Source organism: Trichosurus vulpecula, chromosome 8, assembly GCF_011100635.1.
Source record: "Trichosurus vulpecula isolate mTriVul1 chromosome 8, mTriVul1.pri, whole genome shotgun sequence".
Taxonomy (NCBI): Eukaryota; Metazoa; Chordata; class Mammalia; order Diprotodontia; family Phalangeridae; genus Trichosurus; species Trichosurus vulpecula.
Genome location: NC_050580.1, coordinates 195,325,499 through 195,428,582, shown reverse-complemented (window position 1 = coordinate 195,428,582; position 103,084 = coordinate 195,325,499). Strand labels below are relative to the sequence as shown.

The following is a 103,084-nucleotide window of genomic DNA, read 5'->3' as shown; positions in this document are numbered from 1 at the left end:
ACTCCACCAACAGTGCAGTGGTGTATCTATTTTGGGGGAAAAATTCCTTCCAACATTTGTCATCTTTTTCTGTCATGTTAGCTAATATGATGGGCATGACAACTTCAGAGTTGTTTTAATGTGCATTTCTCTAGTTATTATTCAGAGAATTTTTTCATGACTTGATAGCTTTGGTTTCTTCTGAAAATTGCCAGTTCATGTCCTTTGACTTTTTATAAACTGGGGAATGGCTCTTATTTTTATAAATTTGGTTCAGTTCCATTTGAGAATTTTTGAGAATTGATACCTTTATCAGAGAAACTTTGTGTAAACTTTGCCCCATTTCCTGATCTCCTTCTAATTTTGGCTGCATTTGTTTTGGGCTAAACCTTTTTAATTTAATCAAAATTATCCATGTTATGATTGTGTTTAGTTTTAAGAAGCATACTGGTGAATTGTGATGTCTAGAGAAGGCCTACCATAATGGGGAAGAATCTTAATATGCTGTATGAGGATCAGTTGGAGAAACTAAGGTTGTGTAGCCTTGAAAAAAGAAAACAATGGAGATATGAGTTATCTTGTGGAAGAGATTAGATTTATTCTTGAGCACAGGGCAGAATTGAGAGGGACAATTTGCAGAGAAGCAGTTGATAAAAGGAAAAAATTCAAAATGGGCTGCCTTGGGAGGTAGTGGATTTCCTCCCTTCTCCCCTTCCCCACCTCAAAGATCTTTAATCAAAGTTGGCTGACCACTCCATCCACCCCACACTCCAGAGAATCGCTCTACAATATCCTTAAGACAGAATCCCTGGTCTTCCTTTCACTAAAAAACTGATGAAAGATGAGACTCCTGCCCTCACTGACCTTAACTTGTTTCTCTGTCTGCCCCCTACCAGAGAATATTTAAATGGATTTTGTTCATAATGCCCTTTTATGCCCTACAATATATTATGTTCCCACTTTAATTATTTTTCTGATGACATTATCAATTACTAAATGTTCCATTAAAATATATCCTCTATGTTCCAAGTGGTATGCCACTGTGAAACGAGCATTGGTCTTGAAATCAGAAGACCAGGCTCTGCTCCTTTAGCTGTAGAGACAGTTACTTTTACCATCTACTTGTTGCAACAATCTGCTAGCGGCTGCTGAAGGGGTGTAAGACCCACCAACAACCAGCACACAGAAAGCTGCCAACACAGGTTCTTTTGATCTGCTTTACTAAGGAAAGCAACGTTAAGGGGTTAACAGTCTTATTTTAATCCAGCATACAAATATCATTCACTTAGTTCAGGGGGAAAAGCCAGCACCCTGATCTTCACAGCAAATACAAATTCCAAACATCAACATACTGACCTTGTCTGATTGAAATCTTAATGCATAGTTGCTAGGGTTTAACAAAGTCCTGACATCTGGGTTTACAAGCTGGAGGGCTCTTAACTACAGCTGCCCAGAGTCTCCACGTCACACCTTCAAGAGTGACAGCCCCAGCAAATAGCTCTGTTCTCTCTTTTTATACCCACTTTAGCCATCATCAAACGGCATCTGAGCCACCAGAACTCAGGCTCCTACTATTGGCTCTGGTCTTAGCAACTCCCCTTAGAACCCTGAAACTTCATGCCCACACAGGCTTAGCACCTAGTAGATAGGGGTTTGGGCCTGGGTTCAGCACCTAGTAAGAATTAAAGACACCCAACTTAATGAATATTACACTACTTTACAGGGCTATTGTGAAGAAAGTGCTTTAACTTTACAATACTACGTGAATGTGAGCTATTCATACAGGTGGTCTGGTCGAGTGTTCCTTAGGTGCCTGCTAGCATATTCTGGGTTACAGAGAAGGGCAAAAACATGGTCCCAGCTTTCAAGCTTAGGTTAATGGAAGATACAACATACAATGTACATAGAAGATATATACAATGCAAACGGCAAGGCATTAGCCATGGCAGGGAGGTGAGGTGTGGACCTAAAAAAAGCTTCCTGTAGAAGATAGGATTTGAACTTAGTCCTGACAGAAGCCAGGGAACAGCAAGCAGAGGTGAGAAGGAAGAGCATTCTCGCCTTGGGGAACAAGCAGAGTCAAGGGGGACAGAATGTCACGTTCAAAGAACAGCAATAAGGTTAGAAGAGGTGGATTGGAGGGTAAAGCATAAGATTAAGAAAAGGTAGAAAGGTCGTGAACGGCTTTAAAAGCCACACATGATGTATTTGATCCTGGTGGGGACAGGGAGTCACTAGAGTTGATTGGGTAGGGGGTGAGTCAGACCTGCACTTCAGAAAAATTATTTTGGCACCCTGAGCAAGGGACGGACTGGAGCAGGGACAAAGCTATTGCGTTAGTCCATGGATGAGGAAGGCTGAGTTTCACGGACATATAGTAGAGAGATTGTGAAGTTAGAAATGACAAACATATTCAACAAGGGAATGGATTAAGCATTTATAGAGTATTTACCATAAGCCACGCATTATGACAAGTACTTTACAAATATTAACTCATTTAATCCTCACCAACAACCCTGAGATAAGTGCTTTTATCCCCATCTTTTACAGATGAGGAAACTGAGGCAGAATTGCCCAGGGTCACATAACTAGTATCTTGAGGCCATATTTGAACTTGTTTCCCCCCAGTCCAGGTCCCAGAGTTCTTTCCATGGTGCTATCACATAGTTTCATCAACAGATTGGATATGTAGAATGTAGCAAGTCAGCCAGGAATGGGTAAGCTTGGATGACTAGGATGGAGGAATCCTCAACAGTAATGGGGAAGTCTGAAGAGTGGAGATATGCAGGAGGGGAGAAGAAATGAGGTCTATTTGTAAACATATTCCTTTCTTTGAGTCATCTTGTTCCTTAGGAACTTTCTTTTGACTTTTTCATTTCCCAAAACTCCCAACTTCCCCTTTCACAATCATTTGTAGAACTACTGAAGGGAACCCATTCCGAGTAACAAATGACACAGAGGCAAGTTTCAGTGCATTCTTGGCCCATGCTGCTTTATTGCTAAAAACCAAAAAACAAACCCCAAAAGTTTTATACATAGTTGCAGAGTTTTCAACTTAGGTTTTTAAAAACAGTTCAACTTTATACCATCAGAAGAATAAAATCTGTCCTTCAAACCCCCAAAGATGCATAGATATAACAGCAAGCTGCCTTTTCCAAAATTTCAGGTATGAAATTCTAACAATGAGAAATCCTAACAATATTACCTTGTAAAATACAACTGTGCAATAGAGTAGAAAGATTACAGTGCTGCATGTGCAAACAATAAGTAAACAATTTTTTCTGCACTAAAGAAAGCCAACAATTTAATATCTAGAGTATGTGAAATGAGCTCTTCAGTATTGGGTCTTTCTAATCTAATGCCAAACTGTTTATTTTACACAGAATAGTTGAACAATTTAAAAGCAGTTACTTCAAGAAGGAAGATTGCCGTGCACTGCTCTAGTTTTATTTTGGATACTTTTCCCCACCACTAGAAAAGACAAAACAACCCAACATCTCACCAATGGCGCAGCACATATATGCCTTTGTTTTCAAGGGAAGTTTCACTTAGAAGGAAGGCCTTCTGTTTATGAGCTCTTGTTTTTCAAGAATAATTCTGAAAGTTTTGGAGTTTCTTGACAAATTTGAAGATAAAAGGAGTTCCATATACCAGTATTTACTACTCCCTTTTAGAGCAGTGGGTTAATGAAGGGTGGTGGGTTATTGTATTCTCAAGCCAAAATCAATAAACACTTAATTTTCCAACTTCATTTCACAGATGTTCTATCAATAACTGGCTAAGAGAAAAACTAAAGAGGTTTGGGAATAAACTTGCTAAGTACGAACTGAGTGGTTCAATTCTGAGCCATTTGAAGGTTACTTTTATCCTGTATCTTGGAAGATAAAGTTTCCCCAGCAATATCAAGATAAGTCCTAAAGTAAGGTTATGCTAATTTGAGGGAAAATCTTTGTAGGAAAAATTATAAGTTTATTGTCACCTCTTTAGCTTGTAGTAGATGATTCTTATCTTGTTTGCTATTATCACATATGCTTCTAGGGGTTACACTAAAGGCCCCACAAAAATCTTTTATTCCCCAACATTCTGAAATGTTACAGTGAATAGAAGTACATCTAATTTTTTTCTCCCTAAATAAGGAAGTTAGTGGCCAATCTATTTAATGAAATTAAGAAGTATAAATTCACCTCGAGGGGCAAGAGTTCTTTATGGAATTTAATTGGAATGACGGATCAGACCATTAAGGGTAAATAATTTTGTGTCTCTGGCTCTAAAAATCTATTTCAAGTCACATAAATTCAAAAATACATCAATGTAACAACTAAAGAGAAACAAAATCACAGATGTAACAATATTTTCAGGTCAACTCCTGCAAAATGGAAGTCTCCTTTGCTGCAGGGAGCCAATATTATTGCTGGTCGACACCAGTACAATTCAGTACAGCTGCCTTAAGCGGCAAAAATTACCCAAAAATACTGCACTAAAAAGCTACTAACACCTGAAATGTGTGCACTGTGCTTATTGATTTTATTCACCTCCAAAGTACTAGTTTTACTGGGCTTACACTCAGGCCACTTTTGCCTTGTTTAATAGACCCAGTTATTACTTTCTATAGTACAGTTGGGCCTTACCCTCTTACTCCTTTTGAAACTCTGCACCTTTCTGACTGCTACAATTGAGGCAACTAAGAAATCATTCATTGACACAACATGCTTCTTGGTGCATGCCCTGTTATTAAAAAAAAAAAACATGCTTAGGAGACTCTCATAAACCAGGTAAGAGGTTAAAACAAAAGGCGAGTTCTGCTACTCCCTCCTCCAAACAGCCCAAGTGTCATGCTGCTGTCCTGGTTTATTCTCTAGCCTCCCTGTATTGATGGAGGCAAGCCATCTTTTTAAGAGAAACAAGAACTGAGGTTTCAAGCAGTAAATTCAAGCCATTAGTTTAGTAGTTACTATTGCTTTGTTATATATAAATGCATATATCAGTTTTCTAGTAATTATATGACGCTAGACATTTTCAATCATGCATAATTAGGACTCTAACTCTACAGGACTGGGATTGTGGGCTTTGAGCCACTGTTGCTTGTATGGTCTTCATGCATTTTTCCATGTTCATGCAAAACAAAACCTCTGGATTTCAGAGAGATTATGGGGCTTAGCTAGGGTACATGCAATTTATTTTCAATGAAATACTGCAACTGAGAGAAAACTTGGAAACATTTGGGAAAAGCAAATGACAGTTTTAATCAAGGTCTATCCCTATGATGCTTCTCAATGGAAGAACAAAGCTAGCAAATAAAAAGGTAAAATTTAGGATCATTTCACACTGGTACAGGGGTGACTGGTATGCAAATCTACTCCCTTAAGGGTGGGAACGATAAGGTAGCAGAGATAAGAACCATATTAAGAAAAGGAAATATACAGCCTTACTTATCATGGATTTTCCGGTCAACTTTGTGACGGTTGTGATACCATGAAAAGATGAAGGTGGTATGTTGTGGAGATTCTATTAAGTGGTTTCTTTTACTAACACTGAAGAAAATTACATACACATCACTCCTTACTCTCCTGTCCCGCACATGCCCTGGAAAGATTTATTAATAGCGTAGCTAGTACAATGTAAACAAGTTAAATCTTCGATGCCTTAAAATTTGGTGTAGCCCTCTCCTAAAAACTGTTGTGACAAGTGATCCTTTGGCCAAGATTATTCTAACAGCCAAGCATGTTCTAAAAGAAACTAGAGGCCATTTGCCTTTACCAGCAGCACCAAGAGAATGTAAACTCCTCGAAGGCAAAGACCTGACCCTATTTTGCATAGTGCCTAGCATATTGTAAGTGCACACTTCATACTTAATAAGAGCTCACTCATCAGCGTGAAACCTAAAGAAAAGGGGGATGCCTACACCCTTGAATGTAATAAGCTTATCTGAATCCCATCCATTCACTGCATATATCTGGTCAATTTTAGCATTTAGATCTATATTTAATGTGCCTGTTCTACAAAGTCCTTTATATAGCATTAAGCGTACACCTGTGATCAAGCCAGATCCTGAAAACTTCTTGGCTATTCCAACGTGTCTAATGGTGACACTGGGGTACACACTAAAGAGAGAGCAAAAGGAATCCAGGTAGTGCATTCCTTTTGTGAGTTGAGGGATGGTTATTTATTTTATAAACAGTCTTATCTTTTGGGATCACCAAGTAAGAAAATTATATTCAAGAGGCACAGCTTTCTTGGCTCTCTCCCATCTACCTTGCATTTTTTCTCCTGCATTCGCATATAGGCATATAATTGAACATCATGAACCAAGGGAGACTGTAACTAGCTTATACAGAGATATAGTTATTTTCCAGGCACTAGATGGCCAGAATGAATTGTCCACACGGACAGGTGGTATGAGACAACAGAAAAATTATCTTGGTCCTCACTTCTGTCTTGGCTCCAAAACTGGGACAGTGTGCTGGGAGGTGGAGTGGTTTTCTACATTAGAGGATAAGCTGTCAGAAGCCATGGCTCTGGCTACTCTTCCATTAAAAATATGGTAAAAAACAAAAAAGAAATTCACATACATAAAACCTTTCTCACAAGTGTTACTGAGAGCTTTCTTAACCACAAATACAGAAAACGCAAACACTAAATTTAAGCTTTTTTCTTAATCCTAAAAAAAAAAAAATATGAATTCAGGAAACAAGGAGAAAGCAAAAAAAACTCCGTGACGGAGGAGCTATCCTCAAAGTAAAGTCTCAAGCAGAAAACCTACTTGGAATGCCTTAGTGAGACTCCAATTTATCTTCCAGAGAGTTCAACTCAACAGTTCCTTCCTGGGGAAACAAATGGGATTTTCAGTCTCACATATCAAAATGTCTCTCTCCAACACACGCACACGCGCACACGCACACACACGCACACGCGCACACGCACACGCACACATGCACACACACACGCACACGCACACACCCCCCACCCTCCCACCCACCCCCTCCTCCTTCTCAAAGGAAAAGAGCATCTTTTATATATATCAGCTACCTAAAATATGTTTACTTTCATGCAGCTCTGTCAAGGACTGAGCACCACACCCCACCACAAGCTTGAGTGGTAACTTACTTTACTATACAGGTTTGCTAATTCAAGTTAGTTACTATTACATGCAAAACAGTTATTGCTACTAGTTTTATCCTTTTAAAATTATTAAATCATTTTATGGCTTTGTTTGCATCAGGGGCATTCCCCCTGCATACTGTGCTATTTTGCATTCCTGTTTCAGAGGTATTTTTTTTTTTTAAGAAATGGATTCTCCTAAGCACTATCCTATTTGAATCAAAGGCCTAACTACTTGAGTGTAGACTAAGAGAACCTGAACCTGGTCCCCAGAGAATTGCTACAAACGGGCCTACTTACTTACTCAGCGCTGTTTGCTCATGCAGTGTTGCACATGATCACATTTTTTACTGTTTGTAGAGTCCATGTTTCATAAAACCTGGATTATCTGAGTACTCAGACCCTCCAATCACTTCAGAAAAGCCACCTTGTCCAATTTCTCAAGGAAGCCATTTACAGACAGGAATTGCTTTACGAAAGAAAGATGAACTATCCTAGGAGTGACAAAACTGTTTACTTCCGGGAAGGCAGGGAAAAGGGGCCGTACAAATCTGAAAGGTATATATCCTTAAACTGCATACTGCAAACATAAGCAAACGCTCTCTTTTACTTCTCACTACATGGCAACCTGTCGAGGTTCTATTTACCTATACATCCAATTCTCAAAATGCAGATCAAGCAAGAGAAGTAGCAAGAAAACCACGTTTAAAAACCAAACCAAACCCCACAGTGGACTGAGAAGTGGGGACAGCCTTAAAACATACTTTGACTCAACCTTTACAAGGGCTTCCTGACACAGCCCAGAGACAGTGACCTGCAGACAGGAAGTGTCAGTCTACTACCCTTGAGTTAACAGAGCACTTCATGGGAGGCTCCAAAGAGTACCCAATTAAGATATACGAATTATACTGTGGTTCTGTTCTGTCTACATACAGAAATGAAACAGGATTAAGCTACAAGACATATCCGTACAAGGACATAAGAAGAACAATCCCACTTCATATAAGAAATACAATCCAAGAGCATTACCTTGGAGGGGGTGGGGATGGGGGATGGTTGTCCATAGTTTAGTTTGTGGTTAAGACTGGACACAGTCACATTAGGTTTAGAATACTGCAACATTATATGAAGGTAAACTATCCCCAAGCATATTCTTCAAGGCTTCTAACCCAAAAGAATTCTATTTTTAAGCTAGCCCTTTTAGTTTGTCAGTTTTCCCCAGGGAGAAGATACAGGTTCAGAACTTTAAGAAAAAAGGAAATTTTTGTATTTTCCATATTTTTGTTACACTATTGGTTATTATTATTATAAAGAATTCTAAAATTACTACTAGGCTCATGCACTGGCCCCTAACATGGCACTACATTTCTCTACAAAGCATTAATGCTTATGAAACTATACATATTATCAAAATGGAAGACATTGGTGATTTTGTTGTTCTCAAACAACTTGTAACATTATTTTGTCCACAAGTATTAAAATATATATATATGTATATATGTAATTATTGCACATATCCCTTGTTTGTTTTAACTTTTCAAAAAGGAAAATCTCCAACCAACGAGGACTGGGAGAAGAGAAGGTATAGCAATAGGCCATAGATGGTGCTGCCTAAAACTACAGCCAGGAAGGAAACTGCAGAAAGACAGGCAGAAAAGAAATATAGAGGGTGTCTTAAGAGAGTATAAGGCTAAAACAACTGATCATAACACAAATTTCAGTTCTAATGAGATTTTGTGAAAGTTGTAAATAAGGCAGGAATCTATTTAAGGAAAACTTTACAGCGAACTTATTGGCTATGAATTCAGAGAACTCTAAGGAATCTAAATTAGTAGGTCTGATGCCCAAAGGACCAGAGTGGATCTGTTGCAAGTTTGACAGAAGAGGTAAAGAAAATAGGATGGCCCTGCTACCTGCCAGCTGATCTTGCCAGAAAGGCTACCAATAATAAGACATTAAAGGGAATGGCAGAGAAACAAAGATTTAAAACCTTTCTCCCCATCTTGGTGGCACCTGTAGTAAGTATGACCCCTTTAGTAAGGTGTTTCCCCAACAACACTGGTCTTTATCTTTACAGAGTAACAACAAATGAAAAAAATAAACAAATGACTGGGAGGTCTGCTGTACTGAAGAGAAAGATTCCTAACTACTATACACATACAACTTTCAAAAGACATGACTACCTATGTAGAGTATCTCAAGTCTTAGTGGAGTTTTAAGGTATTAAAGCTTAAAACTGCACAAAGACTTTGAGAATGCTGTACTTTTACTACTAGCAAATCTCAACTATTGCCCTTATAAAATCAGACTTTCATCAGAGGATAATATTCCATTTGGGCAATTCTTGTCTTTAACAAAATTCTACCCGAGCAGAACAGTCTGATTCCAGGCTCTTCACTCTAGCATCATACCAGGGTGCTGGATGTGCACATTCCCAGAAACACAAAGATGCAACATAAGGTCTTAATATCTGACAAGTTTTACACTGATTTCTTCAGCCATATAAGATAAAAAATAAAAGAGGGCAGATGTTCTCCTGTACTAGTAACAGGTCACCCCTAACTCTGCTGTGCATCTCTCAGGTGCAGGAGCAAGGAAGGATTTCAGCTGCCAAGGGTAGTGTTGGTTTTCCCACCTTACTCAAAGGAAAACAAGCTATTCCATATTTGTTGCCTGATCTAGACATGAAACTACTTTGTGGAGGTTTTTTTTGGGGTGGGGTGGTGGGGGAGGCGAGATGTCGGATGGAATGTAGTCCCTAAATTTCTTCTAGACCTAAATTCACCCTGCTTCAAGCCAAGTTTGATGGGCCTTATTTTGAGGCCCACCCTCTGGTGGGATGCTTCAGTTTCAACCACGGAAATCATTCTCACAGCCATCCTGAATTGAAGGATAATGTTCCCATGATGCTGCAAGGGATGAAAATACAGAATGTCACGCAAATACATCTGTCCGATGGAGCCACACAAAATATTTCTGCTTTTTGCCTCTCAAGTTGAAGTTGTATGGGAAAAAACACTTGCTTCCCTACTGCCACTCCTTTTCCATTCTGCTATATTCATAGTTAGCTACAAGTTTGACCTGGTATTTTGAGCATACGTTGGCAGACCCCTTGTTCCAGTTCACTCTTGCCCACAGCAGTATGAAAATCCAACTCCAGAATGTCCCATAACACTCCACAAGGAAGAAAGATGACAGCAAGCCATATATATCCACAAGAGAGCCCCCATTTTTGGTAAGATCAAAACTTTTTGTTCTCTGCTTAGTCAGAAGTCAATGAAAACTGTGTTCCAATGGACCCAAGAATGTATTCATGGTTTCTGCTTCTGTACAACCTGCTCCTTTCTTGTGAAAATGGAAAAACATCTTAAAATGGTATGAAGCAACCAAATGTTACCGGCCAGGTAAATGTTACCGTCTTGGAAGAAATCTTTCTTCTCACTGATAAATGTAGATATACCCATGCAGAACATCTTTGTTCAAAGACCATGTTTTCTTTATACACATAAAAAATCCAGGGACATACCATACATAAGCTGCTTTACTTACCACATCACATGAGTATCTACAAAGTTGGCCCTTTGTTCTGGATTGAGAAATCTATGTAATGGAATTAATTAGGATTCGGATATATTATTTTTAAGTTTCTTAAATGTACTTTCCATATTGAAATGCAAGATTTCTTGTTGTAATTATGCATATTGTGTAATTTTATGCTAGTTCAAACAGGATACAAGTGGCCCCTGCAGACATTTTGACTTCTTACTGTGTACTCTTGTAAAACATAAAGGGCAAAGAACTCACAAATGCCACCATCTAAGCACCTGGCACCAATTTAAATATTATGCTTCTATTTGAAAAAAAATCCCTTTTCTCATCTAAGCAAATAGCTGCTGAATGCCAACATCAATTGCTTCTTTTTTCCTGGAAGAATTGACATGATGCCAGCCAGATGGCACCTTGGGGGAAGCCACCTAACAAGTTAAATGTGCTGGATTTGAGAACTGGAACACGAAGCGAAGAAAATTTTTCCATTCTGGTCCATGGAGTTAAAGTAGAGAGGAGATAGGTCCACATGTCAAGACCAAGGACTGCAGTTACACAAAAGACGCAGGACCACCTGAGAAAATAGTGAAGGATCTAAAAACACAAAAGAAAAGTAGGATGATTAGGATAGTTATTTCAGCTTGAGCTTATCACACTGGTAAACGTTTATTTCTATAACACACACACACTGCCAAAACAGTAAACAAAATGTGACTTGTAGAAAAGCAACTAAGCAGTTAAAGAAAATATCCTACATTTACAGACATATCCACAAATTATAAGCATTGATATTTTCCCACATGTAAACCTAAAATACTCTCTTCCTCTTAATTCTGGGCCCAACTCAATACCTCCCCTGTATATACAGGGTACCAATGGGCCAGCTCTACTGTCCAACTAATTGCATACAACAATCTGGGCAGTAAGTACTCTTCCCATTTTTGTTTCCCTATACGGAATATTAGATTGAACTTAAGTGTTTATAATTTAAGATCCTGTTCAACATTTTTGAGTTTGTTACAATCATACTGTCATTCAGAAAAAGGAGATTATGAAGAACTCTGTTATCTATTACAAAATGGACATCTTCCGTGACAGTAGAACGCACTTTGGAAGAGCAGATGTCTCCTTGTTTTTATGCCTGCCTTAATATTCACAATGAGACGACCACCAAATAACACTGCCTTATTGTATCTTTCAAGGATATATGATTGATGGAAACAGTATGGTGTAATACTCTTAAAGCACTGGATTTAGAGCAGAGGACTTTCATTTAATTCCTAACTCAGCCAATTACTACCTGTGTAACCCTGGACAAGTCACAACCTCTCTAAGCTCAAATCTTGTCTTCTGTGAAATGAAGGGAGGGTGGGGGTGGAGTTGAACTACAACGAGTCTTTAAACTCTGAATCTACAATCATACGACTTCACATATCCATGAGAGAAAACTTGTTGGAAGTTAGTTATTAATGCTGCACTTTGTTCTACCAAGTTCAATGCTTTTAAAAAGTTGATAGAAAATAAACAAGGCCTCCTCCATTATGGAGGTGTGCCCAAATCTTGCAAGGTTTGTAGAATAAATTTCCTTTGTTTCTCTTAAAAAAAAAAAAAAAAAAAAAAAAAAAAGAAAATAAACAAGAATTTTGTATTCTATGTATCCTTCTGTCAGTTAGATGGGTTTAAAGATAAGAGCGTGCTATAGGATACAATTGTGAAAGTCTGTCCACTCCCATTTCATACTTTCATCAAAGATGATGCATGAATTACAGAATCAGCAAAACAATATGAATCACTACAACAAGCTAAATGTTTCTAAGAACAAAGCAAATGAAACTGAATAATGCGAAATTATAATGCCCAAGCCTGGCTACGAAGGAAGGATATTAGAAAACATCTGCATTGGGGGGAGATTTGGACTAAAGTACCTCTGAGGCAAGAGTCTAGGATTCTACTTTGGTTCAGCTGCAAACCAGAAAACAGTGAGAATATTCTGTTCTTTAAGCAACCTGCCCAGGGTCACACGGCTAGTGAGGGTCTAAGGCCAGATTCAAACTCAGGTCTTCCTGACTCTAGGCCCAGTGCTTCATCTGCTGAGGCACCTAGTTGCCTCTATTTGGTCTTTAGACTATTACAAATATATACACTGAAGCCTGCTTTAAAAGCCCGGGGAAAAAGAAAACCTGAGAATTATGAAAGACTCATCAGGAAAATGTGCAAATCCAGCAAAAAACACAATGGGTGAGATGAAAGGAAGGGCAGGCTGGGTGCAGGGTTTTGGCACTCTTTGGGATGCTGACAAGACTGGTCACCTCTGGGTTGCAAGGGTCCTTCACTAGCCGGCGCTTACTCGGGCTAATTCAAAGCCCACAAAAGTTGTTTCCCTTATTCCCCTTTTCTTATACGGTGGAACATTCTTATAGGCCAAAGAGACTAAATCCCTTCTGCAAGATGCATTTTGCTTCTATTTTCTGCGGTTCTTGACACCGTTTTGTCATGACAATCCATATAGTCTCTTGCTGTCTGATTCTGAATTTCAAACTGAAGCACCCAGCTTCAACACTCAGTCACGTATGAAATACACGCAAATAACGAGCATATGCAAACAAACAAAAGCAATTCGCTAGAAGGAGAAATAAACGTCTAAGCCATAACTACTGGGAAATGGCTGTCATTAACTTTAGGTGGTATGATGGAACACTAGCTTTATAAAGGAAACACATGAAAGGTGTAAGAAGACACAGGACTTGGTGCTGAAAAACATCACATTTCCTATTTCTCTTTGTGTTGCCAGTTCCTGATTTAGGGCTCTGCAAAGAGTAGTCACACCCATGTGCAAGATGCAATTTGCAAGAACTAGTTGAAACAGCCTATTTATTCAACAGATGAACCTAAAATGGGAATGACATTGGTGTCTGGTTAAAGAACAAAACACTAAGTTACAAAATGAGCATAAATTGTTACTTGTTGTGCACCTGCCTAGAACTATACCCCTGAGAAACTCCACGTCAAAGACACGACCTAATTAATCCCCACAACAGCCTGATGAGGTAAGCAAGTAAAAATCACTGTTATCCTCACTGTACAAGGGGGAAACAAAGGCATCAAAAAGAACTTGTTTTGGGTCATGCAATGAATTGGAAGGAGGATAAAACTGAACCTGGATCAATGATTTATTACTGTTAGAGTTCCCCAAAACAAAATCCAGAGATACCTACAGAATGATTCAAATCAAAGTCTTTTTTCTTCTAAAGAACCTGTAAGACACAAAGAAAAATTATACCTAATGAGGACTGATTAAAAGTGGGAAAGAACAGAAGCTAGTAGATATTAGTGTTAGAGAATGACTGTTGAAGAAGGGGGGAAAAGAGACTTGGGGATATTTTTGAGACAGGAAATTCTGATTGTGAGAGAAGACAGGAGGGAGGCAATCTGGGTCTATCACTTGTAAAGTGTTCTCTGAAATGAGGTCAAATTGTAGAAAGGCCATTGGCGGAAGAAATCTTTACCTCTGGCACAACGGCAGTTGGCAATGATACACGCCACACCAAATGAGCTCTATTTTGAAGTCAAAATAAGCTTTCAAACTGGCTGTTCCCAATCAAGAATTCCAGTTTCCAAAATTAACATTAAATCCTTTCATCTTTGTAGATCACCACAAGAAGTTAATCATTTGTTTGTTTGAATTTTTACAAGGTAATGTAACAGACTACAGCACTGATTTCTGAAAGGGCCCATTCCCACTTCTGCATTATACTTTGTATAAGCAGCTATGGCCAATTTTATACACTATGGTTTGAGTCATATGCCCAACTTACTACGACACTATCTTTAATCCCTAGCCTTAGCCTCAACAGCAAATATCTTGAAAGGACAGGAGGTTAAAATCAACCTCTTTGCAGCGTTGAGTTCCTACTATCACTCTTCTGTGTTTTTTGCTCTCACCCCACTTTAGAGAAAGATTATCTTTCTCTAAGAATTGGCAAATTCTTGTTCTGAGTTATGTAAATGCAGAACAGGAAAGAGAAAGGTAGCAATGCTGCAGTTAGGTTTCCTATAGGTGACTGAATGGATAAAAATTCTTTGAGTAAAAGAAGATAAAGAAAATATGAAAGGAGAAAGAAGTGTTTTCCGCTAACCTTCTTATATACTTCTTGTTTCTGGTCGATGGGTATAAGCTGCAAATGGTTCCTGAAGCAAACTAGGCATCTATTACCCTTACACTATAAAAGACCTCTAAAGAAAATATAGTGTAAGAGGAAAGATAATGCCATAGGTAATGCTTTCAAGCATCAACCTAGTTAATAACATAGGCTCTTCCCAGAAACAGTACTATTATCTTCACTTTCTTGTATAACCTCTAAAATCTCCCTCACTTCTGTTTGAATAATTAAACAATTTAATAAGGCAGAAATCATTTTATGTTCTGGAAAGAATTTAGTGCATTACTGTTATCTAATAAATAATTCATAATTATAATATGCTCTATTTCATATGTAGCTAAAAACCTGACCTGGTAACAAAAATCAGTTTTACTTTCCACCAATACAACTGATGCAAGTCAGAACCTCAGTCTTTCTAGTCAAATTCTGATAAAATAATTCACTGCGATTTAGGATAAAAAAAATATTAAAGCTGATCATGAAGTAAACTCATTCTGAGAATATACCTGGTTTTATAACTTTAGTAGAGCAAGGGGGGAAACACCCAAATTACATCCTTCTCAATCTGGTGAAATAAGCCTACAATATATCTTGATTTTAGAAAATATTTGCCCAAACCAACAAATCAAAATATTATATATAATGAATATATATAAAATAGATATGAAAAAATCATAGATCACAGGGCCTCTATATCTTAACACTAAATGTTGTTGTTCAGTTGTGTCCAACACTTTGTGACCCCTTTTGGGGTTTTCTTGGCAAAAATATTAGAGTGGTTTGCCATTTCCTTCTTCAGTTCATTTTACAGATAAGGAAACTGAGGCAAAACAGGGTTAAGTGACTTGCCCAGGTTCACTAATATATTATCTGTGGCTAGATTTGAACTCAAAAAAATGAGTCTTCCTGATTGCAAGTCCAGCACTCTACCCACTGTGCCACCTAGCTATCCTAACTCTAAATAGCAGTGGCAAAAATCAAAAAACCTAATGCTCATACTCTTTAACATCTTAAGAATATTCATTAATATCTCAAATATGGCAATTCATTTATAGAATATATTCTTGAAACAGATGTCAAAACTGTCCCAAATAGCTGATTGGATCTATTCAACTTGGATAACAGGATTCCAAATGCACTGAATTAAACAATTCACCACAGACTACCAAATAAAGTCAAAATCTTCACGGTGGAATTCAAGGCCTCCCATCAACAATCTAGTTTTCCAGCTTTAGAGTTCATATTACTTCTTTCTAAACAGTGTACTCTTCAGTCAAGTACTACCTTGTATATGTCCTATGCTTTCCTGATGCCCTATGTTTGGAATCTCACTCCCCTCCCCCACCCAGTATCCACCTGCTGAAATCCTATCCATTTTGAAGGCCCAACTAAAAATATCACTTACTTCATTTTCTCAGTCTTCTCACCCATAAAGTCCCCCACTTAGAAATCTCATGATTTTCCCTCTACTTTTCTTATATACCTAGGTTCCATTTTGTATTTAAATTATTTACCTACATTTCTTATCTGCCATAACAGAGAATATTATATTCACGAACCTTTGTATTTCCTTCAACACCTAAAACAATGCTTTGTATACCACAAGCTCTTATTAAACACCCAAATTCAACAGAAAGGATAGAGGCAAGTGTCTATAGCATTAAAGGGAAAGAGCTATCATTCAGATATGCAGAATCTAGACATAAAATGCCCTATAAAGTTGGAGTCCAATATATTTCAAACCTCTGAAGCCACCTGTCTATAAGAGTTAAAGTGAGTATGTCATTAACAAATGCAACTTACTGGCAGAAAAGGAAAACAGGACTTTTCAGTGAAAACTGATAATAAGCAATTTGACTACCCAGTTCAAGGGATTAACAACCATATTTTGTATCATGTGTGTGTGCGTGTGTGTGTGTATGTGTGTGTGACAGGAAAGAGGATTCATTGTGCAGAATAATGCAGGCATCTTGCCATACTATGCAGACCACAAATTTAGAATACTATTTCATAATGTCACCCAAAGCACTGCTAATAAGAATTGTTTAGTTGCATGTGGTATGTTAGATACCATGGGGAGAGTTGTACAGAAAATAGTTTCTGCACATAATGACTTTATAATCCAGGGAAGATATAAATATAACACACGGGCAAGATGACTTTAATCTTATTTTTAAAGCGCAACTGGTTTAGATTTAGTCCAACAGTTTATTTTTCCTTTTGGGGGGTCTCTTCTATGAATGAAACTCATGTAGCAGATTTTTTATTTTCAAATTAAGTTTATAATATTAAACAATGTTCACATCATAGAATTAACTACAGCTAAGTAGTTATGATGTCTGTTTTTAGATTAGGGGACTGGGCAGAAACCTTAAGAAATTCACATTTCAAGTCAAGTTTCTGAGCGTAAAAACCACTTTTCTCCTGTGGTAAATTCAGAGGATATCAAACACTTGATATAGCAGACAAAGAACTAGAAATCTTTCAGGTGTATTTCCTGAGAAGTTTTTATATAAGAGCTCGTGTGGTCATCAAAAAAAGCGTTACATAACACTTATTTCACAGGATGTAAGTTCATAACTTAAAACACATTCACATCAACAGTAGGTTTACATTAGTCTTCCGGGCCACATTCTACCTCCTTTATGGTAGTAAAGTAAATAAAAGTTGCATTTTTTTTACTTGCCCATTAGAAACTGTTACTTACTTAGGGCAAACTATCAAGGGAATTGCAAGAGGTTGCTCAAAAGACAAAGATCTTGGAATGGTACTTCAACTTTTACTTACCTACTAAATCCTGAGCTCTGGATTCTGTTTTCCTTTCAAGATGAGGACATCATAAACACTGTAGGAAAATTGCTCTGTCTAGGATAAGGAACCTATGGAAAAAGAAAAAGTGAAAATCCCAGAATTTTAAAGACTTTTAATATACTCTTCACTGGCATTTTATGGATCAGCACAGCTATTCAAATAAACCAATGTATCTATCGTAAGAAACAGCATTATCATGTACCACAGAAAAATCACAGCTTGATAATTATTTACTCTTTACCATGAACTAAATTTACCTAAAAATGATGCTACAAGATTTCTCTTTATGATGACCAAAGAACTGACAGAAAGTTTTCCTGCTTTCTCTCCCTTCCTCCAAATGCACTCCTTTTTTATTCTAAAGGGTCTAAGCAGATATTCATTCTTATGGTCAAGGCCTGAACAGAACAATAATCTATTATTTACAAAAATGCACAGAAATTACTTAACGCTAACAAAGTACAGTTATTCTAAGTATTTCCAGGCCATGCTGAAACAAAAACCTTCCTACTGCAGCACATCATATCAGAAATAATTTCATTCCTTACATAGACACTACTATATACAAGGGACTATTCTAAATATTCTATGTCCTTATATTATGAAATGTCTGTTCAAACAAGTCCTGACAGACAAAAGCTCTAAATAAGGACTATTTTACATAAGCTTTCTTCTGACACAAAAGATTAACAAATAAGAATCTAGCCTTTTCAACACCTTTTTGTAAGGTTTTGTATGGTACAGGTACAAGAGCACTGGCCTTGGAGTCAAAAGATCTGGGTTTAAATCTTGGGTCACCAAAGGCAAATATCTTAACAAATCCATACAAAGTAACAGAACTAGTTTATAATGCACTTCCCGGCAAAACCCAGAGATAGAGAGTAAGTACTATCATCCTTGATTTACAGGTGAATATATTAAGGAATTTAGGAAATTAAGTGACTTCTAGCCACTTACCCCACCCATCCTAATTTAAGGCTCAGCTTCCTTATCTGCAGTGAGAATAGCTGCAGTAACTCCCTCCAAGGGGCATGAAGAACAAATTAAATTTGAGTTACAACGATGCAAATGACTGACTTTAAAGTTCATCAGTTCAGAATCCACAGCATATAATAGAGAAATGTTTATTAATTTCAATTGCAAAAACTACCTTTATACTCCAGTCTGGAGTCTGCAAAAGCCCCTAAAGTCATATGATGAGGGGTGGGGGAGGGAAGCTATAAAGAGAGACCATTACTACATAATAAATCCAATTCTGACTCAATTACATTTTATTATAGATTATTATATATATTATTATTATATAACATATATATTATTATATATATTATAGAAGTTAAACAGTGCATTCTGACAACTCTCGGAATGGCAAAGTAACTTACAGCATAGCATATAGGACCAAGGCCTTTAAATATGTCTTTGGCCTCTCCCTCCAATTTGTTTCTATAGTTCAGACGTGTCAGATCTTTATAACCCCATCTGGAGGTTTCTTGGCAAAGTTACTGGTGAGGTCTGTTATTTCCTTCTCCAACACATTTTACAGATAGGGAAACTGAGGCAAGCAGGGTTAAGTGACTTGCCCAGGGTCACACAGCTAGTGTCTGAAACAGGATCTGAATTCGGGTCTTGGAGACCTCTATCCAGAGCACCACCTGATCCCTTCTCCCACTAAAGACCGACTCTAAATACGGATTCCCTTGCCCCTAAGGCAAAAACCTAGCTGTGCTAAAGTTAATGGAGCCAAGAGCGACCTCAGTAGTACAGCGTAAAACAGCTTTAAAAAAGGTTTGCATACTCAGCACATAAAGGAAACTTCCTGGGTGGTGTCCACATTGCACACGAACAGAATGAAATCCATCTCGGTGACCTCTCAGTGAAAACAAATCTCAAGGTCAATGGGATGAGGGCGGGCCAGGATGATATCCCCATCAACTGGGGAAGGGAAAAGAGGAAGAGGGGGAGGAAAGGAGGAAGGGGTTGAAATTCCGATTGGAAGTGCAAAAATAATTCCAATTAATAATCCGGATGAAGGATACATTTTCCTAGGCCGCAATAAATAACAGGCAAAGCGGTGAGTGACACGCCCAAGCTTTGACCAATCAGGGAGGCACAGACAGGGATAACACAAAGGCAGCCAAGGGCAAGCCAATGAGAATGACGGGAGGCTGATCAAGGAGGACCAGGGGTCAGCCAATGGGCGAGCCCAGGGGGCGGGCTCTCGGGAAGACGACCAATGAAAGCAGTAAAGAAGGCGGGAACGTGGGACTGCGGGGAACGAGTCAATGGCGGCGGTGGGAAGGTGGGAAGGTGGGAAGGAGGTATTCACTAAGTAGATGAGGCGACGTCGGGGAACACAAACCCCCTCTCTCCCCGGCCAGTTGCGGTAGCCCCAACAGGGAGCAGAGCGGACACTTCCTACAGCCAAGTCGATAATGGAAGCGCCCGTAACCGTTTATCCTTCCTCCTCCCAATCTTACCTGAGCTGTCAAGACTAGCCGGCCGCTGACCAGGAATGGCCAGCCCCAGCCACCGCGGGTTCCGGGCAGCCGCAGCCGCGGCCGCAGCGGGAGCCGCAGCTCCTCACTCCGCCATCTTCCTCTCCTTTTCAGCTCCGCCTACCCAGCGACGAACAGAACCCCCCGTAAGCCCCGCCTTTGTATCTGTCCCCGAAATCCGATTGATAGTTGAATTCACCCGTCATACCCGACTTTCCTGTAGTTATTGGTCGAAATCAACGTCGATCAACTGGCCCTTCGCTCCTTTTTTTTTTATCCAATTGGACAACAGGGCAGACGTCACTGGGAAAGGGGATTGGCGGATTACTCAGTTATCCCACCTTTTTCCGCATTTCAGGAGACCCAGCTTGGTGGTTGTTCTCGTGGTAGTCAGGCGGGGGCGGCAACGAATTACTCTCATTCCTGGCTTTTAGAACCTAGCATTTTGTTTTCCCTTCTGCCCTACTGGGCTTTGTGATTCTATTTTACTGATTCCAGGAAGAGTTTAGTGCCTGTCTTGGGGACAGTGCTTTCACAACGCTCCTGCACATGTAAGCGCATCACTGTGCACACTGTAAAGCACTATATAGCTGTGAGTTATCGTCATTATTAATCTTCGAACAAGGAGGTGCGGGTAGGCATGTAGGAGGACAAAGATATTGTAATCCCATATAACTCTTAAAATAATAAGAATTTTCAAACCCATGCCTTCAGGAAGACTCCAGAGAGGTGAAAGCTAAAGGGGAAGCAGCAAGGTCTAACATTTCTTTTTATTCTTCTTTTAATCATAGCTGCTTACTCAGTTGGCTGGAGTGCTAGGGAAAAAACCAGAGAGAATATCTGAGTGGGACTGGCAACTGTATTTCTAAGCATATTCTTTTATTCTGTTAAATACTGTATCCGAGTCATTTAATCTTACTTTCTCATAAACACGTGTAGTTGACTCTGTCCTTTGCATTTACGTTACTTTGTAGCATGAGAATGCAGGACAGCTCTGGAAGCCACATTTGGAGAGGCTATTTTAGTTTATTTTTTCATCAGCAAAAAAAGCCTTCTCTTCGTCTTACCTTAACCCCCTCTTATTGAGAAAGCAAGAAGGGTTTCCCCCCAAAATATTTATAATCAAGCAAAACAAATTCTTGCATTGGCTATTGCAAGAAAAAAAGTCAATCTGCACTCTGAGTCCATTAGAGCCCTCTTTCAGGAGGTAGGTAGCAGGTTTACTCTTGAGTGTTCTTGATTCATGCCAACGAAGCTCTCTTGATTCTAGCACAATTCTCACATCCATCTCTCTTGAGCTATAGTCCCGCATCTTCAGATACCTAGTGGACATTTCAAAGTCAGTATGTACAAAACAGAATTAATTATCTCACCCCCAATCGTCCTCTTTGCCTAGCTTCCCTATTTCTATTGATGGCTCTACAATCCTTCCATTCACCCAGTTCACAACCTTGGTGTCATCACTGATGGTGAGTGAGGCTCAAATGAAGTAATATATCTAAAGGAATTTGGGAACTTGAAAGTGTTAAGTAATCATAAACTTTACTATTATATCTGCTTAGATATATGTAATATTGTTATACTAGAAGCTCCATGAGTGCAGGTACATTATTTAATATAAACTTTATATTTGCCCTGGGCCTACCTAATAAAGTAGTCTCCCAAATTATATGGCATAGTAAGTGCTCAATTTTTGTCAAATCTTATTCCCAGATTTAGTCACTCTCACGTTCACTGCCTTCCATCTTTTGCACCTCCCTGTGTAGGAACGATGGTTTCTTTAGATGCCTTCTCATCTATCTTCCTCGTCAATATTACTTGTGATTATATAGTTAGAATTTCATTTTTAGGACCTCCTATCCTTTTAAAAGATTGTATTCCTCTTTATAATTTCTAGTTACACCATCCTTTTCTCTGGATATTTTGAAAATGCTTTGTGAATTATTTATTTTTTTGACACAACGTCCCTTGGGGCCAAAGTCTTTCCTAAAATTAGACTGTGATGGACCTATGAAGACACCACTGATGTGATCTGTGATCATGGGCACAGGTAGTTTTTTTTTTTTTTTAACCACAACTTATCCTCTTTTGCTTCCCAGTGTCCTTTTTTGTAGTTGCTTAGGAAATGAGGGGTAGGGGTGGGGGTCAAAAAGCATCTTTGAATTTGGACTCAAAACATCTGAACATTTGCACTTTGCTATTAAGCTAAAAACTCCCTTGCAAAAAACTTATGGGAGGAAATAGGAATTGTATAGTATGGGAGGCCATGAAGCAGTTGCAATCTGTATCATTGAAAGGAATGTGAAAGTATTTTGCTGAGGATAGTTTTGGTTCAGGAAGTGATGCAGTCACCCACTGCTCAGTTTTGAGAAACTTTCATAAGATGGTGAAAGTCTCTTTGATAACTCTTCCTCCTGTTCCTCCCTAAAAACTAACATTTCAGTATCAGCCTAAAACGTAAATTGCTCTTTCACTGAAGCTGAGCAAACACAGCTTTCTGCCTCCAGGAATATAAGCAAAGAGATTCATGTGTATATTCTCTACATAGCACACAAGGTACAGAATTCAGATACCATTTGATGCCACATTGCTCTAGGAATGTACACACACACACACACACGCAGAAAAATTAGCTATCCCTTTCACCTGAGCCTGAGTCACATCTAAACAAGTTGTACATTTTCAGGGGACAGTCACAATCTGGATATAAACTAAGTCAGCCGAAGAAGAGGCAGCTTATAGGCAGGACATGCTGTTCTCCTACCATTCCAAGAACCATTTCATGGGCATAAAACTTCCGCTGATAAGCTCAGCAGGACCATCCTTGTTTTGTGCTGATCTCACATTGGATTTTCTCAGTTAACTTGGAAAAAAAAATCAGCTTACAGGTGCTATGCTTGCAGTATCAATTTCTTGAAGTCCAGATATAACAAGCTTCCACATATAGAAACACTTTATTTAGCTGGAGTTATGAAGATGCCAAATCTGTTCCACATAAATGGATTTTCTAGATAAGTGATGTTTGCCCTTTTAAGTGCACTTTTTTCCCCTCCTATTTTAACCTTTTTGGACAGAAACTTTCCTAAGCACTATCACTCAATTTCTTGACTTCTTAAGAGTATCTGGAACATAATTATTTACTCATATTTTGAACAGAATAGTTATATCATATCACTATAGCTTCAGAGGATGTCAATATTGCTTTTTATGGACTTTTTTTGAGGGGAGGGTCCTCTCCCAATCAGCTGTTTTCTTTTTTTAAACCTTCAATTTCACAAACCACCTCTACATCTGTTATTTTTAAAGCACTGCCAAGACACTGAGGTTAAGTGACTTGCCCAGGACCACACAGCCAGTTAGTTGCCTGAGGCAGGACTTGAATTCAGTTTTCCTGGCTCCCGGGTCAGCTATCTGCTACGCCATGCTGTCTCAGCAGTCATTCACGCAGCACTCCCACTATTGTGCAGTTTCTGGTATGATATGAGCTGGCTTCGAGAAGCTAAGTTTGTTGAGGGCATGAAATCGTTTTTGTTGTTTCTCCAGCATCTGGAACATAGTAGGGGCTCAATAAACGACTGTTGAAGTGAACTGTTGGAATGAGAGGGACAGAGAGTAACACACAACACATGGGACATATTCAGAGAACCCTGGGAGGACTTGTATGAACTGAAGCAGCGATATGAACAGCATCAGAATAATTTATACATTTTATAACATTGCAAAACGAAGTAACTGAAAGATGAAATGACCAACGATGGCTCCAGATATTTGATAAGGAATCATGCTTCCAGCCTCTTGGCAAAGAAGTGATGGACTAGATGTGCAGAATGAGACATACATCTTCAGTCCCAGCTCATGTATGGATTAGTTTTGCATTTTACTTATTACAAGGAGGGTTGTGTTTTTTTTTCTTTTGAAAAAACTGTGATAATTCTCCAAAAGGATGAAAAGAACATCAAGGAAACATTAAAAAAAAATTAGGGCAGTGTTGGAACTACCACATTAAATCAGACACACATATCTACACATTTTTAGCTTTACATAACAGAATCATGGTGTTATATGAACCCTGATTTTCTATTCTCTCTATAAGGAAATGTTTGCACTTACTGATGATTTTGAAATTCATCACAATAATTAAAAAAAAGTTATATAACCTTTTGATGAGTTCCCAGAAACACATGTATCCTTGCAAACGGGAGGCAGAGTTGTCTTTTGTCTAGTTGTGCCTGAAGCCTTGGGTGTGGATAAGTGATAAATTATTGTACTTGCAACTCACTTTTGGTGGGGGAGATGAGGGAAAAAAGCGTGTGTTCATGGGAAGGGAAAAGAGTTTGAAAAGAGTCTAAAGAGCTTTTTATTTGTTTTAACCACAAGTATTTATTGATGGATCGAAGAATACAATTTTAATGGACAGTAAGGCACAACCGTGGATTAAAACAGTTTGCTATACAGCCAAAGGGAGAAAATGCATTTTTTTCCTTTAAGAACCTTAAATATGCAAGTTGTGAAGCCACTAAAGTACCTCTCTAACAGATCACATTGGACAATTCTTCCCTTTTATACAATTCCTATATTACATCATCTGAACAGTAATCTAGGTTCATTCCCTCATGGGAAAGTCACTGGCAATTTGCTTCTACACCGCCCCACCTGACCACCTCCTTCCCCTACCCCACTTTTTCAGCTGGCATTCTGATTCAGGATAGGTCAGCAAGGTACCTTCCCAAAGAATCCCACGTACACTTTGATCAGTATTCTGATGCAAACAAGCAAGCAAGGAGCCAGGAAAAAGCCAGTCCAGGGCAGATATAGAAATGAATCAACTCATACAACAGTTAGCACGGCACAGCCTGATTCAGGGAAGCCTCAATTAAGCTGACTTTGGCAGGGAAGTTGCTCTGGCTTGTTTTCAAGGGCCTACAAACCCACCTCAGGATGTGAAGAATCAGCTATGGTATATGAGGATCTAGGAAGCTAGTTAACCAGAAGGCTAACTTTGCAATACATTCATCTCTTTGGACCTGTAACAGGAGCTGGCTACGAATTCCAGCATAATCATTTGCAAATGTCAATTTCAAAGAGAATTTGTGTGCAAAACTTCAAGATACTGAGGACAATCTTAAAAATCTCTTGGTCTGGGATAAATTAGGCACTTCCTTAACACTAATTTGTCTACTTGGACACTCAAAATATAAGATACTTCAGTGTAGTAATATCGAAGTATAAACCATGCTGTAGGTGTCAATACCGAGGATCTCAGGACACTAAGCCTGCCTCCCCTTCCAAGGAGCCACGAGAAATCTCATACATATTGCCACAGACACCATCCCAGTGATACCGGCCTAGAAATCAAGCCTGCTTCCAGGTGGATGGCCAGTTTCCGAAGGGTAAATACTGTATGCAGGTCAGAGACCAGAGGTGAGGTGACCTAAGTGAACCCACCCAGAGAGCCTGACCTCCACCTCTCACCTTGGCCAGCTGCTTTCAGGAAGGATGCCTCCATGCTGCAGTCTTTCAACTACAACACAGTGTAAGGAGCCCAAGGATGTTCCTATTCTTCAAGGAAGAGTAGTAGGTACCCAAAAGCTCCTGGGGAGGCAATGTCCTAGAGTCTCAGTTAAGAGTGGAAGGTGGTTAAAAACCATCAAGCCACTTCACAGACCTTATAAGCCCTGAAAAATCAGAGATGTGCGAGTGTGATAGGCATAGCTTGGGGGAAAGAAGAACAAGGGTGAGGCTCAATAAAAAGGAATGCTGAGACTAAAGGACTGGCTGTGCAGTTACATACGTGCAGGTGGAGACATTAGAGAAAGTCGAAGAGGCGTGCTAAAACCTGACTAGAACATATGTATGGCTCCAGTCGCCATCCAGGAAGAGGCTTTGCTGGCTCTTTGGGGATGGGTGGAAGTGCTTCCCTCCCTCCCTTCCTCAGACTGATGGATTTATAGCTTACAGCAGCACAAGAAGGAAAGGCAATATTAATAAATGGAGAAACCAAAGAGAGCAGGAGAGCCCAGGTGTACCATTCATTCCTTAGTGCCCTACTTCTAACACCAAGGCTGGCAGGTGTGTGCTGGCACAGACAGGGCAGGGTTTGTCATGCAACAGCAGCAGCGCTCGGGAAGAGAAGGACTCTGAAGGGAGAGGGAAAAAAACTCAAGTTCCGCTTCTTAAATACAAGACAGTCAGGAACAATTTTGGTCCCAATCTATTAGTGAAGAAACCGGATGCTCATCTTCTGCTCTACATCCACCTTCTCCAAAACCTAAAAGAAGAGCCCAAATAGGCAATGAGACAACTTCTTTGTTTTAAGTTCAAAAGCCACCACCCCTTTAGTATCCCAAGCCATAAATCAGTCATGTGTTGGGACAAGAAGCCATGTCTCAGAGAAGAAAGGGGAAGGGAGAAGCCCACATCCAGTGCTGCAAAGGTCAGGTTCACAGGCTCTGTCCTTATCATAGACACGACCACACATTTTCTCCTTTCCAGAGATTAGAATTTAACTTCTAGGATAAAAGAAATGATTCCCTGACCTTGACAAACTCTGTGAAGGATATGGCACTGTCCCCATCCTGGTCAGCTTCTTGGATTGTCCTGTCTGCAATGCTGCCCAGCTGCTCGTCCGAAATATTCACTCCAACCATCATGCGTAGTACCTATCAACATGTAAAGTCCAGAAATTACAGGTTGTTTTGGGGGAAAATCGTTTACTAGCATGAAAATGGTAAGCCAAGGTAGTTTGAAATTTTGCCTTAGTCAATTATATTCAACTAGGCTAATTAACGCCAAATGGCAGGTTGATTAGAAAGGAACTTGTAAGTTTACAAATGAGAAAAGCGATGTCAACAAAGGTTGAAAATGATTTGCCCAAGGTCCTAAGTGGCAAAACTGGGACTAGAATTTAGGCCCCCAACTACCACCAGTTTTTTTTTCCTCCTATTTTTTTAGCCTCTTACATTCATATTCTTATTTTATTTTATTGTTTTTCCAATTAAAATTTATTTTCTCTCCCTTTCATACTCTCCCAATTGATCCACAACAACAAAATCAAAACCTAAACCCTCATAATGTGAATAATCAAGCAAAGAAAATTCCCCCATTGGTCATGTCCAAAAATGTATGTCTCATTCTGCATTTTAAGTCCATTATAGCTCTGTCAGAGAGTAAGTAATGTGTTGCATGTTTAGTCTTATGGAATAGTATGTGTCATTACACTAATCAGTTCCAAATGTTTAAAAACATTTTTTTCTTTTAATCAGCCAAGACCTGCCTTCTCACCTCTCCAACTGAGAATACAAGAAAAACAAAACTCATTACAAATACGCATAGCCAACAAAACAACTTTCTACATTGGCTATGTTCCCCTCTCATCCTACATTTAGAATGCTTTACCATCCTATCAGGAGGTGCTTTGAGTGCTTCACTATTACTATTCTGGAGGGTGGTTTGCCATTCATTACACCCATAAGAGTATCTAATTCCTTCAAAGTTGTTTTTACCATATTGTTATCTTTGTATAAGCTGTTTTCTTGGTCCTGTTTGCTTCGCTCTGCATCAGATCATAAATCTTCCAAGGTTTCTCTGATTCATCCTCTTTTTCATTAAAGATTCATCTTATGCCACATACTATTATGCTCAGTTTTAATGGATAAGTTGTTCTTGGCTCTAAGCCCATATTCTTTGTCTTTTGCAATACTGTAATTCAAATTTTCACTCCTTTATAGTGATGGCTGCTAAATCACATGTTACTGACTGCTTCTCTTCGATGTTTGATTTCTTTCTTTCTGGTTGCTTGTAATAGTTTTTCTTTGGCTTGGAAACTCTTGATTTTAGCTATAATGTTCTGAAGAGTTTTCATTTTGGGATTTCTTTCTGGTAGTGACCAGAAGATTCTATTTCTACTTTGCCCTCAGGTTCTAAGTTATCTGGGCAGTTTTAAGATTTCTTGAAATATGGTATCTAGGCTCTTTTTTTCTGGTCATGATATTCAGATAATCCAAATCTTCTCCCTTTGTTTACCAAATAAGCTGTTTTTGCTATGAGATACTTCCTATTTCATCCTAGTTTTTCTGTCTTTTTACTTTGTCTTAATATTTCTAGTTGCTTCATGAAGTCATTGGCTCCCACTTGGTTCCATTCTAATTTTTAGGGAGTTTGTTCTTTTGGCAAGGTTTTGTATCTCCTGTGACTAAATATTAAATCCTTTTCCAATTCTTTATTCCAATTTTTTCCCCAAGTGCTCTCATTTTCACTTATAAAAAATGCTTCCTAATATATTTTTTTTAAAACTCTTGCTTCACCTCTTCCAGGATTCTAGTTGAATTTGTGCCCAAGCTGTGTTTTTCACTGCAGCTTTGCTTGTTGATCTTTTGGAGTTATTCTCTTCTGGATGTCTTGAATGTCCCTACCACCATAACTCTATGATGGGATTCTTTTTTTGCTTGCCCATTCTTCCAGCCTACTTCCTGACTTCCCACTTAATGGTAGGGCGTAGGGCGAGGCTCTATGCACTTCTGGAGGGAAGGTCTGAGCTGGTCCTACTGCTGCTTTCATGGAGTATTGAGCATTGTTATTCCAGGATGTTAGGGACAGGCTGAGTGTTCCCAAAGTGGTCTGATCCTGAGCAAAGTATGATTGTGATTCCCCTGGTCTGAATTCTGTAAGCTCCTGCCCTGAGTTTGGGTCTTAGCACAAGTAGTGTGCTGCTGGACTTAGCCCCTATCAGCCATTTAGGAAGTTCTGCTGGTTCAATGACAGAACTGTATGCTCCACTTTAGTCTGAGATTCCTGCCCTGGTTATTTCTCTATAGGCTGGGCTAGATGCTGGAAATGTAACCCTGCCCTGCTTGTGGGGTACAATCCATATTGCTGCTGGTTTCAGAACTTGCTCTGTTCTCTGTTATGACCCAGGGCATATCTATCTGGAAACTTGCACAGGTCCCCTTCTCAGCCTGTCCTGTATCTGTGACCTGGACCTGGGTAGTCAGGGACAAAAACTGCCAGTTCACACCTGTCCCAGTCATAGTGCCTCAGTATGGGTCTGGGATTCCCTCTTGTTCTGGTGCAGAGCTTGGCTCAACTCTATCCCCATAGGCCTCCCTATCTCTTGTCCTATGCCAGCCTGGGCTGGACAAATGACACGGTGACTTTTTCTGTATTTCTTCATCAGGATTTGGTGCATTTTCTAGATGTTTGGGGGAATTTTGTGGAGGAGAGCTTGGCTGTACTAATTCCTACTACTCTGCCATCTTGACTCTGATTCAAGAAATCCTCTATTTAATAAGGTTTATTTTCCCCCTGTAGGATTAAACTTAGTGAGGCCAGATGGGTTATTCTTGATTGCAACCCTTTGACTTTTTCCTTTTGGAATATCATATTCCAAGCTTTCCTCTACTTCATGTTGGCAGCTTCCAATTCTTATGTGATCCTGACTTTGCCTCCATGATACTGGGATCCTTTTTTTTTATTGCTTAGGGTTTTTGTTTTTTTTGACCCATAAGTTCTGAATTTTGGCTATGACAATTATGGGAGTTTGTATTTTGGGGTTTCTTTCAGGAGGTAGCCAGAAATTCTCTTCTATTTTTACTATGCCCTCTGGTTTTAAGAGATATGGAAGTTTCAATGTGTTAATTTCTTAAAATATGGTATCCATGGGTTGTTTGTTCTTTTTTTTGGATGGGGCAGGTTATAGTTCTCTAGTAGTTTGATGATTCTTGGATTATATCTTTTTGACTTTTCAAGTCAACTATTTTTGATACTCTATTCTCTATATTTTCTTCTGCTTTTCCTAATCTTTTGATTTTGCTTTTATTATTCTTATTCTCTCACTCAGTGAGAGAGTCTATTTGGCTCATTAACTTTCCAGGCATTCAGATCTTAGATAAGGTTCCTCACTATCTATTTGTATCAATTTCTCCTCCCCCACGCCCTTTAGCTATTCCATTTTGTATCTTTTGTTTCATATTTTCCAGCTACTCCTTGTGGCCAGGCTATGTTTTACTCTGAGGCTCTACTTGGACATCTTGTGAAGTTACTCATTTTGGGGGGGAGGGTTACTTTTTCAGCATTTCATGGTCCCCCTTCATAGTTTTAGCATTTTCTTAGGTGTGTTCATATCACCACCCTGTCAGTGTCTAGGTTAGGGGCATATGCCTGAGTCAAACTCTGCTCCTGTATTGCAAGGATAATTGGGGCAGGCCCTACTTGGTCCTGAGTGTGGTGGCTAAGACTAGGATTCACCTTCTATAGGAATTGTTTGGCCTTGTAAGGGGAAGACAGCTGGTAGGAATATAGTTGCCTTAAAACAGATTAGCTAAAATAATTGAAGAGACAGAGTACTGTGTTTACAGAGGAAGAGGGGGGGGAACCCATTATTAGAGACAAATGGGAGGAAAAATATAAACCTAACTCTCTTAACTTTAAATATGGATTAAATAATCCAACAAAATGAAAAAGTGACCAACTGGCTAAGAATACAAAACTCCATAATTTGTTGCCTGCAACAAAGACATATACACAATAAAAATAAGGAATTTTTTTTACTATATATTTTTTACTATATATCTGGTGGTTTAAAAAAAAAGCAGGAGTTGTGATAATGCTATCAGACCAAGCAAAAACATTTAAAATATAAAAAGAAATAGACCATACAGTCAAACTCAGCTCCAGGAACACTACAATGCCACTGACTAGAAAAGTAGTTGACTGATACACTAGTCCAAGGCCTTAGTAGACAGATTTCAGGGACCTATGGTCTTAGATGGACGAAAAAAATCCATCTTTATTTCCATAGAACTAGTTTCTTTTGTAATCCCATGTATTTTATGTATTTAAAAACTTTATACTGAGAAGGGGTCCAAAGACTGCACCAGACTGCCAAAGGCATCCAAGATATAAACAAGGTCCAGAAACATACTCTAATCACATATCCTTCTCTAGGCTTTCTTTATCCTAGTAAGAGTCTGGGGGAAAATAGAAACAAACAAACAAACAAACCTAAATCAATTGAATCTGCTCTGCAGGTCTAAGCTAAAAGATAAAAATACAGGAGAATTCTACTAGTGAACTGCCTTATAGAAATGACTTTATAGAATTGCCTTTATGAAACCCTGCTGTCCATGGGCTTCTGAGTTTGTTACAGAAAAAGTGAATGAACATCTCGTTCTCATCTCATCAACAGGATATTTTCACCCAAAGGACAAGTTATAATAAGTGTCTTATCCTACGACTACAAGCTGACACTCAACTGAGATAATCTTTAATGTGGCCTGAATCATCTTCCACTTCCTCCTTTTTCCAATCACTAATTTAGTTCTGATTTACTTTAGGCTAAGCTCTATAGGCCCAGACTATCAGGCTATTAGCCCACTCTAGAATAAACTAACTTACAAGATGGGTCATGAGTCAACTAAGGTCTTAGAAGATCTTTCAAATTCACAATCTAGTCTAAGGTTGTATCAAACAGGAATATATTTTCTCCTCCCCTAAAGAAGGAGAGGGCAGGGTAGAGGGCACAGACGAGGCAAACGTCTGACAGCCCCTAGCAGGAGAATTAGGGTAATGTTATGGCAGAAGTATCAACAACAGGAGGCAGACCTTTACAGCACTACCTCTCTTCTTGAATCCTAACCTGCATCTCCTGTTCTTTATTTTGGAGGACAAATTCTGGGTGTGGATAGTTACTCTAACCACCCTTTCAGGAAGTGGTCTTTTTGCCTAAAAGGTGATTTGCCAACAACTAACTTGTCTGAGCTTAGTCATTTCCTACATGCTTGTTCGCCTGTGAGTGCAGAGGGGTTAAGTCATACATCGAGAACAATCTTTTGCCATCCTACTACTGAAACATCTGGCAGCTGAAGTCTTTTTATAAAGTGCTCTGTATAGAGACTGGCTGAATGAACAGACAATTTCATTTCTAGTAGGCAGAATCAAAACACAAGTTAATCCATATCTCGTAGTCCCACATACCTGTAACAATTCATCTCGGGAAATCTTGTCATCTTTATCCAAGTCGTATAATCGAAAAGCAACTAGAAAGGAAGAGATAAAGTCATTTCAAATGAATGAATGCCATTTTGCTCTTGCCCATCCCAAGGAAATGAATTCATAAAGGAAATATGTAAAACTGAAAACCAATGAATAGTAGATTTCTCTAAGAACAATATTATTACTGAAGGGTTTTTAGAGACTAAAAGAAACTAATTCTGAAGTGATGACACTTCGTCCTAAGAATGCAGATCAGCCTTTAACTTAAAATATGTTGATATGGGGCAAAAGATTGGGGTATGATGTTAATTGCTCTGAGGACTGCTTAAAGCCTCAGCAGATTGTTCCTCTGGAAAATCCCTGCAGCAGCTAGCTATCCCTTTAAGTTACCTGGTTTCAGCCTAGTAGGTATCTAACTGCTTTTGGGTATGTAAGACTGCAATAAATCTATCCTTTCTTCTTCTACAGTTAGGAAAAAAACAAAACTCTTCTCTATTTTATCTTGTTTGATTTCACAAGCTGAAAGGGACTCAATTATCATGCCTATGCAAGTAATTCTCAGTTCTACTTTGCCTGAATTTGTTTCCTGATCTCTAGCCTCTCATCTCTGCCTACTGGACATCTCGAATTGGATAAAAACCAACATGTCCAAAAATGAATTCATCATTCTCCTTTCTCCCCCAAACTCTTCCCACTTCCAAATTTTATTATTATTGTTGAGGACACCGCTATGCTTCGGCACCTGGGTGTCATCCATGGCTTTTTAATCTCCCTTACCCTACATATCCAATCTGATGTTAAGTGTTGTTTTCCCCTTCATGGTATCTCTCCTATATAGCCCCTTCTTCGACACAGCTGCCCCACTGGTACAGGCCATCACTTTATGCCTAGATTCCTGAAATAGTCTTCTGGTTGGTCTCTCTCTTCTCTAATTCTTCTTCCACTTGGCTATCAAAGAGAGCTTCCTAAAGTACTCATTGACTATTCTCTCCCCCAAGCCTCCATTCAATAGGAACATCAGGAGGTACCTATTCCTTCTAGGATCAAACATGAAATCCCTCTTTGGATATTGGAACTCTTCATAACTTGACCTCTTCCTATTTTTTTCCAGTCTTGCTCTACTTTACTCCCTTTTCTACATACTCTATGATCTAGTGACACTGGCCTTCTGGCACAAGACATTCTGACTCCTGATTCTGGGGATTTTCATTGGCTTCTCCTTATGGCTGAAATCCTCTCTCCTTGTCTCAGTTTCCTGGTTCTCTTCAAGGCTCAGCTCAAATCCTCCACTGGCCTCTTTAATGCTAGTGCCTTCCCTATGAAATAACCTCCAGTATTCCTTGTGTGACACGTTATCTCCCCATAATGATATGAACTGCCTGAGGGCAGTGACCATGTTTTTGCCTTTCTTTGTAACTCCAGAGCTTAGCACAGTCCCTGGCACATAGGAAGTGTTTATAAATGCTTGTTGACTTGAGTTCTAGTCTGGTTTCATTTATTAGCCATGTGATTCTGTGATTTTTAAGTCTACAGAGAAATAAAAGGCAGCTGGTAAGCTTGGATTGTCTTTTTCTAACACCTGTTATCACCTTAACTTTCAATAAGTAACTACATTTAGCAAAGTAAAAATTTAGGTTCTTCCACTCTAGGACAAGCTTCAATCCATCTTAAAATTGCAGATGATTTCCCCATACATACAACCTGTGATTTCAGTGGTATAGTGTCCCCTCTACCACTGCAGATCAATACCTGTTTGGAAACTTGCAGTCTTAAAGACTAGCCTAAGGCACTGAAAGTCTCAGTGACTTGTCTTGAACCCTGACCTTCCTAACAAAGGTTCTTTACTACAGGCAACACACCGCCTCTCATAGGATATAAGGTAACATGAACATATGAATAACTTTACGTTATTTGAATAAAATAAGCAATGTTGTTTGAATGAACTTAAAACATTATTTTTTCTCAAAATACTAATTTTTATATCAAGTAATTAGAGATCTATCTCTAAGTTTCCATAAAATACCTAGGTTAGTTAAACCTAAGTATCTCTTACAAAGGGGGATACATATTCACTTACTTGGAAAATAAACATTAGATACTTAAATTTTTGCTTGGGAACCTAGAATAAACTAACCATTATAAAGTATGACAGAATGACTTTTATTCGCTGCATTAAGTCCATTTACTTTAAAAATAATAATAAAAAAATGTTTACAGAAGGAATTCTAATTCTTCTAGGTAGCAGAGGAACAGTGGTTCCTCCAAGATTCAGGTGGTCCAACTCACAGGACCACAGAATCGCCTGGAGGCCACCTTACTAGTCACTGTGACTTGCAAAAGTGAAAGCTGCTACACACCAGTAATCAAGCTATCATCATTCTAGGGAGTCCCTAGGATTCTATTAGAAGTTTCTCACTTTCTACTGTGGGCTTGGGCAGTGGGAGGGAATCCAAGGGAATGAACACCCAAGGTGGTGGTAGGTGGAAGACCTCCTTCAGTTATGAGGGCTAATCAGGAAGACTGTATAGTAGGTGTGGATATTATGAATTCTTGAGGAGTCAGTACATGTATGGTGGCTTATAGTAGTATTTAATATCGGTGGGTAAAGTTAAACAGAAATCTTTAGATTTGCCCAAACCTCCCTCTATAGTTAATATCAAACAATATCGGGTCCCTCAGGTTGTGAGGAGGGAAGCAGTGACAAATACTCTACTTCTTCATGACGGAGGAGGCAGGAGTATTTCACCACATAAACTCCCCTATACCCTTGTGTGGCCAGTGAAGGAAGGAGACAATACCTGGACCTTACAGGCGATCATCAGGAGATGAATAAAGATGTGCTGATGGCTGTGACTGTTCTTGATTTTGACAACAAGACCAAACCCTGAGTGAGTGATACCTCTACAATGGCTTTTCTCCATTCCCCTAGTGGAAGATGAAGCAGAAGTAGCTTGCTTTTACCTGGGAAGGCTTTTGCTATACCTTCACCATCTTTCTTCATGATTTCTTAAATTCTCTTAGTGCCGGTTTGCTGGGTAAAGATCTGAAAAAGGCCCTACTTCCTGAGAACACTGATGTCTGAGACCATGATGATCAATGCTGAATGGGGTAGCAGGGGCCCTATAACAGACAGATGATGTTTTATACGAGATAAGGGATAAGAGAGATCAATCTAAGAAATCCTTCAGATAGGTCAAAATGTGAGTTGCATGGTTAGCACGTAAAAGTCTTGAGGGATGAGGCAGCCAAGAATTTTATTTATACTGCCTCGGGGTAGCGGCCATGGGTCTGCTTGAGTAGTCTAGGGCCCTGAGAGAATAGCACAGGAAAATTAAAAGTACACCTCTTTAAGATGAGGAACAATGGAAGAATTTTGTTAATGTGTCTCATTCCATAGAATTTTTGTGGGGTATATTAATGCTGCTCAGAGACATATGCCCTCTGCTGAACCAAATAATCTGGTCCAATAGTGGCAGATTAAGGACTGAGTCTATCATCAGTTTGGACATGCAATATTGCAGTGAATGTGGGAACCATATGATTATCTTAAGTAAGGATGGTGTTGATGTGATACTCTTCATGCCAATAATCAGGGCATTTACCTTTATTCTCTTACTAAAGGCAAGAAGTTTGCTCTCACTGCAGCTTCTACCTATTCAGGAGAGGAAACTGAAGTACCAGTTAAATCTGCTACTATGGAAACCACCATCAGAGCTCATATGGAATATATTTTTATTCTTTATGGCCCCGGCCCTCTCATACCATTGCCTCTGAGCAAGACACATTTTATCATGGTCAATGTTGACTTGGTACCATCACATTCACTGGCTTTTTCATAGGCAACTGGCATCACTGAATGTTTGAAGAGATTTTTAAAAGTACAACCTCATCATCACACCCCTAGTAATTGCAACTGTGTGTTCCACATCCAAGAGGCTGTGTTTTTTGGTAAGAAAGGAGAAAGCTGCTGGTCCAGTAGTTTTTCTGAACTGGCCTTCAAGACTGACAGCTAAGTACCGACTGCTTCTGGACATCATCTCAGTTAAGGTTTCTGCCTCATCAGAGAATTCTGTACAACTCAGGAAAACGGTTCAGGTTCTACTTAATTGACATCCTTCCCCCAAGAATGATTTGAACAACTTTTCCCTACAAGGTTGGGAGGTGTGTTGCTTTTTAAAAATACAGAGGAGGTAAAATTGTATTTTTATAATCATGGTTGATTAGAATTCGCCTGGAAGAAATCCATTAATTGACCTGGTGGTAATATAAGTCCCTGGATGAAGGTGAAGAGGGTATGCACCGGTAAAATTTGGTACCGTTTCTTGATGGGGCTTCTTTGGAGGGAGATATTTGGTTGTTAAAATACTCCATGGGGTGAGTTTTGCCGTTAACTGAGGTCTAAGCAGAAGTTTCATGCAAGAAGCCTGTGACCTCTTACCTATTTTGCTACAGATGGTCTGGACTTATGATAGCACTGGAGGTATTGTCATCTGTGCTACTGATCCTGCAATGCTCCTGGATAGTCTTTTTTTAGATCAGGAAATCTACTCTAACCTGCCCCTGATATTATCCTCACTATGAAAATGAAGATTGTTTACATATGTATTGTTTGATTAAGCTCCTCTTCCAATGTTGCTTATGAGCTTAGAATTGTTTTAAGACTATTTGCATGGTAGATGGTACCCTAGAAAATTTTGGGGACCGTGCAACCAATGGGTGGGATATTATACGGTGGTGCTTGTTTTGCACCAATTGGGCTAGTTTCCTGGTAAGGGTGTATGGTGGATGTCCTTTAGATCTGATTGGCCTGAGGAATTTAGGGCTAGAAACACTGGTCTGGTCTCAGTACCCACTGAGGCATAAAATACCCAGCTATAGGAATTGGTGCTCTAGACCTTTTAGCAAAATTACTGTTGATTTCCAGTTTCTGAATAAATGACACGAATGACTTAAGTTATTTGGCAAGCACTAGCAGCTGAGATTTTCCTTAAGTGCACATCTGCTGATGTCATTGCTACACTTAATATAATCCAGTGACTCTCTTTTATCTCCCAGGATCAAATATAAAACTCTCCGGTATTTAAAGCCCTTCACAACCTGTCTCCCTCCTCACACTCTTCAACTCTTCTTCTTATACTTATATAATTGCTCCACTCCCTCTCCCTGACAACGAACACTTTGATTCATGACATTGGTCTCCTTGCTGTTCCTTGAATAAGATGCTACATCTCTTGACTCTGGGCATTTTCACTGGCTCTCCCCCATCATCTTCACCTCTTGGCTTCCCTTAAATCTCAAAAAAAAAACCCACCCTCTACGGGAAATCTTTCCTAATCCCTCTTAATTCTAGTGCCTTTCCTCTACTAATTGTTTCCTATTTATCCTGTATAAAACTTGTTTGTACATGATTGTTTGCATGTGACCTCCACTATTATATTGTGAGCTCTTTGAGGGCAGGGACTGTATCCCCAGTGCTTAGCAGAATGCTTGGCACATAGTAGGTGCTTAATAAATGCTTACTGACAGGGTCAAACAGCAACTCTGTGGGACAATTAAAACTCTTTACAAAGTGGCCCTGGATCTACTACCTTTCCAGTCGTATTATATATTATTCTACTTCCTGAACCCTATAGTCTAGCCAAACTGTCCATGTACATGACACACACCTATCATACTGCACCTTCCCTGACCCTCCACCCTCAACTGCTAGTGCTTGCCAAATGACCTTGTGCACATTTTGTATCTATTCTGCATATACTAATTTATGTAAACATTTTCCTTCTTAATGGAATTTAAGTTCTTTGATGGGAGGCACTCATTGATGGAAGGCACATGAGAATTTCTGTATCCTCAGTGCCTGGTACTTAGTACATGTTTAATAAATGCCTGTTGACTGACAACCAAAAAGAAAGCACTGAAAGCAGCATACAGTTCTCCATTCTGTCCCTGAGATCCTGGGATAATACAACACTCAAAACCGCAAGAAGGCAGTATATTATAATAATAATCAGCCCAGACCTTCCCTACAGAATTGTGCAGACCTGGTTCCAACATAAGGTTGAAGTCAGGAAATAGGAACGGGCAAACAAAAAAAGAATCCCACCATAAGCATCTATTATGGTGGGAGGGATGCTCAAAGACACAAACTGAGAAGTAGAGAATGACTCCAAAACATCTACAAGTAAAGCTTCGGAGGAAAACACAATCTGAGCACAAACTCAATGGGAATTCCCTGAAGAGATGAAGCAACAATTTCAAAAGAGTTTTTTTAAGTTTATATAAACAAAATGAGAGCCCTTGAGGGGAAAAAAAAACTGGAAACGAAATGAGAGCTACAGGGGAAAGAATTGGAAAAACCTTGTCAAAAAAAAACAAACTTCCTGGAAATTAGAAGCTAATTATTCCATACAGCAACAAGAAACGTTAAAACAAAGTCAAAAGACTTGAAAAACTAGGGAAAAAAGGTATTGCATAGCAAAAATAGATCCAAGGAGAAAAAATTTAAGAATCACTGGATTAAGAATCACTGTCATGATTTAAAAATAAGAGCCTAGACAACCTATTTCAAGAAATCTTAAAATTACCCAGCTCTCTTATAAACAAAGGGTAAATTGGAAAGAAAAAGAATCTTCTGGTCATTTTCTGGAAGAAATCCCCAAATCAAGTCTTGCAGGAATAACATAGCTAAAAGCCAGAGTTTCCATGTCAAATAAAAAAAAAAATCTGCCAGTAGCCAGAAAGAATGAATTTAAGCACTGAGGAAACACAGTCAGGATCACACACAATTTAGCAGCCACCATGAGAAAGGAACAAAGAACTAGGAATTACATATTGCAGAAGGCAAATGGCTTACAGCCATGAACAATTTACCTAGTGAAACTGAGTATAACGCTACAAGGAAAAGAAATGGATCTTCAACAAAACAGAAAACTTCTAAGCAATTCCTGATGAAAAGACCAGAGCTGCAGAGAAACTTTGAAGTATACATACAAAAGTAAAGAACATAAAAAGGTAAACATATATGAAAAATAAGAGACTAAACAATGACAGACTACTTACATTCAAATATGGGGTCATCGTTCCATACATGTATCCCCTCTGATCCCTATCATAATCAGGGGTCACAAAGGAAGTCTAAATTACATAGGGTTTGAGAGACATTTTGTTAATCTTAAGACAAGAATGGAAAAAGAGGAGAACATGAATGCACTGTGGAGGGGGAGGGGAGAAAGGAAAGGTTAGGGAAAATTAACTCACATAATTAGTGTACACAAGTAGATATCTATACAAAGAGGAAAGGGCAGGGGGTAACAGTTGGCACTTGAATCTCACTCTAATCTGAACTGGGTAAAGGAAGGAAGCATACACATACACAGAAATAGATTTCATTCAACAGAGAAACAGGAGAGAAAGAGGAGAAGGAAGAGGGGGAATGAAAGAGAGACTAGATTAAGAGAGGGATTAGTTCTAAGGACTAATCTAAGGATGTACAAAAATATTTATAGCTGCTTTGATGTGGCAAAGAATGGGAACCTTAATGGTCGCACATAAGCTGAGAAATGGAGGAACAAGTTATGGTTATAAATATGACAGATTACTATGGTGGTGTAAGAAAGAGGAAGAGAGAAGCATTTATATAGTACCTACCATGTGTCAAGTACTATGCTAAGGGTTTTTGCACAAGTATTATCCCATTTGATACAACAAACCTGAGATAGATGTTGTTATTAACCCCATTTTACAGACTGAAGAAACTGAGACAGAGGTTTAGTAACTTTCTCAGGGTCACTCAACTAGTAAGAGTCTGAGGCTTTCCTGAATCTAGGCCCTTAGCTCTATCCACTGTGCTACCAGCTGCCTGACAAGAAATGACTGAGCTGGTTTCAGAGAAACTTGGAAAGACTTCTTTGATCAGATGCCAAGTAAAGTGAACAGAACCAGAACAATCTATACAGGAACAACAAAATGGTAAAAGCAAACAACTTTGAAAGAACTCGGGTCTCTTATCGGTGTGATAACCAACCATAACTCCAGAGGACTAATGAAGAAATGTTCTCCGTATCTCTTGATAGAGAGGTGAAGGACTCAAGAGTGCAGAATGGGACAAATCTTTTTTTTTTGGTGGAACATGGCCAATGTGGAAATTAGTTTTGATTGACTATACTTTCATAACAGGGTTGGTTTTCCTTTAATTTTCAAGAGGTGTGTTAGAGTGGAAGGGTAAGAAGACTGATTTTTGCCATTTGAAAAAAAAATAAAACTAACTTTTCCTTTAAAACTAACTTTTTAAAAAGATAAAACCAACTTTTCCTTACTTTTCCTGTCAAAAAAAAAGTAACTGCTTTTGTGACATATCTTATTTGCTCTTTCTTCTCATGCAGTTAAGATCTTTGGATTCTGTAACTTATACCATGAATGACCTGGCTCTAAGGAACATTTTAGAGGTGATTTACTTAGCATCGATATGAGAGAACTGGATATTTTCAGCAGAACTAAGTAAAAGAAAGGACAGCTTTATATATTTCTTAAGCCTTACAGAGTATGGTTTCATTATTTTGTTTGCAGAGAATTCTCGGATCATAAATCTAGAATTAGAAATGGCCAAACAATCCATCTAGTCCAACCCTTCATTTTGTTGTCATTCAGTCATTTTTCAGTAGTTTCCAATTTGGACCCCATTTGGGGTTTTCTTGGCAGAGATACTGGAGCAGTTTGCCATTTCCTCGTCTGGTCCATTTTACAGCTGAGGAAACTGAGGTAAACAGAATTAAGTGACTGCCCAGGGTCACACAGCTAGTAAGTGTCTGAGGCCAGATTTGAACTCAGGAAGAGGAGCCTATATGCTGCCCCTAACATATCTACATTTTACAGATGAGGGAACCGAGATCCAGGAGGTTAAGGGATTTGCCAAAAATCAGCTAAGTTTAATGCATCAGAGGTAGAAATATCACTTAGACCCATTTAAAATCTACCTTCTCAAACAAAATATATGACTTCTGACTTATCTAAAACTTTGGGTCATCCATGCTGTTTTTTCCTTCTACTACTCTGGATAATCAAATGTAAATATGTGGTACTCACCCTTTTCACAATGAACTGAAATAAAAACTAGGACTGGGAAAAAATGCTAAATTACTATTTCTCTCTATATCTATCAAAGTTATATTTACTTAGAGGCTCAACATGGTCTGTTATGAAATGCAAAATTTTTGAAACTCAAACTTCTTGAATCCAAACACACATTCATTTGCTAATTACAACCAAGTTCTGCTAAACTTTATGTGCTAATCTAATACTTTCAATCAATAATTTACCTTAACAATGGAAATGTGCTGAGGGCTAATTAAAGGTCTGTTAACCATACTGCCAGCTGTAACCATATTTGGACTTAAGTCTCCTGCTTTTTAGGTGATTAATTTTTCCTAATGAATAACATACTTGGATTCTCACTTTAAAATTCCATAGTATAAAGGTCAAGTCAATATTTTCTTATATTTATAGTCAACTGAGGCAGATCTCTTCAGCTACAAAGTAATTATCCCTCACAGAACTCTAAACAGATTCTTAGTTAACAAAATTTCCTAGTCATTTTTCTTGCTTCAGATAGTAGTAACTTTGGTTTTATCCATCTATGCGCTAATTCAATTTTCTTCAATTTTAATATACTTTAATTAAAACACAAACCATGAAGTATTCTTGCAGTGTAGAGGGAGAAGGCATGAGAAGGGAGTTGCAAAGTAGGGAGGTGGCACTAAATGAGGCAAGAACAGAATGTCAACTCCTAAAATACCATTAAAGGAATTAGGTAATAGGGATGAATAGAAGGCCTGGAGCTTGTGTTCATCACATCTTAAGACAGCTAGAATCTGATTAAACCCTGAACAGATATGAATGGAATTACAATAGAAATAAAAAGTAGATAAGAAAGTAAAAGCTTCCAACAAAAAAGACAGATAGCGCCTTACAGTGTAGTTTATTGCTCCGGCTGTTGAGTGGTTCTGGTCCATTCACATCTTTGCTTTTCTCATTATCTTCAATTGGTCGGAAGTGAGCTAGAGTTCTCATGAATCCTCGGAAGTTTACCTGGTCCTCTCTGAATAAGAGTTATAACAAACACAACAGTGTATATTGATTAGCATGACTGTTTCCTACGTAGTTAATACTGGAACTAAGGGACACCCAGGTTCAAAGTCCATTGCTGACACCATGGGACCATGGGCAAAGTCATTTAATTTCTCTGAGATTCTTTTTAATTATCTATAAAATGGGAATAACACCACTTTGCCCCACAGAACTGCTGTCAGGCTCATGACATACACAATGCTTGCTAAATAAATCAGTTGTGACAATTCACATTCATTAAGGATTTTGAAGATTCAGTATTCTATTACTAAATTAGTGATAACTAAGGAAAATTGCTTCAACTCCCTGACATCTCTCCAGTCTGTGTTGCTATTGCACTGATATGCATCTAACCAGTTCTTTGAGTAATTAAAAAGCTGTTTTTATGATGCAGGCCTGTAGATCAAACAGTAACTCTAAAAGAAATGATTCTCCAAAAGCCTCAAAAAAAAGAGGCTAATGAAACATTCTATAAAGCTATCTAGACTCTCAAAAGCAGTCATGGGAATGACAGGTTGCCTAGTTACCACAGGCCCCAGTGGGCGTGTTATGTGGGGTATATTGGGTGATAGTATGTTTAGTATGAGCAAGAGATGGAATGGGGGTTTTGAGAAGACAAAAGTTGATACATCTCTTGTTTCATAATACAGCCAAAAGAATCACCTTCAGCTACTCAAAAAGGAGTTACCCTATTAATAAAGTTGCGACATATCAATTAAGGTAAAAAAGAACTGGGACATAAGACTGAGAGACAACACTCCATTCTTTTATTCAATAAGCTTTTAATAAGAACTATTTGCCAGGTGCTATATTAGATGCTGCAAATATAAGGAAAAAAATGAAATAGTCTCTGCATTCAAGAAGTTTACACCTGAATTACTTTGCTAGAATGATACTGGTAGATGGTGGTAGCATGTTATACCAGAGTAAAATGTAGGAAGTGATGATGATAAGAAACCATCTTTAAAAACTCATTTCCAAATCTGATTTTTCACATTTAGTCAAAAAGACCGAAAAAGAAGAACTTGGAACCCTGACATCTAATTCTGATTAGGGCAATGTAGGATAGTGAGTGAGATGAAGCTTGGCCAAGAGCTCAGTTACATAGTCTATTTCCAACCTGCTGAAGAAAATGGCAAGTCGGTGGACACAAATACAGGTGATACTATACTCATAACAGAAACTGATTTGGCCTGGCAAAATATTTGAAAAATATAGCTTGCTGGCAGACAAACTTAAGGTTTAGAGAAAGTATTATAAGCATGAATCAGCCTTTTGGGGCTTAACTTTTTTTAGATTCAGTACCTCTTTACAAGATATCTACCAGCTCTGTCTGAAGAGTCTTACAAGGGGTGAAAATCTAAGTTGAAATAAGAGTAGTTTAACTTAGATTTTTCTTGAGGCAATGAAAATTTGCCTGAATACTGGGCAAATCTAACATTCAATGTTATTTCTGCAGGAGTTTTAATATACTGTTGAAGCTAAAGAAAAAAAAAATCAGGAGATGGAAAGATTGTATGAGGTTGAACCTGGAAATGAACTAGATTAGTATGGAGAGAAGAGGTAGTAAAGTTTGAGGCTTAGGGCTTGTGTTTAACTTTTTCTTTAGATTCTCTGTTTAAACAAGATAGCTACCAGTTTTCTCATCCTTCTTTCTCCTCACTAACTAAAACTTTCCTTTGTTGACAATCTGAGATAGCAAAACCTCCAGACTAGGCTTTTGCACTTACTGTCCCAGGTGAAACTGGTTTCACAATTGAGAACTGGAACTCACCTGAATTTTTGTTCTTAGTCCCAGTTTCACTTGGGACATGAAAGGGACAGAAAGGAATTGTGTAAGGGGACCGTTCAGTATAAAGTTACCTTATAGTCTTTATTCATATGAATACAGCCAAATTACTAGCTACTAGGCATATTAAAGATTTAAAAGTTTCACAATCAAAGCAACATATATTTATTGAGCATCTATTAAGTGAAAAGCACAGAAATCCGAAAGCCTTACTGGAACCAAAAAACCCTATAATTCTGAGTTTGGGGTCCTTTGCCTAGATGAATCCTAGGGGGCACCATCAAGGATATCCCAATTGACAAGTGAAGGGGTATTGGATATAACTGAGTGGGATAAGGATTAGCAGAGGAAAGTGGTAATGCTTCCTAATGTTTCTCATTATGTGACAGACATTGATAGAAACTTCTAATTTGCCACAGGATACCTGATATGGACCAAAGGGAAGAGATGGATTACATGAAAAAGGGTGGGTGGAGCTATGCAATTTAGAAACAGCAGCTTGACTATTATAAAGAGCACTAAATACTGCCTCTACCTGAAACAAATGCTAAACAGCACTTTGGTTCTGAGAAGAGTTGAAATAAACACATGGTTGGCAGGGCCAAAGGAGAGGCAGATTGAAATGGTCCTAGAGGCCCTCTAGAATTTAACAGCCCAGGAAAGACAATAGACCAACTAAGAAACAATGTTTTAGAGGTTGTGTTGTGATATACTGTACAGCATATATTTACTTCTAACAGCTTACCTCTGAACGCTTTCTCCTGTAAAAGTTAAGAGACAAAGTTATACTTAGTTTGATTCTAGCAAATCTGGGCTTTGTGGTACTTAAGACAAAGAAATGTTAGGAAGAGAGATGTGGAACTGGGGCTCAATTCTAGCCGGCAAGCCATTTCAAATTTCATTTTAGACCTTCACACTGGCTAAGGCAGTACCTAGTAAGGAGAAACCACACTCTGGGGGAAAAACTCACCCCTCAGGGAAGAAGGCATTGATGATCCGATCCCCTAGGGGGTTGATGGCAAGCTCTGGAATCCTCTGGAAGTCTTCTCGGCTACCCAATCAGAAAGAAAACCACCTTGAGTAAGAACCCATTGACACTGATCACACTTTTCACCTTTTGAAATGTACTTCTATGCCAAATGCAGTTGAATAACTGCGGGATATAGCACTGTAATAGCTGCCAAACGTTCTTCCTTCAACAGCTCTGAGAAGTAGGGAGAAGCCAGATTTGATTATGCTACACTCCAGTGAACTCAGCACTTTGCTTTATTAAGGAAACCAATTCCATGCAAATGCTAATCCCTACAAGTAAATGATTCCCCAAGCATTCCCATTTTGTTTCTAGTCATAGCTGGACAATTCACAGCAAAAGGATGGAATCATCAAGCAAAGGCATAGCCTGAAATTTCAGTTCTCTAAGCAAAAATTTACAAATAGCCCTTTACCCCTAATTAATAGCAAAGTAAGCCGAACTCTGGACTACTGCAATGTAGAGCTTTTAGACAATATTTATATCAATAGAAAGAATAACTTGAGATAACAGGCTGCTTCCTTCCTCTGCTTTTATTTTAGCCTTCCCTGCCCTTTGCAAATTAGAGGAAAAAAACACTAATCCTCAAAAAACTGAGTAATACTAATTACCTCCAACAAGCTTTGCTGTAGTGAATATTTACAGAAAATGCAGTGTTTCATAAAATCCTAGAACCAGTTCCTAATGGCACTTTAATCTTTATGTAGATATCTGATTGTATCACTACTCTGCTCAATGGTTGCCTATAGTCTACTATAAAAAGATCAAATTCCTTAGCTTGGTATTTAGCCCTTCCCCCCTCCTCCCAAGAGTTTTATACCACTCTACCTTTTCAACTTTACTTTACATGGTTCCTCATCACAATCTTATGCTCTAATCAAACTGTGTCTTTCTTTGATTATGCTACTCTGTGCACTTCTTCTACTCCCCACACCCCATCTTTGTTAGTTGAAATCCTTCTCAATAACCCAACTCAAATTCGTCCTCTATCAAGAACAATGCCTTTCCTGATATTACCCCAGACTGGACTGCACATAGCACTTGGTTTATATACCTAAGCAAAGCACTTACCTTGTTCTATTTTATATTATAGTTGAGTTTGTGTTGCATCCTCCCATCTAAATTATAAACTCTAAGAGGGCAGGTAGGTACCTTATTTAATCTGTGTAGCTCCTCCAGAGCCTTGAGTAATGCCATGTCCTGACCATAATAGGTATTTAATACATATTGGTTAAATGTAAGCAAACTGTTGAGACCTGAGGGTAAGGCCAAAAGAAAATTATATACACTTTCCATTCAGTGTCAAATTTTGAGATTATAAAGTCATTTTTATGTATAAATTAAGAATTTTAGAAAATAAGATGTCAAGTAGAATCAAACACAATTCATACTGAGTGAAAAAGTGAAATAAAAACCTTTTCCCTAAAAAAAAAATTTTGTCCTTCTGGATCTCCATGTTTTTGTCTGCAAAACTAGGCAATAACTGCTTTCTTAGGGATGCTCTAAAGACAAAATATGTCAAAGAATTTTGAGTTCTTTAGACATAAAAATCCTTAGATACAAAATATTCAATCAAAAGACCAAATGCTGCTAATGAGGACAGACTATCCTCACATCACATCCACAGGAAATGCTTCTATTTCACACAAAAGTGAACCTTTAACCAATTTCTTCTGAAGCTTAAATTTTTATTAATGCTTGATTAAATTAAACTTATCTCCACAGCATTTTGTGTGTTAGACATGGAGAACCACAGAACCTCAAAATCAGAAAGATAAAGGCGATAAAGACTAACATTTACTTAGTCACCTAGTCCAACACCTAGAGGGGTAAGAACTCCCTCTACAACATGGAGACCTCTGGTGCTGGGGGGCTCACTCCCTGCCTTTGGAGGTAGCCCATTCTACTTTAGGCCAGTCCTAATTATAAGAAAGTTTTTCTTAGTTTGAATGGGAATCTGTCTCTGCAAATTTCAACCACAGTTCCTAGTTCTGCCCTCTGCAAGCAAGCAAGCAAAATAAATATAATCTCTTTTCCATTAAGGGCACCTGGTAGGGGCATCATGGAACCTCTACTAAGATGGTATCAGTAGTAATAGAGAGAAGGGAAGGCACATGAGAGATTTCCTCAGTAGATCTGAAACTAATGATGTAAGGGTAAAAAAGTACTACAAAAATTAAATCATGGATGAATCAATGGTAATGCTATTGCTGGAAATAGTATAAGGATAAGCAGGTGGGGGGGAAAGTAACTAGAAAGCTTAGTTTGATGCACGTATGGAATTCTTATCATCCTCTGTGATCCAACTACTTGTGTAATTTTAGGCAACTGACTTTATCTTTCTGGGCCTCAATTACTTTTCTGTAAAATGAGGAAATTGAACTCTGAAGTCCCTTCTAGCTCTAGTTAGAGCTCTTTGATGCTATTAGGATGATATTTCTAAGTTTTGATCCTAGGCCCTTTGGTAAGAAATTTTTAAAATATATTAATGAATGAAACAGAGGAAATTAGTCATGAGTTGGTTTTTGTAATGGAATTTAAAAAAAAGACAAAACTCCTGATGCAGTTAATTTAGCAAGTACTTATTAGGAACCTTGTATGCAATTTATAAAATCTCTAATGTGGAGGCCTCACTATCTCCAGAACGTAGCTACTGGTCTGACAGCAGAAAACTAAGAAAACAGATGGGCATTGTTTCTTGGAGGTGGACTAAAGCTAATTTGAATTGAAAAGGTCATAAACGTCAGTTTAATCTCTAATCTGCCTTAATTTTAACTTCAACTGAGAAAAGGCAGAGTTTAAATACCAAGTCTAGTATTAAGTGGTTGGTGAACAATTTCTTTTGAACTCGGCCTGAAAAAGGGCCCTAGCTTTGGATTTTCACTTCAGTTCATTCCAAGTTAATATGTGAATAAGAACATGAACCTTGTACTTTGACACGTTTCAATGGTACCATTAGGATGGAGGTCAAACAGCCAATGCAGTGGGAGGTATTAAACTGAGAAGCATAAGCACGATAATGTTATCTAGATTAATGATTCCTTCACCTCAGCACAAGGTCAGTTTCCCTAAAGGGATCTGATAGTTCTGTAGCCCCATCAGTTTTATATTTCTCATGGATTTATTTGAAAGCCGTAAGCCATCATGACTTAAGGCAGTGAAATTTGAGATTTAATTATACCTACTAGTATTCTCTTTGGTAAAGAAATCCTCAGTGAGAGGGCAGAGTACCAGATATATAGCTTCTATGGATATGAACTCTACTCTGTGCAAGCTATCTCGAGGATTCTTTTTCTTGCCTTGAGCTTTCATTTACAAGAGTATGAACTGATAAAACAAGGGACAACCTAACCCATAAACTCTACAGGGTCTTACAGTTTAAAGGAATTTAAAGGTTATCTAGTCCAACTTGTTCCTGAAGCGTGAATTCTTTGATGACATCTTCAACAAGTGATCATCCATAATGATGGAAACTCATCACCTCTCCGGGAAGCTTGCTCCCTTCTTGGACAGTTCTTTAGTTTCATACCACTTCTCCCTCTGCCTTCCTTTTGATGAGCTATTCCACTCACCACAGGGACTTTTCTAAACCTTGTCATTCCATCTCAAACTTCCCATAGATTCCTTTCCTTCCATCTTCTCAGCTGAGAATCTTGCCTCATATTTTATTGAAAGAACTGAAGCCATTTGATGCTACCACTTCTCCCCTCTCAACTCAAATTTACCAGATGCCCTTTGCCACTATCTCCACCTTTATCCGTCTCCTTGAGAGCAGGGACATCTTTTGCCTCTCTTTGTATCCTGGCACACAGTAGGTTTAATTAATGTTTGCTGGACTGTCTTTAGTTGATAAAAGGATTTCCTTAACTATGGTCAAAAATCTGTCTTGCTATAATTTCCACTCACTAGTCTTACTTCTGCTTTTATAGGACTGAAGAGAATAAATCTAATCATATTCACACATGATAATCCTTAATGCATCAGAAAACTATGACAATGCAAAAGTAGTAGCATATAGAAGGGTTATGGGAAGTGAAGAATGACAGTTTTCTGCCGGTAAAAGCTGCAAAATGATTCAACCATTTTAGGAAACAATTTGGAATCATGAAGGAAAAGTTGCTAAATTGTTCCTACCCCTTGACCCAGAGACTTCACCACTGGCATTATACCCCAGGGAGGTCAAATACAACTCAATGTTAATATCAAACAGCCAAACAGAGGAGGCATTGCTCCTTTCTGTTAATAATCAATTGATAATATAATTGCTTGGGGGTGGTTATATTTTGCAGAGGGATTTTGTTGAGAAATATCTGATGTGTCAAAACAGGAAAAGTAGCATTCCATGGTGGCTAATGCTGGGCCTGGCAGGAGGAAATCTTAGATCTGAGCTCTGCCTTTGACACTTCTTGTTCTGTGACTTTAGGCAAGCCACATAACCTCTTTTGAGCTTCAGTTTCTCCATCTAAAAATGCAGAAACAATAGCTATCCACCTCAAAGTCAGTGTGAAACTCAAATGAGACGATGCAAGGAGTGCTTTGTAGCCTTAAAGACCTAAATAAATGTTGGTTGCTTTTACTGTTTTCTAAAGGAGAGAAAATAATGTAGCATTCAGAACTGGACATGATACTCCAGATGTGGTCTGACCAGGACAGAGTAGAGCATGATCATCACTTCTCTTGTTCTGAGCATTGGATTTTTTTTGGCTCCCTCTGTCAGGAACCACACTTACCCAAAGGGAGGAGAGCAAAGGAAGGTGGGGCTGTCGATATAAAAGTACACTGTCTCATGTAGAGACAGTGAGCAAGGGAAACTTTCATCTTGTCACCACCAACTTCTTCCTTACGTAGAAACTCCTGTTAGTATTTAAAGCCCTTTACAACTTGATTTCAACCTACATTTCCAGATTTATTACAAGTAATTCCTAGTTACCAACTCCATGCTCTAATCGAACTGGCCTCCTTACTCTGGCCATCTCCATGCCAGAAACATACTCCCTCCTCTCCTATGCACCTTAGAATTTTTAGCTCCCTCCAATACTGATTGTACCTCCTATAAGAAGCCTTTCTTGAACTCTGGCTGCTAGTGCTTCCTCTCCAATTACTCTATCCATCTAGATTATAGACATACCTATTCATACCCTACTTAGCTGTGTACCTACTGTTTGCTCTACAGAATGTAAGCTCATTGATGGCACTGAGTGTTTCAATTCTGTATAGGCTCTGCTCACAGTTTTGCAGTATAGTTGCTATAAGCGCTTTCACTATGTCTTCATTCTCCATTAGCAGATATTCGGCTTCCTTCTTGCCCCAGAAGCAGCTTATCAGCATGAAGGCTGACCTAGTGTTGATGCTCAGCACCTTCTCTGCAGCCTCAGCTCCCAAAGCCTTCCCACGAGAGGGCTCAGAACTTTGCAATTTGCTTCATTTTTCTATCAGTCACTCTGCTTGTTTTTGATACCACAAAACATCAACATCATGCCCCTGCTCTGGGTACCCTCTGACACGTCCCCCCCACCCCCATTAAATTACAAGCTCCTCGAAGGCAGGGACTGTCTGGTGCCTGACACACAGTAGAAAGTTAACAAATGTTTACTGACTACTGATGATTTCATGCTGAGCCTCTTGGGTTTACTCTATGGATTCTGGCTTCACCAAACTCTAAAACTTGTTTACCCACTCCAGCTAACAGTTTTTTTTCTCTTAGAAAACAAATAAACAAAAACAAACAAAAGAAAGTTCTTCCACTCTAGACTTAGTAACTGCCCTGGACCACCAGTACACATAAGTCCTGCATCCTACAATGGCGTGGGGATTCAACTGTGGCACCAAAGTGGAGATTTTTATTAAGTCTGGAAAGCACTAAAACTCTCAGGTCTGTTTCACCCAAACTGTCTTTCAGTCTTTGTCTTCTTAATCCTGTACTTGCAGAGTTGATTTTTTTTAACCCTACATTTGTGGGTTTTACATTCATCCCCACTAGATTTCATTTTACTAGATGCAGCTGGTGGGCCATTTGATAGCAGGCAGGGTCAGGAAGACCTGTGTTCAATTTCATAGCAAATCACTTAACCTTTTTCTGTCTTAGTTTCCTCATTTGTAAGATGAAGTTAATAACAGCATCTATCCCCCAGGGTTGTTGTGGAGATCAAGTGAGGTATTTGTAGTTTGCTTTGCAAACCTTAAAATGCTACATAAATGCTAGCCATCATTATTACTATCACACATTACCCATTGTTTCAGCATTCTGAGGTCTCGAGATCAGAAACTTAAAACGAGAAGGAACTTCAAAGACCATTTAGTCCAACCCACCTGGAGTTGAGACTTAGGGATGCAAACAGTGTTCACAAGTTATTCTTTTAACAATCTGTTCCACAATTTTTCCAAAAACCAACATTTATTTCATTGGTCTGTAGCTTAATGTAGCTATCTTTTTCCCCTTTTGGAAAAATGGAGCTATGCTTGTACATCTCCAGTCCTATGGCAGCTCCCTAATTTTCTTTGCTTCCTCAAAGAATACTGCATTTTTAGTATTATTAGCAAAGTCTTTCATAACCTTATGACTCATCAGTATTATGGGTGTAACAGAATGCAACTAGGTGCTCTCTTATTTCACTTACCTTGGATTTCAGTTACTTGTTAACCGTGTTTATTCTATCCTTCCCATTCTGAAGCTCATTGTCCTTGATTAAGAAAGGGCAGATATCATTCCACCCTCTTCCCCAGTCTGGCCTTGTTCATGCTCCTCCACTTGATCCCAACAGAGCTTTTAAAAAGGCACTTTTTGTGCCTCAATCTGATCTAGGCTCTAGTCTTGCTGATACTCTTTCCAAAAGAAAATGCTATACTTTTTCATTCACCTTCAGTTATCTGTTCCACCTACCATCTTTTCTGTGTCTGCTTTAAAAATATGAGTTCATTCATGAGCAACATGTGTAGCTATACCAGTCTTTTTAAAGTCTTCCCTTTCTGCAAAGTATGGCTGGAGGGCCAAGCCCCTCCCTCCTCAGGTAAGAATGGGTTTTACATTTCTAAATGCAAAATCTTATGTAAAGATGTAAAAACCATTCTTAGCCCATTGGCTGCACAAAAAAAAATGTGTTGGGTAGGTTATATTTTACCTACTCTTGCTTTAAACCTTGGTTCAAGTTCTGCTTCTGACCTATACCCTGAGCTAGTCACAGGCTCTTAGTGCTAGAGGCAGCTAATGCGCATCAGTAGATAGCTCGCTATACTAATAACATCACAGGGGCATCCACAGAGTATCTGTGTCTCCAACTCCACCCCCTTTCCCATTCAAAGGACTTATGTACAATTTTGTCTCCTGTCTCTTGTAACCAAGTTTCTCTTTTTTACAGTCTCAGATTAAATCTACCTACCTTTCTCCGAATTCCTCAAAACCTACTCTCCTAAAATCTGATATATACCACATGTTGGGCAATCTCCTTATCTGTTACAAACTCTAAAACAGCATGTTAACTTAGCCCCACAATTTTTACTTCCCCTACCAGTTCTTCCTTATTGGTCAAAATTAGATCTATGATAGCAATTCTTATTGCTTCTACCTTCTGAAAGATAAATTTGCATTATTAATACATTGTTCTGTAGATACAAAATAATTTGTCTTTCCCATTATTCTGCAAATTGCTACAACCTTTCATTATTGTTCCTCTTCCAACAAGCACATCATGTTTAGGTTTTGATCTGGTAGCTGTCTCCCTCTCCATGTTAGTTTAAGGCTCTGGATCAGATGAGCAAGTCTCTAAGCAGATAGCTTTCTCCTACTCACCAAATGGCCAACGTTTTTATGTTTTAAGCCCAAGTCCAAACACCCAAATTGTTTTCTCTGACACTTATTTTTTTAGTCAATTATTCACCTGTTTGCCTCCACAGGAAGCTAATGCATTAGATTATTTTATACTCAATGAAAAGGTAAAACTCCCTTCACTCTATTTCTTTTAATAGTCACATTTGGCTAAGAAAACTAAGTCTCTATAAAGTTCCTAACAACAGCAGTAATACTCACCTTACATTTGTACAATATGGCAACATTTCAATAAAAATGTACTAATATTTACTATATACAGAACACTTTCCGGTTTGCTAAATGATGCTATCATCTCATTTGACCTCCATAACCCAGTCAAAATAAGGAGGCCAAGGATCATCTTCATTTTACATACAAGGCATCTAAATCACAGAAGAGTTGTTAAATGATAGTTCAAGGTAATAGAGACACTTCTAATAAAGCAACAAAATGCTAGGCTTTCTCACTTGATTAAGCCAGTGCCCTTTTCACTTACATTTCATCCCCATATTTAAGTAGGTGAGAGTTTATTAACCACAATAACTTTTCTTGGAGTTTTACACAATATTCATCAGTACTTGAGTTTGAATGAATGAAAAAGCATTCAAATAGCAACTATGTGGGAAGCTAGGGATACAAATACAAAAGTGAGATGATAAGTAAGTGGAACCAGAAGGCTATCTATCACACCCTTGCAAAAAGCAACAGTAGTATTCATATGATTACTATCACCACACCAAGAGGTGGAAAGGGGGCGGGAATGGGATTAAAAGTGGGATGACAAGATGTCCTAAGAGGTTCAAGGTGGATGGACATGAAGCACTGTGCAGATAAATATTAGATGAGTTTACACTCACTTGCCAAATAAGCTCAGCCCCAGGAAGGAATTCCAAGGCTAAGCGGGTTAACTTATCTTTATCAACATTTACAAATGGAAGTTATTATTACCATTCCATCTTTGTTTTGCAAACTGGGTGGAACCCAAGTCTATCGAAGCTGAACTTACTGGAGGATTCTGAAATAAGTCTGACACTGGAGTAGAATCGAAAAAGCAGGACTAGAAGAAACTTAAGGAGATTATCTGATCTGGCAGGTAGATGTTTGCCACCAGGACAGATGGCTGTCTATTTTCCTAGCTGATAAATAACACAGCAACTAGAAATTTCCAATGATTGTTTTTCAACAAGGGTCAGCTGATTAGTAGTAGCAGCAATCATATTAAGTTGCATGGTGATTTAACATCTAAGAGGCTTTTTAAATAAGCAAGCGTAAGGAAGTGTTTTAATCTAGCAAGGCCACACATCCCTGACTACCTCTCCTAGGTATTCCTGTAAGCCTAATTGGTTGGCCTGCCTGAAATCTCCTCCTGCTAATCCATGCTCCATTTAATTGGTATGTAAAGCCCTTTACACTCTGATTTGAATCTCTATTTCTAGATTATAGGTTACTCTCATGTACCAAATCTTTGGTCTAATCAAACTCACATTTCTGCAGCTCTTCACATGTGACATCTGAGACTTTGCTCCAGCTGTGTCTATGCCAGGAATGCATTCCTTCCTCACTTTTGCATCTTAAAAGTTTTCAGCTTCCTTTACTTTCCACCTCCTAAATGAAACCTTTCCGGACCCCTGGTTGCTGATGCTTCCTCCTCAATGATCTTATATATATTTTTTGCATATTTAGATGTGTACCTGTTATTTTGCCCAATCAAATGTAAGCTCCTTAAAGGGAGAGACTCCTAATTTGTATTTATATCTCTAGCACCTAGCAGTGCGTGGTATATAGTAGGCACTTAATAAAAGTTCATTCATTCATTCTTTCCATAGCCAAACTCCTAGAAACAGCCACCTATACACACTGTTTCTACTCCTTTATCCCTCATTCACTTCTCAATTCCTTGCAATCTAGTTTTTTGACCACACTACTAAAATCAAACTGGTTTCTCCAAGTTTACCAAGAAACTCTTAACTGATGAATCTGATGTGCTTTTCTTGGTACTCATTCTATTGCATTTCCCAGTAGCTGTGACCACATCCTCCTTAATACTCTCTCTGGCCTTGGCTTCCATGATGTCCCTTTCACCTGGTTTTCTCCCAATCTTCCTGACCATTCCTTCCCCAGTTTTGCTTCCTGGATCATTCCTTATTTCCCACTCCTTCACTGTGGTGCTTCTGAAAGTTCTGTCTTATGATCTTTTTTCTTATCTCTTGAATTAAACTATCACTTAGATAGCCCAAATCTATACAGGGTGTCCCAAAAGTCCTAGTGCAGTTTCCTCTTCAAACAACCAGCCCTTTCTCCAAACTTCACTATTTCTGAGGAAGGTACCATAATCTTTTCAATCGCGTAGGTTTGCAACTTTTACCACCCTTAACTCATTCCAGTCACACTCAGTTACCAGAACTTAATGACCCTACTTTTACATCTCTTAAATTCAACACCTATTCCTACTCACACAACCAACATGTAAATTCAGGGCCTTATTATACTTCACTTGGATTATCATAACATCCAGTTAAATGGCTGCCCCCGCCTGACGCCAAAATAAACTTTTTAAAGTACAAGTTGACCATGTCAGTTTCCTTCTCAAATAGCAGTTTTTTATCCCTGTTGCTGCTAGGATAAAATACAAGCTTCTCCTTTAAAGCTCTTCACTACCTGGCTCCAGCCTACTTTTTAAAAAATTAATTTCATATCCTTCCCTTCATGTAATCTATGTTCCAAACAAAGCAGCCTACTTGCTGTTCTCCCACACTTGGCAATCTCTGCTCTAAGCATTTATACAGACCTCAACTGTACTTCCCTCTCCCCCATGTCAAAGAAGCCTTGGCTTCCTTTGAGGCTCAGCTCAGGCGCACCTCCTCCAGGAAGCTTTTCCTGATTGCCCTAGTTAGTGCTTTCTCTGCCATCAAAATGCCCTCTATTTACTTATATCTGTTTTATACATTCCTTTTCCCAGTAGAATGTAAAGTTACTTGAGGGTGGGAACCATTTTTCATTTTTGTTTTTGTATCCCAGAGGCTAGCACAGTGTCTCACACAAAGCAAGAACTTACTATCTATTAAACTTAACTACTTTTCAAAAAGGTTGAATTTAGAAATAGCACTGGGCCTGAAGCCAGAGCACCATCCTAAGCCATCGCTCCAGCTCTCTTACTTATTCACTATCCAATCCTAGGCAAGTCAACCAATTTCTTTGAGACTCAGTTTTCCAATCTGTAAAAGAGAGAAAATAATACTTATGCTACCTGCCAATTAAGATAGTTGTGAGGATTCAATGAGATAGTAGATGTACCACGTTTTATAGTGATGAAATATGATATAAACTATTGTGATTGGAACCTGAGCTTCTCATGCCTACAACTTCCATTAGAAAAAGAAGGCATGGAAGAGAGAAAAAGGATTAATATAAATTTTATGAATTCAAGACACAATTGAACTTAATGACCACAGAAGGAAGATTCGAGGCCATAGATACTACACCACATACAGGGTAGGTATGGTCAGCCACTCTCATTTGGGTGAATTCTACTTCCTTGCCTGGAATCTTTTTCAGAAGATCTTGGGATAATAAGATGAAAAGAACAAAGACTAAGATTTTCAATGGAGGAGGTGCCCCCAACCCCTTTTTGGTTTTTTAAACAAAGATTCTTTTCTTCCCATTATTACTTATGGGCAATGCAAACTAGTGAGGGAGGAACCAGATTATTTTCTCATAAACACTAAAAAAAAACCAACTTGTTTCCCACAAAGGAAAAAGGAATTAACTAGTTTGAAGCTGGCTTGAAGGAGGCTAGCCCTTTTTTTAAAGTGGTTGACATTTTAATTGAGATCTGCTACGCAATCTCTAAATTGAAAGAGGTTATTAATTTGTGTTTATGGACAGAAGATCAGGCCAGGATTTCTAACCTGCTGACTCTTCATATACAGTGAGTATTAGGTTTTGAAACTTAGTTTTAATGAACTTATAGCTTTTTCTGACATCAGGATATTCCTCCAAGTAGTCTTATGGATCAGGCTTTTCTATAATTTTCTATAATTTAGTTCCAGAGACTACAATATTAAAAATTCTTTCTGCACCCTCAATCCCATGTTATATTCCACTGATTGTGCCAGAAGCCTGGTGCATAGAACTTCTTTGGGCCAGCCTCCAAAAAAGACCAGTTTAAAAGTATGTTATCTACCAGAGCCTGGGAACAAGATGAATAGCTACTAGAGGGAGTGCTCATTCACTTGAGTTCAATAAGACAAACATCAGTAGGAAATGGTGTATAACAACATTACATTACCATAAGAAAACAAGGTCAGCTCTGGGACACAGAAAGGCTACAGTGGGGAAATTTAACAATCAGGCTCATCTAAAGCTTAGACATGCAATACATCACATAATTCTTACCAGGATGTTGATTAAAAAAACAGCCAAATAAATATTTGAGTTGAACAGAAGGGAAAGTACAAAGACAATAAATATGATTGTTATTAGCTAATGTCACTGGCCAACCATGCCTAGGTGATCACTGAGGGAGGATGCAGAGAAGCAAATCAGACTATAGTACTATTGTTCAAGAAGACTAGTTCTTTATATGATAAATGACTGTCTAGTCTGCCCTTGCTTTGATGGCAGCTGTAAGGGAACACCTGGAAATGATGTCCAGCCAATGAAGAAAGGCAATGCTTACCTGAGAGTACCATTCTCTCCTTTGTCCAGGCTGGTAAACCGGCTGTAGAGACGGGTGATTTGACTGTGGGAAACTAAGGAAAACAAAAATGGATCCAGATTAATATGGCAGGGGTCTTCCCCTTCACAAAGTTAAACATGAAAATAAAATACTATATTGCATAACATTCTAGGACCAAGTTAACTTGTTCTTCCTGATTCCATCATTATATAATTACAAACTATGTGCCTCCTTTTTCCTTTAGGGAGTCTTGCATCTAATTTGCCACTACATGGCCAAATATGTTAATAACTAAGTTTTTAGGTGTGTAAAGATAATTGAATAAAAGGAATTAGAAAATCTAAGCTAACTCAAATATGGCCACAAATAAGGAAATTTTTGTGTTAAAACTTCAGTTGGCTAAGAGCTTAACTTATCAATAGATTAACTCAAGAGTTTTTGTGTTCCAAGCCTGTAAGTTCAAAAGCCTACATGTCATAAATATACTCTAAAAGGTTGTTTCCCACATAAATTCTTAGCCAAGGGGATCCAGATGTTCTTTAAGAAAAAAAAAATGAAACTTCAAGATCTCTATGTTCTTACTGATTATATACCTGTTGATTTTATAAATACAAACCCATTTATCAGTTTGATATTTCAGTTTGGCACTAGGTGAATGACTAAGTGATGATGTATTAAAGATTGAGGAACAATAGGTAGATTCTTTATCTCTTAAGTCAGGTTTATTCATTTATCAGTCATTAGAGACTTATCACTCCCCTTGGGAAAAGTAAAGAACAGTCATACCCTTACAACCAGCCTAAGATAAGTGTCCTTTTTCTTGACTGAGCATGAGCACTGTACAGTTCCCAATAAAGCTTGACAGCAAGGTAATTAGCAAATTAAAGGGTATGCCAACATCCATTCAATAAGCATTTATTAAGTACCTATGCACTATGCATTGGGGATAAAATAAAAGATAACAATGAAACAGTCTCTGCTCTTGAAGAGCTTACCAAATGACAAAAGTGCAAAGAACTTTACAAAATTGATCCTGGAAAATGGCCTTTTTGAGCCACTCAGTTTTTGTGCAGGAAAAATAAGGTAGCAGAAAAGGCAGGGGAAATAAAAGGAGAAAAGTAGGGTGTGGCAAGCTTGGACTTTGTTATAGTCTAGCCCCCAGGAAGGCTAGAAGTTAACCTGAGATGTGTAACTGGTGGCTGAATTGGGGAGGAGTCGACAAGGGTTATGGCACAATTAGTTTTCTAAGACAGCTCAGCCATAGGTTTAAGAATATTTAGTCACAGCCCAGAAGAAAAACAAAACAAACAAAACCCACCTTAAAGTGAAGATAAGAAATAAGAGAATGTAGAAAGTGAGTAGGGCAAAAACTGGCAGGTCACAGAACAGCTGTTACTATCAGGACATCAAGTTTCTTTAGGTTTATTCTTATGGGCTGGTTTCTTTATGTACAGCAATTTGAAGAGATCAGGGGTAGATCAGAGGTCAAGAATACATGTGAACATGTAGAACAGCTCCTTCTGGCAAGGCCAGAAGAGTCTATATTATTTGAATTGATTCTCACAACGACCCTGTGGGGTAGATACCATTGGATGTCATCCCCACTGTAGAAATGGGGAAAAAAAAAGTCTAGAAAAGGGCTTATCAACCACTTAACAGTGATGCTTTTCCTTCTCCATCCCTTCAATCACCACCATCACTAGAATTCCAGGCTATGCAAGCACTTACAATACATAAGCAAGTAGTCCTAGAACTGCCAGCAGGGCTCGGTCTTATATTAACATCCCAATCCAACATGAAGCATCTCGGGCTGCTTTTGTTTTAGAAGGCAAACTGAACAAACAAAAGGTATTCTTCTGTGTAAATGTCTCGTAGTTGAAACAGATCTCTCTGTGATGCTTTTAAGATTACTTTCTCCATCCCCCCAAAAGGCATTTATTTGGTAGGGCAATCCATATACACTGTAGTGCAGAAAATGGATCAGTCCTCACAACTGAGCACTTCATAATTTTAAAAGATTTTGTTAATTTTTATTTAAAGATACCAACACCTTGAACTAGTATCTTCATATAGGATCAGAGCCATTCATTCAACAAATATTTATTGAACACCTACTATGTGCAAGGTACTGGAAGTACACAATCAAAAGTCAATATTTAACATTCTCCAATGCAGTGTCATCCAAGACCTATTTCCTGGATTCCAAAGGCAGTTCACTATTGAAACTGTTACAAAGGGCTTTGGGGACTTAAATGATAATAGTACTCTTTGAGCTGGTTGCCAACTCTACTCTAACACAGTGAACACAAAGCACACCCTAGGAAGGCAAAAAGGGGGTGGGGTAGATTTGGGCACAACTCCAAACTACCCCTAAAAGAAGCTGAAGTTCAGGAAGTTACTGGCATCAACTCAATCCCTACTGTGCTTCCTGTTAAACTCTTTTCTCTTGGAGGGCATTAAATAAGGACCATTGCCTGACAGCAACATCATTGTTGATGACCAAAGGAAGACCCTCAGTTGTTGGTGTAAAGTTGCTTCTTATGAAGTATAAATGGGAATATTTAATATATAAAACATAAATGGGAATTTCATGGTCACTGAGGGAAAGATATCTTCTTTATCTACTCAATAAAAGATTATTTCATACTATAAAATAATAATAGTCTTACAAAGTGCTTTATATACATTATTAGGAAATAGGAAGGACAAATATTATTAGTCTCAGATGAGGAAATTTGGCTCAGAAACTTGGTCATGGCCATACAGCTAAAAGCAGCTAAGTTGGGACTCACACACTGGTCCTTTGACTTCAGATCTTGTCTTCTTTCCAAGAAGGAAACTGGGTCCTGAAAACCTTCCTGACTTACACATCTAACATGGAATGGTCTGTCTTTTGAAAAATAAACTTTTACTATCTTGTTTTTATATCATATACATTTCCTATCGTTCTTTCCCCCCACTCTCTCCCAGAGAACCATCACTTAAATAAAAAGTTCAGCAAAACTAACCAATATACCGTAAGTCTTACAATATATGCACAGTGAAGGAACCTTAAAGTTTTTTATTGATATCTTTTAAAATAATATTGATATTTCTTATTATATTCCATATCTTACAATAAAGTTTGAAGGAAAAAAAAAGATCCTGCAAAACTGATACATTTTTAAAATCTGATATTATTTAAGTTACCTCACACCCATGGTCCCCTATTTCTACAAAGGAACAGAAGGAGTTATCTTCACATATCTTTTTTTGGGGAACCAATCTTGGTCATTTTCATTTCCCAGAATTCAGGTTTTGTTTTCTTTCCATTTCTACTACTGGAGTAACTGTGAACATTGTTCTCCTGGCTTTGCTTCCTTCATTCTGCATCAGCTCATATATGCCTTTCCAGGCTTCTCTGTATTAATCACGTTCATTATTTCTCACAGCACATTTCATCAAATACATCTGTCTAACCTCCACAGTATGAGCATCTACTTTGTTTCCAGTTCTTTGGTAGCACAAAAACAGTTGCTACATAAACATTTTGGGAGATATATAGAGCCTCTTTTTGTCACTAATATCTTTGGGATACAGCCCACCCACCAGCAGAATCCTTGAGTCAAAGAACACAGATTTTCAGTCATTTTCTTTACTGCATGCCCTTTTAAGCCCTTTAAAAAGTGAATGCACTGTGTTACTTTTAAGGGAAGAGGCAACAGTATAAAGTAGCAATAAAAGTATGAAGAGGTTCAACAAAAATGGGGGACAGAGATAGAGAACAAAAATAAAAAACTGTGTTATCTCTACAATTATCCTGAATGAACATGCAAATAAAAAACAAGCAATACTCAAGTCTCCTGAAAGAAGGCTCCTCTACCCTAACTCCTCTAGTACTGAAATTTTACCACTCACATGCTATATGGCCTAACAGTTCTTCACTCTATAGATCAGAAAACTGAAGCTGAGATTAAGTGACTTGTTCATTAGAGCAGAAACTTGAACCCAGTTCTTCCCAATTCCAAGTCCAGTATTTCACTCATTACGCCGTTCTGCCACTTCAAAATTTATACAATGCCTTAGTCTCAAGTCCCTGATAATATGAAAATGGGCTGATGTGTTAACCTGAACAAAAAGGAGGTCCTAGGTGGGAAAGAGGACAATACCTGGAGCAAGGGTGTTTCTTCAATTATGGAAAGCTTGTTGTTGGTGGAAAGGATAACAATCTCAACACCAGCATCTCCAATTGCTTCAGCTTCTCCAATACAAGTATGGTATAGTACTGCTAAAATTATCGCTTCTCCATATAAAAACTTCACTAGCCTAAAAGTAGATTTTTTTGTCTCTAAATGCCTTCAAACTATTTTCCACTTTCACTAGAAAGTAGCAAAGTAATCTGCATTCTTTACTATTCCATTTGCAGTAATGATTTTTCACATTCTTGCTTTAAGATTATAATTCCTAGCCAGAACAACAGACACAAAGTTATGCCTGAATGATAGGTGGAGATTATACAATTTGTGAGAGCAATTTAACATCTGTTAACTTTCTGCTTAATTATATGTTCACAAGCATGCATGTTTAACCTACGGAGATACATTTATTCCAATTAGTTATCAAATTCCTGGTACATACAAAGTACTGTGAGGACAAAGGAGAGCAAATCAATGAAAATACAAGAGGGAAATATTTCATAATAAATTCAAAATGGATGCATGACCTGAGCATTAAAGATAATACCATAAAATAAGTTAGAAGAGAAGCAGATCATGTACCTTTTACAACTATGGGTAGGCGATGAATTCTTAACCAAATATGGGATGGAGGCAATTACAAAAGACAAAACAGGTCATATTGATCACATGAAATTGAAAAGCTTTTGCACAAACAAAATGAACACATCTAGGATAAGAAAGGAAGCAGCAGATGGCAGGAAAATTCTTTGCATCAAATCTCTGACAAAGGATTCAGTACCCAAGATAGATAGAAAACTCATAGAAATATATAAGAACAAAAGCCAACACAGAAGTAGTCAAAGGAATAGTTCTCAAAAGCATTGCAAACTATTAACAACCAAAAGAAGGAATGCTTGAAATTACTAAGAGCAAGTGAATCAAAACAACTCTTAAGTTTTTGTCTGATATCCAGAAAACTGACAAAGACGACAAATAGTGGCAGTAGTCAAGGTGAGAGTGGTTCTGGAAAGACAGGCTAACTACTGCCTTGTGGGTGGAGCTGTGGTCCAACCATTCTGGAAAATTTGGAGTGAGCAAAGAAAGGGAGTAAAACGTCCATACCCCTGACCCACAGATTCCACTGCTAAGCACATTTGCCAAGTGGCAATGACAAAAAGGCTCCCCACAAACCAACATATTTATAGCTGTACTTTTAGTGGCAATCAAAAAACTGAAAACAAACAAGAGGCCCATCACTCAAGGAGCACTGCCTAAACAAACTGTTACATGAATGTAATACAATGTTATTATGCTGTAAGAAACAATAAATATGATGACTTATGTGAACTGATGGCAAGTAAAAACAAGCAGAGCTGGGGAAACAATACACCCAGTGACTGTAACAATATAAACGAGACTCTGCAAAGGTACAAAGAGCAAGTGTGGCCCCAAAGAAGAGGTACCTTTTCTTCAACTTAAAAGAATTGCCTAGACTAGCACTAAGAAATTAAGTGATTTGCCCATGGTCACATAGCGTAGACCAGGCAAGAGTTAAGTGTCTTGTCTTTGAGGCCAACTTTAGCCATTAAGCAACACTGACTTGGCTTTACATATCAATTTATTAGCATTTACATAGGGTATCTGGTAAGTGAAATGATCTCTGGTGCCGCTGGAATGTTCAATACTGAAATACTCCTAGAATTATTTTACCTAATGCCAATGGTTCATATTGTGAGCAACAGCTAAACTGGCTATCTGAACGAATTCCAAACAAACTGGAACTATGAAAAGGAAATCTTAGAATATGGTTTCCAACTCCAATGTGAAGTTTTCACAGAGACCATCTCAAATTTGTGCTCTCCAACTACCTTAAAATATCTGATAAGTGTGGGGAATCTCAAGAATGTACAACAAAACTGATAGGAAAAAGATATGCTGAGTGAGGGCGGCAGAACCAGGAGAATATTGTACACAGTTACAGCCACATTATTCAATGACTAACTTTGATAGACTTGGCACTTCTCAGCAATGCAAGTTTCTAAGACAACTCCAAAAGGCTCATGATGGAAAATGATATCCACATACAGACAAAGAATTACAGGGGTGTGAATGCAGATCGAAGCATACTATTTGCTGTCTTTTGTTTTGTTTCTTCTTTCTCGTGGTTCATTTCATTGTTATGATTCTTCGTTGCAGTAAGACTAATGTGAAAATATGTTTAATGTGAATGTATGTGTAGAGCCTATATCAGATTGTATGCTGTCTTTGAGAGGGGAGAGGTGAAGGAGGCGGAGAAAATTTGGAACTCAAAAGCTTGTGGAATTGAATGTTGTAAACTAAAAATAAATGAATAAATTTTTTAAAAAGATAGCATACCTATGTATAACTAGAAAAGGGAGTGGGCTAGTAATGTACTGGGAGAAAAGGGTAGGATGAGACACAGTTGATATGTCACACTGGTAACGTCTCTAAACAAAACAAAAACCATATATAAGCAGATAATTTCCCATTTACAATGTTATCATCAATGTGTATATTATATCTCTGGTTCTCTTTCTTTCAAATAAGTTCATATAAGTCTTCCCAGGCTTCTCTATATTCAATAATCCATTATTTCTTACAAAATAGTAACATTAACCACTCCCCACAAAGAGTCCTGCTATAAATACTCCTTGATATCTATGCCTAGCAGTGGAATCTCTAGCTCAAAGTATACGGACATTTTAGTTACTTTATTTGATTAATTCCAAATTGCTTTTCAGAATGGCTGGACCAATTCATGACTCTACCAACAGTTCATGTGTGTCCCTGTCTTTTCAGAACCCCTCCAACATCATCTATTCCCATCTTGAATAATCTTTGCTAATTTGCTGCTGTGAAGTGAAACCTCAGTTCTTTTGCTTTGTATTTCTTATTATTAATGATTTGGAGTATTCTTTCCGATGGTTGTTACGAGTATGAGACTTTTAAGCATTGTTTGTTCTTTAGTTTCATGTATTTCAATGAGGATATTTTTGTTAGTTGCCTATATAAAGCAGAACCTCATGGAAGAGTACTGTACAATTCTTAGCAGAAATGTAAACAATCTTGTACTGCCCTCTCATAATTTCCTATCTGCCAATCTTATCACTGCCGACTAGGTAAGCTGTTTGAAAGGAGACACTGGTCCTTGTCCCGAACTGTTTAGTCACCATATAGGTCCTCTAACAGGTGTCAAACCTAAGGCAAAGCTCCCCAGATTAACATGTATTTGGGAAACGTTTAATGAAATAAGTATACCATCTACATGATGTCAATTAGCTGCCTGAAGAATGTTTCTATTTGACACCCCTGTTGTAACAAAGAGCAAGCTAGAATTCTTCCCAAGAGAGCTAGGAGCCCTTTCTTGCCCATCACTCATATCCTCATCTGTTCAAGCCCAGACTCCCTTCATGCTGAAGGCATTCTCTGATAGACAGGCAAGAAAGCTTTTTCTAAGAGGATTTAGACATCTTTGTACACAACAGATGACTGGGGGGAAAATCTAAGAGAGAAACTGGGAACCACAAGATCCAGAAATTTATAATAGTTATCATTACTTACTAGGATAGATTGTTTAACCAACCTCTCCCCATATTCTTTATCAGACAGGGACAGGGCAGTCCTATGCTTGTTTCTTCTCCACTTTAAAGGAAGGATCTTTTCTCCAAATTCTTGATTCCTTTCACATTTCCTCATATTGTGTATGTTTTTCAGGGGGAGGGTGGGGTGAGGAGTATGTTTGAAGATCTTATTTCCTGGTGTTGACTGACAATAGGGCATGATGACAGGAACTGTTTGTGACTGTGGACAGAGGCCAGAGTTGCTAAATGTAATGAAGTACTTGATGCACTCAAGAACTCCCGTATGTCTCTATCCCTAGAGTTAGAACCAGTCATAAAAAGAATGTGGGGTTAAGAATCCAAATGAGTACTATAAATCAAAAGCATTTAATTATGCAATCTTTCCTGCTCAAGATCCAAGAACCCTGTGGTTCTGAGTTAGTAAGCTTCACCTCACAGAAGGTATTTAAACAGAGGCTGGATGACTAATAGGAATGTAGTATAAGGAGAGATTCCTGCAATGGGTGGGAAATAGGATTATTTAACCTCTAAGACAGCTTCCACCTCTAAGAGTTTATAAAGCTGTACAACAAAGTCCTGGTCAGGATGTGTAAGACAGTATTTTACTTAACCCAAGAGGACTATCAGACATTTATAATCCTAGCAATTCCATATCCTCTATGCTTTACATACAGGTCATTAAAGTTCAGGTACTATCTCTGATGTCATACAAATACCCGGGGCAGATGTCACTAAAGTGTCAATGCTTGTGTCTACACATTGGTTTTATTTAGAAAGCTCAATCCAGCATTCATACAAAATTCTTAGGATGTAGCCTGGTGTAGGGGAATAAGCACTGGAACTAGCCTCAGGAGGTTTGAATTACTTTTTTGGGGGGGAAGGAGAGGAGGGAAGGCAAGGCAGTTGGGTTAAGTGACTTGCCCAAGATCACACAGCTACTAAGTGGCAAGTGTCTGAGGCCAAATTTCAACTCAGGTCCTCTTGATTTCACAGCCTTTGTCCTATTCACTTCACCACCTGGCTGCCCCTGCCTTTTCTTTTTTTTTTTTTTGAATTTCACTTTACTAGCCAAGCTGTGTAGTCATGGGTGAATAGCAAACTTTCTAAGGACAAGTTTCCTTATTGTAAAGTGTGGATAAAACCTGCAGTAATAATTCACGGAGTTATGACAAGGCTCAAATGAGATAATTTATGTGAATGGCATCCAAAATGGTAGAAGAGAAAGGGCACTGTACTTGGGAGTCAGAGGAGAGTCCTGGATTCAAGTGTCACCTGAAGATTAGGAAAGCTGTGTGACCAAGGGTCAGGGGACTGACTCATTGAGTCTCAATTTCTCCATTTGGAAAACAAGAATATCTGAAGCGATGGCCTCACTGGGTTGCTGTAAAGATCAAATGAGGGAATTGGATTCAGTAATAATAATGGTTAACACTTATGTAGCAGTTTAACGTTTGCAAAGTACTTTACATATATTATTTCATTTCACCCTCACAAAAATCCTGAGACTGGTAAAACCTGCATTACCACCCAATTTTAGAGATGAAGAAACATTCAGAAAGTTGTTGTTACCGAATCACAAGTCGCACAAATTAGAGCCCAGCTCTTGCTGAGCACTCAAACAACTTCCTCTCTTAAACAACCTCTAAGCTCTATATCCACGTTCCTAATGTAGGGTGCTTTGCAAATCTTATAGTATAGAAATATTATTGTTATTCTTGACTTACTTAAAAGCTCTCTATTGTCCCCAAGGCCAGGCTAAAGTGATACACACGTTAGGCCAGTTCCTAGTACAAATTTTCACTGAGTTTCCTAGAACAGATCCAATTTCGAAAGGCCGTTGCATAAGACACACCACCGCTGTAGAAGTCAATATATCTGGAATTACGGCAGTAAGGAAAATAGTACTAACAAGTTTGGATAACTTATTGTTACACTCAAATGAACGATTTAACGATGCATTCCTTTTTACAAAGGTGATCTTTGGGGTGGGGTGGTGGGAGGAACCTTCGATTCATCACACGGGCCAGGTTTCTGGTCTTGGGTCACTCCTCAGGGCTCGGATTCCCTAGCTTTAATGGCTAGTTTGTGAATACCCATCCTATGTTTGGCAACGATCTCTGATTTCCACCAGCTGGTGGTGGTTGAGAAGCCGGCTCAGAAACGTCACAGGAGCCGTCTGTCTCCTCTAAGAAGATCCAGCTTGCCTGGCACAGTCCAATGCACAGCCCAGTTTAAAGAGGGGCTGGAGAACGGGAGGGCTGGGACTAAACAAATAGGCGTCCTCATTTCGGGAGTTACACCTAGTCGTCTTCCAGGGGCTGAGCCGGACAAGAACGCGCTTACAAAGTGGAGGGGCGCCCGCATTCCCAGGTCCGGACCCGGGTCGACCGAGCCCACCCCCTCCTGCCCGAACACGCCCGTGGAGTGCACTGCGGCGACGTGTCGCGCGATGCCGGGCTGACCAAGGGGTGGACTAGGTTCCCCGACCACAGACGGGGGGTGCCACGGCTGGGGGAGGGAGGAGTGGTGGGATCCCTACACGGCCTACGGAAGCCTGGCCGCGGGAAGGCCGCAAGCGTTACCGGGGGTCCGGAGAAGGAGCGCGGCTGCCCTGCCCACCCTGCCCGGCCCGTCCCCACTCTCAGCCCCGACTCACAGCCGGTCTCTTTTTTTATCTCCTCGAGCTCTTCGTCCCGCAATAACGTGGAGGCCCGGGAACCCATCGCCGAGACGGACGAGCTCCTCCCGAGGCGGAGGCGGCGGAGGCGGCGGCGGCGGCAGCGGCAGCGGCAGCGGCGGCAGCAGCAGGGAAGGGGGAGGGAGAGGGAAGGAAGGGATAGGGGTCAGGAAGGGAAAGGCAGAGACTCTCCGCCGACCCGAGGGAGGACTGTGGGTGGGCACGAGGAAGAGGGCGGCCCGAGTGAGGTAGCCAATCGAAAGCTGCCCGTGAGCCCCGCGCACGGAACGGACGTCCGTGCCGCCGGCCGCTGACCCAGTGTGGGAATCGGCGAGCGCCTTCCTGGGCTCCAGTGTACGGCGGGAGAAGCTCCGCCCCCCGGAACCAGGACGCTTGCCTTAAAAGGGGCAAAGCCTGAGGCGCATAGGCACCTGGAATCCAAACGGCAGTGGCCTGACAGTCTGACCTCAAAAATGAGGTGGAAGTGCACCCCTTTTATTTGGCGTCCTCGAGGCCTAGTCCCTTTTATAGTCTGAAAAAAACCTCACTACGGGTGCCGGCATACAGGTTGCGAGAACGGCAGGGCGGGGGGGGGGGGGGGGGGAACAAATACACTCTTTTCTAGCCCAGTTCGCTACAAAATTGCAAGCCGGGAGTTGGGTTCTGGTTTCGGGTGACGTATTGCCTCGCTCCCTCCCCCGCCCCGGTGCGCGCGCTCGTTAGCTCCCGCTGATTGGCTCGCGTGGAAACGAGCACGTTCCGGCACCTGCGGGCGCCGGCAATCTAGTGGAGAGCGGGCCGGGTCCTTGCAGAGGATAGACGGCTCTGCGTGGAACAGCAGGCCGAACTTTGGGCCGCGGCGAAACTGAGTTCGGCCCAGCGCGCTGCTCTTCGCTTCCAGCCTCCTTTTGCTTGCCAGTCGGGCCCGGCCCTTCCGACCACCCGGGTAACAGCCTCCTAGTTGGGCTCGACCTGGGCCCCCAGCACATCGTGGCTTCGAGGATACAGTGACTTGGGGCCCATACTGCTCATCTTATTCCCACTCCCCTTGTCTTATTGCCTCCTCCTGTGTCCCCTAGTTGGGCCTCCAGTAGTTATCGACTTGGGCTTCAAATACGCCTCCTTCACCCTCTCTCCCTCCGCTCTATGGTAGAAATAATCCCTTTTACCCGTAACTAGAAAAGAGTTTGAGTTCCTCAGGCATCAGCAGGTCACCGCAAATTTTCTTTATTTCGCTGATGAAATAAAGAATGAAGTACTTGCCCAAGTAGGCCTTGAAAGGCACTCGTTTTGTTGCCAGTAGTTTTCACTTCCCGGAGTGGTCTACGCTTTTTTGTCCATTTTTTTTCTCTTAAGTGATAGAATACTCAAAGATAACTTTTTGGCTCTCTGAAGAAACAAAGGGACTTCTTTTTGCATTGCAGATTCTTATGATCGGCAAGGAAAATCATGATAGCCTTGGAAAAGATAGACTTTAAATTTCAAGCTTGTTTCATTGCTGATAAGTTTCCTGTTCCTCTTGTATAAAATGAGGTTGGATCCACGACCTTCGGCTTTAAATCCATGAGTCTAAGATCTGGTTTCCCAATCTTTAACCTACTCAATCTTGATTGTTTTGGATTGTGGCTTTCTACTTAGCTTTTCGTGGTTGATATTTCCTAAGGTTTCTGTTTATTTTTTACCTGCAGATCCATCAGATCATAGGATTATTTCTATTTCTTAATTATCCATATTTTTAATTTTCCCCCTTATTTTTAGAAGTATATATTTACATATAAAACTTTTAAGAGGCTCATATTCTTTAAGCCATTTCAAGAAGGTAACTGATAAAAGTTTTTGTGTATATTAAGAATTAGCTACCATTTAGCCTGATGGTTGGAAAAAAGCTGCTTTTTTGCATGGGACCTGCTCTATTGTATCCCCCTGTTGACATAGGGGTGAACCTGGAGATTTTCTAGGTTCTCTGCCACTGGAACAAAAGCTCTGGAAGGCCCTACCAAGCTCGGAAAGTTAAATTATCCTTGCCTCCAGACTATATGGTTATCATCTCAGGGAGGAAGTTGGCAATAGGGTGATGCAATCTTCAGTTACAGCAACTCAAAAGACAACTAAGGGGGAGGAGTTTATAGTCTCCATTGTTGGAGGGAGTGCTTAGCTAAATCATAGATCCTTGAAATATTAAGTATATGTTTGCAAATTAATCCTTTGTTTTTGTACATCTAGGATAACTTTGCTTCAAGGTGTTGAGTTTAAATTATGTTCACAGCTTAATAACAGGATTATTCCGTGTGAGTGCTGTACATGATGAAATATATAACTGTAAAAGCCTATTGTGGTTTTATTATTACTTATCTTAATTTTTCTTTAGCCATATTAAAGGAAAGTTTGAAACAGACAAAATAAAGTGAGGGAATACTAGGAGGAAACTGCATTTTCGTCTTCTGTTTTATTAGAATCAATTTTCTCCAGTTTCTTTTTTCTTTCTGTTACTTGTACATCTTACCTATTTAACTTAGAAAAAAAGAATAGAAAAATAATTTGCTCGAAGATTATGATCTTTTGCTTTGCTTTGTGCTATATTTTGACATATAGGACTTGGAGATTGTGCTGTATGCTGGGTAGAATGTAATGTTCTGTGTTCAGTGTTAGCATTCATTCAGCATTTCTTCAAGTAGTCCTTACTATATCAGATTCAAAGATACCCATTTATTTCCCTAGAGTGATGTATTATAGTTATAATGTTTAAATGTCAGACTGAGCAAACAGAAACTGATAGTGTTTTGGACAACAACTTCCTATTTGCCTTTATTTTGCTTAAGGAGTACTCTTCACTCATATAAATTGTCTTTAGGTACTGTCTACTTGACATTTTAGTTAAGGAAGGAGGAGAATTTTCCTATAATTCTTTGGTGTCCAATGTATGACTTTGGGTTGGTATTTGTGATAGTATGTTTCTTACAAAGAACCATTATTTACTTCCTGAGAGAGCCCGTAGCACAGTGCTTAGGTGTATAATAGGTACTTAATAACTATAGCAAATTTATAATTCTTATTCTTTTCTTCATCTCAGGTATAAGAAACGGAAAAACCCATAGCACAAAACTTATCACCTTTTCTTTTTGATTTTCAACTGCCTTGAAATTTAAGGAAGCTGAAAGCTTGAAGATTATCAAACAGGATGGATCCCAGCAGTGATTACCATTTCTTAAACCAGATTTTGGGGAGAAGGGTGAAAATCACTTTAGTCTGTGGCATCTTCCAGGGAGTGCTTCAACATGTGGACCCTACCAAGATTATTGTTCTGAAAAAAGGTTTTATTCTGTTCGTTTTTAGTCTTCTGCTTACTATTCTCAAGCGAACCATGATTAAGGTTTAAATGTTACCATTATGATCATTTGGGAATTGAGGAATTTTCTATTTTGAGAGAAATTGGAAGGTTAGATGTCTTTTTTCCCAACACAGGAGCATGGTAGCATATGATGGTTTGCACAACAGCCCATAACTCTATATAACTTGTGTCTGTGTTTCTAGATTCATTTTTTCTATTAAAGTGAAAAATTTATTCCAGTTCACACACTTTATTTGCCTAGAATGTTAAATTCACAAAATCAAAACTTGAGTTTGGGAACCTTAGAAATAACTTAGTCAAATTACCTTATTTTACAGATAAGAAATGTAAGGTGAAGAGATACTGACTTTACTCATCTGGTTAAATGACAGATCCAGGCAACTACTTAGTAAAATGCTAATCCCCTTAGTCTAGCTCTGTCTGGTTTGCTATATGACTATTCTTAGCCTTTTGGGAAACATCTACTCTTATCATTATATAGGAAAGGTACTTCCTAGGATAGTCAATCACAGAGATCCTAGAAATTAGCTTTCAGATACCTATTGCATGTGAATATATTTTATATGCAAACACCTTTTGTTAAGGATAGCAACTATTTTAGGGGACTTCCCAAGTTGCTTCCACAAGAAAGCTTTTCTCCATCTGCAATGACACTGAATTTAGAGAAGGGGTTGATGGGAGGAGAGTCCCTTTGTGCTGCTCATAGGCATTCTGAGATGTAAGTTGAAACTTGGAACATGTGTTCCTGTATGGACAGCGTAGTTAATGATGTTTACTTATTGGTTCAGCTGTGTTTCATGTTTGTTGTTGTTTAGTCATTTTAATTGTCCTACTCTTTATGACCCCATTTGTGGGTTAATTGGCAAAGATCCTGGAGTGGTTTGCCATTTCCTTCTCCATGTGTTAAATATGTGTTAAATAGGCTTTTGTAGCTTTAATTTTCAGATTAGCTATAACAAGATTTCTGTGGAAAAGTAAGTTCCAAATTTCAAAGTGTATTTGCAAATGAACTTTTGGAACACGAGGTATGGTGGAGCACAGTTCATAACAGGAAAAGACGGGATTATATCCCAGCCCCTGGCCCCAATACTAATTAGCTATGTGACCCTAGATGTGTGGGGCTATAGTACTTATATTATCAGCACTTTGTGAACCTTAAGGTTTATATAAGCTATAAATATGAGCTGTTATTATTAAGCTGGAGAAGTACCTCTCTTCCAAAGGGTAATATGGTAGGGAGAAATTTGTAGTTAGTATTGTAAGATCCGAGTTTTAATTCCTCTGCCACAATTGTATGACCTTGGGTATATTCTTGAGACCGCTAATGTTACTAATTAGTAACATGAAGTTTATGAAAAACTTACATGGCTATTATGGGCATCAAATGAGATCATAGACATAAAATCATTCTGAAAACTATATAATTCTATACAAAGCAAAAGTATTAAAAAATTAATCTCTACTGTCTGTATTATCTACTACATCAGGACAGTTCTAGTTTAAAGCCTCCTTTTGTCTGAAGTAGACACGGCCGTCTTACCTGAATTTTCAAGTTTGTGCATGTGGGGGTGCAGAAGGGAGTTTGTCAATGTCAGCCAGTATTGTATGTTATGATTTATTCCTCCATCCAAAACAATACTAAATATTTTAAAACCGATATTGAAGTTTCTTTACCCATCCACATTTCAGACCTGTGATTTGACATGATTGTTATTCATGAAAACTAAGATTTGTGTGTCCAAAGAGCACTTAGCACAATGTAAGCTTAGCAAAGTGGGAAAATGTTGCAAAATTGAGCACAGATTGCCTTTAAGGGCTTTTTGACCTAGAAAAGAATCTAACATAGAGAGTATTTTAATTTTCGAAATACTACCAGTCTGTCTAGTTCTTACTGGTATATTCTGTGATCACCAGGTTTTCTGTATTATAGATTTCAAGGTTGTAGCTTAATTTTGATTTTTAACTTTTCTTCTGAGAGATATGATAGTACTTTTATGTTAGATAACTTAGATTTAAGCATTTTAAGCTTTTTAGAGGCAAGATATTTTATAGATTTGGGGCAGTTCATTATTCTTGTTAATATATAATATTTTGTTAACATAATTTTTAAAAAATGTAGTCAAGAATTTGGAGACTGGCCGAAGTGTCCCAGGAGTGAAGATGTTTTTTGGCCATGAGATTGTGAATGGTGAGTTTTTCATCTTGAACCATAATGTTGATATTTGCCCTATTAGTAAACTGAAGTTTGATTCTCCAATATTTGGAATAAAGAGGTAGTGTTACTTTATTTTATTATAATGGGACTTATTTTCTCAGAGTCTTGATAATTTTAAAAGAAAGATTATGTGAAATGCTTTCACACTTCCTAAGGAAATTTCATTAAACATAAAGCCCCTGGAATTTCTAGTTTTACCTTCATGCTTTTTTGAAGCATTGTCCCATAGAATCACACTGAACTTTTATTAAATTCAATTCAACAAAAGTTTATTAAGTGTCTCAGTACTCTAGGTAATAGAAATAGAAATGAGAACTTCCCTGCCCCCAAGGAGTATGCATTCTACTGGAAGAGATTAAATATGTGTGCACAGATTAAATATGATACCAGATTGGGAGTGATAGTGAAGTAATCAAAGGGAAATCTGAAAGGAAGAGAACACTTTTGCTGTGTAGATTAGAGGATGCTTCACAAGAGGAGATGACACCTGACGTGAGCTTTCAAGGAAGATAAAAATTCCAAAGAAACTGAGGTGGAGGGCATCCCACTATGCATTATGACCTGTGTGGTTGCACAAAGGGGAGGCAATATGTTGAGTATGGAGAAATAGCAAGTAATCCAGTTTGCCTGAAACAGTATATGAATGGAGGTAAAGTGAACAGAGTCCAGGAAGGTAGTTTGGTGTTGGATGGTGGTAGGGATGGTCTTAATTTCTAGGCCAAGGACTTTGCATTTTATCCTAAAGGCCGTAGGGGGTCTACTGAGCATTTATGACCAGAAGAATAACATGGTCAGGCCTATGGCTTAAAAACATTTTTTTCCATTGTATCAAAGAAGAGAACAACTGAGGGTAGGAAGAACAGTTAGGAGCTTTTTGTAATTGTCTTGGCAAGAGGTGATAAGGACATGAAGTAGAGTGATAGTTGTACTAGTGGAGAAAAGGAAGAGAGAGAAGAGAGATGTTGTAGAGCTGGAATCCATTAGATTTGGCAGCCGATTATATGTGAGGGATAAGGGGGGAGGAGAAGTCGAGGATGACTCCAAGGTTTTGAACCTGAGTACTTGGGAGGATGGTGGCATTACCAACAGAAATGGGGAAATGTAGAAGAAGAGGGAAAGGAAAGACAATTCATTTTGAGAGGTGCTGAATTTGGCTAATTGGCTGTTGAAAATGTAGGACTAGAGTTTAGAAGAGATAGTAAGTGTGTGTATTGTAACAGACTCAGGTAGATCCCATAAAAGGAGAGAATGTATAATAAGCAGAGAAAGTCTTCCAAGACAGAGAGCCCTGGAAGACATCTGTGGTTCAGAGGCGAGAGCAGGATGATAAATTAGTTGGGAGTGAGAAAAAAAATGGTCAGATTCGAGGAGAACAGAGAGAAAGCAAGGTTATAAAAATCTAGGGAAGAGAGAGAATCCAGGAGGAGGAATTGATCATGACTACTGAAAGCTATGCAAAGATCATGGAAGAGGAAAACTGAGAAAAGGCCATTAGATTTAGTAATTAGTAGAGCATTTGGTAAACTCTGAAAAGAGTAGTTTCAATAGAAGTAATTCATTGGTCTATGTTAACAGAGAGAAATCTTAAAATAAGATAATATAAAAGTTTGTAATATAAGAGTGGATGACTTAGCAAATGTGGTGGGTAAATAAAGGGAAAGGGCATTTATAACTCAGTTGAGTGACCACCAAAGCTTCGAAGGAGCCAGGAGGAGAAAAGGACACAGTGATCCCAGGCATTGTTGGGACAGCTTAAAAACTATTCAAGAACATAGCATCAAAGGGAGCAAATGATCCTTGGACCACGTGGAAAATTTGGAGCTGACTGTATTGTGACTAGTTCTTTTTTTCTGGTAACCACTTGACAATAAGTGTACATAGATTTGTAATTCTTAAATGAAACTGAATACTATAACAATAATAATAATAATGACCAAGTGTGGCTTAGAGAATAGGTAAGAAAATCTGCCTCCTTCCCTTCATTATATAGTTGTGGGGAGTATAAGGGTGGCCTGTTACGTATGATATCAGACAGTGTCACTGGTTTTGATTTTTTAAAAAATCTTTGTTAGAAGGGAAGCATCATTGGGGAGAGAAGAGGAATATATACAGAAGGGGAAGTGGTATAATGGCAAAAGACATCAATAAAACTTCATATTTCTCAAAGTGTATTTCTTGTGTAGGCTGACAAGATCAGGGTCTGTTTTTGAGGGAATTGTGATGGTTTCTATTTGGAGAACTGTTGGAAACTAATTTTTTTTTTAGTGGAACTCCTGGATGATGTGGAACAAGGAGTAGGAGAAAAGACAGCTTCTGTCAGGTATGGAGAAGGAATCACTTTTTAATCATGGTGTTTCGGGAATATGCCCATTAATATAACCCTGGTCAGGATAAAAAGTTTTTGCTGTACTTTATCAACTAAATTTTTCTTAAACTTTGTCTGAAAAGTTGTTTTGATGTAAAAAAAATTACAGGGAATGTGGGGGTGGCTTTTGCCATTTTGTAGATAATTTTTCTTAAGAGAATCAGCTGGAAGAACTAAGTCCTTTTTATTAGATTCAGTCAGTAAGCATCTGCTGTATGCCAGGTGTGCTAAGGGCAGGATTATCCTTGTAGGGTCTGCAGTACTATACTACTGATATAAAGCAAAACCTGCATGTGTCAATGGTAGTAGAGAATAAATGCCTCTGAGTGTTGTCTTAATGTAGGGATAGCCTAAATACAGAAGGAACAAGGATGGACAAAGTGAAAGAAGCAGACCAGAGTATGAATGATTCAGCTTCTTCTTCCATTGAGTCGCATACTGTCACCTGGCTGAATGACCTAAAATACAGTCCATCAGGTAATTGATTAATAGTGGGCCTAGAAGGGAGGATCTTGTACTATGAATTTTCCACAGTGAGGTTTATGATGGCTTAAAATGATTCAAGATTTGGCCTAGTGTTGATTGTCCTCATGAAAGCAGTATTCCTCCTCTTCCCCCAATGATCTTTCTTTCCCTTCTAACAAAGATTTAAAAAAAAATCAAAACCAAGTAACAAAGTTCATTTAGAAGAACAGAAGGTCAGGAACTTTAAAGAAAGCAGGGGAAAAAAGATGTAAAGGATGCAGATCTAGGAGTATCAGACCTTAAAGCATATTATAAGGTGAAAGCATTGTTGGAATGTAAAATGAATAATTTTGATTATTTTTAAATTAAAATTTTCTTGTATAAATAAAACCTATGCAGCCCAGAATAGAAGGAATGCAGAAAATTGGGGAAAAACTTTCATAGACAGTCTCTCAGATAGAATGGGATTGGGTTGGAATATTGCTGTGGTGTGTAGGAAATGAGCTGGTTGATTTAGAAAAACATGGAAAGACTTGGACATATCAACAAAGATGGTATCCACCTTAAGCGAAAGAGGTGACAAGTAGAAGTAAGCATAGTATATGATGTTACATATAGTATGCGAGTATATATGTGTTTATATGTGTATGTTTATAGATATCTATGCATATGTATTATATACACACACACACACCCATATACACACACACACACCCTTACTTAATTGTAGCCTCCTTGGGGAGGAGGAGGGAGGACAAAAAGTAAAAGTACACAGAGCAGAGAACAAAAGAAAACCTACAAGGAAGCAAAGACAAGCTGGACAGCTTTGAAAACAAGCTGGACAGCTTTGAAAACAATGTGTGGTATTTATTATATAGATTTTTCTTGAAATGGAAATTTGTTGCTTTATATTGAATCCTCTCTTATGTTCTTCTATGTGCATGGCAATGTGTTTTTTTCTTGTTTTGTACTTAAGTTTAAAATAAAGTTAAAAACCGAAAAAAATCAAAACCAAGTGTTGTCTGATATCATATATAACAGGTTACCCCCATAATCCCCCCATCTATACAATGAAGGAAAGGAGGTAGATTTTTCTTATCTGTTCTCTAGGCCAAAAATTTTAACCTGTATCATTTCCTTTGAGTATCTCCATAATGAAATAACATGGTATTGAAAATAGGCTAAATATATAATACAAACCCATGGTGCACAGAGTGCAAGACCTAGAGTTAGGAAGACTCATCTTCCTGAGTTCAAATGTGACCTCAGACACTTAGTAGCTATGTGACCCCCGGGCAAGTCACTTAATCCTATTTGCCTCAGTTCTTCATCTGTAAAATGAGCTGGAGAAGGAAATGGCAAACCACTCCAGTATCTTTGCCAAGAAACCCCAAATAGGCTCACGAAGAGTCAGATACAACTGAAAAATGACTCAGCAACATGATGAGAACTGATGGATGGGATAGCCATTTGTCTTAAGATACGGACTTTTTAGTCATACCCTGGCTTCCACATTTATTTGAGACTATGTTATTTTCTCTTACTGTGATAGAATTATTGTGACATTAACAGTCAATCAGAGAGGATTTTTCAGGCTTTACAAAGATAAAAGCATTGAAATGTCAGAGGAAATTGTCACTGGTATTCTCTTTCCTGTGCCTATGTTCAAAGTGCAGATGTGGGGATGGTAGATAGGTTTTGACAGACAATAATGAAAATTCTTTAGGTATTTGATTTGCAAAAAGGGAAGGTTCATGAATATGGCCAAAATTAAGGGTCAATTCCATTGTTGAAGAGAGATTTGTCTGTAATACTGTCTTTCTTATTCAGAGGAAGAAGATGTGACATACACAGTAGTTAATCAGTTCCAACAAAAGTTTGGTTCTGCTGTAAGTATATAACTCTTTGTCATCTTTTCTATCCCTACACATTTTAACATTACTGGTCAAAATTCTGTAATATTTTAGATAGTTTTGTCCATTGACTAGTTCTGATTTTCTCAAGAGTTTAATTTGAGAAATTTTAGGGGTCAAATAATTCATTTTGGTTTATTAATGAAAGAAACCTGAAATTTACAGAACCTTATAATTGGAAAGAATCTTAGAGGTCCAGCCTCTGAGATCTGAAGCATGAGTCCATTCTATAGCGTACTAGATTTGAAGAGACTTGATTCTATTCACAATTCTGTTCTCTTCAGTCACTCAACAAGAAGATATTTCAAATTCTGTCCCTTTCGTTATTATTATAATAGATTTAGAGCTGGAAGGGACTTTTGGAAATCATCTTGTCTTCTTTTCTTCCTCTTTTCTCTATCAGTTTTACAGACAAGGAAATCATTTCTGAGACAATACGTGACTTGTCCAAAGTCTCACAGAGAATAAATGGACAGGCTAGGATTAGATCACAGGTTGTCTGGCTCCAAATCCAGTGCTCTCCTCAATGTATCATTTTATGTTGCTTTAATGTAGAGCATTTCAGTTGCTCTGAACAAAGAAGAACAATATACAAATACAAGTAACAGCATTGTAGAATTTGGAATTGATGACTCTTGAATCTTGAAATTTCTCTGCAAAAACGGCTATAGCGTTTGTGCTAGTTGGAAGCTGTACCAGTTCACATTTTTTTTTATCCTGACTTGTAAATGTGGTTCATTTCCCAGGTTAGGATTTCTTTGTTGAGTTTACTTGTGGAGTAAGTCAGTCAGGGGTGGGGCACCTGTAGCCTTGAGGCCCCATGTGGCCCTCTAGGTCCTCAAGTATAGCCCTTTGTTAGAATCCAAGTCAAAGGGCAGCCTTTGGGGACTTAGAGGACCACATGTGGCTTCAAGGCTACAGGTCCTCCACTCCTGAAATAAATGCAGGTTTGATAAGGCAAGTTTTATAAGACAACAGGTTCATCAAAAGGTGGACATTTATTTTATGTGAAACTTCTTTCATTTCTAAAACCTGTGTACTCTCCTTTGTGGATGAGCCAGAGAGTTTCGAGCAACTGTTTTCTTTTGGTTGTTACTAGATGCTGCACATCAAGAAACAGAGTGTCTTGAGTGTGGCAGCTGAAGGAGTTAATTTATGTCGTCATGGGAAACTCTGTTGGCTTCAGGTAAAGAAAAGGTTTCTTTGAAACTGGTTACTAACTTATCTCTTTTTCACTTATCTACCTCAGAGTATTGTAAGTTATATTGACACTTGTCCAATTTTTGTTGCCCATTTAAAATGTAAGTATCTGGATAGATAGAGTTTTGGGCTTGTGAAGCTTTAGGTAACAGATATCTAGCGTAATACTATGTTCATATTGGCATATAGTTATTATCTAGTAGCAATTACATACTGGTCATCATTCCTTCTAAATCTTTGTTTTTGGAGATTACTAGACTATTGAAGGTAGATAATCTTTTTCCTTTGAAAATAGCCCAGATTATTTGTGGTTCCTTTCTCAAGTAATTGTAAATTTGTTTAGAAAAACCTTTATAAACCCATTCCATAGCATAAAAGCATGGATGTCAAACTTTTTGTCATATCTTTCCCATTATTCAGTCCTTGAACCCTTTCTTCCACAACTTCTCAGTCCTGGGGTTCATGTGTCTGGATTGTTTTTTTAAAGGTAGCAACAAGTAGTCGGGTTTACTTATTTGACATTTTCCTTCTGGGAAATCGAGCTTTCAACAATGGACTTCAGATGGTGTTAGAAGACAGGAAGATTTTGAAGGTGAGCATAAGTAGCTCTCTTGATATGCAGAATGAAGGTGGGTAGTCTGGGAATGGTGTTTGTGGTGTCAGTAGGGTCCTGATGACCTTCTTTTCTTGTTCTTCAGGTTATTCATGATTGTCGTTGGCTTTCTGACTGCCTTTCTCATCAGTATGGAATTGTTCTTTCTAACGTATTTGACACACAGGTGTGTGCAATAATAATAGATGATATTTATATTGTATCATGCTATACAAAACATTTCCCCATAACTTGGGGAGGCAGGGAGTACAGTAGTACTTATCCCTGTTGTGCAGATAAGACTGAGGCCCAGAGAGGGAACTTATCTGCCTAGGTTGCCCTTGTAGTGTCAGAGCCAAGACTCTAGCATGGGTCTTTGTATTCTTCAGCTCATTACTCTTGTCACTGTTTCATTGTGTAGCTCCTCTGGTATATTGGAATATGTGTATTTTGTTGGTTTGTACCCATAAAAAACAATAGATTGTGATTCAGAAGAATAAATGAGTCACTTTTTAGTATAGGATATATATTCTTTTTTTTAAGTTCTCTTGAACTAAATATGACAAAAAATAAAGTCAAAGCCTCATTATGCTAAATGGCCAGTCCCATTGTGTGAAAAGGAGAAATTCAGAAATCTGGCAGTGAATCACAAGAGCTCAGAATTGAAAGGGAACAACTCAAAGGCTGCTAATTCCCTCTGCAGCATCCTTCATAGGTCTTCATCTGTCCTTTCCTTGAGACCTCCACTGTACCTCATGAGACATCTAGTGATGTTTTTGGACAGTTAGGAACTTTTTCCTTACCTCAAACCTAATGGCATGACTTTGAGGCCCTTCTGTTTATCTTTTTATGGATGCTCTTCAGTTTAAGAACAGTGCAGTCCACCTTAAAACATGAAACCCCAAACAGTCCACCAGCTGTGGTCTAACCAGGGCACATTGTAGTGGGGCTTTCACCTCCCTTGTTCTGAACACTGTTCCTTCCTCAGTGTAGCCTAAGAGCACACTGATAATTTGACATCTCGTATTTTCCTGGTGATATCTGTTTAAGAAAACTCTTCTTGGAAAGTTGGAAAATTGGAACTCGTATGTAGCAATTAACAATTGTCTTTAGTAATTGCATTTTACTAGATTTGGTCCATTGTTCTAGTCTGTCAAGAGCTTTTTGATCCTGATATCCATTGTGTTAGTTATCCTTTCCAGCTTTGTATTATAGACAAGTTTGATAAGCATGATGTTGCCTGCTTCATTGAAGTCACTGATAAATGTGAAGTGGTAGAGAAACAAGAACAGAACCCTTGGGCGTTCTACTAAAGACCTCCATACAATTTGACATCGTCTCAGGAATCCAAATGTACCCAACTATTCTGTGGTTTAGCCTCCATCTGTCTTGCCCATAAGAATGTTAGGAAAGACTGTCAAGTACTTTGATTTCTAGGTAAAAGTTGTTTATGACATTCTCTTCTTCTACCAGTCTAGTAACCCTGTGTCAAATAATGAAGTGAAGTTAGTCCATTTTAGCCTGATTTGATTAGGCCATGTTTTTCTTTTTAGATATTCACTACCTTTAATAACATTCTAGAATTTTTCTAGAAACTGAAATCAAGCTTAGCACTCTTTGCCATGTAGATTCCACTTTCTTAACTGTTTTGAAAATGGGAACATTTGCCTTCTTGTCCTATAGCGCCTCTCCTATTCTCAGCAATTCTTTAGAGATTGCTGATGGAGTGGGTTAGCAACATCTGCAGATTCTTGCCGTCACCTGAGGCTGGAATTCTTATGAGTCTGCTGACTTGAGACAGAGCTCTGACAAAAGCAAAGTGTTCTCTTATTACCTTAAACATCTTGAGTTTGAATACCCCATTAGTCATTTTTCTTTTGTCTTTTCCAGTTCAGAGGATGCCACTTGTGGTTCTCTAATCTTCACCCAAATATCATACTTCCCCCTTCCAGTTCTAAGATTTCCTCCAATGGGCATTTCTCGATAGATGTTGCTATTCTACACCTGTTCCCTCTTTCTCCTTGCTTGTTGTCTTCCTTGAGAGCCATATCCTAGTCATGGGCTTCATCCTACCTAGTCTCAGAAATAACTGTGGCCTCTTCATATCAAGATCCTCAGGTCATTTTGCTGGTCACCTGTACTTTATGCATTTGTATGTAGACATCTGAAATCATGGCTTTTAGTGCTCATTCCTTAAAGACAATACCAGGAGATGAAAAATGATTCGGTTGTGAGGATCAGGATGCTTGTGGGTGAGGTTTGCAAATCAAAACTGGGGAAAGCCAGGGAACGAAATAGGCTTCATAATAGTATCAGGAGAGCATCTAGCTCAAATGCTCTGTTTTCCTTAGAATTCTTTGGCATTTAGGATAGTCTTAGCCAAGCCCTGGTGGTCCAGATCTAAAAGGAAACTTAAATTCCTGGTTATGGCCTTGGAAACAAATAAATTTAAGCAGCTAATCTGACAATGATACGCAGTAGGCCTTTCAGAGCTTCTCTTAGGCTACCAGGTTTGTGCTAATACTGGGGTTCTAGCCTGAGGTCTTTTTAGGAGAGGAGATAAAATTAATCTCAACTCAACAACAAGTATAATAAACTAAAAGGCTATATAAGTTTTGTTGGGCAGCAACTGCAGAAAGATCAAGTCTCTGTTCATTGAAGCCATAGATTGGTTTATATTTATTGTGGTTCTTCATGTAGGGCCTTTGTGTGATTTTTCTGTTTGGATTTCTTTTCAGGACCTTTCTGACTTTCAGGCTATTTCACTAAATAAGAGATTTCCTCTGTGCTTACCCCTCAGCCCAAGAAAAGTACCACTCTGCAGCTAAGGAATTGTTCTCCTGGGGTTATCCCCAGGTCTTCCATTGACCTTGCTTTGTGCCTATATACATCTTATAAAGAAGACCTTTTCATACTTCTCTCAGATGTCCATAGACCACAAAGCAGGAGTTCAGGACTTAGATTTTTGTGATCTCATTATGTGTGCTAATGGAGTTTGTAGATAAGTTTATTTTTAACATTAATTACAACTACCTTCTCTATAAAATCTGTACCTAGGTGAACAAACAGCATATTTGGTTCTTGAATTTTTCTTCTTTATTGTGTCTCTAATGAAAGTACTAATGGCCTTTGAAAAGAATAAAAGTATTAATCAAGGACAGTTCATGAACTAGATGATTAGTTTTTTGAGAGATCAGCAGTTGATTGTATAGTACCCTTTATGCTGCGATGGAATAATACTAGGATCATAGATTTAGAGCCAGAGGAGACCTTAGAGAGCCCACCTAGTCAGACCCTGTTATTTACAGATAATAAAACTTTGTACCAGGTCACACAGATATTAACTACCTTACCATGTTTTTGTAATTCTACTTTATAGTGTTTTCACACTGCACAAATACTTTTGGGAGTTTTTTCATTTTTATTGTTTTTTATTTTTTAATATAATAGGTGGCTGATGTCCTTCAGTTTTCCATGGAAACAGGTGGCTTTCTTCCACATTGCATCAGCACCTTGCAGGAGAGCTTAATTCGACACCTTAAAATGTCTCCCAAATGTGTCTCCTTCCTGGATGACAAGCAAAAGATGGTTCAGGTGATTGGTAGAGACTTTTAAAGAATATTCCGCATGGTATTGCTTTTTCTAGTGTTTGTTGAATCAGGTGATCAGTTTATATAAGGGAAGAGCTAGATGCAATCTAAAAGTATGGATAGTACCAAATTCTTAATTTTCCTGCTTTGGAAAATATTTATAACTTTGCCAAGACCAGTCTTATTGGATTTCCAAAGAGATGTTCTCTGAAAGCATTCACTTCTCAAGTATACGGGGTAGAGAAGTAAGATTCTTAATTGAGGGAATAGAAATCAACATTTTCTATCTGCTTCTCTCAAAGAAAGAATAATTTCTTCAGTTACTGGGGAGGTCTGATGATGATCTCCAAACTTTAGGCCATGACCGCAAGAACCATAAGATTTGTTCATTTATCTTTCCTAGGCCTAGCTCTGAGTAAAGAAGTCTCCATCTGATTAGGAGTTAGTCCTCTCTCATCTTTGGAAATTTGAGGAGGCAGAGCATGAGATACTTCCTTATAAGGAAACATTAAGAAATAGTTGACTAAATTATCAAATAAGCATGGGGTAATAATTCAAGAAACTGCTACTCCTTGAGTAAAGGAAACATGGAGAAAAATAGGTATTAGCTTTAAATATTTCCTTATAATTCAGAAGACATTGTTTTGATGGCTATAGGAGAATCCTGAAATATGGTTTATGCGACCTCTTCCACCTTCGTTGCTGAAAGTGCTAGCCCTGGAGACAACATATTTGCTGCCCCTTCGCTTGTTGCTTCTAGATGAGATGATGTCTGACCTGACTACACTGGTGGATGCGTACTTAAATACCTATCGGGAAGGGTCTGGAGATCTCTTAGGAGGCACAGAGGTAGGCACAACTTTGCTTGTGGGTAAGACCTCAGTATTCTTAATTTTTTAGGGAAAACACTGGGATTATTTTACTTGAAATGTTTACTAAATCAACACTTATAGAGCACTTTGATTTACAGAGTGTTTTCCATACAATAACTTTGTGTGAGGCAGGTCATGCAAGTATTAGCCCTACTTGTAGATAAGGACACTAAGAGAGAAAATAAGAGACTTGTCCATCATCACACAGTAAGGGTTGGCCCCAGGACTTGAACCTGAGCTGTTTCCCAGTTGCTGTAGCAAACTTTATATTGATGGCATTGCATGGGGACAAATATTCTCATAGGGGCCACATTCAGGAATTATTTACCGCCATATACACACTCAGACTGGGTCTTAAAAATTTGTGGATGAACTTACAAATTCCCATTCTCAATACTAGTGGATGTCACTAGAGGGCACTGTGGTAACATAATTTAAGGTATAAGCAATTGCTTGCAAGTATAAAATGATTTCAAATACAGTATTAAAGAGTTTTTAAAAACCAGGAATGTTTCACTCTCTTTCCTTAGCCATCATGTATGGAGCTGCCAGAGGAGTTGCGTCAGCTGATGGATTTCCAGAGACTTCGAAGAGAACGAGCCATGAAAGATTTTGAGACAAATGCAGAGGGGCTCCTAGTTAGACCACAGCTAATATATCCCAAAGAAAAGCCAGTGGAAGAAGAAGGGAAACAGAAAAGCACCAGAGGTTCTTTGCCTTTTGAAGGAGCCATGCTTCCTAAAGCTTTGGATTTAGGATATCTCAAACCTCAGCAGGTTCAGGAAGATACGTGTTTGCAGAAACAAGAAACAAAATATGATGGTAAACAAGTGAGAACAAAATATCAAAATTCATCTCCCACAGAGGAGGCAGAAACCGATGACTCCACCACAAAGGCACCTAGTTGCTTTGGCAGACAGGGGTCAAAGGATGTCAAAGTAACTCGGAAGGAACAAATGGACATACCAAAACAGACACAATCCAGCATGTCCTTGCAAGAGAAAATAGAGCTGCTGCTAATGGGGGGAAAGGAAGAGGAAAATGTAGAAAACAAAATGTCTGTCTCTCTCACTTCTGCAGGAAACTAACACTTCTAAGAGATTACTTTTAACCTTTAAAGAGATCTATAGTTCCCTGATCTTATTCTTGCTCAGCCTTAAACCTGACTCCTAGCTAAATTCATACATAAAAACCTTGTAGTAACTAGCTGCCCTGCAAACTTGGAAGCTGGCACAGCCCCAGTAATGGAGCATGTGTGTAGTCATTATGTTCCTTCAAAGGGAAAGTTACCATCTTCCTACTTTTGTAAGTGTGAGAAGACTTAGTTTTCCTCAGTGTGTGTAATTTCCATTTCTTACATGTGATTTTTTTTTTACTCTTCCTTCCCTCCTACTTCTTAGTTGTTTTATTTTTTTGTTTATTTGTTTTGTGAGGGTGGGAAATAGGCATGTTAAATAATGGAGAAAAGTCAAATTCAGACTCATATATGTCATTGTATGGCAAGGTTACCAGTGGCAGGAATAGTTATTTCTTATTGCATAAAAAACGTTTGAAGAAAAAGAAAATCTTACATTCATTATCAGAAAGTCATCTTCTTTGCCTGTGGTAGACTTGGTTTAATTTTGGGAGAGGTGGTAAATTTTAGTTTCAGTCGTATTTATTTACTTAGAGAGTACTTTGCTATTGGCACATTGCAATTTTTATTGTTTTTAACCTGGTTTTTCTATTTTGTTTTGAATAATTTATTTGTTTTGTGCCATAAACAAGCACCAATGATTTATGTTTCAAGTTTCTTTCTGCCAAAGAAATTCTTTTAGTTTCTTTGTACTTGATTTATTTACCCCTGTTCTTGAAGCAATACACTGCTTAGCACAAGGATTTGACATTGTTTTCATTTCCTAAATTATATCTAAAAGGTGTGTTTTTCTTCAAATCCTTAGGCAAGGTCTTCATGCTTGGGTACTTCCTCGGCTGCTGAATATTTGCTTATTGAGCCTGTGCAGTTTGGGATTCATATTTTTTTCAAAATTTTGTTTTTTAAAGATAAATAAGCTTATTTTGGTTACTTGATGGTCTCAAAAAGTTTGCTGAGGAGATTAAGATTTGATTCTTATGAAATAATCCAGAAGAAACCCAGGTATCTTTAGAATGTGGTATTTTAAGAGGTACTTTGCGTATCTCATGCCCTAATTTTAGTGTTTGGAGTGGAAAGGTGTAACAGAGCCCTTGATAGCTACCTTTGATGAAGCCTGGGAAGACTAAGGACAATTTAGTCACTTTATTTCATAATTCCAAATTGCTTTCCAGAACGATTGGACCAATTCATACTCCACCCATGGGGCATCTTTGTACCCTTCTTTCTACAACCAGTACAAACGTAATTATTCTCATCTTTTTTGTCTTTGACAGTTTGTTTCCTGTGAGGTAAAACTTCGTAGTTGTTTTGATTAGCATTTCTGTTATTAGTGATTTGGAGTATTTCATATGGTTGTTTGTAGTTCACAATTCTTATTCTGAGGATAGTTTATTATTTATATCCTTTGACTATTTGTTGAGGAATAGCTTTTGATCTTTTATTTGTTAGTTGTCTATGTATCTTGAATGGCAGAGTTTTATCAGAGATATTTCATGCAGACTTTTTCTCCCCAGGCATCAGATTCTCTTCTTATCCCAGGGGCCTTAGTTTAAATTACTACAAAAAGCTTTTAGTTTTACATAATCTTTTTATAATTCTTTGTTATAAGTGATGACTATCTAGGAGAAAACTATAAAGGAAAAAATAGAGGATGTGAAGCACAAGATATGTAAAAGCATTTAAAATTGGTAAATTTAGGACATGCAAAGAAATTTACTTTAGGTCAGTTAGGGGCAATCAGAATCTGAAGAGAGGTCATGATAGTGGGAGTGGAGAAGGAACAGATGGACAATGTTATATTACAGTAGCATTGACAAGACTTTGAATAGATATGTAGAATGTTTGTAACATAAATAAAAGAGCTACCCTTTGATTCAGTTAGTTTATTAAGTGCCTACTATGTTCTACACAACCTGTCCTGAGGATATAAATAAAAACAAAATAGTCTCTGCCTTTGAGAAGTTTATATTCTACTGGAAGGAGCTGTGTGTGTGTGTGTGTGTGTGTGTGTATACATATATAAAAATATATATAATATAAAAATAAACATACAGTATGACCAAAATAACTAACATGGTGGTGAAGACTAAAGGCTAGAGGATGGGGTGAGCTCAAAAAAACCAGGCTTTCCAGGGGAGGATGAGGAAGAAGAGTAGCTCAAGCCCTGTGGAGCAGCTTGTGAAAATGTGTGGAGAGGGCAGGTGGGCTTGTATAGGGAACAACAAAGAGGCCAATTTCATTGGAAAGCGAAGTAGGAGGGGCGGCAATGTGGAACACTGGAAATGTTGGTTGGAAACATCTGGAGAGTTTTAAGGGCCAGAGGAGTTTGGTGTTGAGTTTTGTTTTGTTTTAATCATCAAGGTGACAAGGGTCTTTCAGGAAAGTGTTGTGATCAGATTTGTGCTTTAGGAATGTTAATTTGGCAGCTGTGTGGAGGGTAGATTGAAAGAGTAGGGGCCAAGAAACAAATTAGGATATTATTGCAGTAGTCCAGGTGAAACAAGATAGGGACCTGAACTTGGTTGATAGCTATGGGTTTAGAGAGAAGGGAGTAAAGAAAGGGTGACAGCTCGCTGTCCATCAGAAAATGCCTTTTTCGTGTACCTCTTCACTCCTTAGTATAGTCAAATGCGCCTCCTTATCTCTACCTGTAGACTCAGGCCCACTGATTTCGTAATGTTTTTGTTCCTGAGCATAATACATCAAATGAGACCTGACCCTCATCTTGGCCACCAATACATTGACTGGGGGCTGCATCTCCTGCTCTGGAGCCTTGGGCTCCTGACTGGTTAAATTTTTCTGTGTTGCTTTCTTGCTATCTTCATGCCATGCCTCCCTTGTATGTACCTTTCTCCTCCCTCCTCCTTTTAACCTGTAGATCTGGGTTCAGTAATTAATCAACACTACCATTCCTGAAAAGTCCTTTGGCTCCGCTCACAAACTAGTGACTTCTCAGACCAAAATTCTCTCCCTGTATGTGGGGTCCTCTATTAGTCTACAATACAAACTCCTTGAGGGCGGCGACCTTCATGCATTTTGTATTTCTGTCTCCAAAGATTAACACAGTACTTGGAACATACTGAATGTTTAATAAATATTTTTTCATTCATTGAGTTCAGTAGGATTATCACATCCCTATTCTTGGAAACTATATCTCTCTGGATGTAGTTCAACATAGCATTAGCTGTTTTGGCTCCCACATCTCATTGCTGACTCATAGTGAGCCTATAGTCCACTAAAATGCCCAGATTTATTTTTTCCAGAGCTGCTGTCTGACCCTTCCCCGATCTAGCTCTTGTGAAGTATATTTTTTGTACCCGTGTGACTTTCCATTTATCCCTACCGAATTTCATCTTATTGGAGTTAGCTCAGTGTTCTAACCAGTCAAGATCTTTTTGGATCCTGATTCTTATCCAGAATGTTTAGCTATCCTTCCAGCTTTCTGTCTTGCAAATTTGATAAGCATGACATCCATGTCTTTATTTAAGTTGCTGATAAAATTGTTAAAGCAGCACAGGGCCAAGCACAGAGCCCTCAGATATTTTACTTGGACTTCCTGTCACATTGATACTGAATTTTTAAGGACTTTAGTCTGGCCATGCAACCTGTTTTGAATCAATCTGTGCTATTGTCTAGTGACTGTTTCTCCATCTTCTCCATGAGAATACTATGAAATAATTTGTCAAAAGATTTGCTAAAAATCTTTATTAGTCCTGTAAAATAAACCAAATAAACATCTGATATGACTTGTCCTTGATGAAGCCATTCTGGCTCTTTATAAGTATCTTTTCTTTTGCTATCACGATCACTTTTATGAGCAAGAGTTTTTTATCAAGCTCCCTGGCTTATAGTTTACAGACTGTTTTCTTACCTGTTTTGAAAACTGGAATATTTGCCATTTTCCAGGCCTGTGACATTTTTGTGTTTTTCTATAATTTTTCAGATATTACTGATAGTGGCTTAGCTGTCATATCTGCCAGTTCTTTCAATAATCATGAATATAGTTCATCTGGGCCTGATGACTTTACTTCAGCAAGGGAAACTAGATACTCATAACTTTCTCTTTATCAGTGTATCAACTCCCTGTTATAGTCATTTTAGTTTTTTCATTTCCAAAGAACCATACTCTTCAGGAAGTGGTGACCATGTGGGACAAGTACAGGAACCTGGAGATGAGTTGGCACCTGCTGGCACTATATGCTGGGTTACTGATACCCCTGGAGACTGGGAATTTTTTTGTGGTAACAGCACAAACAGCAACAGAGTCACGGGCAGACCTTACCCATTACTCTACTCTCTCCTAAACCCACATTCCTTCCTTGTCTGGAGTAGGTGCCATATTAATGCTGCCTCCCTGTCATAGAGGAATAGGGACTTGTTGGCCTTCAACGTGGGGCTTAGAGTCTATGCTAGCCCAGTTGGATGAAGCTTTATCAGTGGACTGCCTCTCTGGGTTTCTGTGCCACCTCTAGAAGTGCCTGAGGTTACAAACAGATTTGTTCCCTTTATCCTCCCTTTTCTCTCATCCACCTGTTTCCTTACTTGAGCTGGCATTAACAAGTCCTTTCTAAAAGGGGAATTGACTCAAGTAGCTTGAGACCTGCAAACAAGTGGCTTCATTGGTTGCCTGATTGTTGTCCTCAGTGGGTCCTTGTACCCCTCCCTTCCTGAGGCCTGTGAATATGTGGCTTCCCCTGATCTCCAGGACAGTGCCCTTGATTCACTTATTCCAACTCTCATGGGGTAGGTGGGACATCTCCCACCCTCAGCAGCTTTAGGCCTGGTCCCCTCCTCCTCTGGGGTATCCAAGGTGCCCCAGGGAGTCTCATCGTGCTACAATAGTTATTAACCTTGTTCTTCTGGTCACTGCTGTGCTGGTGCCCTCTCCTTCATCACTGGTAACAACAGGAACAAACCTCCAAGCCAGCAGGTACAGAAGCCCTCTGTGATAGGGCTTCACGCATCTCTACCTGTCTCACACAATCTGTCCTGACTGTTTCAGGACCTGTCTCCATCTCTTGCTCTACGGCTAAAGAAGTTGCCCATGAAGACTACTGAATGTACATTGAACCGTTGTTCGGTCAGGGGATTCCTGTTGAGAAGCACAAGATTTGATCATTGCCCTTGCTTTCTATCTATTGACTCAGCGCCATGCTCCCCTGTGATAGGTGTGCCTGCTGCCCTCTAGTCTGAGCCTGGATATCTGGCTCATAAGCTAAGGAAGGTCTTCAGCGTGGGGTTCTTCCAGGACTAGGGAAAAACCCTAGTTTTCTAGATTTTTGCCAGGAAGGTTGCCCAAAAGACAGACATGACAGAGGTGAAATGCTCAAATACTTTATTGAACACTACAGTGAGAATATATATGACATGTTCTGGGAGCATTGGAAGTACTGGATGATGGAAGACGGCATGGGTCTTTCAAGTTGACTAGGCAGTGCTTGGGGCTCTGGGGCACCAGCACCAACTTTTATACTTTTGCCTTGGGGGCAACCTTAGGCATGGTGCATCCCTTATTGGTGCCACCTTAGGGTTGCCTCATTAACATATTCTGTGGGGCACATGCATCAATCTTATGCAGTAGCTAGATGCCCTTGGGCCCTAGGATGCCTCAGCTACACTAGTGAGGTATTTCCCTTTTGGGTCTACAGGCTTTAGCTAATCTAGCAGGGTATCTACTTGGCAGCCTGCCCTGGCGCTGAGATACTAGCCAATGTGCACAGTGTGCACACATCATTATAACACGCTCTAGTATGTTACTGTAACACTTCTGTACACATTATTACGCTTTACATACACATTCCTAGTTGCATGGAGTCACAGGGCCACTACTGTAATATATCATTTCGCTACAAAGATTCGACCTATCCTTCTTCTGAACCCTTTGAAATCTACTTAAAATTAAGTCAGGCTCCTCTGTCACAAACTCTAGGAGGGACATGTCACTTTCTTCAACCTCCCTCCCTTCCCAGTTTCTATCACTTCTACCCTGAAACCAGTTCTTGCAAGTTAGTGAGAATTAGACCTAGAATAACATTTTCATATATTGTTTTCTCCACTTTTTGAAGGATAAAATTATCAAGAAAGCTAGTCATGAAAGTGTTAGCTGCTCCATTTTTTGGCAGAGTGAAGTGAGCTCCAGCATCTGTATGGATTACTGAAGTCTATCACTCCTATATCAAGCCTCTGTTCCAGGGTTGAGAAATTCCCTAAATATTTCATCTATTTTCTGTTTCTGTTCAGGTGGTCCAAACTCTTAACGACAAAAATCACTTCTATTTTTTCTCTATTAATCTTCATCTAAGTGCTCTCTATTATGCTTTACCTCTCTTGTTCTTGGATTTCCTCCAAAGTTTACACCTTCTTAATATATGGTGTAGCTCTCCCCCACCCCCTTTGCTTATCCCATTTCTTTATTTTTAAAATATATTTTCATTTATTTTATTAAATATTTCCCAATTTTTAAAAAATTGAGTTTCATATTCTCTCCTCCACCCCTTGAAAAGGCAAGCAATATAATGTCAATTATACGTGTGAAGTCATGCAAAACATGTTTCCATGTTAGCTATGTTATAAAAGACAAAAATAAAGTAAGGAAAATTTTAAAACCTATGCTTCAATATTCATTCAGAGTATATCAGGGCTCTCTCGGAGGTGGATAGCATTTTTCATCATATGTCCTTTGGAATTGTCTTGGATCGTTGTCTTAATTAGAGTAGCTAACTCTTTCATAGTTGATCATTCCTGCAATATTTCTGTTACTGTGAACAAGGTTCTACTGATTCTGCTCAGTTCACTTTCCATGAATTCATATAAGTATTCTCAGATTTTTCTGAAACCATCCCCTTTGCAATTTCTTATAGCTCAATAGTATTCCATCACAATCTTAGAGCACAATTTGTTCAGCCATCCCCCAATTGATGAGCATCCCCTCAATCTCTACTTCTTTGTCACCACAAAAAGAGTTACTATAAACATTTTTGTACAAATAGGCCCTTTCCCCTTTTCTTTGATCTCTTTGGGCTACGGACCTAGTAGTGGTATTTCTAGGTCCAAGTGTATGCACAGTTTTATAGCTCTTTGGGTGTAGTTTCAAATTGTTCTCCAGAATGGCTGGAATAATTCACAACTCCCCCAACTGTGTTAGTGTCCCATTTTTTCCACATCCCCTCCACAATTTCTCATTTTCCTTTTCTGTCATGTTAGCCAATCTGAGAGGTGTGAGTTATTTTAATTTACATTTTTCTACTCAGTAGTGATTTAGCAATTTTTCATGTGACAACTGATAGCTTTGATTTCTTCTGAAAACTGTCTGTTCATATCCTTTGACCATTTATCAACCAAGAAATGACTCATTTTTGTAAGTCTGGCTTGGTTCCCTATATGTTTGAGAAATGAGGCTTTTATCAGAGAAACGATGTAAATTTTTTCCCCCAGCTTCCTGTTTTCCTTCCAATTTTGGCTGCATTAGTTTTGCTTGTGCAAAACCTTTTTAATTTCATGTAATCAAAATTTACTTCTGTTTTACTTCTTGTGATCCTCTCTATATCTTATTTGGTCTTACACTCTGTCCTTATTCATAGAGCTGACAGGTACATTTTTCCATGCTTCCCTAATTTACTTTTGATATCACTTTTTATATCTAAATCATTTATTCATTTTGACCTTTCCTAGTATACAGTGTGAGATGTTGGTCTCTGCCTAGTTTCTGCCAAACTGCTTTCTAGTTTTCCCAACAATATTTGTCAAATAGCTCTTACAGCTTGGATCTTTGGGTTTATCAAATGTAGATTACTATGGTCATTTTTACCACTGTTTATTGTGTACCTAATCTATTCCACTGATCCACTACTCTCTTTCGTAGCTAGTACCAGATTGTTTTGATGATTACCACTTTGTAATATAGTTTGAAATCTGGAACTGCTAGGCTGCCTTCCTTAACATTTTTTTTCACTGATTCACTTGATATTCTTGACCTTTTGTTCTTCCAGATGAATTTTGTTATTATTTTTTTTTTAGCTCTGTAAAGGAATAGTTTGATCGGTATGGCACTGAATTAACTTAAGTAGAATTGTCATTTTTATTATATTGGCTTGGCTTACCCATGAACAATTAATATTTCTCCAGTTGTCTTTATTTGTGTGAAAAGTGTTTTGTAATTGTGTTCATGCGATCCTTGGGTTTGTCTTGGCAGGTGGTCTCTCAAGTATTTTATATTGTCTACAGTTATTTTAAATGGAATTTCTATCTCTTGCTGCTGGACAGCCTGTTTCTTTAGAATTAGGTCTTATCCTGAGCCATAGGCCAGCCATAATTTTATCCCCCATAGCTCATCCCAGAGGTAAAATGTCCCTCCTTATATTAGGGCCTCTAGTTCCTCTTGTTTGTTGCCTAAACTCTAGGCATTTGTATATAGACATTTGAGCTCTTGGGTTTTGCTGTTGTTCAGTCATTCCGCTATGTCCTTGTGACCCCACAGACAAAAGCCCATGGGTTTTCTTGGCAAAGTGTGTTGGTAAGCAAAACGGGCTCTTAGCACTTAGTTCAACAAGTGCCCTTGAAGAGTTTGGTTTTTGTTTGCTTTGAGTAATTCAGTGTATTTCATTGAGTCTTACTAAGTGCTAAGCCCCAGGCTCTAACCCCTATTAGGTGTTAACCTAACCTTATGTGGATGTGAACCTCCCAGGGTCCTAAGGGGAGGGGCTAACCCAAGAGCCAATCATAGCAGCCTAAGTTCTGGTCATTCAGATGATGTTTGATAGATCAGATCAGATAGATGATGTCTGAAGCCCTATGAGAAGAGAGAACAGAGCCATTTGCACAGGGCTCTCACTCGTGATGGTGCTGATGCAGAGACTCCAGGCAGCTGTAGCTAAGGAGCCCTCCAGCTTGTAACCTGGATGCTGAGACTTTGTTAAACTCTGGTAACTATGTATCGGGATTTGAATCAGACGAAGTCTGTCTGTCGATGTTTGTAATTTGTTTGTATTTGTTCTGAAGTTCAGGGTGCTGTCTTTTTCCCCTGAACTAAGTGAATGATATTTGTATGCTGAATTAAAGTAAGCTTGCCAACCCCTTCATGTAGCTTTCCTTAGTTAAGCAGATCAAAAGAATCTGTGCTTTTGCAGCATGCTAGTAGCGTTCTTGTTGTTGGGCTTTCACCCCCACAACAGCTGCTAGCCGGATTGTTGAAACACAAAGGTATTGGACGCCATTTTCTTCTCTAGTGTGTTCCCATTTTACAAATGAGGAATTGAGGCAAATAGGGGGTAAGTGACTTGCCCAGGATCACACAGCCAGTAAGTGTCAGAGGCCAGATTTGAATTCAGGTTTTCTTGGCTTCAGGCCCAGTGCTCTATCCACTGTGCCACCTAGCTGCCCTTGAGTTCTACTATTGGTTCTTTTCCTGAATTTTGTCTCCTGTGAATGTTTGGGTGTTTAAATGCAGTTCTTTATTATAGCTACTCCCTACAATATCCAGCTTATTGGATATAATCAGGCAATTTTCTTTCTCCCCCATCCATTTTAGCTTAAAGCTCTTCTGATTAAATTTCCAAGACATACAGCAAATATATTCTTTGCTGTATGTTAGGTGTATTCTTTGTTAGGTGTATTCATTCCTGACCAGGAATTTCATTCTTATATTTAAAGCTGTGGCCCATAAGTCAAAATGACATTCTCAGAAACCACTATCTTAGCTAGCTGCTCACTTTCCAAATCTATTTTTTTCTATTCTGTGTGTTTTGTCTTCAGATGACAACAGTGAGAACATAAGCTGTGCTTCCTGTAATCACTAGTTTCTTGCCTCAAACTTCATAACCTTCAGCCATACTTTTTCCATTCCTCCTAGCAGTATCATTTACTTGCACTCCTGCTTGTCAAGAGTGTAATCATTTATTTTGATGTATCTTTAGGGGTTCTCTGATATGTCTGAGACACCAGAAACACAAAAGATCTATTATTATCAGGTTAACAAACAGTTTCCTCAGTGCCCCAGAGCAGGCAATTACAAACCAATGCACACTCTGCTTTTATCTCAGATCCTTACTGGATGATCTCGCAACTGGTAATTTTTGTGGCTTTACTATATTGTTCCTTGCAGAACAAGCTCTTCAGATTTTCTATTTTTTTTAAGCTTTTACTGTGTTGCTAGCCTTTGCCCCATTAAATACCTGATTCTTTTTCCCTTAGGAACACTTCAACCAGGTGCTCAATTGGAATGGTGGATAGACTTTCATGGAATTCTTTTACCTTCTCTTTCAGGAGGGAGAGCAACCCACACAAACACAGAAAATAGTTGCTTGACTGTGGCAGAAACAAAAATATCACATGCTCAATGAAAGTCACTGCAAAATAGCCCCCTCATTTTTTATTGTTTCAACATCAAGTCCACAATAACATACTACTTCCCCAAACCCCCAGCAGTAACCTTTTTATCTATTTGACTAATTCACTGTACCCACCAATCTCCTCTACAGGTCTGCTTCCCCTCTAGTTTGTTCCACTTTCCTTGCCCTCTTGAATTTCTTCCTCCTTGGTCTTATTCCTCATGCAATCTTCTTTTAAAGATATGGAAGTAGAATCTAGACCTTGCTTTGCCAACTACCTTCTCCTTTTCTGTCTTAAATATTTTTTCCTTAATTCTTACTGTGCTGGTCCCTTCTACTCCTCCAATCTTTTCTCATAGAAACCAGAAGCAGAACCTGAACATGTAAATTGTTATTCAAATTTTCCTGCATTTCTTCCAAATTTTTTCCTCCACAAATTCAATTTGTTACCTTCACACATCACTCTCTCCCTTCTCAAATCACCTACGCTATTTTCCCCTTCTTCATTTTATCTTTTTCTCCTTCCACTCTTCCCACTGAAGCTGAAAGTCTATATGATGCAGAAGGGTACAGAACAGTGAACAGTAATTAGTTTTTAAGTCATAATGAACCTTAACTCTAAGTTTCTAAGCTTTGCAAGCTAAGGCCTATGGGTGCAAAAAGAGACAATACTTTCATGTTCAGAACGGATTTCAGATTTGCCTGGGGGCAATTAACCCTTTTAGGAAATTTGTCAGAAAATATGAAGTCAGCAAGTATGTAAGCACCTACTATGTACCAGTCAATGTGGTAAGTGGTAATGATACAAAGAAAAGCAAAAACAATCCTTGTTCCCAAAGAGCTCAGAATCTGATAGGGATAGACAAAGTGCAAACAGCTATATGTATACAAGGGTGTATGCTGTATATTATGCCCCTGTAGGTTATGTGTATCCACTTAAGTGTGTCTATATGTGGCTTATGGTGAGACATGAATTCTCTAGAATCTCCTCTGCCCACTTTTCTCCAAGGGAGTCTTTTGATTCCAGCCAGGAGGGGAAGCAAGAGATTGTGGCCAGAAGTTGGCCACTCTATTCTCCTCAGAGGAATGGTACTGGGATAGAAATATATCTGTCATCTCCCCTAAATATTGTTAGTATAGGAGAAATGTTTAGGTTAAAATTGAACTCCCAATGACTACCCCTTAATGAGTAATTGAGTGCACTGAGCTATGTATATAAAGGCTTGATTCCCTTCCTATGAAATACCAGATCCATAAAGAACACAGTAGTGACTACCAAATAAACCCATTTATCCAAGTAGATAGAAGATAAACTTAAAAAGGTGTACAGATGAGAATATACCACATAATACACAGAATGAATGAGCTGACCCATTAGGATCAAGAAAACTTAATCTAACCGTCACAAAGAATCCCCAATCTCATCCAAAGGGAAGTGCCCCAAAGTGTCTAATGTAGTAAGCTTGAGATATGGATGTGATTAAGGTGCTAATTCCTCTGCAAGTGGGTTTCTTCCCAGTCATTCTCTCTCTTAAGGCATCTGAAGAGAATCTGGAATTGCATTTCTTCTCTCTCAAAGCCAGAAGCCAGAAGATGAGGATCTCTCTTCTCTCAAGCTCTTGCCTACTTTACTCCTCATATAGGTGAAGAGTATTGAGTAATCAATGTTCACCAAGGAGGAACATCTTATGGAAATGGGCTCTGCACCCAGTTATATACAAATAAGATAAGTACAGGATTAATTGGAGATAATCTTAGAGGGAATCTAGAAAGGTACTTCTGCAGAAGATAGTATATTAGCTGAGATTTCTAAGGGAACCAGGGTCATCAGAAGGTGGAGATAGAAGGGAAAGACTTTCAGGCAAGGGGAACCACCTGTGAAAATGCCCAGAGATAACTGGCGGAGCATCCTGTGTGAAGAACAGCAAGGAGGCCAGTGTGACTGGGTCACAGAGTATGTGGAGGGGGGTAATGTGTAAGAGGACCGGCAAGGTAGAAAGAAACAAAGTTTTGAAGGGCTTTAAAAACCAAACAGAGGATTTTATATTTCATTCTAGGGGCAATAGTGAGCCATTAGAGTTTATAGAATAGGGAAGTGATATGGTTAGACTTGCACTTTAGGAAGATCACTTTGATAGCTGGAGTGGGGAGAAATGAAAGGCAAGGAGACCAACCAAAGGCTACGGCAATAATTTAGGTGTGAAGTGATCTAAGTCTGATCCAGGGTAGCTCCTACGTCAAAAGAAAGAAGGGGGCATATAGGAGGAATTAATGTGAAGGTGAAAATAAGACTTGATAACCGACTGAATATATGGGCGAGAGGAGAGTTGAGGATGACATCTAGAATAGGAGCCTGGATGACTGGTAGGATGGTGAGGACCTTGATAGGGAAATTAGGAAAGAGGATTTGGGTCAAAAGATAAGTTTAATTTGGATATGTTGAGTTTAATATGTTGAGGACATCCAGTTCCAGATGTCTAATAGGCAGTTGGAGATATGAGATGAGGTCAGGAGAGAGGTTTGGGTTTGATGAAAATCTTCATAGAGATGATCATTAATTCCAAGAGAGATTACTAAGCAAAATAGTATAGAGGGAGAAAAGAAGAGGATCCAGGAAAGAGCCTTGGTGGGAATGCCCATGGTTAGCTGGTGTGACTTGAATAAAGATCCAGAAAAGAAGATAGGAGAAGGAGTCGTCAGACAACCAGGAGTACCCAGCAGGATCATGAAAACCAAGAGAGAAATGAGTGTTAAGTAGAGGGTGATCAACAGAGTCAGGTTGCAGAGAGATCAAGAAAGATGCGGATTGAGAAGACACTAAGTGAATGGAGTTAGAGAGTATTCTGCTTTCATGTATTGTTTCTTCATGAAACCAACTACACTGCTAGAAAGACTGAACATTCAGATGTGACATGCCAAAATTTTTAAGACTTAATTTGTAATACTAGTGACATCCTTGATTCATGTAAAATACTTCCTCCTTCATTCTGGATTTCTCAAATTCCCCTAAAGCGCATTCTTGTTCGCAAATTGAAAGTCACCTGACATCCAAGTTATGAGTCTCTTAAATGAGAGTTTTGTAATGGAAAAAAAATTCTATTGAAAATATTTCCAAAGAATGGCCAAAACAGCAAGTTCCAGTAATCGGGGAAGTGAGTGGAAGAAGTTGCCTTTGTTGTGAAACTTGACTGGAAAACAGCCATAGTTTGCTTTTTAAGAAGCCAGTTGAAAGCCTAAAATTGATTAGGGTTAAATAAATTGAAGGCCGCCATCTTTTTCTTTTTAAGAGAAAAAAGAAGACAAATTAGAATGAAATAAAATACTAATAATAAAATCAATTATTTTAAAATCATAAGTATATACGAAGACACACATGATCAAAAATTTATAAAAAATTCAATAGCACCTTCAAAACTGAATGTAGGTGTTCTACTAGAATACAACTGTAACATATTCGAGTGACTACAGTTATTGTTTATGAAGCAGTTTTTTGTTTGTAACCTTATCTTTGAAAGTCACAATTATGGTAAAAATTATCACTTGAATTTCTTAAGTTACTCATAGTTACTCATAGTAATCCTGTTTATATCTGAACAAAGGGCTACCATATCTTAACTGCTTTATTGCAGCCTCCTACTGCAAGGTCCCACTGCCTGAAACGTGCTGTGAAATTACATCATTAACGCTTCATTTTGATTGTGAAGTGTTGTCTCTGGGTAGTTACTGTTTTCCTTTTGCTAGGTTCTAAGTGCCACATTAACCCATTGCCTGTGTTTTTGAATAATTAACTTAAAATAACACAGATTCAGTGCTTATGGACTTGTTCTTAAATACATTGCTTTTGGAGGCATTCAGCTCCCTTTTAGTGATCAATCACCCACAGGGATCTATCTCCCCTAAATTTATCTAAAAACACTTTTAGAATTTGGTTTTCAGGGGCAGCTTGGTGGCGCAGTGAGTAGAGCACTGGCCCTGGAGTCAGGAGGACCTGAGTTCAAATCTGACCTCAGACACTTGACACACTTACTAGCTGTGTGACCTTGGGCAAGTCACTTAACCCCAATTGCCTTGCCTTCCCCTCTGCAAAAAAAAAAAAAAAGAATTTTGTTTTCAGGCTGTATAACTCTTGGTAGGAGCAGAGAGTAGTGGTAGTCACAAATTCCACATGTTTACTGCCTATTCTGAAAACTAATGAATTCTATACACATACCTAAGAGGGGCATCTAGCAAGGGAGTTACTAAAAATAACCTCTATGACCAACATGCTAACCACCCAAATGTCTGTACTCTGTAAGGAATCTTAATTAATCACTACCAAAGTCCCTTCCAGCTCTAAATCTGTGATCCTATTTTTCTGTTCTAGCAAGTGAAAGGTTTTCAGCATATGCCTATAGTTGCCTCCATAGCCACCCTCAAGGGAATCAGCCTTTCTGGAGATGAGAACTGACAAATGCAACTTCTAAAGTCCTGGTAAGCAAAGCTCTCACCCCCACAGAGCTTGGCACTGTCAAATGGTTCACCCTAAGTAATGGACATGGTTTTATCCGTGGGAATAACAATAAGGGAGATGTATTGGCATTGTCACTGCAAAGGATCCTAAGGACCATTGGGTCTGATTTGCAGCTGAAACATCCTATATAAGCTGTTTCCCCCATTAGAATGTGTACTCCTTGAGTGCAGGAGTTGTCTTGCTTTTTCATTTGTATCCCCAGCACTTAGCTTTTTCATTCATTCATTTATTCATTAACTCATTCATTCATTCATAAATAGAAACTCCAAATTCAAAAGCATTAGATGGGAATTTAATTTTATTGTTCTTTTGTAATTTGAAATATTTAGTTTTGACACAAGTACTTTCCAGTGAACACCAAGCAAATGCTTTTACAAAGAACATTCCCCCAATGGCACTTCCAAACCTCAAAGTATAGTATAAAGTAATAGTTATCATAACTACCTGATGTTGGTTAAAAATAGCCCAATGGAATAGACTAGACAAAGGAGAATTGGAAACAATGGAACCCAGTAACTCATTGTTTGATAAGATGGAAAACAAATTACCTGGGGAAAAAACTCCTTTTTTGATAAAAGTTGCTGGGGAAACAGGAAAGTAATCTGACAGAAATCAGGCTTAAACAAGCATATCACACCATATTCCACAATATTCTTTTAGAGGATAAGTGACCTTAGTATTAAGGATAATACTATTAAAAAATTAGAAGAGAAGCCACAGCTATAGGTAGGACATGTATTGTTAACCAAACAAGAGACAGAGGCAATTACAAAAGGAAATAAATGATTGTATGAAACTGATAAACTACATAGAGAAAATTAACACACCCTGGATGAGAAGGGAAATAGACAAATGGGGGAAAAATCTTTGTATCAAATTTCTTTGTAAATCAATCTTGGAAAGGTTGTGGAGTGATAGGCACATTCATATTAGTAGAGTTGTAAAATGGTACAACCATTTTGGAAAAAAATTTGGAATTATGCAAATAAAGTGACTGAAATATGCATACTCTATGAACCAGAGACTCCATTACTGGATTTGTACCCCAAAAAAGCCACTGATCATAAAGTCCACACACACACAAAAATATTTATAGCAGCACCTTTTGTTATACTAAAGAATTGGAAACAAAGTAAATTTCCATTGATTGGAGAATGGCTAAACAAACTGCGGTACATGAATGTAATGGAATATTACTGTGTTGTAAGAAATGATGTATGTAATGAATGCAGAGAAGCATGGGAACTGATACACCCTGAAGTAAGCAGAGCTAAGAAAACAGTATACACACCTATAACAATGTAAATGGTAAGAAAGACCTTACCCCCCAAATCAAAAGTGAATTTAATAAAATTAGATTAAGCATGACTCAAGATATGAGAGGACATTTCCAATCCATACTCCCTTCGTGGAGATGGGAAGTCCATAGGTGTTAGGAATTGTACCTATTTTTGGACTTTTTCAATGTATTCATCTATTGTGCTGATTTTCCCCCTTATTCTCTTTTTTGTCTAAAAAAATACTATTATATGGTATAGCTCTCTGGGAGGGGAGAGAGAGGGGACATTGGTGATAACTATGATGATATAAAAAGCAGAAGACATCATTAAAAGTTATTTTTTAAAACATACTTTTTAAAAAAGTATATTCCCCATGAAAAATTTGTCAAGCCTTTCTTAATCTAGGACATGCTTATTTCTTCAGTGTCTTTATTTAAATGACATCATATTGAGGTTCTTGACAAATTCTCTGTACTACATTCAAATAGTACTTATTAATTATATAATTTTAGAGTTGAGACTAAGCTTAAAGAGCTCTCAAGGTCAATTTCTTACTCAATGTAAAGTATTATTTTTACAACATCTCTGACAACTGGTTGTATGGCTTCTGTTTAAATACTCCAATAACTGGGACCTCACTACATTTTTTAACCAATATTTTTGAAAATTGTTATTGCTGCTCTTTGTTTTTTACAACACAGTCACTGCCTCCATGGAGTCCTCTCTTCAAACAAAAAGAATTAAGCAAAACCAACAAACACAATGACTATTTCTGGTAGGATATGCAGCATTCCATACCTGTTAGACTCCCACCTCTCTACGAAGAGAAGCAAAATGTTTTTCATCATTTAGCCTCTAAAACCAAGATTGTCCTTTACATTTCAGCTGAGTTCACATGCCTATTAGTGTTTCATTTACATTTTTATAGTCATCATACATACGCACATATTACAGACTTTTGATTCTGCATTCTTTGCTCTATCAGTTAATATATTTACTATGTTTCTCTGAATTCTTCACACTAGCCTTTTTTTCTGATTCATTCAACAAGTATTCATTAAGCACCTCTGTGCTGGACACTAAAGATACAAAGATAAAAAATAAATAGTCTCTGCCCTCAAAGAACTTACATGTTATTGGAGGAAAACAAGGTGTGCACAGATAGGTAAAAACAAAATTATGTAGAAAGAAATTTGGGGTATAGTAATTAAGAGCACTAGTGACAGCAAATCAGGATAGGCCTCATATAGGAAGTCACTTAAAGGAAGCTAGAGATCTAAGAGGCAGAGGTTCAGACTGAATCTAAGGCATGGGGGGCAGTCTGTGCAAAGGGACAG

The 103,084-nt window shown here is 38.6% G+C and overlaps 2 protein-coding genes and 1 long non-coding RNA gene across 4 annotated transcripts; 1 reads left to right on the top strand and 2 right to left on the bottom strand.

The window, feature by feature from the left end:
• Positions 1 to 2,944: 2,944 nt before the first annotated feature.
• LOC118829090 lies at positions 2,945 to 20,221 on the bottom strand. 2 transcript variants are annotated; one of them, XR_005008984.1, is made up of 4 exons: positions 20,072 to 20,221; positions 17,571 to 17,662; positions 13,839 to 13,877; positions 2,945 to 11,217 (listed from the first exon to the last, which is right to left on the bottom strand). It is a non-coding gene; the product is annotated as an uncharacterized LOC118829090 (long non-coding RNA). The 2 variants fall into 2 exon arrangements; XR_005008985.1 differs by lacking the exon at positions 13,839 to 13,877 and having other exon boundaries at positions 20,072 to 20,200.
• Positions 20,222 to 24,449: 4,228 nt separating this feature from the next.
• On the bottom strand, positions 24,450 to 68,470 carry CHP1 (calcineurin like EF-hand protein 1). Its single transcript, XM_036735596.1, has 7 exons — positions 67,916 to 68,470; positions 57,501 to 57,573; positions 44,959 to 45,039; positions 42,043 to 42,170; positions 32,060 to 32,121; positions 26,626 to 26,748; positions 24,450 to 26,357 (listed from the first exon to the last, which is right to left on the bottom strand). The coding sequence occupies exons 1-7, from the start codon at positions 67,980 to 67,982 to the stop codon at positions 26,304 to 26,306; spliced, it is 588 nt and encodes a 195-aa protein (XP_036591491.1). The 5' UTR covers positions 67,983 to 68,470; the 3' UTR covers positions 24,450 to 26,303.
• Positions 68,471 to 71,114: 2,644 nt separating this feature from the next.
• EXD1 (exonuclease 3'-5' domain containing 1) lies at positions 71,115 to 86,009 on the top strand. The gene is made up of 11 exons (XM_036735937.1): positions 71,115 to 71,247; positions 73,405 to 73,473; positions 75,766 to 75,820; positions 76,209 to 76,342; positions 78,161 to 78,219; positions 79,343 to 79,429; positions 79,931 to 80,035; positions 80,142 to 80,222; positions 83,486 to 83,629; positions 84,283 to 84,474; positions 85,028 to 86,009. The coding sequence occupies exons 1-11, from the start codon at positions 71,115 to 71,117 to the stop codon at positions 85,583 to 85,585; spliced, it is 1,617 nt and encodes a 538-aa protein (XP_036591832.1). The 3' UTR covers positions 85,586 to 86,009.
• The last annotated feature ends 17,075 nt before the right edge of the window (positions 86,010 to 103,084 follow it).

Excerpts from the sequence above, each read along its gene's own strand:
- CHP1 (XM_036735596.1), bottom strand. The coding sequence starts at position 67,982 with ATGGGTTCCCGGGCCTCCACGTTATTGCGGGACGAAGAGCTCGAGGAG. Across the intron at positions 45,040-57,500 it reads GGAGAGAATGGTACTCTCAG|CCGAGAAGACTTCCAGAGGA; the intron begins GTAAGCATTGCC and ends CTGATTGGGTAG. Across the intron at positions 42,171-44,958 it reads AATGCCTTCTTCCCTGAGGG|AGAGGACCAGGTAAACTTCC; the intron begins GTGAGTTTTTCC and ends ACTCTTATTCAG.
- EXD1 (XM_036735937.1), top strand. The coding sequence starts at position 71,115 with ATGGATCCCAGCAGTGATTACCATTTCTTAAACCAGATTTTGGGGAGA. Across the intron at positions 79,430-79,930 it reads GGAAACTCTGTTGGCTTCAG|GTAGCAACAAGTAGTCGGGT; the intron begins GTAAAGAAAAGG and ends GTTTTTTTAAAG. Across the intron at positions 80,036-80,141 it reads AAGACAGGAAGATTTTGAAG|GTTATTCATGATTGTCGTTG; the intron begins GTGAGCATAAGT and ends CTTGTTCTTCAG.